At 34.2% G+C, this 138514-nt stretch overlaps 1 protein-coding gene, 1 non-coding gene and 2 pseudogenes across 5 annotated transcripts; 2 read left to right on the top strand and 2 right to left on the bottom strand.

Moving 5' to 3' along the window:
• Positions 1-30121: 30121 nt before the first annotated feature.
• ATG4C (autophagy related 4C cysteine peptidase) lies at positions 30122-97775 on the bottom strand. Of its 4 annotated transcripts, none has more exons than XM_039888140.1 (12): positions 97713-97775; positions 81978-82048; positions 78684-78827; positions 77625-77708; positions 64079-64312; positions 61675-62005; positions 59835-59905; positions 56807-56943; positions 53926-54004; positions 53196-53272; positions 47044-47163; positions 30122-31283 (listed from the first exon to the last, which is right to left on the bottom strand). In XM_039888140.1, the coding sequence occupies exons 3-12, from the start codon at positions 78757-78759 to the stop codon at positions 31116-31118; spliced, it is 1377 nt and encodes a 458-aa protein (XP_039744074.1). In that variant the 5' UTR covers positions 78760-78827; positions 81978-82048; positions 97713-97775; the 3' UTR covers positions 30122-31115. The 4 variants fall into 4 exon arrangements, with proteins under 4 accessions (XP_039744074.1, XP_039744065.1, XP_039744069.1 ...); XM_039888131.1 differs by lacking the exon at positions 97713-97775 and adding an exon at positions 97362-97497; XM_039888135.1 differs by lacking the exon at positions 97713-97775 and adding an exon at positions 97316-97454.
• On the bottom strand, positions 34056-34174 carry LOC120581280 (5S ribosomal RNA). The gene has a single exon (XR_005647232.1). It is a non-coding gene; the product is annotated as a 5S ribosomal RNA (ribosomal RNA).
• LOC120581081 (uncharacterized) lies at positions 38955-39073 on the top strand (annotated as a pseudogene).
• On the top strand, positions 91708-91826 carry LOC120623058 (uncharacterized; annotated as a pseudogene).
• Positions 97776-138514: the final 40739 nt, after the last annotated feature.

Raw genomic sequence — 138514 nt, 5'->3', positions numbered from 1 at the left:
TGAGAGAAAGAAAATGCACTTAAGTGACATTGTATAGATTGTCTTGAACAAACAGCTTCAAAATGTCATAAAGTTTATTGGATATAGAAAACATACAAGAAAATATGAGCTTAAAAATAGTTAGTTGAAGAGTCACTTCTTTTGGGTCATCTTCCCCAACTGCCACCAATGCCCTCCTCCCTATTCTGAGTTGGGTGCCCTTTCTCTGTGTTCTGATATTGCTCTGTCTGTCCCTACCTCTATCACATCCATTATCACACTGCATTTTAATTGTTGGTTTATGTACCTGTCATCTTCATAAGACTGTGCAATCCTTGAAGATAAATATATTTGGGGGGGTGTATCTTTACATTCCCAGTACCCCAAGAGGTCTTTAGGAGGGTCTTAAAAAATGTTTGATCACATTATCTCTAGTCATAACATTACAGAAAACATTTACCCTGGCTTTCTTTTAATAGTGACTTTGATCCAAAGTATATGAGCATCTGAAATAATAGGGGACCCACTAAAAGGCAAGGAAAAATGGAGAAGATAATACATATAGTGGGAGGAGAGGGAATAGTTAAGTGTCATTTAGTTCATCCCTCCCAGAATCCCTGGTTTGGGCAAACAGTGTACCATAGGAGTTCTGAGTCTAGGGTCCAGAACCAGAGGACCTGGATTAACTTCCAACCCTGCCATACTGTGTTACCTTGGACTAGTTACTGGACTTTCCTGACCTTCATTTCACCTGTGACTTCACTTATCACCTGCAAAATAGAGGAAATTAAAAATAAATAAATAAATAAAAATAAAAGTTATTTCTCCTTCATAAGGTTTCTGTGAAATTAAATGAGATGATGCATGTAAAGCACTCAGCACAGTGTCTGGCACACTGTGATCACTCACAAAATGTTAATTTTCTAGCATGTTTCAAGAGTGCAGACTCTAGAGTCAAACAGATTAGATCTGAATTTAGCTCATTCCAGTTCAGCCATCCATTGTCTGTGTGGATCTAGACAGATTACTTATAACCTCAGGTTCTCCACGTACATAATGAGGATAATAATAGTACCTTCTTCATAAGGTTATTTTGAGGATTAAATAAGATAAAGAGCTAGCATCATGACCGGCACATAGTTAGTGCTTAGTAAAGGTTAGCTATTATGCCAGCATGATAGGATCTGGTTCTACTGTCACCATTTAATCCTTGCTCTTCAGCAAGAAGCCTTCACTTCAATCAAGTAAATTCTCTCTCACATCTATGTGTGCCCTGCTCATTCCTTTGTCATTACTTCCTTTATGTTATAGCTACCGTAGGACAGTGGGGGAAAAGGAATAACGGTTTTAAGATCAAATGACCTAGCTTTTAAAATTTGGCTTTGCTACTCTCCTAAATGTATACAAGTCACCTTGCCTCCCTGAGTCTGTTTTCTCCTGTAGTTGGGGATGATAATCCTCAACTTCACTGGCTTGTTGTGAGGATTAGATTAGATCGTATGTGGTAAAGCGCCTAATGTATAATAGGTGTTCTGTTGAATAAATTTTAGTTTCCAGTCCACTGTATTCTCCCAGTCAGGCACAAGTGCCCTCTCCATTCTAACCATCCAAACATCTTCTACCTCCAAGACACACCTAAGTCTCACCTTGTTCTGGAAGCTGTCTCATGCTGACCCACCCTGATCTCACAGATGTGTTATACACTATTCTTACTTTGCTGATTCTGTAAATTAGTCTTGTCTCTCCAACTAGACCAATTAATCTTCACCTCTTATGAGTCATAGACCCCTGTGATAATCACATACATGAAAATTTACAAATCATTTCAAGATGCTGATATCCCCCGAAACCTCTGAAACCAATTATGATCTCCCTGCAGGCAGTGACTGTGTGATGCTCTTTGTACCTTCCAGGACTAAGGATGCTTAGGGTGTTAGTGACGACTATGTGGTAGATTGATTAACCTTCTGCCTCAAAGACAAGTGGAAGCAGCACCTGCACAGAAAGGGGTAGGATGCTGACCAGGGCAGAGGGTGAGAAACTCTTCAGCAGCATCTCAGTCTTTAATTTTTCCAAAGCAAAGCAACTTGCAGCTTCATTCTGATACCTAAGGATGGGACACAAATATCAGGGCAATAAATAGAAATATGGACAGGTAACCATGACAATACTCCATTCCTGCACCATAGACATGTCCAGTCAACAGAAGCCAAAGGCGCATCCCCTCTCTTCTCATCTTCAGACCCGGATCATAACTTTCGCCGCCTCTCATTCCATCCTTAAGGGCCAGTTGCTTGCTTTGACTGTTCATTCTTATTTAATGATCCTTGGGTTTGTGATAAACAGTTCACTTTTTTTTCCCCATTGTTCAAGAATTTTTACTGAAGTTTCATTGTGTAAACATGATCGATTAAATCTTTGGCCATTGGTGATTGAACTCAATCAACAGTCTCCAGTTTCTTAGCCAGATATTGAGGGGTGGGACCGATGTTCCAATCCTCTAATCATGTGCTTGGACTTTTTGGTGAACAACTGAAACAGTTCGCTTTTGTCTCTGTCCATACAAAATTCTTTGATTTTCATTTTCTTATCTGTCATAGCTCCGATCTAATAAGAGAAGTGCCCTATATAGGATGTAAGCAAAAGAGCCCAGACTTGAATTCTAGCCGTGGTTCTGAGTAACTGGCTGTGTGACCTTGGGTAGGTCACCTGTCTTTGTGGTCTCAGTTTCCTTCAGACAACTTGGTCATCTCTCCCATTCCTATTTCTTCATGATTCAGAGACAGTGCAGTGATTCATCATTGGAACTAAAGGATTTTCTAAAAGCTTCACTGTCATACATAGTAAATACATGGAGAATGCCTAGGAGGGATGGGTTTTAATGGTTCAATTACTAGTTAAATGAGAGTTGCCATATTTTTTTCTTTCTTCTTCATTTTTTTTTCCCTTAAAATAATGAATTACAGCCGAAAGGCAGTTTAAGGAGGACCTCAGCCTGGGGTCCACAGAGGAAAGTAGCCAGAGAAGTGAAATCAGAGAGGTGCAGAGACACAAAGCCACAGGAGTAGAATACCCAAGACGAAGAGGGAACGATCCCCCTAGAAAGGGGCTTACCTCCTGGCTGGTTCGCCACAGAAGATGTTACCGGACAGTGGGGGTCCTCTCCCAGTGCGTTGTCCAGGTTCTTGATGTCTCGAACAAAGAATTGAGCAAGACACAGAAATACAGTAGAGAAGAAAAGCTTTATTAGAAGGGAAAGTACACTTCCAGACGTGGAAGCGGGCCTGAGCAAGAGAAGCGTGGCTCAAAAGGCCAAGAGTTGCTATATTTAACGTACAAAGTTTTCTAAACCATCCTACGAAACATACTTAACACTAGACAATAATGAATATAAGCTGTAGTTCTTTGATGGTTTGAAAACCTTATGGATCTTGTATCCACCGTTCAAAGCTAAAAAAGAAAATGCAATTTTTCACGCTTTCAGGTTGTGGTGATCTGGAAAAATAGGAACAATAGGTCTAACCAAAGTGAAACATACATCTTTAGATCATCTATGGTACGTACCTCTTCCTAAAGCACCAGTATAACATTGCTGATAAGGTAAATGAAATAATAATGGTCTTCCTTGCTATGATGAGTGTTCTTTTGGCAGAAAATTACCATCCAAACATCTCAATGTTCTAATATTTTAGTAACAATATCAGCCCACAACAAAAAACTGGAAGCATATGAATCGCCAGTTTCTAATTTTATTCTGCCTGCTCAGACTATGTAAGAGGAAAAAAGATGATAAATAGCCAGAGAGATTTTCTTGACATCATGCTTAACTGAAATTTCAAAATAAATCAGTTGGGCTCATTTTTAAAGACCTACGACTAAATTATCATTGGGTCGTTTTGTTCTGTTCCCAACTGGGTTTCTGAGGGACTAATGGTGAGATACAATGAGATCTGAAAATGGGCCACAGTACGCAAACATTGCAGTTTGGTTTGATTTAGTCTAACTCTTGTGTAATAACTTTCTTCGAAGTGTGAGTTGAGGAGCAGGTTAGGAGCCCGAGGCCACAAGCTCATCTTGTGCTTGTTACAACTCGGATGCCCTGCAGTCCCTGCACTGTATATCAGAGGCTTGGCGCTGGAGTCACTGGCTGATGGAGAGTGGAGCCCTCACTCCCTGCACAGCAGAGCCACTGAGAGGCAAACAACGTGGTTGTGTTTGCTTGGGAAATCCATTTGATAAAAGGACACAGGTGGGTCTTTGAGGCGCCTGTGAGCCAAAGGAAGTCTGACATTGCTTTCAAGGTAAGAAAAGAGGTTAACAAATCATCCACCTGGTAGAAAGCTCAATAGTTTCCCTGACCGAGGGAGAGGCAGGACATGTTTTCAGATTGCTGGCGGGCCTCTCGCCCTCTCTAGCTTGGGAATTGCTACTTACTTCTCTGCAGATCCTCTGACCCAAGCAAATCTCAAGGCAAGTCCCCTGCTCCTCTCTGGTCTGATTTTTCATCGGCAAAATGAGGGGGTTGGACCAAGTGATCTCTTAGGCCCCATCGTACTCTAAAATTGGGTGATTCTGACCCTGTGACAGTCTTGTAGCCCCCAAGGGACTAACTTTCTTCCTTCCATTGGTCACGTCTTTTCCAGTTGCCTGAGTTAGACTCTTAGACCTGAATTGGACCATGGTCGATTCTAGTAAATAATAATACCTGCACAGTTTCTTAGAATGTGTAAAATGATTTTATATATATATTATTTCATTGGACCTTTGAAAAGAACTCTTTGAGGAAGGAAAGGGTATTATTCTTTTCATATTATAAAGGAGGTAACTATGCTAAGGGAGGTTAAGTCATAACTGCCAAGGTGAAAAGGGTTCTATAGACTGAAGCCAGATCTGAAAAGAAAAAGCTCCAAATGCAAGTTTCACACACTTTCTGGATGGATGAAGCCTGGATGAAGCATACACACTCAATAAAAGAGATGTGATGAGTATCATAGACAAAAGCAGTGGGAATTCTGGGAACCTGCCTCTGAATTCAGACATATTAGAGCCCCACTATAAACCCTGTTTGCGCGAAGAGGAAATACTCCAAAAAAAGAGAACATAAAGGTTGGGACTAATTTTTGCTTCCAGGACAAAGACTCTTGGCCTGACTCTAGAAGACAAGGGTTGTTCTCTAACATCTCACACAGTGCTCTGAAAGGAGAGAAGAGAGGAAGCGGTGGTGAGGCGGGGGGTGGGGGTTGGTTCATCTTAGGCAGCCAGTGGCAGGTCCTCAGTTCAAGCCAGGGATACTTAGTGGAGGGCTGGTGGGAGGTGATGATTTGGAGGTGATGATTTACTCTCTGGGCACTGAGTACCAACTATATGCCAAACCCTCAACAGAGCTTATAACTGTTGCTTACAACATCTATTGTCATTTTGTCCCAGCCTTGAAGAAATCCTGTGGAGAGTTAGAGAGCCTGTTAAAAACAAAAACTAAAGGTAAGGTGAAATAAATTGGGTCTGTAACACTGCGGGGGGGATTAAAACATGCATACGCACACACACGCACACGCACACACACACATACACCACACACCAAGGTCTTCCACTGTGGCACATAATTAAAGAACTTCTTGGGGATGGAGGGTTTCCCCATATGAGTACAGGGCCTGCTGAAGCAGACGAATGGATGAATGACGAGAATCAAAATGAATGATAACATCAGCAACAGTGTGGGAGTAAGCAGAAAGCAGGGGAGTGACAAACGCTAAAGATCTCTCTGAGTCAGCCCCTATCACCACGAGTGACAGCAGGGCAGTGGCAGCAACAACAGAGGGTAAGGGGCAAAGAAGGGCGGGGCCACATCAGCTGCTGCAGCAGAACAAACCGTGAATTAAAGTTCCTGAGCTGCTCTGGGATTAGAAAAAGATCGAGACGAAAAAGGAATAGAAACAGATGAAGGTGAAGAGGGGATGCGACTAGAGGTATATCTCAAAGAAAGCTTATTAAATTTTCAGATGACAAAAAACTAAAAGCATGGTCGATAGGGTCTTTCAGTCTTAGATCAGTAAACTTTCATCACAGACAAACTCTGGATCTACGAACCAAAGAAGGTGAAATTTTATAGGAACATATATAAAGTCCTACATATAGATCCTAAAAATCAGTTGAATTGGATGAGTTTGACAGAGTAAGAATAAGATATGACAAGATAAAAAAGACATATCTTGAGAGTTTTGGTTGACCGGAAACTCAGCAGGTACCAATGATTTGGCTGTTAAAACAAACAAACAAACAAACAAACAAATAAATAAGAACCTCAGAATACACTGATGAAAATACATGTCCAGACCATTGGACTTTTGTGGCCAGACCATGTGTGCAATATTATGATAGATTGTCAGGTTTGCATTTGTAGAGGAACATTGATCTTTCATGCTTGTCCACATGTGCATAACCAAGATAAGCATCCAGAACCAAGTCTCACAAGGCCAGCTGGTACTGAGGAAACTTAGGAGGGATCCAAAGGTATCATTAATTCTTGAATAAGACTTCTTGAAATAGAATCAAATTTGTGTAGCCTTAATAGGATACCACCAGAACCAAAGAATAGAAAGCCAATTTGGGCTCAGTGTAGAGTAGAAGTTTCTAAAAGAGCTGGTTAAAGGTAGAAGGCCTTTAACTGCCTTGAGGAACAACAAAATCCCCATCACTAGAAATGGATTTCAAGTTGAAGCCGATGATCTTCTGTCTGGGATACTGCAGAAATGGTTTCTACATAACTAAATGACTTCTGAAATTCACTCTTGCTCTTCTCTAAGAGGTTAGGGCTCTTTGCCTTGAAAACCAACCAAGGTGTAGTTTTGGAGTGTAGAGTCCTGCCATAGCTTCTGTTTTCAGAATGCCCTTTCTCAGCCAATGACGAGGCTTCACCTTATTCAGTATCTGAGAATAAGACATGTACTTTTATGAAGTAAGTAGGTGTTTGTCTTCCTCCCTAAATGCAATCAACCAAATTAGTTTTGCCTATGTCTTAAGAATGTCTCAAAAGCCCTTTCTTCTTCCCCATCTCCAGTAACCCTGCTTCGGTTCAGGCCGTCATCATCTTACCCTGAGACTTTTTCATTAGCTTCCTAACTAGACTCGTTACCTCTACTTTTATCTTCTTCAGTACACTCTCTTTAGAGCAGGCAGAGTCATTTTTAGAGCCACATAGGATAGTACCAGTTCTTAACGTTGCATGGGAAGCCCTGCCAGCCTCGTGTTTTGTGGCTTCTCACACATGCCACAATCCCCTACATACACACACACACACACACACACACACACTTTGTGCTTCAATAATACCAATCTATTTGTAATTGTCTGCACATACTATGCTGTCACACACCTTCGTGTCTTTGCATATGCCGTTCCCTCTATCTAAAATGCCTTCACCCTCTCCAGCCCCCACTTTACTTACCAGAATAACTCCTATTTATACTTTTTTATACATAGAAGATTGGCTCGGGCATAATCTTTCATGAAGCCTTCTTTTAACCTCCTCTGAGTGACATCATCTCCCAACTTCTACCTCTGTACCTTTGTACGTGGTTCTCTATTACAGCATTTATTACACTGTTATTACAATTGAAATGCAATCATTTACATGCCTGTTTTCTCTATTGTTCTTGGGCTCCTCAAAGGCAGGACCAAATAATATTCTTCTACAAATCTCTAGCACTTAGCACAATGCTTAGCACATAGTAGATCTCTGTATTTGTTGAACTGACCTGACAAAGGGATCTTCACGAACATGTCTACCATTTGCTATGATATTTAACTCTGTATTAGAGTACAAATGAACACCAAGTTCTACAATGGAAAACAAAAACAAACTTTTAAAGTTGCCCAATAATTTTAAGTTAAATAAATAGAACCCAGGGCTAAAAATGAACACCTAGAATAGATGAAGGGGAAGTTTTAACCTATAAATTTCTACCACCCTTATTTCTTCAGTCTTGAAAAGGTTTTAATTGGGGAGCTGGTCTGAAGAACATTGGACTTCTAGTCTTGGCATTCTGAAAGGGAGATTCCAAATTCAGAAACTGGTGCTGAGCACTGTGGTAATCCAAAAGGGATATTTTGAGGCTAAAGTGAAATAATAAAAGAGCTTTACTATATAAAGTTATAGGGTTATTAATACACATAAGGAGACTCTTTGCTTGGAGTTATACTATGCACAATGACAACTTTATAATTGGAATAAAATATAGTTTACATTTACTGAGTTCTCATTATGTACTAGGAACTACTCTAAGCACTTCATCCACTCATTCTACAAATATTTATTGTAGTCTAATATGTTATAGGTACTGATCTAGGTGCTAGAAATCCAACAGTGAACAAGACGCACAAAACCCCTGCTCTCTATGAGTTTACATTCTCTATGGGAAGATATCAACAAATGAACAAACAAAACATACAGAATACCAGATGGAAGAAATGTAAAATAAAAAATTAAAATAGGAAGAACTGGATGTGAGAGTTGAAGAGAAGACATCAATGAGAAGATGATGTGTAAGCAAGTACCTGAAAGACGCAAGGGAGCAAGCCATGAGAATATCTTGGGGAAGGGAGTCCCAGGGAGAGGACGAAGCAAGTATAGAGACCTAAAGCAGGAGCCTGCCTGGAATGTTTAACCAACAAGGAGGCCGGGATGCCTGAGGAAGACTGAGCAGTGGATGGAGTTGAAGATGAGGCCGGTGGGGTAACCAGGGACCAGAATATGAAGGGCCTTGTGAACCATTATGAAATCTTTGACTTCTGAACTGAGTGACATGAGACATCATTTGAGGGTTTTGACATGATTTTAAAAAGATCACTCTGCTTGCTATGTTGAGAATAGACTGTAGGAAGGCAAGGGCTGAAGTATGGCAGCTAATGTAACAGTTCAGGTGAGAAATGACAGAGGCTTAGAATAGGATGGTAGCAGTGGAGTGGTGAGGAGAGGTTGGTTTCTAGACACTACGTAGATAGCGATGGCAGGATTTGTTGATGGAATTGATACAAGGCATGAGAGAGGGAAGAGTCAAGGATGGCTTCAAGGTTTTTGGCCTGAGCAACTAAATAGATAGAACTGCCATTTATTGAGACAGAAGTCTGTGGAGGAGGCAACTCTTGCGGGTAAGTGTGGAAAGGAGAGATCAGGCGTTTAACTTTGACTGTGTTAAGTTTGAAATGCCTCCTAGAGAGCCAACTGGAGATGGAAAGCAGTTAGTTAAGGGGAGAATTCAAGCTGGAGTTATACATTTGCGAGTAGCCGCCATATGGATGCTATTGAAAGTCATAATCCTGGAGGAAATCTCAAAGGAGTATAAACGCAGAAGAGAAAAAGACTAAGAACTAGGCTTTAGTGCACCCCAACATTTACAGATTAGAGAGATGGGAAGAACTTTAGGAAGAGCGTGAAGGAGGAGAAAAACCAAGACAGTAAAGTAGTTCACGAAACAAGTGAAGAACGTTTCAAGGAAGAGAAAGTGATTAGCTGTATTGAATAGTGCTGATGGGTCAAATAAAGAGAAAACTAAGAATTGATCATTGCATTTAACAACATGGACACAAGAGAAGTAGGTGGACACCAATAGTATTGATTCATTTAAGACTCCCAACAACTGTATATGATAGGAAATTATTATTATTATTATTATTATTATTATTATTATTATTATTATAGGAATTATTATTATTCCTCAGAGATGGAAACTCAGATACAGGAAGATTAAATAACTTGTACAGGGTCACACGATAAGAGAATGGCAGGGTTGGTATCTGAACCCAGACAATGTAGTTCTGAATCACATCCTGGCTGAGGAAGTCAGAAAAACTGGAGAGAGACATTTTATAAGAAGTTGACTAAATGGTAAAGAAAAACCCCTAAAATGTTACTTTTAACCTATTATGCTGAAGCTCTACTTCTGCTCCTGCTCCTTGACTTAATTTGCTGTAGAGCTTTTTGTTCCAAGTCAGGAAAGAAAGGCATTGATTAATTTTTAAAATCCACCTTTATGAAGACTTTATAGATGCTTATTTAATAATCATGACTAGGTTGATTAGCTCAACTGGTTAGGTTACAATGATTGACATCGGGGGTGCATTCCTTGACATGAACCAGTCAGGTTTACCAGAACAACTATGTCTTAGTTTTTTTTTTCCTTTGCACAAATATCCTGTATGCAGGTTCGGTGTGGCAGTTCATCTCCTGGAAAAATAATTATAGTATATGTTCTATTGCCAAGTTTTAGTAGTACATCTTTCCTGTTCAAAGAACATGTTATCTTCTTTTTTAGAGCTTAGGAAATGGACAGTTCACTCTGCCCACATCTTCACAAAATAATAGCATCTTCAACAGTTCATATTTGTAAACTAATATGACTATATTTTGGAGAGCAAAGAGCTGCTCTTATAAAAATGACATACACTATATGCTGGAACTAATCAGATAGAGATCAAATCTGAATAAATCATTAGCAAGGATCAGCGATATCTTTGAATAAAGCTGGGGAAAGGAAATTTCAACCTAGTGTTTTATATAATTTTAGAAATCAACTCTACTTTTTGAGTGAGCATTACCTAATTAGTAACCTACAAGGTTCTGGGCATTTGATACTAGTTAATAAAAGCTTCCAGGTGTCAATCACTGTTTAAATGACCTCTAAGACCTCACCCAGTAAATTCATTCTTCAGGTAATTAGGTCCTGGCTTCTGCCCTGTTTATTAGATCTAGTAGACAAACTCGGTTCTGCCTACATGGATTTATTGTATAAACATTTTTTAAGATAATGAGAAATGTATAATAAACTTTATATTTTATATAATTATAATTGGTCACTTTTAATTTTCATGCTGTTTGTGGACTCACTAACTTGCATGCAGTGTTTTGACCACTAGGCAATCTTTGTCATGAGATTAGGCTGATCATTACTCTGAAATCTCCATGCAAATTTATAATTAGAAAGTATATGTAGCTCTTTTTTCATCTCCCTTTCATCTCAAATTTTCCACAATTCTCACAGTTAAATTAACTTTATTTTTGTTGTATTGGGAGTACAATAATTCTTCCAATTCATGGGCCACACCACTTGGGTACTAGTCAATTCTTCCTTCTTTCTAGGTCATATCCAAGGCTTGCCTCAGTGTTGCCATCTGTGATAAATGATGACTAGCAACAGATAGAAGTGTGAATCCAGGCCTTAGGGATGCTAGGTAGACACAGAAAAGAGAAGCTTTAGTGAAAGATTCTTTCAGGATCTGGATATCTTATACTGCCCTAGCCCAGTCAGGTTCAGTCAAGGTCACACCCACATTCTCCTCTTGCTCTACATAGATGCGCCATGGTGCCATTTTACCCGGCCAAAATAACTCTTCCTCGCTAATTCTCCTCACTCTCTCACCAAGCCAACCATTTGATTGTCAGGAATAAAAACAAATGTAAACCAACAAAAACTATTGTCATAAAATTTAGTTCTACTCAGTTTTTTCTTATTTCTTTTTAACCAGCAGGTATGGGGATAAGAGGAAACAAAAAACAAAAATATGGTCCTAATGATGTAGCAACAGCTTAATTTTTCCAAATGGATCCAAGGCTGATTCTTACAAATTGAAAGGACAAATGAGCCCAACAAAAGAAAGGTCCTAATCAGAATATTATGAACATAAGATTAAGTTTCCCCTGACTGAGCCCTTTTTTTTAGGTAGAAAAGCTTAGAATGGGTTATGGAGCATTTGAGAATGATATCCTGTAAGTATTTTGCCCCTTTTTAAATCATACATAGCCCTTGAATACAATGAGCAAACAGGCTGGGTGGTTTTCAGTCTGTCCACAGCTGGCAGGATAGATGATGCACTTAGCAATATCCATCCACCGCCACAAAAGTTGGCGTCCCCGCAAACCTCCCTATCGGTACATGGATGAAAATGTGGATTTTTTTTTTTTTTTTTTTTTTTGCAGCAGGGAAGCTTATACATAATCCTATTACCATCCTAGGCACCTATTAAATATGATTGAAACAACGCCCATTGGAAGTCTTAAAACCTTAACCACCAGTTTTACTTCTAAAATAAAGTAAACTGCCAAAAGTTCTGATAAAAGTGACAATTTATATTTTTAAGTAGTACAACTGGAATTTTCCTATAGCTGTAGACAAAGGAATTCTTACTCAGATAAGTAGAAGAGCACCAATAAATTTAAGGTAGCTTATGCAAGTTAGGCACTAATGAATGTCATCTTCTGTTTTGTCATGAAAAAAGATCTTTCTGCTGCTAAAGGAGACTGATTTAGATTATGAATAGCTGTAGTGATTTGCAAAAATGGCTCCAGAGAGATAGAATGAGACTCTATATACTTACGGCACTTGAGGTTTCTGCCCTTTTTGTTGAAAATTAATTTGTCCTGTGGGTTATTGGATTCTAGCTCAGCCAATGTATATTGCTCAGTCATCACAAATTTACTTAAAATTTAGTGTAGCTGAAGTTCATTCAACAAGACAAAAGTCTACAGTTGAAAGCTTCTAAAAATCTTTTTTAAAAACTGGCTAACAGTGTAATTGAAAGTGCTGGCGTTTAAGTAGATTCACGTAATGTTTTGCAGGTATCAATATGTACTCTATTACTATGTTAGAAATAAATTTTTCACTTGTTTCCCAAGAAAAAGCGGATAGGGAGGATTTATCATCCTTTGATAAGAAGACATTTAGGTCGAAGTTTCCATATTCCAAAAAAATATAAAGCCCTAAATTCAGATTAGATTCTGTAATACATACCATATATTTCATTCGCATACTTTATATAATTTCAAAACAAATATTTTAAAAGCAAATAGATTATACAACTCCTAAGGCTTCTAAATCCCAAATATATTACACTAGAAAGAAATTAAAAGTACACAAATTCTGTCTCCCTGTTTTAGTAACTCTTATGGCAGGCAACTCACTTGCTACTTAGGACGCTATAGCATGAAGGCTTATAGACTGGGAGGTTCAGGGTAAAGAAAATTATACTCCAGACAGAGCATCAGGATACAAATCACTTGCTTTTGACAAAAGGAACACTAGTTTAATGGCCATGCTCCTTTACCCAACAATAATGAGAAGAAAAGAAAAGAGAGTATTCTTCAAATGGGGCTATTGTGAGAAGAAACAAAGGAGACATAAAAAAAAAAAAAAAAAAAGAACAAAATTCATTTCCCACTAATTGTGGGAAACAGAGTAGTTTTTAATTAATCCTCCCCTTAAAGTGATTTTTCTTAACGTAGTCTATATTTTTCATTTTTATACATTTAAGTATGTATATTTAGTACTTAAGCACATCTAAATATGTGTGCTTGGTAGTCTTCTTTCCCTTTGAAAATCTAGGTAGTTCTGAAAACATATAATAGCTAAAATCACATCAGAGATCCTCATTTGTGATTAGGGCCATTGGGAAAGCTCCTAATTAAATTGATACACAGGAGGCAACAAACATTATTTATTCATTTCATTTAGAGTTGAAAGATTACTAGATGATAAGACTGCTTTCTACTGAAATATTATATTACAAAATTATATCTCGAAGTAATTTGAGATTAACTTAAATGGTAAAAACATTAAGATGTGTCATCCCATTAACAAAAGAAAGCAAATACCGTTTGGGGCGACCCAAACCGTAGTTTTGGACTTTTTTGATAGAGGCTTTTGTTTTATTCCTTGCACTTAGATTACAACAGAACTACATAACTGATAAAGTTCAAACTGAAGCGATCAGCTCTTTGCTTGAGGTACAATTGCACAAAATGAGATACAGAGTGCTAACCAAATCATGACACAATGGACTGGAAATTTTAGATTAATAAACCTCTTTCAGTGGAGAACTAAATAACTTTTACAGTTTTATCTATGGTTATTTGTTTCTCTGAAGATTTATGGTCCTAGCAACAGATATACATCTTATCTTTCACTTTCCAGATTAAAGAGAGATGATTTTAAACAGGCTTCTGACTGGCATAATCTGGAATTGCAGATGATCTCAATTTTTTAAAAAAAGGCTAAAAGTGAACTTGTAAGTCAAATGAAAATACTTTGCGCATGTCAGGTGCACAGGGGAAAATCTGCATACGGCTAAACACGGCTGATCTTCTGTTACTTATACTGATTGCCTAGCCCTGCCCCGAATCAGCCAGGCGCAATTTGTACGTGCTTAACCAGGAATTAAAAACTCCTCATGCTGCTGCTGCTTTAATTGATTGATGCTAAAAGTTTAGAAAATAAAACCTAACCAGCTATTACAAAGCGCCTTTAACCAAGCCTTCTCCTTTGAAAGCAGGATCCTCAATTGAAACTGGCAGACCACATTTTTAGATTTCAAGCAGCTCTGTCATTCTACCAGGAATGTGTCTGCCACTTCACACGATAGCTTGAGCTGAAAGACATGTACTTTGAATCAGAGAATCAATAGAACACTTAATGGACAATTAGGAGAACAGCTGTAGGACTGTCAGAGACCCATCTGTACACAGCTCAAACAGCAAGCCTGGACAGGGCCCGGAAAACAAAGTACACTGCTCCAGGGCACTCTGGCCCCAGTACAAAACCTCCCTTTCATTTCTCATTTAATGTTAATATAGTGTTCTTTTTCATTACAAATTTTAACACGTGTAGAAAATTATGGAAATTGCTTAAGCCATTTGTCAACTTATATCATGTGAATGGATCAATAAATTTCACTACTTTGTTGTTAATGTAGATAAATTTTGGCATTTAATTAAGCTCCAGTGAAAATGTGGCCACTTTTAATTTCAGCAGATGCTGTCATTTCATTTGTAATACATAACTACAGGGGTAAATACAACCCAATCATGAATTATCACTAAATATTTATAGACAACATAGCAATTCAGAAAACAGATACAAAAGATTTTTACAATGAAACAATTACTGTGTGCAAAATCTGAAATAGGTGACGATGAACAATAATAGGAACTGTGAACAGAATCTTAATATTGTAGCTCCACAGAAGAATTACATATGTATATTTTTCTTTCATGTTCCTGCCTCCATAGATTGCATCTCTAGTAGACAGAAATCATTTCAAATTCTTTTCACAGAATTGTTCCAAGTGTTCAAAGATAGTTTCCTAAGTTTGTGGAAGCAGAAGCATATTAAAATTTATAAATTGAAACTATCTGTTCTTTTATTTCTTTTTTACTAAATTGATTTGGATACAATTGGGAGGCTTCTTTTAATGGATGAGAGCAAAATCTTATGATGCTTATTTCACACACGGGTTGGGTTTGGTCTATAAGGTTGATCAAGAGGACCCTGGGATGGGGAAAGGAGACAGAATGCCAGACAATGGGAAAGGCAGAATGAACTTTTTAGGCGTCCTCCATGTGGCCTGAGGGGCCCCAAGATGAAATCCTGCTCCTGACAGCCAGAAGCCCCATAGCCTTAACCCTCCGTGGCACAGTCTGACATGATAAACTGCAGTATCTCATTTGAGAAGGAATAGGCTGCCTCTTGGTGATTCTGCTGGTACCTTCAGGGAAAAGGGATTTGAAATCACATTGCTGTCTTTACAGTGTAGCCCACTCCATAACGTCCATTCCCACCATTGTCTAAATGCTTCAGAAAGAGGGCCCTGCTGGCTGTGCAATCACTGCATTTTCAGCCGAAAAGCAGACCTGAGTGCTTGTGTGCAGTGCCTTTGTGAGCATTAAAAAAATAAAGTTTAGGGAAATCAAAGCTGATCCCTCATTCCTATTTTACAATGTCTTCATGTCAAATTGGCCATCACTGCCGAGGCAGTTTGGCACTTTCTGTTGGTCTGGCAGAAGGGTACGTGGTCAGAGAAGATGATTCTCTAAATTCAGACTCTATTAAGAGAAATTAGAATTAAGCAGCCAACGGGAAAATGGATTGGGTCTTCTTGCTGAACCATATTACACATCTAAATTCCCAGCCAAAATTCTCTCTGGCTCACTGTTAGATGTTCATATTTCTTTTTATTCCAAAATTTAAATTTCCTGGGACTTGAGGCCTTGCTTTTATATCCCTAAATAGTAGAAGGAGCTGGAAAATCCACCTCAACTCTAAAACAGGTAATTAGGGATTTTTATAATCTCTGAAATCTCAGATTTCAGTCATAATCCTAGTAATTTCCTGAGTCACGCATGTCTGTGAATTTGTCTTCGAGGAAAACCAAAAAAATATATAGGTTATTGCATCGGCTAAAGAAATATTGGCATTTGTTGAATATTTGATGTGAACATCGAAGTGATAAGATAGTCTTTGTTAAGAAACAAAAATTGAGATTCTAAAAATTTGAGACTGCATTAGATTAACGATGGCCACAACATTCTCTGCCATTTATCCCATCGGTAAATGGATCTATTTCCTTTACCCATGAATCTGGGCTGGCCTTGTAAGTTGTTTTTTTCAATAGCATTTTGTAGAAGTAACTGAGCAAGATCCCAGCTCCAGCCTTGAGAAGGCCTGGAAGCTACTACTTTTGTACTACTCTTAGGATTTGGCTGCTATGCTAGAAAAAAAGTTCAGTTTAGACTACCTAATGATGAGAGGTCACTTGGAGAGTGGTCCTGGAAGATAAGAGACCATCGTGGATGTTCCAGCCTCAGGCAAACTCCCAGCTGAAAGCAGCAGCATGAGTGACTACAGCTTCACCATGTGGAGCGGAAGAGCCTCACAGCTGAGCTCAATCAACCCACTGAATCATCAGAAATAACAAATCTTTATTAGGTTAAGCCATGAAGCTTTCAGATATGTTGCATGGCAATAGATAACTGAAACAGAGATTTTATCATAAAAATCTCTATTCTTTTTCTTCTCATACCCTACCCTCCTTTTGAAGTTATGCCAACTGGCAATCAACACCTGCTTTCCTATGCCTCTTGCAGAAGTAACCCAATAACAATAAAACAAAGAGCCAAGATATGAATTGGAGAGGGGAGCGGTAGAATTATTTTTGAAAGGGAGCTCAGACTGATTCCCTTTGCTGTTAGTTCTCTATTTCCTTTCTTTAGTGTCACCCAACATCCCAAATTTACATCAATGCCCAAACTGGACACCAAAGAAAAGACAGTTTCTGAAACAGGAACTCCATCCCTTTCCAGGACTCTAGTTTTAAAGTCAACTGTATGACTCAATTTACTTAAATATGAATAAACTTAAGACATCAGTAGATGTTCTGTTGTTTATATTAAAATTGCTCAACCTTACTCTTTAAAGTAACTTCCCTCTCAGCTAAAAGAATTGGATTCTAATCACCGTGTCATATGTAGCTGTGTAACTTGGGCAAGTAATTTTATCTTTTGGGGCCTTGGTCTCCTCATCTTTAAAAAGAAGAGAACGGGCTAGTTAATCTTTAACGTTTCATAAAACTTTGCCAACTTTCAAAGATACATGTCATTTTCCAAATGATGCCAGCTCATTCTTAATCCCTTATTGTGATCACCTGTCAACTAAGGTCTTTCTCTATTGCCAAAGGCAAGAATGAATATATCCTTAATCTAATATTCTACCCCTGAATAATTGAGGCGATTGTGTAATTAACTTTCTCTCAGAAAGCATAACCCTAATTTTTTTTACTCCATCATTTTATAAGGATAAAGAAGTATGACAATTTGCCTTTATCACGCAGGTCTCTAAATGGATACCCATTCTTCATAAAGTTCATAAGAAGTTAGTACATGTTTTCTTGTAGAAAAGATCTGAGAGGAACTGAGAGAGAGGATAACAGCTTTACGATGAAAGGCAATAGCTTCAAAACTCAACGATTCTTATGTTATGCCTGACAGTGAAAATGCTGCCCCTGAAAATTCTGTTGTATTTTAGGGGGTCTTTATGAAAACTTGCTAACTTCTGGGTTCAATAAGAAACAGGATATTAATGTGTCATGTAAGTCTAATTAAAAAGCAAACAAGGAAACATAAAAACTTAGAGCTCTCTACCTCATTGCATTATTACACTAAAATATGATAAATATTAGGTATGGTAAATATGGCAAAATTAGTTTCTACTCATAATCTCTAGGAAAGCAACAATATGGTTCACTAATTCCACAATTCCAAACCACTTAGTGGTTTCAACCTTTCATAGAATGAAATAGATCTGGGGTACAACACCAGCTGGGCAGACTTTGGCAATCTGATTATTCTCTCTGAGCTTTAAGTTTCTTCCCTAAAAAGCACAGGTTTCTGTTTATGGCATAAAAATGAGATAATGCATATAACACACCTAGAATAGTAAGCACTCAGTAAATAGAAACTACAATTAAATGAGAGTTCTGTGAGAACAGGAACCTTGCCTCTAGAGCATAGACAAGCTGTGGAAGTAAAAGATTATTGCTCTGGCCAACAGCTCCAACTTCTTTCCATGACCTTCTTTATTAGGTAGAAATTACTTGGTTTGAGTTTTATGGCCTTTCACCTGTGTTCATTACTAACAAAGAATGAACCATCTAAAAGACAAAAATCAGAAGGATAAACCCTAGATTACTCATCCCTGGTAAATTAAAAGTTACGAGCATGAACTAAAGACAACCATAGCTCACATGGAATAAGAGAATCTCTTATCACAAAATAGTTGGTACCCTTGGACATTGTGCTAACTTCCTTTACAAAGGCCACTACTTTGGTGAGCTTCTGCTCTGGTGAAAGTTTTCTCATAGACAAAGAAGTAAATTAGGTTAATAGGGGATCCCTGTGGAGTAGTTGTAATTCGGTCTGGTTGAGGAATAAAACAGAAAGAGGTTCTAAACAATTTGTCCCAGGTCCATCAGTGACCAAATCAAAATTAGAACTCACATCACTTAATTTCCGTAATCATTATTCAATTATTGACCATACTCCTTTGCCATCTCTATTGAGAGAGAATTTGATTAGTGGCATGAAGCAACAACAGAAAACAAGGTATATAATGTGTGTTCTCAATCTTCATTCAGAGAATCCAGGCTGAATTTGCAACACACCATAAGGACTCCTAAAAAGATCAATGATCAAAGCCTGCCTAGGGGTCCTGTTGCCCCGGATGGAGAATTAATTCTGGTTCACTTCCATATGAACATTGTTTTAGTGTGGCAAACATTGGTTGAAATTTTCCATCCCCAAATGGTACCAAATCTATGCCTAATCAGTCATCTCCCGTGAAATGAGCCGGTTCATTGGGTCTCTACATACGGCAAACACAAAACAATACAATAAGATTCACACTCCAAAGCTACTGCAGTCCAATCTTCTATAATTATGAAGTTAACATGATTATTGCTAAAGCTAAAGCCAATGAAGACACAAGTGTAAGACTTAGAAGCAGAAAAGAGAGTTAGGGAAATCTGCCAGAGATGGAGCCAGACCATAAATATGGAACCTATTATTAAATATGCTTGGTCCCTGATAAATCCTGGTACATGACATGAACCCTTAGCAAAATGCACGGATACTTCCATATTTGTCCACTCCCACTGCTGTGAGAAGGAAGATAGTGGGCAACAGGAAATGGGAGGAGAGAGTTTACAAGAAGCACTACCACAGACAGGACTCAGGCTGAAACTTGGGTGTCTTGTTCTTTATACCCAGTTATATAAAAGCTCTCAGACGGTTCTAAATCTTCACCACGTCAGCTTGCTTGGGCTTTTGATAAAATTTTAAAAATCTAAGAGCTAGTCTATCTAAATGTAAACAATGATGATAATTTTGATGTTTCTTTTCTTTACATGCTAATATTAAGAAAGCATCTTTCTTTATGCTGCGCAAGTCATGTAAACCATAGTCAAGCTCTGTCTGTGGCTTGAGGAGGGGCTGACTTGAATCAGAGACATGGGTTTGGTTCAATTTCCAGAGCATACCAAATAACTCTAATGGATCACAGTGAACTAATTCTAGTTCTTCTTGAGAAGTTGATGTGTACATGTGCATAAAATGTATATTAGAAGTATATTAATGCAATTCTATCTCAACGGATTTAATTCTTAAATGCTACATATACTTGTTTAATCTCCCATTTTAAAAGTAGAAAAGGTTGGATTATAACATCAGGTTAGCTCTCTTTGAAGCAGGTAATAATTAAGTTGATTCACTGTTGCAATTACTGTCAAATCCCCCTTAATTACCAGAGATTTTATAGCAGCTTCATTATATGTCTCCTGTAATGCATTGTGGCCCTAAGGAGAAGTGTTGCAGGAAATTCTGCATAGCATGGATAATTCTAACCTGCAGTTACAGCTTCCAGCAAAAGCTCCTGCACTAAATTTATCTTTTTTTTGACATTTCTCCCTGTTACTCAAGCAGTTAAATGAGGTAACATTACTAAAATACCTACCTAACTTTGAAAGTTAGAATTGATTTCTCCATAGATATTAAAAAACAAAACAAAACAAAACAAAAAGATGAAGAAAGGATAAATTAGCCTTCAATAATGAATTTAGATTATGGCATTCAAATAGATATGAGATCCATATCTAAATCACAAATATATCTCATATATCTACTTCTTGTGGATATTTCTTATATGATTTCTTATATTCCCTATCTGATAAGCAAGACAAAAATTATTACTGAATCCCTAACAGAAAATCTTAAAGAGGATAATCAACTGCTTTTCCTTTATCAATAATTTTTCAACTAATTTCTGGAGAAAGTAATCATTTTTAAAAGGTCATTTTTAAGTTTCTGTATCACTGCTTGTTTTCGCTGGAAAAATCTTGACAAATCAGAGCCTGTAAATTGAGTAAAGTTCAAAACAGATAACTGAATAATGTCTCTCATAGATCCCTTTTTGACCAAGGAATTTACTCCATAGAATATATTAGATTCAGAAAGGGCTGCAGTGTCAATGACACTATTGGCAGCTGTGTTAACAGTTAAGGGCCTGGCTTTGTACAGCAATACAGTTATTAAATTTCTCCAGAGACCATGACTCATTAATCAAATATTCATACATCTCTGTAAATACACACTGAACAGAGAATACCCTCAGAGCTGAGCATCCCAATACAAGTGCTCTTTCATGTAACACTGACAAAATCCCGAGAACATGCGGTCATGTTTTGCATTTCTAATGCACTATGTACTCTTTAATACTCCATTTCCTAAAAACAGAACACAAATGATCTTACTGATTGCAAGTGTTAGAGGGTTACAATTAAAATTATTCCACTATTGCTTCATACCATCTTTTTTTAAAACGAGGACAGTGAATCAATTCTTCTGTTCTTTGTTTACCATCAAACAAGTAATTTTTTCCCAGGCGGATGAAGAAAACCAGGGCCATGCTCCTATTAATACAAGAATTTGTATTAGCATGAAAACAACAAATCACTACTTAAACTATGGAGGCCAAATAACTTAACATATTAGCAGACATGAACTTGCTATATTTTGCAAAGTCCTCAGTCTGTTTTACAGCACTGGGAGTTTTTCCCCTATTGTACAGTAACAAAAGATCTTTGTCAATTGCGGTCTCTGGAAAATTGGGGTCTGAAGGCCAGGCAAAGAAGAGAAGGCTCAAAACGTCGCCTCATAAGGCTACTAAGATCAGACTCTTCACCTCAGGGTGGGCAGGATGTACTATGCAAAGGGAAGAGAGAAAAGGAGCATCTTACATAAACTTCCCATCTATCTAGCAGTTTCTAAACAATGAGAACCTGATGATCAACGCTGGTAATATATAAGTAAATCTGTCAAGTGCTATCTCTTCTACAACCTCTCCAGTCTGTGTCTTTAAGCCTTTTTTTTCCAAAACCCTGGCCACATTAGGGAGACTTCCCTTCCACACTCGCCCTGCCACACAGCTCAGCCCCCCTCCACTCTAGGTGCTATTTTCACTAGCACCTTTGGAAACTCTGACTCAATATGATGCAGGGAAAACTAGAACTGGCTTTGGGATGGGAAGCGGTTTAAATCCCAGATCTGCAAATTATCGACTGTGTTACTCTGCAAGCTACCATACTGTACCTGACCATGTTTTTTCATCTGTAAAATGAGGACAAAAATATGTATTTTCCCAGGATTTTTGTGAAGATTAAACTAAGTAATAAATAATTATTAAACATTTAGTAAGTGCCCAATAAATGGCAATTGTTGTCATCGGTATCATCATTGCACTCATTAATCGGGTATCACTTCACATTGACCCAAACTTTTATTTTTCCTGAAAATCCTAATTCCCCCCTAAACTCAACTGGCAAAGAGACTCTTCCTTCCATTTAAATCCCTCTTATTCAGAGGGGTAATTTTGCATTCCCACATCCAGGTGCTGAATCTTTCATTTCACACCCTCTCCTAATGATGTTCATACTACCTACCTCAAACACGCAACATACTCCAACTCTTGATTTCAGCCTGAAATTCTACCTTGCCTACCATTCTCACAACCTTCGATCATTCTATTTCTTCCACTTCTTCACTTTAAACCCTTTGCTAGTCTGATAAAGTCTATGGACCCAATCTCAAAATATTTTTAAATGTAAATGAAATACATATGGTTACAAAGGGAAGTTATTAAAATGTTTTAAATTTGTGATATGTAGTAATATATTTGCTTCCTTATAAACACATTAATAAGTCCTAAAATCAAGTCCTATCCATAATTTCAAAGCAGTGTAAATATTTCAAGATAACTGCATTAATTATGATATGAAGGTAATAAGATTTCTTTTTGTGACACAATCCTAGGCTCTGCTGATACTACTATCCTTCGTTGCCTACATTCTTAGTGGAAATAAATACTATGTTTCAGTTGGATGTTAGTGAAAAAAAGATGTGACTGTTTTCACATCTGAGTTTTACACCTGAGTTTTACACCTGGACCCTTGAATTCTCTTCATGGGTTCATCAGGTTAAAAAACTTCTACATTAAGTGGCCTACTGTTCCTCAGGCTCATCTAAGTTTACTAAGTTCATCCAGAGACCCTGTAGAATTATGTCTAAGTAAAACAGACTCAAAGGGCAGGGCTTGAGAAATCATCTTACAATTTTAAATCCTCATATTTTAAAATGTTAGAACAAAACCCCAATTCTACTTCTATACCCTTGTTTCTTCCTTCACAGCATCCTTCCTCCCATGCCTCTCCCCCAGGCACCTACCTACGTAAGCATAAATTTCAGCCTGACACTCAAGGCCCTCAGTAATAAATGACATATGTTTCATCCTTATCACTCATTCTTCTATCCATGTTATTGCAGGATGTTTATCATCATCCTCTTACTAAATGACAGCAGTAGAACAACCCACACCAGCCACATGCACTTCAAATGTACCCTGTGGGGATAGCCTCCACCCAGACCCCACTTTCATTCAGAAAACATATGCATGGACCCTGTCTCTAGGTCTTTGTACTGTTTACTTATTAGCCCAAATACTTACCTATTCCCTGCCTGTATATAAATCATACCAGACTTTTAGGATTCATCTCAAATGCCACTCCCTACATGAAGACTACCCTAATCCCCATAGAGATGGGTACTCTCTTTTGAAACTAAATATAATTTTATTTTGTAGAACTTCTAAGTTTTTTCTTCCCCTACCAAGGGTGACAGGTTTTTTTAAATATTTTCTCCACCGTTAGTTTTTTGTATTTTCTCCACCCTTAAGTAAATTTCTAAGTTCCCTGATAGAATAAGTGTCAGTTTTTACCTCAATGTATTCTACAGAGCCTTACATTCAATATTGGAATGGAATTAAGAGGTTTTAGGAGTTTTGGTATTTTTTCTTTTTCTAATTCTTGTTCTCCAGTGTCAGTTAAAAAAAAAAGACAGAAAGATAGATGAATAAAATCTTGACAACGGCTTTAAAGGCTAACGTTTATTGAGTACTCACCATGTGCCAGGCATTTTCCTAAGTGCTTTCGCATGTCCAATGTGATTCCTCACTGAATCTTCACAATAGTGCAACATGATTGTTACAATTATCCATATTTTACAGATAAGATTAAGTAACCTGTTCAAGGCCATGTAGCTAGTAACTGTTAAAGTCACTATTTGAGCAGAGCCAGTCTGACTCTACAGTTTAACCAGTTCATTAATGCCATCTCCACTGTGTAACATGGGAGCGTGACAGAGAAATATTTGTTTTTCCCTAAATATAAGGGATCATAACTTTTTCCAAATTAGTGGCATTAAGTGAATAATTAAAATCTTACTTTTGAAGCACTTATTCTGGCTGATGCTATAATCTACTATAATTTGATGTGTTCTTACAGAATATGACCATAGCTATAAGACCTATGTTTTGTATGTTTTATTCCTTTCCAAATATATACCTTTGGTGTTTAGGGCCAATTTTACACTATATAAAAATTCAATTACGCTTTATGTTTTGAAAATGAAGACAGAAAAAAATGAAAAAAATTTTTGCCAAAATTGACAAGCTGATCCTAAAATTCGTATGAAAATACAAGGGATTCAGAATTGCCAAAATTATCTTGAAAAAGAACAAAGTTGGATAACTCATACTCCCCAATTTCAAAATTCACTACAAAACTACAGTAATCAAGTTAGTGTGGTACTGGCATTAGACATATAGAAAAATGAAAATAAAGCCTTACATTTATGGTCAGTTGATTTTTGACAAGAATGTCATGTCAAGACCATTCAATGGGGAAAGAATAGTCTTTTCAACAAATAGTGCTGGGACAACTGGATATCCACATGCAAAAGAAGGAATTTGGATACCTATCTCACACCATATACAACAATCAAATCAAAGTGAATTAAAAACAACCTAAATGTAAGAACTAAAACTATAAAACTCTTACAAGAATAGGTATAAATCTTTGAGACCTTGGATTAAGCAATGGTTTCTTTAATATGACACCAAAAGCACAGCAACCAAAAAAAAAAAAAAAGAAAAAGAAAATAGATAAATTGAACTTTATCAAAATTAAAACCATTTGTGTTTCAAAAGATACAATCAAGAAAGTAAAAAGACAAACCACAGAATGGAGAAAATATTTGTAAATCATATACTGCTAAAGGACTTGTATCCTGCATATGCAAGGAACTCTTACGATTCACTAATACAAAGACAAATAACCCAATTTAAAGTGAGCAAAAATTTGAATACACATTTCTCCAGAGAAGATATACAAATGGCCAATAAGCACATGTAAGGATGCTCAACATCATTGATCAGTAGGAAAAGGTAAATCAAAGCCACAATAAGGTACCCCTTTACACACATGAGATGGCTAAAATAAAAAAGACATTAACAAAGGTTGGTGAGGAAGTAGAAAAACTGGAACCCTCATACATTGCTGGTAAGGTTGTAAAATGGTGTAGCCACTGTGGAAAGCAGTTCTGCATTTCCTTAAATAGCTAAACATAGAGCTACCGTATGACTAGCAGCAATTCCACTCCCAAGCATATACACAGGAGAAATGAAAACATGAACACAAAATCACGTACATAAATGTTCTTTACAGAATTACTCATAATAGCCAAAAAGCAGGAACAACCCAAATATCCATCAACTGATGAATAAACAAAATGTGGTCTATGCATCTAATGGAATATTATTCAGTCACAAAAAAAGAACAAAGTTCTGATACATGCTATAAATCCTAAAAACATTACGCTAAGTGAAAGGAATCAACAACAAAAGGCTATGCATTATATAATTCCATTTATAAGAAATATTTGGAATAGGCAAGTGCACGCAGAGAACGGATTAGTTAATAAGGACAGGGTTCTTTCGATTTTTGTTTTGGGTTTTTTTTTTTTTTTTTGAGTAAGGAAAATGTTCTGGAATTTGATAGCAGTGATCACTGCATAATTTTATGAATATATTAAAAACCACTGAATGGTACACTTTAAAAGGGTGAATTATAATACAAAAATAATGCGGTTACTTAAAAGAAATAACACAAGATACCACTTCACACCCACTAGGATAGATATAATCAAAAGACATTAGACTTTTCATATGTAATCTGATAGCCTTAAAATCACCTTAAACATTATAAAATTGGAACTTTTGAACATCAGCTGACATAGCAGCACTTTGAGCTCTGTCTGAGCTAATGCTGCCTGCCAGCCAGTATCACGCTCTTTGCATAACAGCTTATACTATATTGGATTTTATATTTCATTTCCCCATATTTTGTAAACATGACAATGTCTACAAAACATTGGAAAATGGAAAAATGAAAGTGCTAAAATGTGTGGTAAGAAATGTAGGTCTCATAAATTTAATATAAGTATAAACAATCATTAGCTTCAAAAAAATGCTCACTGGACTTTAAGTATGTTTGATTATAAAAGGACAAAAATAAAGACATCTATAAAATGCTGGAACTATATCATCTAAGATCATGTCAAGCCTATATGATTAAAAATAATTTTATAATGCTTTTAATATTTTTATAATGTTTTATACTCATTTTCAGAACCTTCCTTAAAACATCATTTGAAAACATCTATGGTTCATTTCTTTCACATTCAACTGTTTTAAGTGTTTACAGGAACGTATCATGTACAAAAATCTAAGTATCCCTCTCAGTGTAGACATGAGCTGGTAGCCGCAAAACTGGCCAAGCACAGTGGGTCAGGTTTAGGAACCAGTCACAAGACACAGGAAAGACATGAACACAAAATAGAAGGGAATACAAGTGAAAATAATCTGTTGAGGTGACAGAAATGTGGGGTGGATTCTTTTCTGTGGTCTACTTAAAATATTTTGGAAATAATTTAAATATGTATGTATGTGTCTTGCCATTAAAACTCTCTAATTACTATCTAGAGTCCTGACCACGAACTCTCTTGACTTGTTTCATTACGTGATCATCCAAATCCCAGGACTTATATTAAATGTCCCCTTAATCCCAGATCCAATTCTCCACCTTGGATTCATTAGCTATAATTTAACACAAGTGAATGGATCAGAATGGTGCTAGGTAAATAGCAAGTATGTAAATATTAGCTACAGGGATGCCACACTGCACAACTCCAGGGAGTGACATTCACACAACATACACTAAAAATACTGCCCCCTGGAGCTGTGCAATATGGCAGCCCCATATCCACTTTCTAATATCAGTATTTACTGTAAGGCCTACATCAAATTTTAAATCATCCTAGCCTGCAAGCCTTTTTAATTCATATATTTTTATCTCTGAGTGTTTACTGTGGTGTATTTATCTAGACACACTCGAAACTTGCTGTCAATAATTCTCTCATCTTTTTGTACACACTCCTATTGAATTTTTAACTTTCCTTTGTTTACCTTTCCTGCTTATAATTCTTTTGAAACCCATGAATTCCCAATTCTTATCAATTTATGTTACTTTAGTATGAAATATAAATATATTTATAATTATCAATTTAATTTTCAATAATTTAAATAAAAATTCTCTCTAGAGTTTTTTTGATTCACTCTTGGATGACATCCAGTATATCTAAACTGGTGATTTAAAATAGGGGAAGATTATGTTTCTAAATTTCTGAAGGAATTAATTAGAGGGTAGCACAGTAATTTTCTACCTAAAACAAATATGTATTCTCCACTTTAAACATTTTTCTTATTTTGAGAGAATAAGTGAAATTTTATAACTGTAGCTGTGAATGTCTTAGGTCATTGCTTGCCACCAATTGTCAAGCAGGACTTTGAGAGAAAAAAATGCTAATTCAAAAATGTATCTGCAATACTGACTCTAAATATAATATTTTGCAAAGTTTATAGGCAAGAAGAAAGTCTTTATATAACCATGAAAACTACACAAAAATGCTTAAGATTTCTAAAATGACTTAAGATTCAAACTACAAAATGACGTAAAATTTATATATTAGAAGCAATAGGATGTTTCCAATTTTTCCAGGTCTGATGTTTCACATTTTCAATTCAGTATTTCAAGATATTTGATCTAAAAGCTCAATTGAATAGTCTATTGAATTGTGGTTGATTGACAATACTGAGGTTATAACAAATATCATATGACACTCTTCTAAAATATTTTTAAAGACATTTGCTTTTCTTTTTACATAAAATAATAATCCCTTATACTTTCTAAGAAATTGCCTCTATCAAAATATTCTGGATATCCTGCTTCTATTTGACTATTATTTTAAATTCTCAGTTTCCTCCTTATGTCTGTTTCAATAGAAATCTATATTGTTATTTAATATTTTAAAGTGTTTTTTCATTATCTGTTCTTCCTCTTGTTCCCTATTTTTGGAAAATCTTTTATAATATTCTTATGGTTGTATGTGAATATACAGTCAAAATGACTTAGATATACAATGCAAGCTATGAAAGTGCTCTGTGATAAATCATAAAAATGAAACTTTTTCCTAGTAGCAAAGAAATTAGCATAAAGGGGGGGCTTAGTGGGGGGAAGCTAGATCATTATGATTTGACCAGAAATACAGTGCTTTCTGGCATGAATAGAAAGTAATCACAGATCTCTTAAAAAAAAAAAAAGATATTTCTGACCTAAAATTGGATAGACTATATAGGTAAGTCATTTTTTGCTCTTTTGTTCCTTTAATTCTTCTAAAAACAAGATAGGATTAACATATATACTTTTAGATATGTTTGCCCTTGGACAATGTTAAATCTTAAGGTTAACAGAATACAGAAGTGACCTAAAATTTTAATCTGCTAAAGTTGTCTTCTCAATAATACAGATTTAATGGGGTTAGTTTAATGTAAAAACAGAAAAATTGATACCTCAGGGAAATCCTTTTGGATATACTTATACTATAAAGGATCTTTTCATTCACTCATTCAGCAATGATGACTTTCAGGATTGTCTGCTGGTGGTTAATACATTGACAAAAAGGGATTCAGAGTGTCAAGTCTTATGAAAAAGAGAGAAAAGAAATCCTCCCATCAAAAGTCACATCAAAATTTTAAAAATTCACTTCTGAAATGTTAATGGCAAAATCTAGTATCTTAATATTGATGTCCAAATGGACGATCCTCCTAACATAATTCTAACAGAACACCCATCTTAGAATCTTGTCCTTTTTTTATTTTCCTTTATTCCAGGCTGAAAGAGATCATCCATAAGCTTTATTGACTGAGTTTACTGGCTGTCAGAACTTGAAATGAAATCTGTGTTCAAAACAAAGTCTGAAACCAGAATTTACAGGTACCTCTATTATAATTATAATGATGTAGTTTTGTTGCTGCCTTTCCAGTAAAAGATTATCACAACTTGTCTGGCCCTCAGCTGAAGCTGAATTAACAGGCAAAATAAATTTGTCATCCTCTCTCTCAATTTTCATGAAAGCATGCATTCAGTCATACATATTATTAAATACTTTTTATGTGCATATTTTGCTGATAATTTCTGATTCTAAACATTCTCGGTCATGAGGATGATTATATTGTCAGATTTATTTGTCTATATAATATTCTGAGTTTTTCAATACAATTCAGTGTGAAGGAAGTTTATGTCTCCTCTCACCTCAACTTTGTCCAGGTGTAATTTTGTCTCATTCCAATATCCTACTTAAAAATAATCCTAAATTTTGTTGTGAAGAGAACAGAAATATTATCCTATAACTCTAAACTTTTAGAGAGTGCTTATAAGAGAACACTTACAATTAGTTCTGATTCATTTGAAGGTATGGGTGCTCTCATTTGATGTGCTTGCTGCAAAATCCTGTGAATATGGAGGTGTGTGGGAACAACAAATTACAATAATTTAGACAAGAGGACTGCAGTGTATAAAACCAAGACATACTGCTGGCTTCCTGTTCCTGTACTGCTTTGACCATCTAAGAAAATTAGTACTAGGCTTAGTTTGTCCAGATCTTATCCAGAATACAGGAAAATTTTAAATTTCAGGCTATTTATTTCAATTTAATAATCTATCCTCACTGGGAAATGACAAACCTGATTTCTCTCATCAGGAATACGAAAGCAATCTGCCCACCCTCTGTTTCCATTTTGCATGCAACTCTAAACCTAATAGGCTTTCTGATTGAGAAAATCAATGACTTTAAATGATACACAATTTTATGTCTTTATAAGTCACCTTTCCACACTGAAACATGGAAGCTCCATAAAATAAGTTAATATTTTGCTTTCAGAATGGCAATATTATTTGCCTTCATTATAAACAGAATTCATTCGAGAGAATGATTTTTCAAATGAAAAGATTAAAATAATCCCATCAAAACCAAACAAAGGCGTTTTATGTTCTCACATCTTTATTATTTATTTTATAATTCTGGCTGGATAGTAACTCTTGTACTTTTATATTACAAATTTGCCTCTAAGTAATACATAATACACTTAAGGCAGATTTACCTTATGGAAGTGGCCTCAGCTTCTAAACATGACTACAGTGATTTACACAAATAACAAAAATCACATAAAGGAGTATCTACTGATATCTTTCTTGGTACTTATCTTTAGCTCTAAAACCTGCATAGTAAATAGAATTCCTATGAAATTTTATTTTTGAGATAGGAAACGAACACTATTCCTATCTTAAGATGGCCTTTATCTGATCTAACTGGATGTTATTATTAATAACATAACCTTTAAATTTGTGGGAAAAACCGATACTTTATACTCACTCCCCAGAGAAGGCTCAACAGCCAAAACAAACAAAATGAGCTGTTATAAAATCATATTGCTAGTATTACCTAAACTCACAATTCTGCTTATATAATTGTATGCATATGACAGCTAACAATTACTATCAATATATCAAGATACTCCAAAAGTATCCTTTGGTTGCACTGATTTATCAGGAAGCTAGGCAGCATGGAAGATTCATTCTCTGGTCTTCTGGTCATTAGTATAAACTGAAGCTTCTGCAACTATTTGGTGATCCCAGTTTTGGGGCATATAGCACAAAACCTTCAGGAGACTGGTGGCCTCAGTTGGAAGAAATTGAAGACTAGAAGGCTTGCAGTTAAGGTAGAGTTATCATTAGAAGATCTTAGCGAAATAGGAATGCAGCCAGAATTACTTGTTATTTATTAGCAATCAAGATTCATTAAATCATTTCTCTTTCAGAAAAATATCTTTAAGATTTATATATTTTCAACTGCTCTTTTTGAAAAGAACATATAAAATTAAGATATTTGTGAAAATAAACCAGTTTCAAGTATACTTGTTTCTTTTCATTTTTTCCCCTTCAAAGAGTTCTCTCACCAAGCACAGATGTGATATCTTTTAAAGCAAGACAAACTCTTCTGTGCTAAATCTTTTTAATCTTTTCTTTTCGTCCTCTGAGAAAAGGTCTTCTTCATTGGTTGTAGTAGATGTAAAATCATAGTCTCTGGAATGACCATTTACAAAAGTAAATAAGGGATATTTCTCTTTAGAAAAAACTTTCAGCATCTGTAATAGAAAGCACAGAAGAATCCCTTATTGAATGCAATAGTGCACAGTAGGAACACATGACAAAATCTAATGTTTTAGTCCTGACTTTCATTAGCTTTTCTCATTTACATTTATCCAGTGCTATTGCTTTCACTGTTCTGGCTAAAAAATAAAAGTTGATCAGAACTGTATAATTTATTTATAGCTAAATGCCCGCTTCCCGATTAGGACTACACCATCAAAAATTAAGTACCATTCTCTGTACCCCCAAAGTAAGTCTTCTGGTCACATTAGTTTGAAGGTTTATGAAAGAGTTAAAATTTATCTTCTGTTAGTAGTAGTAGACAATGAAACAAAATGGTATCATTGACCATAGTAAAATATTGCGAAAGATTGTTTGGTACCATAACACAGAAAAAGAAGCATTAAACTGAGTCAGAAGGTCCATTCTAATCTCAGTTCTACAACTTACCTTGATGTGGTCTTCAACAAATCACACTACCTGAGTATCATCTATAAAACGGAGCAACAGATATCCAATCTCCTTACCTCAGAGAATTGTTAGCAATAATAAAAATTATTTTAAAAATTGAGTTTGGTTTTTCTAAAGATCACTCATATTTGAAAAAATATTTCTGCAATTATCTAGTGAACATAAAGAATAGTGTTCTTATACATAGTAGTCATCCATGCTTTACATATTACCTTATAGAGTTACATTAGATAATTAAGAAGTGAAAAAAGCAATACTTAGAATTCTGTGGGATACCGACAATCATTATAACCTCTGTCAATCTGGTATTCATTGACAAGCCAACCACCCATTCTAAACTATTTCATATCTTTCTGTTAAACAAGTTCTATTAAAATTTAAACACTTTTCGTTAAATAAAAATTTTGAATGAAAGATGTTTTGATAGAAACCAACTTTTCTATAGGTAACCAGGACCTTTAAGAAGGATTCTGAAAAGTTTATGTGTTTCAGAGAATGCTGAAATAATATCGAGTACTTATACATCCTTAATCGTGATCAATTAAATATAATTTGTATTTAAAGGATAATTTCAGGGGTAAAAACCAAATTCTATCAAACATCAATATTCAATTGAAGGATCATCAAATTCTTATATATTACATTTACAGATTCTCTTGAAACATAGCTAAAATAAATATGTACCCCTAGCATACAGATACAAGGTTAAATTAAAAATATTTCACTGAGTTAATATGAACTATTTTTAATGAACTATTTAAAAACAACTGAGTACTTAAAAAACTAGAGTGATGGCAATCAGATACCATAATTCAAATTGTGCTCCTAATTTATACATTATTCAAATTTATTTTATTGACATTCTACCGAAAGAGAGAGAAGGGCAAATATACAGAAAATAAAAATAAGAGATTGAGGAGACTGGCGTCTGGTCAGTTTCACTTACAGCCAATGGCTGGAATATAGTCAAAAACTGTCATTTTATATTCATTTAATGTACTTGCAAAAGTCCAGTGTCTAATGGGCAGTTATCATCATAACATTTTCAAATCAACACAGCAAACATTATCAACACTTCATCTTTTCTTTTCAGATTATGAAAGATGTCATTTAGGTTTATTAGTTGCTCATCAACTAAGATTCAAATCTGTGCCACAGGACAAATGTCAGAAAGGAACTCTCTATTCTTTAATTACAAAATTCACTTACTTTTTGCAAACTCACTTGCGAGGCAAAAACCTTCTAATACATATGTTATTGATTTAGGCTTTATGAATTATCATTTTTCTGATTTTTCTAAGCTCAAAAAATTTCAAAGATTACCAAATGAAATATATATCAAAGGTTTACTAAAATGAGTTGAAAACTTATGTCCACACAAAAACTTGCACATAGATGTTTATAGTAGCTTCATAACTGCCAAAAATTGAAAGCAACAAAGATGTCCTTCAGTAGGTGAATGGATAGATCAACTATGGTACATCGGACAATGGATTATTATTTAGCACCAAAAAGGAATAAGCTATCAAGCCATAAAAAGACCTGGAGGAACTTTAAGTGCATATTATTAAGTGAAAGAAGCAAATCTGAAAAGGCTACATACTGTGTGATTCCAATGATATGACATTCTGGAGAAGGCAAAACTATGGAGACAGTAAAAAGATCAGTGGTTGCCAGGGATTTGTAGGGAGGGAGAGATCAATAGGTAGAGCACAGAGAATTTTTAGGGCTGGAGAACTACTCTGTATAATACTATAATGGTGGATACACGTCATACATTTGTCAAAATTCATGGAATGTACAATACCAAAAGTGAGCCCTAATGTAAGCTACAGACTTTGGGCGATGATGAAGTGTCAATGTAGGTTCACTGATTATAACAAATGTCCAGTGGGGATGTTGATAGTGGGAGAAGAGTATATGAAAACTTTCTGTTTTTTCCATTCAATTTTGCTATGAACCTAAAACTGCTCTAAAAATAAAGTGTATATATATATATATATGTAGAAGGACAACTGAGTTGAGTAATAAGGTAAATGATAACATATTAGCACATAAACATGAAATAGAAGGAGGAAATAATTTTAGGACAAATAAAAATGGAAATGACAAAGGAGACTTTAGAAATTATCTCACTCTCATTTTATAAATGAAAAAAATTGGGACTCAAAAGATTTAAATTACTTTTCCAAGATGACTTAAAACAGCAGCAGCAACAACCAAAAGAAGTAAATTGATAATGGAATATTAGACCTCAATGACTTACCAACATTTTTTTTTCTTTTTTTTATTTTTTACGCCTACAGCACCTGGTCTTCCTAGGTGGTCTCCTATCCAAGTACTAACCAGGCCTGACCCTGCTTAGCTTCCGAGATCAGACGGGATCGGGCGTGCTCAGGGTGGCATGACTATAGACCTCAACATGTCTTTCAAATGCTTTTCATAGCTATAAGCACTATATCAGAATGATTTTTTTCAGACTTTTCATAAAAAATAACCATTGATTTGAAAATTTGATTCTGAAAACTTTTATTGAAAATAAAAACTTTAGTTCTTTTTTTTAATATTACAAGAAAGGACATATTGTCAAAACCTTAAAGTCCCTCCATAATGGATAACATAAAATCTACATTAAAAAAATTCCAAATTAGGTTATCTACATGACATGGGGGTATTAGCAATCGAGATACCATACAAGAAAAGATAATAAAAGTTATTTAATAATTTGGGGAAACATTTATTATATAATGTTAAAAAAACAGGATATAAAGCTATATATAAAAATTAATCTCAATATGTTAAAGTAATTTAAATACATACTTTCAAAAGACTAGCAAGAAATACAATAAAATATTAAGTGATTCTGAATTAAAGAATTACTGGTGACTTTTTAATACTTCTATTTTCCAAACTTTCTAACATGTATTTCTTAGACAGTAAGAGAAAAGTCATTTTTTTAAAATTTAAAATAATTGAATTTATTATCTCATAGTTGCTTTTCAAAACAGGTTTCAGTGATTTGTTCAACAATAACTTTAGAATAGGCAAGTCCTCTGTTCTATTTTAATAAGACAGCCAAAGATACAGGAAATAGTTTTATTACCTAAAAGGCAAATCACAGATTTCTTTTCAGAAGGTCAAATATTTTATCGCATTTTTCCTATGTACTTAGTTGACAGGTTTCAGAATTTACAAAGGAAAAAGCTGGAGGACAGAAGTTAAGCAATTTCTTACATCGTAATGCTAGTAGTTGTAAGAAAGAACAGAAATAGACCAGGAGATGACCACTTCTCCCCAGGCCAAAACCTTTTCCACTAGCTTTGCCAGCACTCATGTAAAATTATACCCAGTACAGAGCAGTCTACACCTGTATGGTCTATAGTCACCACACAGAGGAGCTACATTTAATCAGGGGTTAGGTCCTAAAGTCAGCCTATAGTATGAAAATCAAATATAGTCAAAATCAATATAGTCAAAATGATCTTCAAAAAGCCTTCAAATTGTTGAAAGGGTGCTATGCATAATTTTGTGTATAAAATCCTGTTTGGTACCATGTGTAAATGTACAATACACTATAGAACATAGTAATGTACATCATATAATAAAGAGTGCACATGGAAAAATACACACCTGTTTCATTATGAGTTCATGTAACTGAGTTGAAATTGAATGCACATGTGATATTAACTCCACTCTCTCCTCACTACTTAATCTTAAACCTCTCTAACCCCATTTTTACCCCTCATTATAGTGGAAATACTCTCTTTTAGTCCTTAGATTTAAAAAAAGGCTTTTTATTAGTTCCTATTCTCTTGATATTTCTATAGCAATCAATACTTCTGAGCATTTCTTTCTTAAAATATATACTTCCCATGATTTCTATAATATTTTGGTTTCCTATTTCTCCTCCTATTTTCTAAACCGTTTCTCCTCTATCTCCTTCATCGACTCCACTTATTCCTGCATTCCAAAATGCAAATATTAATCAATTATTGATTCTTTATCTTCTCTATATATTCTATATTCTCTGTTAAAAATATTATCTACTCTCAGTTTCAACCATGAGCCCTTCTATGTTGAGCTTTATTATCAGTCATGTTTTACATGAGGAAACTGAAATATTGAGGCATTAAGTGACTTGTGTAAGTTCACACAGCTACTAACTGACAGAGGCAGGAATTAAGCTTAAGCAGTCTGGTTCTATTGTAACCACTATACTATACCGCCTCCTACAGTAAGTGGAGACATGTTGCAATATCAACTCAGATTGATCATACCAAAATAAAATGATCATTTCTACCTTTCGAAAATAGCCCCCTGCCAGTTTTCCCTATTTCCATCATTTGTAACATAATTTATATTAATTAGGAATAGTTTTTGTTGCCAAGTGATAAAAACAGAATAAAAAACAATTAATAATGGCTTTAAGTAACAGGAATTATTTTTTATCACATAACAAAAAGTCTGACATTGCTACTTTAGTTAATTAATGTCTAACAGTTTCTACAATTCTCTTGGTTTTTCCCTCATGATCACAAAGGACCGCTGAAACTCCAGGTTTTGAGTTTGCATCCAAGATGGCGGTGGGTGGACACAGAGGGAGTGACAGCTTTCCATCTATATCCACTATTTCATCAGAAGAGCAAAAGCTTCCAGCACACACCCACTTATATTTCAGTGGCCAAATTGTAAACACAAGGCAAACCAAGAAAAATGAGTATTTGGGTGGGCACACCATTATCCCAAATAAAATCAGGATTCTTGTAGCCAAAAAGAGAGGTGGCTATTGAACAGATAACTAATAGTGCTTCTGCATCATTCAGAGAGAATAATCACCACAAAAATAAAACAGGGTACTGCGGTAAGGAAGGACTGAAAGGTTTCTGTACGTTGTGTGATCAGAAAAGGCCAAGCTGAGACCTGAATGACAATAAGGTGTCAGACATAAAGGTTCTGCAAGAGCACTGCAAACCAAAAACAGCTACTACAAAAGCCTGGGATGCCGGCACAGTTAGCATGTTCAAAAAACAGAGAGGAGGCCAGTGTGGCTCAAGGGTAGAAGAAAAGAGAAAGAGAGGTACACAGGAGTCAGAGCACACAGGCCCTTGTTAGCCACATTAACACCTGACTTAAGTTTCACTGTTCCATAATCTTCTATCCTAAACATCCCATAACATTCTGTCTTAGTGTTTCTGCTCATGATGTTTTTATCATCCAGCTACCCTTCATACTTCCTTTCTGACTGTGCAAACTCTATTGGCCCTTAAAGTTGCAGCCCAAATTCAACTGTTAAGTATCTTGGTCCACAGTGATTCCTCCTTTCTCCAAAGTCCTAGAGATGGGTCTAGTATAGTGTAAGGAATACAAACATGGACTATGGAACTCAGTCTGTCAAAACCTGGCTGATACTTATAAACTGTGTGATCCTGGGTAAGTTACTTAACTAGACTCTCTCATTTTCCTTAGCCGTAAAATGTCAGTATTATAGTATCTATTTCAAGGAGTTGTGGTGAGAATTAAATCAGGTAATATATGTAAAGTAACTAGAAGATTGCCTTGGCATCTTACGTGTTGGCTATTGACATATTATTATTGACATTATTTCATAATATTAGTCTTCTGGCATTTATTAAATATGCTCTTATACAGTCATTATCCATTTCGTGTCTTCCCAGCTAAATAATAAGCCCCTGAAGATTTTAAAGGGAATCAGAGTTCCTATCATTAAATCCCAGAGGTAAAAAAGTTCTATGCAAGAAAAATATCTCTCAGATTTCATTTGGAGAATACAGAACTAAACAGAGGGGAAATGTAATCATGAACATAAACCTGAAACACTAAGGTGTTTTCAAAAAGACATTTTAGCAAAATAGCAATGGGTATGGGAAACTGTGTACCACTGAGGAAAATGGGACTGGAAGAGGAAGCAAACTTATTCTTTTACTCTATGAGACAAAGGAGTAAAAGTTACATGGAGACCGATTCTAACTCAATACAGGAAAACTTTTAACGGAAGGGTCTGTCTGAAAATGAAAGAGACTTCCAAGGAAAATAATTAGTTCACCATTACCTGAAATAAAGATTAGACAGTCAACTGTCTGGACTATGGCTTGATGTATAAACAGGTAACTGTACAGAACAATGCTTATGAGCACATATTCTTGAGTTAAATTGTCTTCGTTGCCCACCAGCCATCCCACACACAGGAAAAAACTCTTTGGAAAAAACAAATAAAGCTATCAACTCTAGTACACCAGGCACAGTGATGATTATGAAAGGTTAAGAATTTAGTCTAAAATATTAAACTGTCGGGCCGTTAGCATCCTTTACTTCTTACTCCTGGAGCAACCACCAGACAACATACATTCTACAGGCAGATGGCAGAACTTTTCTCTGAAAAAATAAAGCAACTCTAGGGAAAAGATCACAACTTACTAAGGTGAAATTGATGAAAAAGAATGCAAACCAAGACACATAATAGTTTCAGAATACCTGGTACAAATAATAATAGCTAACAATTTATTTAGTAACTACTATAAATCAGACATTCCCTTAATAAATCATGTAATCCTCACAATTTGGCCACAGAGAGAGGTAGCTATTATTATTTGCATTCCATGAAAAAAAACCTGATGCACAAAGAGGTTAAGCAATGTGGCCAAAGGTACACAGGAATGGGGATGTGGAGCTGGGATTCAAAGCCAAAAACCTTTAAAGAGAAAAAAAAAAAGTTTACATTTAGAGGAAAATAATTCAGAATGAAATCAAACTTCTCAGCAGCAACACTGGATGCTAGAAGGAAGCAGAGCTATGGCAATAATCCCAAGGAAGCTATGATGGTGGCCCAGGGTAATCATGGTAGTGCTGAGAAGTTATCAAATTCCTAATATATTTTGAAGGAGAGATGATAGGATTTGCTGATTGAATGGACATGGGGTGTGAGATAGAACAAAGTATCCAGGATGACTCCAAGTTTTTAGAATGAGTACACAGAAAAATGGAGTTGCATTTCATTTGGTTTACTTTATTTTACTTTTACAATTTAGTAACAACACTTCTTTGGATAGATATAAGTTAAACTGTAACCCTATGGTCCCTTTTATAAGTAGTACTCATGTAGTAAAATTCCAACAAAATAAAGAAAACTAATTTTTATGTTAAGATTTTAAAAAATGGGTTTTTAAAATTTTATAGTCGTCTACAGCCATGCCACCCTGAACAAACCCGATCCTGTTTGATCTCAGAAGCTAAGCGGAGTCTGGTCTGGTTAGTACTTGGATGGAAGACCACCTAGGAAGACCAGGTGCTGTAGGCGTAAAAAATAAAAAATAAGGGATTGTAAGCTGACAAGGTCCTTGCAATCTGTGAGGTCAACCAAGGGTTGCCTCGCCTAACAAAATTTAAAAACTAAAATAAAATAAAATTTTATAGTCACATTTTACAACCTTAAAAAAATAGCTAAAACAAGTATTTCATAAATATAATTATTTAAGAAGGCAGGATGAGATTAATCTTGCCAACAAAAACAATTTAAGAAACAAATAAAGTAGATAAGGCAAGCAAGTGCTATAAAACACCAGAAAGCAACCAAAACAGGCATATCTCAAGATGAGATCTTAGAGGGGGTACGAACATCAAGAAATAACAGAAGCCAGACAACAATGGAATATGTATCGTTAAGGTACTGAACGAAACTACTGCTAAGATAGAATTCTATCCAATGAAAATATCCTTCAACAATAAAGGCAAGCTCTTCCTCTTCCCTTCCCCCCGAAAGCCACTAAATAAGGATAAGCAAAATAGGCATTCATGGGGGCATGAAAGTCATTCTAGTCTAATGGGTGTGTTGGAGCCACACTGGAATCTGGCAGATACCACCCTAATCAAGTGATTGAAGTTAACATCACCAAGAAAGGGACAAACCACCATGTGCCAACCACCAGGATGCAGTGAGAAGAACAGAGTATCGATTCTGTGATATACTTGACAAAGATACAAAACCTGAAAAAATCATGAGGAATCATAAGACAAATCCAAAATGAGGGGACATACTATAAAGTTTTAAAAAGTATCTTGCAAAACAAAACAAAAAAACCCAAAGTGTCCTGTAATCTTTGAAAATATGAAGGTTATGTGAAAGTCAAGGAAAGATAAGGAACTGTTCTAAAATAAAAGAGGTTTGAGATATACAAATACAACACATTATTCTTAACTGGATCCTTTTGCTATACAGAGCATTAATAAGACAATTAGCAAAACTTGAATAGTGTCTGACGATTACATGGTGATGATATATAGTGCTATTTTCCTGATTTTGAAAGTTGGATTGTCGTTAGGTAGGAGAATGTCTTTGTAGGAATTTTATACTCAATAATTCAAGGATGACAGGCACTGGGTTAGCAATTTACTCCCAAAGGGCTCAGGGAAAAAAAATTATTTGCATTATACTTATAACTTTCCAGTAAGGTTGCAATTATTCCAATTTTTTAATGAAGGCAAAATAAAGATGTATTCAAATAAAAACTGAGAGAATTTATCACCAGCAAACAGCAATAAAAGAAATATAGTAAAGGAAATCTTCAGAGGGAATCAAAATGATCTCAGAAAGAAAAAGTGAAAGGCATCAGACAGGGTAATATTTACTGTTTAAAACATAACGCCTTGTGGAATTGAAAATATATGCAGGATTAAAATATATTACAACAAAGCACAAAAATGGACTTTAAAGAAATATTACTAGAGATAGAGCATTATATAAAAGAATCAGTTTTCAATAAGATCTAACAATCCTCTATTTGTATGTTAACCAATAACATAGCCTCAAAATATGTAAACCAAAAAATAAGAGAACTTAAAAGAGAAATGGACAAACCCACAATCACAATTGGAAACTTTTATCACATATATACATGCAGGAACCAAAAAAAGAACATAAAATATTTTAACAATATGATTTAACTACTCAGGAGACAAGAGGGAGGGAGAGAGGGAAAGAGAAAAGGAAGGAGAAAGGGAGGAGACTGTTAATAGAAAGATCAGAGACAGGATTAAATAGAACTATTCCATAGAGATGATGAAATCTAAAGAAGTGGCAGATGGAAGAATGGTTGTTTTAGACACAACCCCAGTAAACCTGACTTCATCATATTCACCTCTCAATTCTACCTATTTGCCTCCCTATCCACAGGAATTCCCTGATTGACCATTTCAATGAAATAAAAGATATTCCTAACTCCATCTGAAATTCTGCTATCCCTATTATGCCATTATTATGTCAAACTCTATTGTTCATTTTATCTACTCCCACCTCAAGAATTCTAAGCATTCTTAAAGTAAGTCATGAAATTGTGTTATTTAAGTCCATTATAATTTGGAGGGCTCTCACTATTCTCTTGCTGATTTCTTACTAATTGTGGAGTAGGTTTAAATGGACCAGCCAAGACTTTACCCAAACCTTAAGCAAAATGCAGTGAATATACCTTATAAAATGTTTTTGTACTCCCCAAATTAAATTATTTCTTTCCTATTTTTCGTTCTCATTTTTTTCTTCATGGAATTTTAGTTTTTGTTACGCATTTATATGTGTTTAAAATCCATCTTGTCCACTAGACTGTAAGTTCATGAAGCCAGGAGTCATAACTCTTGTTTGCCACTGCACACTCAGCTCCAGCCATTCAACAAATACACTGAATACTTACTTACCATGGGCCAGGCATTGTTCTAGATGCTTTGAGATACATCATTGACCCAAATGGGCAAAAACATTCCTGCCCCTGTGTAGTTTATGTTCCACTAGAGAAGATGGGTAATAATAAACATAATAGATAAAGAAATTGTGTAGTGTATTAGAAAGTAGTAAGTGCTAAGGAAAAGGTAAAAAGACAAAGTAAGAGGGAATGGTGAGGAAGACTGCATTTTTAAATAAAGTTTAAAAATTACACCTCATCGAGAGGGAGATATCTAAGCCAAGACTTGTAGGAAGTGAAGGCATCGGCCATGAAGATATCTGAGGGAAACGCATTCCAGTCTAGTGCAAAGGCTCTAAGACTGGAGTTTACCTATTAGGTTAGATGATCTGCAAGAGGCCAAAATGGCTACAGCACAATGAAAGGGAGGCAAAATAAGAGATGACAGGCTGAGGTAAGGGAGAAGGGCATGAAGACAGATTATCAAAGGCCTTAGAGAATATAGTTCAGAACTTTTTTACTTTTAAGTAAACTGGGATGTCAATGCAGGTTTTTAGGATAGGGGTGATATGATTTGACTTATGTTTTAAAAGAATTATCTGGGCTGCTAAATTGAGAATAGGGTGGAAACTAATTAGGAGGCCACTGCAGTAATGACTGATGGTGGCTCAGACCAGGATCGTAGCAGTGGAGGTGTGAAAAGTGGTCTGATTCTAGATAAACTTTGAACATATAAGTGGTTATGGGATAATAAGAAATAGAGAAGAAAGGATAATTCTAAGGCTTTTGACCTGAGCAGATAGGACAAATTTGCCATCAAATGAGATAAGGAAAACTATAAGTGGAACAAGCTTAAAAATAAAATCAGAAATTTATTCAGGATATGTGCATCGCACATACAAAAGATGTTGAACGGCAGCTAGACATATATAATCTATAATTTGGAAGAGAGGTTTGGGGTAACAATACAATCTTGGTTTTAGCTGACTTGTAATTGATATTTAAAGCTATATGACTGGATAAGCTCACCAAGATAAATATATGAAAACTAAAGACTAAGCACTGGGGCAGTCCAACATTAAAAGGTTGGAGGAAAAAAGCAGGCAAAGGAGACTTGAGAAAGAATGACTAGTAAGAATGGAAAAACCAAGAAAGTTTTGTTCCTGGAAGCCAAACGAAGAAGACGTATGAAAGGTGCAGTGGATGTTTGGCTAAGTGATTTGCTAATGATAGAATGAGTAAGATGAAGACTAAGAAATAACCAATGGATGTAGCAATGTGGGAGTCATCAATGGCCCTGAAAAAGAGTTTTGGTTGAGTGGTAGGGGTGAGATCAAACATCTGTTGACTAAATGAATGACCATATTAGTGAACTATTAATTTTTCTCCTAGACACCTAGATATAAAACAGACTTGTCTTTGAGCTCTCCCTTTTGCTTGCCCCAAGTCAGTGTCTGCTTGGTCTTACTAATTCTACTTTCACAAACTCTCTCAAAACAGTTTCCTCCTCTGCAATCCCACAGCTCTGTCCTCCCCTAGGTCAATGAAGAAAAGTTAGACCTTTTAAGAAATGATGCTGGAACAATGGATTATCCATGTTTTTGTTTGTTTGTTTGTTTGTTTTTTTAAAAAGGTACCTACCTTAAGATATATACAAGTTCTAAGTGTAAAACTTTTGGAAGAAATGTAGGAGAATGTAGGTCTTATGTTTATAACCTTTGGTTATTAAAGACTTCTTTGATACAAAATTTAAAACCCATAAATAGAAAGATTTACTAATTTGGCTAAATTAAAGATGCCATTAACAAGTGAAAATAATAGCCTAAGAGAATATATTTGCAAGATATAAAGCCAACAAGTGGTAGTATCCAGAATTATAAATTTTATTTGATTTTCTTTAAATAGACCTATAGAAAAAAAGGACATGAACAAGAAATTCACAAAAGAGGAATCAAAGGGGCCAATAAACCTTAATAAGATTTTCAGTCTCACTAGTAATCAAAGAAATACAAATTAAAGTTACAAAAAGATACTAATCTCATATCCATGAGATTGGTTAAAAATTTTAAGGTTTGACAATATCAGGTGTTAATAAGGATGTGAAGCATTGGAAATCCACATATACTGCTTGGTATGATCACTCTGGAGAGAATATGACAATATCTAGCAAACCTAAAATTATGTATACTCCACCACCTAGCAACTCCACTCTAACTTACTTAGTGTAACTAATATAATCCTAGTTAGAGTGTTGTAGATGCACAAAGAGATATGTATAAGAATATTCTTATACACATTATTCATAACTAGAAAATGAAATAAGTTAGATGACCACCACCAAAAGAAAGTTTAAATTAGTATACTGCAGAATGTACTACTTACGATTCAGCAGTTTAAATGAATAAGTTAGACCCACATGTACATATATATATAATCTCTCGGTCATTATTAAATGGAAATACAAGTTGCAGAAGGGTATAGACATTTTTACAAGTATATCATTAATAAAAAGTTTAATAACATGCAAAACAATATATATTGTTTATGTTTATAAAAGTATGGGTATTATATACTAATTCGGGATAGTTGTTACCACTGGGGAGGAAAGGAGGAAGGAAGGGAATAAGATTGAGAAAGGGTAGTATATTTCGATTACACAGATAATTTTTTTTCTTAAGCGTAATGGTAGCACATGGGTATTTATTATGTTATTCTCTGTATTTCTGCATGCTTGAAATTAATAAAAATCAGTATATTGCTAAAGTACAAATGTCTTCAGCCTGGCATTCAAGATTGTCAAATATTATTCCAACCTCTTTTTCTAGCCTCATCCTCCACTATTTCCTACAGCAGTGTTTCTCAAGCCTTGGGCATTATATATCTCCTTCAGTATTCTATGTATACCATCTCTATTATGATTAACGAATATTTTCTTTTATTTTTAACCTAATTAGCTTTGTACAGTCAATCATAAATAGGAGAGTCACATTTGACAGTCCACTTATATTTTTCAAATATGAACATAAATAAATATATAAGTAATAAAATATCTGTTCTAATGCCACCTAAAAACAATTTTTGGTTGTACTGTCTTACACGGTTCTCAGATTTGGTGAGCAAGACTACTTGGGAGGCTTGTTAGAAATGGAGACTCCCAGGTCACACCCCTAGAGATTCAGGCAGTCAAAAGACAGAGATCCTGCGCTATATGTATCCTCAGCACCTACCAAATTGGACTATTTGCCATTCTCTAGACAAACTCTACATTTCCCTTTTTCAATACCTTTCCTCTTATTCCCTCTGCTTGAAGTACCCTTCCTTCTCCTTAAGCCAATAGAAATTAAGCCTAAATGTTCAGGCCCAAATTAAAAATCTCGAGCACTTTGACTTAGGTGAGACAGCCCTCTCATTCCAACACCCTTCCTTCCCCTACCAATTTATTTCTGTTTCTGTATGGACGCTTATCATATTCAATGTAATATACATCTATTTGTCTTATTCCCCCTCCTGAACTATAAATGCTACTTAAAGTAGAAGCCTTATAACTTGCTCAGAAGTAGGGATTATGTCTTGGTAATTTTATGTTTTCAGTATGATAGTTACTCAAATACTTGCTGAACTGAGTTCTTCTAAAATTGAATTAATTTAACAATTTTTGTGAACATTTTAAAAATCAAGTAGTTAAAGCTTTAGAACATTCATATGGCATTACAATTTAAACACTAGAATTAGACTACCGAGCTTAATTTTCATAATGAGAAAATTCATAACACACCCTACCTAAAAATAAATAATTTTAAGTTGTTTTCATTTTTAAAGAGAAAAAAATAACTTTTGCTAAAAATGCCAAATTCAATTATTAGGAAGAAAAAGAAACTGCTTAACTTACAACCTTCCAAGAAAAAGTAAATGATCGAGTTACTAATTGACAAATGAGTTTTTTATACTGCTTCAAAAAGCTATTAGGAACAATATTTTTATTAAAGCAAAGTTAACCGATGCTGGCAAAATTCTCAATATTTCCAAATGATATTTCAATACGGTTTCTCTTTACCTTCATATTGCATATGACTCTAATGCATCGAGCAATGATTTCTTAAGTATTTTTTCCAATGTAAAAATCAGTGTAAAAATCACAAAAACTGTCTGTTTTTAACCAGAAAATATCAATATGCAACTCATTTGTTCATCTTGTTTTTTCAACTTGGTAATAATTTGGTTTGTTTCTATTTCAAGAGTAGACTGCTTTACCGTTCTAAACAGACTTATTTTAACCTGGATAGAAAATAAATTAATAGAAACAGAGAAATGGAACTTTTTTGTGGAAAATGTTCATCAATATCAATCTATATTACAATATCATCTGGATTTGTATATTTTAGTACACAGAATACTTCATAAAGACTGAGAACTGTAAAACTAAAATATATAAATATTTCTAATTTCAAAGAATAAAAAAGGGGGAAAAATGGAGAATACATATTTTGTTATGTTCACTTGGCCTTCCAGGTTGAAAAGAGAGAATGAAAAGATGACAACTGTGAGAAATGAAGAATAAGAAACGGTTCTCACATATCTCATTTTCACCTCTCCTCATTCATTTTTCTGTCATGGTTCTGTTAAATTTCCTCTTTTATATGGCAGGTCAAGTAAACTAAACCTAGCTTACATGAAACTTTTTATTTAACTTTTTCATTTTATTTTTTACAGTATAAAAATCAAATTTCAACCTACTATGTCCATTTTCCTGAAGAAAATTAACTGTAAGGAAAGCAGTAATAAGGTACAATTATATCTGAGCTCAAACTAAAATTCCCAAAAGTGATTCTATTACTGGTTTTAATTACCCATAAAATGGTAACCTATAGCTATTGATACTAATAAAGAGACCCATCCAGTTATGCTTACTTTCCAAATAAGTAATCTTTTTGACTTTCTAAAGTACTAAATATAGATAATCCTCGAGGCTATTCTATAAATGTTTTAGCAGTACTGTACTCAAGGACCAGAAAAATGCAGAAGTTTAAAGATAATGAGAAGGAGTTAAATAAACCTATTTCAAAGATCCTATAAGTAGAATAGATCAGATTAGACAAGCTTATTGGAAGGTTACAGCACAGCTCATTTGATAAAGCAGTTCTGAGATATCCAAAAATACCATTTCCCTTTAAAAAAAAAAAAATCAAAGAAGCAGTAGTAGATGGACTAACAAGAAATAATGCACAATTTGGCTTGATCAAATACTTCATTAATTTTTTTCTACCCCCTAAGGTATTGCCCTTTTAAAATCCTCTTCAAATAAAATATAACCTAATTGCTTGCACATATAACCTAATCCCTCTGCAAAGGCATTTTTATTTCAACAGTGCCACCTAGTGGAGCAAGGACTCTCAACTGGTCACTAGTTGGTTTCATCCATACCAAAGGCAAGGAATTTCCAAAGTTTTATTTTCTGTTCTCAATATTCCTAATAATATTAACCTTCAAAGGGAAATTTTAGAAAAGTATCAAAATTTACAGATTTTTGTATTTTTATAGGCTATCTCTAATAAAAACTGGTCATTTACAAATATTATTATAATATTTTAAATAAACGTACCTTAGTGATTTCTTCAGAAGCTCGTTTGAAGTCCTGAACATTTCGACAGTAAAATCCTATTGTACAGCTAGGATCCATTTTTCGAAAGGACATCTTTTTAGGAGAAGGGCAGTGGAATGTCTGTAATTTTCAAAGTTCTTTAGAATTAATTTACTTTTATTTGATAGACTTAAGTACATATAAGAATATTACTTAATTTAAAATTTGCCATCTAGCTTTTCTCAAAACTATAAACATGCTTTTCAAATGGTGTTTTAGTCTACCCAATGCAGATGGTCCTTCCTACTCTCCGACGCTGTAAAACATGACAGTCAACTCAGTATGCCAATTAACCAAATCTCTACCTTATGTGATATTAGTGCCATTCTGCAAAAGAAAGAGTGTCAAAGTGGTATGCACTTCTAACACTTGCAGAAGGCAAGGAAAATGTGCCAGTGGAAAAGACAAGAATAAGCTAATATAAGGTTGAGAATCAAGTTAGCCATTTCTTAAAAAGTGTAAATCTGTTCTGTTAGAATTTTTTTAATGTATATAAACCTTTTAATAAGGATATCAAGACTTTTTAGACAAATACACAGATTCATGTAACTGTTCCATAGTCATATGAAAAGAGGTCAACTTGAGAGTTTTAGCAATTGACACAATTAATATATAATTGCATATTCTTCTAACCTATTCTTTTACTGTGCTTTTAAGTTCATGTTTATTCCCATATAGGACAGAGGTGAAAACTGTTCTATTATGGTCCTTGCCCTTCTTAGCAGTCATCCTTTCCCTTTAGCTCACTCTCCTCAAGCGGTCACATTGCCATAGATACAAATGGGCTGAGGAGGCAGCTCTAGCATCTCTACCCTTGCTACTAGGATGTGGCTATTAGTAGAGTCTGCATCTTTAGAGAACACACAAATAGAAAAAGAACAGATATAAAGCTAATGATTCCAATTTTTTTCTTCACCACCACATTCTGGTACTTCGTTTTAAAGATTTTTTTTTTTTAATTGCTTGAATGCTTGAGTATCTTGTCCTTAAAAATTACTGGTGCTTTACTAAGTATATATATATATATATATTATATATATATGTATATATATATATATATATATATACATATATATATACATATATATATATACACACACACACACACACACACACACACACACACACACACATATACATACACACATATATACATAAAGATGTTAATGGATAAAAGGAGGGCCATAAAAATATATATTTGTTTATATTTGCATAAATACATTCTATAAGAATACACAAAAACTAACAAGCTTAAGGGAGAGGAAGAAAAGTAGGCAGATGGAAGACAGGTGTGGGAAACTCTTTGTGGTATATTTCATATTTTTGAATTAAAGAACAAGCTCAATTAAGAAACAATCTAGGCTGAATTTGAACTCATAAATTAAAATTTCCCTACATTTATAGCCTAAGACTTAAGGATTTTAACTTGAAACCATCTATCGAAATGTGGGAAAATATAGTCTTTCATATTTGCCATGTTCCTGGTGAATCAATCAAAATCACTCTTTTCTCTCCTCCTACAACCCAGTGATCCAATGAGTATCCCATATTATCACCAGAAGATATGCAAAATGCATACATTCAAGCTGCTTTTTTTCCCTATGGATAATTCAATCGTATACATAGAAGATTCAAATCTAACATCAGGGAAGTAAATATAGACCAAACAAATGTATTTTCAAACCTATGACTTCTACAAAATGCTTAGCTAACAATTATTTATATAATGAGATCCAACCTAGTTAAACTGAAACCAGAATACTACTCAACAAAAGTATTCTTAGTTGGACTTTTTCCAATATCGTTTCCTCTGTTTTATTTATAAGGAGATATTAAAAACAGATCTAGGAAGACATAGAAGTTTAAGTAAGCTCACCAGTTAACAATATACAGAAGTATACTAGTATATAAAGCACAAACAGTTCTAGGTCACATTTACAAAACATTATTCTACGTATATGGTATCTAAAAATAGTCATTTGCCTAACTCCTTCCAAAGTCAATAATAAGCAATATTTATTGAACTTTTACTACTTAGGGATAAAGAAGAGGGGCCAAAAGTTTGCACAAGGTCCAAAAAAATATTTTTTAACTCATGTACAAGGGTGTCCTACATTATACTAAAGCACTGATTCAAGTTCTATGTAAGACCCACTAAGACTAAGCCCAGAATCAGCTTAGTGCTGTTTCACAGTATTGCTTCAATCATCGTAGATAGTAATGCAAACACTAAATTGTTATTCGTGGTTGTTTTGATATCTACAAAAGACTTTTTAAATTATTCACGAAAACACAGATATAAATCTCTGATCACTGAAAACTAAAATTGCTATTGGGTGTTATTAATGAGTACTGGAACTTATATTACAGAGAGGCATTTTATATCATTTAAACTTAAAATTATATTCTTTTTTTCACCCAAGAAGATTCTGCAATCAAACCAACATTAATCTATAATGCAGAATCATTTCTGTTTACTGCAGAACAAGTTAGAACCTCAAATATTTTCTCAAGTGATAATTCTTTGAACTATGCACTTATGATTTCTTAATTTTTAAAAATCTGATAATTGGTAAGATTAGCAGTTTCTACTTCACACACACATTTTAGGAGTGTTCACTAGGTACAATTCTGTGACAGTGAAATATGTTTCTGAAAAAGCTGGCCAGGGTAAGTCAATTCCAGTTTATTTAATTTTTCAATACATTACTTATTCGTTGCCTCAAGAAATAGTTATTAGGCACCTAGTAAACAACAGGCACTGTTCTAGGCTTATTATTTGGAATAGTGGATTCTATTACCTAAACATACAAACAATAATGAAACAAATACTTTAAGGTGTAGCTACGCTATTTTGGTGATTTAGATAAAGCTTCCCTAGTTGATTAGAGAATACCTTTACGAAAAAGCACCTCTTACTAACTGCCGTTCGCATGTGTAATTCATAAAGGGTACATCTTTCACTGATAAATTCACTCATCCATCTATCTAATCACATCATATCATTCTAATAGCTTTAATGCCACTGTTCTCTGAATTTACTAGGATAGATTCAAATATTTACCACTGTATGAAACTTCTAAAATTTGAAATTTGAAATTGGAGGCCCAGGAATTAGAACAGACTAACATGTCTACTAATGTCTTTTCTTACCTTATTAATAGAATGTTAATATTAAGAATAGAATATTATCTAAATAACAGAATAGAGTTTGCAAGAGTTAAAACTGGTAATTCTGAAAGTGTAGCATAAATAACATGAAGGAATAGTCTCTGGTTTAACTTATTAAATACACGCACACACACACAAAATAAATATATATATCTTCTCTAGTCCTCTCATCCCAACAGCTGAAACTCTGCCCTGTCCTAACTATTGACATTGACAATGGGAATCCACAATGCAACATGCCCATAATGCTAAGGCCTATTAGAGTTCTTCTCATTCGCTTCTAATTTCAAGTTGTCTTTTCATGACTTTTCTTTTAAAGTTGTTTATGTTGCATCTCTTAACTATATTCTTTACATGAAAATTATGGACTATGAGTTTACACATTATAATAATATGACATTATATTTCTCAGTCTGGACTAGCAATGCCCTGGCATATTCCTACTACTAAACTCAAGATCTAACTATGACTACTTACAGTCACTTCACAATGTTAAAAACTAAGTGAAGATAGCTAAAGATGAGGAAGATTCCTTAAATGTTAGTATAGAAATCCAATAGCATATTCTAATATATTTTATAAGAAAATGTCACAAGAATTAAAAATTAATACAAATACACATAATCAAAGCATTTGGAACTTCAGGTTAAAAAAGGGGTTCAACAGAGGACTCTAAAGTGCTTAGAACAGTGTCTCTTACACATAGAAAGAGCTCAATAAATGATAGTTTAAAAAGAAAAAAAATAACTTGATCTGACTTGGTTTCAAAATTTGTTTAATAAGAAAAAAATAACTTGATCTGACTTGGTTTCAAAATTTTAAAAGTTCAACTCTACAAATATAGGAATGCCACACTATAAGAAAAACAAAATATATAATCTAATAAATCTCTTCTTCAATCTCAAATACTCTGAATATCATACTAATTTCTTAAGTTTTCATAATCCTATTGGATTCAGGGTACTCACTTAAAACTATTTATAGCAATTATTTACATAGAATTGAATAAAAGATCTAGGATTTTAATTTCTCTATCTATTGACCAAAAGAAGTATTGATCAAAGAAAGTTGTTTTCAAAAATAATTTTAATAATTTAGGTATAAGGGAAGGATATAGAATGTGCATATAACTTATTACAGCAATCAACTGCAAAATTTCAATAGCACATAAACACAGCCAATATAGCCAGGCAAGGATGTTTAGTAATATAGAATAGTTAAAATACCTCCTCATGGAGCATGTTAAGCTTAAAATATGATAGAAAGCAAAAAGAAAAATTATATTTCTATACAAAATAGACAACCTGCTATAATTTTTATATTATACTCTCATAGGAAAATAAATGATGCAATTCTATAAATAATCTAAGATAAATCCCTGAATTAAGAAAAATTAAAAATTGTCAAGAGGAATTACCTAGACAGGTTGATATTCTAGCAGCATTTCAAAAATATAGCATCTAAATCTACCTTCTTAGTGTCCCTGTGTATAAGAAATAAATTTCCTCTGTGCATTTAATTTAAGAAGTTACCTAATTTCACCAAAGTTTACTTTATAAAGTCTCTTAAAATCAATTCTCCTTTTCCATTCTCACTATCACCACCCCATATCAAGCTTTTATTGACTCCGTAGTGAAGTGTTGCAACAATCTTCTAAAAATGAACTTCAACCTTTCTAACACTGATTGTGTGGACATAACCAGGATATTCATTCACCTTGGCATCTTTGTAGAGTCTCTCAGATGGCCAAAATAATCAACACAAATAATCTTTTAATTTGCCTATTTTCGATAACAGTAGAACACTATGAAACAACTTTCTATCTGAATCTCAAGTATCTACTTTTTTAAGGAGTCAATCTGGCACATATACACTGGAAATGTAACTTAGACAAAGGAATCAGTGATATAAGACCACAACGCAGCAGAAAGAGAATGAGAATAGCACAAATCTCTTGTGCCTCCCCCAATATCAATTAGGCAACCAGAAATATTTATTGGAGGCAAATATTTAGAGGCAAGATACTATGAAGGAAGAAAGTAGAAAATAAAGCTGATCCTTGGCTTCAAGATGTTAGTACTTTAGTTGAGATAATAGTTTCTAAAAGATGCTATAATGTTTTATAATGTATCTTTCTCAACCATATTTTAATCTTGCAGTTGAACTGTTTTTCATAATCTACCCCTTAAATACGATTAGGTATTACGATTAACCAGCAAGCTATTATTAAAACAAAGTACTAAACCATATTTCCAATTTTTCTAGTCCTTGAGAATTAGTGATCCATGCCATTCAAGTGATTAAAATTATTTTAAAAGCATCAACTGAGAAAACAAGAAAAAAAATCAATCTAATAATTACATGTCTCACTTACGTACACTCAAATTTTCTGAATTAAAATACTGGATCACAAAATGACTGACATATAGGAAAGGAAGTTGTAAGAAATCAAAGCTAAAACAAATATTAGAAATCTAAATTCTTGAAAACTTCTTAACCATAGGCTAAGATTTAATTATAACAATCAAAGCAAAGTAATGTAGCAAATAGTCTCCTTAAGATACCTTGTCATTCTAACTCAACTCCATCATCTTTCTTTCTTTTTTTTACCCTTTCTTTTTTTAAACATGCCTAACATTTTTATTCTTTAGTACTCTTCCGTTGTATAGCTACAAAATTATTTAGAGGTTTGATCATTTATTCTGGTAGGGCTGGAGTATCTAACAAGCTAGAGACAAAGATAAATGGAGAAGAAAGTATATCATAAATTAAAATTCAGTTACAAATTATTTAACCTTTGACTATAGTGTGGGTTATAGTTTTATAAATCAGTAAAATATTATTAACCTGTAATTTTCATCCCATAAATGCACAGCTACCTAACACATCTCTAAATAGAGTTTGCTTCATATGGTAAGAAAACAGCTCTTAATCCATAGTACCTCAAGAGGGAAATCCTTTATGCTGACATCTACAAAAGACTGGCAGTAATGAGGATCCATGTAAATCAAACTGTCATCTACAAGGACAAAACAGAAGACAAGTAATTCAAAAAAACACCTTATTATTACACTGCTTACAATCCAATTTCTATGTAGAATAGCTGAAAAAAATCTGGGAGTCACAGCTTGCCAGACTGATAATCATTGACTGAAACATAGGTTTGCACAGGACAAATTAACTTTTGCATAACCAAATATGCTTGTATAAGCAGAATTTTTATAAAGTGATAAGATTGTCATTTAATTTTTGGTGATAAAATTACTTTCACAAACACACAATTATATTCCACAGTTTGCACATGAAAAATGTATTGCACTACTTTATCCTGACAGGAAGAACATATTGCTTGTCATTTTATCAACTAGCACCACTAAACCGGGTAAAAAGTAAATATGTAAATAGCAACTGCCAGAATGTGAAAGCGATGTCTTCTGAAGTTTAGTGAAACCAATAAATTATGCCTTGTTTATGCAATAACAGAAATTAAACATACATTTTACAGAATCCAATTATGTTGTGGACCAAATGACAAATGAGTGGCTATGGTAGGACTGATGAATTTATAAGGTACTCATTTTGCTCTGTTAATCATCCTGCTTCCAGATGATCCCATATTAACTTTCTGACTTTTAAAAGAAAACAATGAATATATTTTACTAAATCACTAACCTTGAAATCCAGCAAAGTAATATGACTGTTTTGGTTTGCCACCAATTATTCCCACACAATATTCAAGGCTTAAAATACCCTGCCAAAAGAAATTAATTCAGATTTAGAGTCAAGAGACAAATGGTAATTATTCAAAACAACCAAATTTGTATTACCAATATCAGTAATTCTCAAGTTTTTTACCACCAGTTTTATTTTTATTACTTTTACCCTCATGTTCTGAAATCCTTTTGTCTATCAAACTACTTTCCTTTTTCTTTAAGTCACTCAATATTAACATGGCTAAATCAAATATTCTGATCAGCATGTCACTCAACAACATTAAACAACTACAGTGTGCCAGATATAGAGATAGACAACATTACCACATAAAAGCGATAAAATTCCTGCCAAAGCCAAAACTTTTGGCCTTTCAGTTGCTGGAACAGCCTTATTGTGATCACTGTAGTACTTTCATCAGGCCTTTTTTTTTTTTAAATTTTTATTTATTTACTTATTTTTATTTTTATTTTTTTATGGTGATATTGGTTAACGAAATCAGGTTTCAGCTGTACATTTTAACAATAAGGCATATATATATTTACATTGAGTGTTCACCTCCCATAGTTAGGTTTCTTTCTGTCACCACATATTTGATCCCTTTTATCCCATCTACCTCCCCGCTCCTGCCTCCCCTATCCCCTCTGGTAACCACTAGTCTATAGTCCATATCCATGAGTCTCTTTGTCCTGTTCATTTGTTGCTTTTAGGATTATAGCCTACATTCATCTGACTTTTTGAAATGCTAGAAATAGTTCTTTGGCCTTTTTAATGTTTTCATTGAACCTTGAGTCTTAGAATCCCAAACTAAAAACCATTTTATAATCAATGGCATTTACTTGACAGCTTTTTTATGCTACTTAATTTAGAATAAATATAAAGACCAATGAAAACATTTTAATCCAAGGAAAATAACATTTACTATTGTATTTAATGCCAATTTATTTTACTTATCTTAAAGTGTCAGGGATATCACAATAAATAATTTAATATGCCCTTTACTATCTCTTCTAAGCAGAACGCTATTTAAGCTGGGCCAAATAACTCTATACCTTTAAAAAAAAAAAAAAAAAGGCATGTCCAGTGGAGTCAATTAAAAACATGTCCAGTGGAATCAATTAATGTCTTGTCAATAGTTCCTGCATTAATGTTGATATATATTATGTTAGAAAACACTAATAAAGTGTATGTTATAAAACCCCCAAAGTATTTAACAACAGTATTTAAACTTCCCTTCTTGTAAATGAGAGGATGTTTTGAAATCTAGAAGATATAAAAATAAAGATATATAAACAAATTTTTTTCCTTTAAAAATAATCAAACCATTGTGGGTTTTTTTTTTTAAGCTTAATTATTTGCTTACAAGTAATATGTGGTTGTTGTAATTAAAACACACAGCAAACAAGTAAATTTGTTGATCAACTCCTAGATGCTAGGTACTTAGGATCACTTTAACAGCTAACCATGGTTCATTTCACAAGTCACGCTCCACTCAAGAGCATTAGGCAGTCCTGCCTTCTGATAAATACTATCAATACCACCAAATAGGAAAGCCCTCAACTGATATAACATATCTCAAAGCCATCTGCAGCCCATTCCACCAGCAATGGGGTTTTGGCTAAAGGGGCCAGTTCCAAGATTGCCTGTTTCTAATCTTCTCATGGTAGTAGAAAAGGCAGAGGGAATCCAGTTCAGATTTGCTTAGAACCTACTGAGACATGACAACATGCCAGAAGCCTCAATGGATTCAATGGTTCATAACTTCTCACATTCCACCAATAACTCTACTAAAGAATTCACATGTTAGAAATCAAAACCCTAGGATATTCGGACATTATCAATATATTATAGTATTGGTATTATTAGTAACAAGTGTGCCTGCAAATTTTTGATAACTATCAGAAAATGCCAATATACCAGCTAGAAGATTTCCATATATCATGTATTTAAAACAACTGCTCTAGATTTTTAGAATCAGCATAGTTTATCTTGAGGAGATATTTTCCACCATATACATATACATATGGGATTAATGCTTCCAGTAGGGAACAAACTGTTACTGAATCATAAAAAACAAATCTAGACTTTATTTCAAGATTACTATATCCCATAACACCCTATTCAAAAAAGAATTCCATTTCTGGCCTTGAAAAAATGAGATATTTTATTTAAACTGTGAAAATAATATAAATACTATAATCTTAACCAGAAATTAAGTATTTCAAAAGTTAAAGTTTTGTGACAACTGAACTGAATGCCTTGGTGCCCAAAACAAGATAACATAATTAGACAGGTTCTTTTGGGGAAAAAAAATTGAGTGTCTGAAATAGAACATATTTTTAACTGGTTAAAATGAAAAAAAAAACAAAGTTGGAACCTTCTCCCACATTATCTTCATCGTTTCTCTTTATATAAATACTCATTCTAACTTATCGACCTTATGGTGGTACAGTAAATAAATTAAGAGATAACGTAGCAGTAACAGAAAAGTCTGTTTTAATAATTACTCAATATAGTTTAATGTGGATTTTATGAATAAACAAAGATACATAGTTTTAAAAATCACAAATAAGGATCATGGGAACTATAGACATATTACAGATAATGATTTCTGCTGCATCTGTGTTTTCTAGATTACCTACAAAGATTAAAAGGCTTTTCATTTTGTCATATAACACTGTACTCTTCAAATCACATCTGATCTGAAACTAAAAATCTCTAATGTTAAACTTTATAATCTACAACTATAAAGTCATCACTACTAATTTAACAGAATAAAATATCACAAATCTTTTGTATTTTACATATAAGCTAGCATTGTCTTAAAAAACTCATTTCCTACCTTTACGAACTCTAAGTAATCAGTGTTGGTTCTTTCTCCACCAAGTCTAACAGGAACTAGAATAATTACAGCTTTGTCATCTGAAATATCAGGAGCCATGGAAGCACATTGTTTATCAATTACATCAGAACTGTAAACTGAAAAAACATAATGAATATATATTAAATTTTACAGAAATGATTTTCAGAAAGATTTTTACCCTGATTTTCCCCACACTGGCCAGTCATCTGATCGCTGACATTAATTACTATCAAAGTCTCAACAAGTCAAAAATACCTACCTGATCTATGCAGTCAATAGATACCTATTGAGTAGCTACTATATAGCACGGGGCTTCAGCAGTAAACAAAATGGAGTAAAATCCTTGACCTCAGAGAACATACACTCTAATACAGAGAAACAGACAAGATGCATCAGATGGTGATAGGTGCCTCCAAGAAAAACAAAGGGAAAAAGATACATAGGAAACGCTGAGAGGAGGCTATTTAAAATAAGGTAGTAGGCAAGGTTTTATGAGAAACTAACATTTAAGTTAAGACTTAAAGAAAGTAAGAAACAAGTGATGCAGATACCTGGGAGAAGAGCATTTCAGAGCATTCCACCAAGTGCAAATGCCTTACGGCAGAAGCACAGTGAGCATATTCCAGGAACAAGAAGTTGGTGCCTCTGAATAGAAGTGAGCACGGAGTACAGTAGCAAAGAATGAGGTAAAAATGAGGAGATCGAGTTACATATTGGGGCAGAATGAAGACAGGTTATGTGAACTCTTAAAGGCCATTGTAAAGACTTCAGTTTTTACTTTAAGTGAGATGGGAAGCCATTGAAGACTTTTTTTTTTTTTTTAGAAAAGACAAGCCCTGATCTGACTTATACTTTACTAGTCTGGTTCTTATATTGATAATAGACTGTAGGGGCAAAGGCTGAAACACAGAGAAGAGCTAAAAAGCATTTCAGTTATCCAGCAAGAGATGATGGTGACTTGAACAAATACAGTAATTATGAAGACAGGGAATGGTCATAGGATGGGCATGTGAAGGCAGTGAAAAGTGATTAGTTTGAAGGAAAAAAAACTCCCTAATATAGTAAATGTAAGATGTGAGAGGGGGAAAATATCATTGGCAAACTGAAGGGTTTTGGTACTACAAGCAGAGTAAGAAAGTTGCCATTTACAAAGACATAAAAAGACTGTAAGAAGGAGGTTTGGGAATTTAATTTTAGACATGCTAAGTTTGAGATATCAATTAGGCATGCAGGCAGAGAGGATAAGTAGGCAGTTATGGACATAACAGAAGCCTGGATTTGGGGAGAGGTCCAGGATGGACCTATAAATTTGGGAGTTGACAGCATACAGATGGTACTGCAAAGCTCTGACACCGGGTGAAGTCAAATCCATGTACACAGAAGAGATGAAGTCTAATGGCTAAACATAAATACCAACAATTTTAAAGATCAAGATGAGGAAAAACCAGCAAAGGAGAATGTGAAGCGGTAAACAAGGAAAACTTGAAGAAGAGTGTCCTGGAAACTAAGTAAACAAAATGTTAAAAGGAAGAGGAAGTGGTCGACTATGTCAAATGCTATTAACAGACTGTGATGTGAGGACTGAGAGGTGACCACTGGATTTAGCAAGATGAAATTATTGTTAAGAGCAGTTTTGGTAGAATGATGGGTATTGGAGCCTAAGAGAAATAATTCAAGAGAAAACGGAAGGATTAGGTAGTAACAAATATGGACAAACCTTCTTTTTGTTTCCCTTCAGAGGGCTCTATTTCCTCCAGAAGCAAATACTGCCACAAGTAACACAAAATAATAATATTTCCATGGGCATATACGACAATTTGTCCCTTATGAAATGTTATCTTTGATCTTCATTCAATACACATTTGAGAACCTACTATTTGTTGACATGGGGTGTGGGGGAAGTACACAAAAGCAAATAATATCTTGATTCCAAATTGTTTGGCTGAATCATTTTGGTATTTTTCCTCCACTTCCAACATATGTAAGAGTTATAAAAAAGTTCAGTTCCATAAGAGAGGCTCACTATAGCTATGATTCCCAACCAAGGGATTCTGATACCTTTCCCTATCCTGCTACCTTAACAATCGTTGATCTTTTGGGGAGAAAGAAATCATCATAAGGTGATATTACAAGTGAATTTACAAGTGCAACATTTAATAGAGGTATTTCCAAAATGTTACAGAGCACAGAAAAATTAATTCTGCCTAATGGGAGTTGGGAAAGACTTTACCAAAGGTGTTAATTTTAAGGGTACTTGTAAAGAATGAGTTGACAGTTAACAAGAGGCATTTTAATAAGAAGGGGCATTCTAGGCAGAGGCGATAATAAGTGCACAGGAATAAAAAAAAAGATGATAACAGTTTGCCCAAGTAATGAGCTGAAGGTTGACAGCACTTTGGTGTATCAACATAGAAGGGAGAGTTGGGAGGTGGTGCTGAAAATATAGGTCAGGTCAAATTGTAAAGGGATTTATGGGTTTATATGCTAAAATAACTTGAGACTAGAAACAATGAAAAGTCATAGTTTTTAAATTAAGAAATGTAACCAGATTCCATTTGCCATTCATTTCCTCCTCTTCCTATTCTGTATTCTCTTCCTGTGTGATTGCATCTCTTCCCATGGTTTTACGTATTTAGGACTCTGCACTATACACTAGGACTTTTGAAACTGCATTTCCAGTGATGCTTGTGTTAATATGAGGTAACTTGTATTTTCTGCTGCCTAAGTATATACCTATGTTAAATTTTCCCATCTAACTTTCTTAAAGTAGTCATTTTAAATATTGGAATTTTCTTTAGAAACTTACTTCATTGCAACTAATAATTCATAGTATATCAAAGAATATTAATAAGTGCCTGCTACTTATAGGGTGCTATGTAAAAACAAAAATGTCTAAGATGTGGTCTCTACCTCCACAATCATTTAGAATATAATTGGGATAAGCCAAATATATATGTGAAGTCTGACCAAATAAACAGATAAAATTAAAATTATATACATTCCTTACCTGTACAATCTTGTGCAACATAAATAGTTATGCCTTGTAACTCAGGGTGTCTTGCTTCTTCAACTGCTTTTCTAAGAAATAACAAGCATGATCTTTTAAAATCCTAACTAATATTTCTAATTGGTAACTAAAAATTAATTTAAGAGGAAAGAAAGCCATCATTTTCCTGACATTCCTATTTAATCTATAGAGTCTGCTTTCAAAACTATCATTTGAATGGTGTCAGAAATTAGGTCAGTTTTTTCAAAATTGAAAAAATATATATTTTAAAACTTCTTGGGTATAAAACTACAAACCCTGGTCCTCCCAATCCAAATTTTCTCTCAACTACTCTCCTGGCTATATTAAACATTTTCTAACCAACGATATTACAATATGCTTCAAAGTTTGCTTCATATTAACTTACATTACTGACTAGTAGTTCATTATTGTTTGATTGTTCTGGTACAATCAAACTTATGAAAGTTTTTTTTCTTTTCCTTAAACAATAGCATGACTTTTCTTCCTTCATTGAAAAACCTTTGTGACCTGAACAAATGAATCTCCTAATTTTGAGTCTTAGAATTCTATAAGTAAAACTGCAAATTGAGATCTATTTCTAAGTGAGTATAATGTTCTCAACAGTGCACATGATATGAAAAAACATGCACACAATATCTGTAAAAGAAAATTATACAAACTGTGGAAATATAAGTATTTTTATTTAACTGGATCTTTATAATTTTTTAACTTAATAGGCTTTACTATGAATAGTTATATGTGTTAGTAGAGAAGAAGAATTGGCAAACTATGGCCCACAGGCCAAATACAACCTATAGCCTGCTTTTGGTACAGCCTGCAAGCTAAGAATGGTTTTTATAGTTTTAAAGGGTTGTTTAAAAAAAAAAAAAAAGAAAAGAAAAATGGGCAATAAAGCCCTTATAAGGCCTGTAAAGCCTAACTTACTTATTATCAGGCTCTTAACTGGAAAAGTTTTCTGATCTCTAGGGTACAGAACATAACATTTTTAAGAGTAGAACCTATGCTTTTATGATTATGCTTTTATAAATGTCATACCAAACTGGACTTGATATTATTAACAATCTGCTTAACAACATTATGCAAATACTTTTTCAATTGTAAGCATCTGGCCTATAAAATATAAAAGCAATTTAATAGAATATGCTAAAAAACTGTAATAATTTGAATTTACTACAATATACTATACTTGGATGACTCAGTTTATAATAATGGAACATACAACAAATAAGACAATTTAAAAAAAACTTACGTAGTGTCCAAATAAATGGCACATAAAAAGATGAGGTTTTCGACTTTTTTCTTACTACTCTGAATGTCACGGACTCTACTTTTACTATGATAAAATTATAATAGTAATAGTCTCATACATTTACAATTCACAAGAATCTGATGTGTGCAAAGAAATGCTGAAAACATCAATTTTAGATCTTGACATTTCATTATGCTATCAGTATATTACAGCCCCCAGGTTATACTATTTAAAAAAAAACTGTAATGTTTTGCATGTTCCAAGGTTGAAAGAGTTGTTAGTTTTTAGAACATTGCAATACGGTAGTCTAATGAAAACCCTGTTAGAAAAAGCCCTTGGATAGCTACACCTATGAGCAAAAGAAGAAAAATTTATCAGTAGCTAAATTAAATGTAACTAGAGTGGCAAATGTCTCGCTTTGTCCCTATTAGCACATAAAATCTCCTTTATGAATAGTCTCATACACTTAGACTTTAAAAGTTCCAATTACATGTAGGCACTACAAAAAAATCAGTATCTCTAAGCCTGAGGGCCTCTGTCGTAAAATGAAAGATTTTAAAACAATTTTACCTTAAAATGTGAGCAACCACAGCTGGTCCATACCAATCTCCAGCTTTTTTCCCAGACTTCTTTCCATATTTTATTAGTTGATGTAAGCCAAAGAGAGCCAAGGGGGAATCACCAAACCAAGAGATGATTTTCCTGTGATAAATTTCATTTTGCATTTCATGATCATCAGAATATCTCCCAATTGTTTCCTTCAGAGAAATTGTTGGGGTTTTGAGTTCTCTTTCCCCTGAAAGCGATGCTTCAAATGATGCAGTAAATTTTTTTACAGTGTGAGAAGTCCATGATTCAGAGTCTGAATTGTCAATGTTCAAAGCATCAGGCCAGGTCCAAGCTATAGTAGTTCCAAAGCAAGGTGTTCAGATCTTTTAAAGAGTTAGACTTTAACAATTCTACTAAAATAAATATGTAGCATTTAGACTCATATGGATTACTGAACTAAAATAGTAGACTCAGAAAGAGGCAAATTCATAGAGACAGAAAGCAGATTGACTCCATATGGAGCAGGGGAGTGTATTGGGAATAAATACTAATGCGTATGAGGTTTCTTTGGGGATGATAAAAATGTCCTAAAATTAGATTATGGTGATGGCTGCAGAACTCTGTAAAAATATTAAAAGCCAAAACATCATTCACTTTAAATGAATTAATTTATAATATATAGATTATATCTCAACAAAGCTCTTTAAAAAGCAAATAAAGGTATGAGCAGAGAAAATATGCCAATAGATCGATATTTACTTTTGAGTGGTAATATGATTCTGGACTCTTCTGTAGTTCTTAAAATTTCTAAAATGGGACTATATTACATATAAACAAAAAAAATTACCAAAGTGAAAGACAAAAAAAAAAAAAGAGAGAGAAAAATAGTAAACTCAGGTACACATGGGCAATTCTGGAATATGCTTTTCTTTTTTTTCTTTGACAGTGCTAAGACAGACTAAATATTTTTGTATTCCATTACCAATATTGCTTATCAGACATCTAGTCCGGACCACCCAAAAGGTATAATAAACATATGCACTAACATTCGGAGTATTCATGAGAGAATAACTTCTAAAAGTGGATTTTGTTGTTTATATGTTAAAATAAAAGCCTGATCATAGAAGTTTTAAATTTCTTTTCAAATAGTTTTTTCTCATATATCCTTTCAGGATAACGTAATCATTGTTTAAAGAAAAATGGCAATTCTCTAGTCAATGAAAAGTTAAAAAATGAAGTCATTAAAGACTAAAGATCTCAAAAAAGTCAACTACTTCCATGAGTTCACTGTTTTTAATAAAAAGACAGTCCCCAAACACACATGTAATTTTTTTTATCTTAAAAATTATTCTTTTATTAGAGAAGATGAAGATGAAGATAGTTCCCCAGGACAACTGCCCTGAGGCGACCGAGTTTATTCTGCTGGGACTGACCAGCCGATGAGAGCTGCAACCCATCCTTTCTGTGCTGTTTCTCCTGATTTACCTCATCACCTTGCTGAGAACTTCAGAGTGATTTTATTAATCAGATCCACTCCCTGGATGCAAACTCCCACGCATTTTTAATAAAATGAGTCAGATTCAGAGACCCAGTCAGAGCTATGAAAACTGTTTCAATTCTTTTTCTTTGCATTATCCACACTTATGAATAAACATACTCTCAAGATCTCATCAATAATCCCTATAAAAAGGTTACTAAATATTTGCCATGCATTCAGAGAAACACACAAAAATAGTAACATTTAATAAAAATGATATATAATAGCCTAAAATGGTAAAGTAAAATCTTTCCACAATGCACACATTATTAAAAAAATGGACTAATAAAAATGGTAAGAAAGGTTGCGCATTTGAAAAATAAACAGATACATGTAAGTTAGGCATCCATGACATTTTTGTGAGTCTAAAAGATTAAGTACAATGATCTTATAGAAAATATCCTTAATTAATTTAACTGATTATAATCATATTTATAAAGATAAAAATAATTTTAAAGTATATATAGAGAAAAAAATAAAGAAATCAGTGTAAAAATTCTTAAGATTTAAATAATGTAAAAATATTAACTATCTGCTCAAAGTCACCACATTGACCTGACTAGGATTTACTAAACTGGAGATAATCCAGAGAGTTGAATCAAAAAGAAACAAATAATAACAAAAAACTCTACTGAAAATTGAACTTACTTAAGTCACAGTAGTACCCAAGAATAATAGGTATGTTTAACCTGTATTTTGGAAAGGAAAATCACGAAAGTTTACATGTTAAGTCACACCTAGCCTAATTTAATAATGATGCAATATGTTAGTTTCAACTTTAGGAGACATTCAGGAGTCAAAAAATTAACCTCGGGGAATTTTATGCAGTTTGTAAGCTGAAGTTCAAATTAAAAAAACAAAACCCCAAAACACAGAGATTGGATTTACCTCTACCAAGAAAGTGTAGTATGAGTCCTTGAGCCAAAAGCATCTGGCCAGTTCTTAATGTACAGCCCCAACCGCAGTCTGTTGTCAAAGCTGAGCCTTCTATTGACGGAAATTCTTCCCTGTAGGTCAGCCATATTCTTGAAATGAAATCTTTACGAAATTCTTCTACATTTCCCGCAATTACATGGTCTTCTATTGTACATCCTGATCTTGCATGTAACAGTTTATTTTCATCTACAAAATAAAAATATAAACTAGTCTAAATAAATGCCAAGAAATGTAAATAATGGTATTATATTCCCATTACTGTCCATAAGATATAGAGTATATCACAATCTTTCTAATCCTTTTTTTTCTGTTTAAGTGACAGTAAATCTTATTCTGCCTCATTAGGCTGTTATGAAAATCAACTGAGAATGAATGCTGAAATGTTTTGTACACTCAAGCACTAATATAAGGTATTATCAGTAATACTGTTGTTAATAATAATATCCTATATTCCAAATATAATCAACTCTTTTATGAGAGGATAATGTAAAAATATCTTTTCTTTTTGCCTCATTTGGCTCAGGATATAGATATTAGCGCTCTCTAAAATGAGATTTGCAAATAAAATACTATGATTGTCAATATGTAAAAATGTGTATAAACTAGTTCTAAAAATCAAATAAAATGTGCACACTGTAATCGTCATGAATATTTATACTCAAATTATAAAATCAAAACTAACAAGCTAAAGAGTAAAAACATAAAATTCTTAAATATAGTTATCCTTTTATATGGGAATATAATTTTTAAAAACTTGTTGCCACCCACATATAGCACTTTTAAAGGCTTTCTAAACTGATTAACTCTTAATATAATTTCTATGTGAAAGCTATGGTCACTGTATGCCCAATAATTTATAAAACACTAGTGCTCAAAATGAACTAACATTCCTTGATTACTCCCAGAGAGAGGGTCTTAATAACCTTTACAATCTCAGCAGGTACACAGTGCCTAGCACAAGTAGATCCTAATAAATGTTGGTTAGTTTGGGTGGGTGGGTGGCGGACAGATAAATCTGCATACAACCCTCATTTCCATGGAGTTTAATTTCCAATACCCTTTAAGAGGATGTTCAAGCAGTTTTATCATGCTTTTATTCCTCATCCTTCCTGTATCTATCCTTCAAGCCCATTCTGAGAAAAATTACAATCATCCGAACTTCATATCTACTAAGTAAAGCTAAGTTGCGGCATATAGTTTCAGTGATAATAAAAATGCCATTCGCCCATTATCAATGAATTTTTCTCAGTCTTAGAGTTTGAAGTTAATTATAAATAAAAATGTCTGGAAATTGAACATGGCACTAAAAATATGCCCCAAATTTCCACTTTAGAGACATTTAAATTTGTTTAAAATTTGATACAACTGTGCATAACTCTAACACCTCATCCTGTGGTTTACCAAATATATAGTTCCTAATTTCTTACTTAGAAGAAATAATTAATTCCTTATCCTCTTAAGAGCTACTTTTCTTTTAATATTTACTCTAAGTATTATTGGAAAACTACTAGTATTAAAAGAACTTTGTTGTCCTGTTCATTTGCCATTATAATGCTAACCCTCCTATTCCACTATTTGACTGATTTTCTTTTTCACAATCTTTATAATATCTACAGTCATGTGTCGCCTAATAGGTATACATCTTTAGAAATGCATCATTAGGTGATTTCTTAGTTGTGGAAACATCACAGAGTACACTTACAAAAACCTAGATGATGTAGCTGACCACACACCTAGGCTAAATGATATAGCCTACTGCTCCTAGGCTACAAGCCTGGACAGTATGTCACTATACAAAACATGAGATTAAATCAAGCATACGAAAAAATGATGCAATCAAGAGACAAGCAAACACGAGATATATGAGGCTGCTGCCAATGTACCATGGCATACTGTTTTACAGCAAGCTCTTTTTTTTATAAGTAGAGTATACTCTAAAATAACAATAAAAAGTACAGTAAATATATAAGCGGGTTATATGGTCATTTATTATCATTATCAAGTATTTTGTACTGTATATATTATGTACTATACTTTTATACAACTGGCAGCATAGTAGGTTTGCTTACACCAGCATCACCACAAACAAGAGTAATGCACTGCATTATACCATTACAATGGCTACAGCATCACTACACAATAAGAATTTTTCAGTTCCGTTATAATCTTATGGGACCACTGTGTATATGTGGTCCGTTGTTGGCTGAAACATCGTTAGAGGGAGCATGACCATATAACGTTTTTGATCTACATCTCCCTCCCCTCCAGATTTCAAGTACAGTAAAGGAAAAGGACTATGTTTATTTTCTGCACCTCTGAACCTTCAGCACTGAGCACAGAGTTCAGTCCATGGCAGATGTGCAACAAACATTTGTTAAATGAATGTCAGATAAATGGAACCAAAAGAAAAGTGGGATTTTTTTTTAATTGTTTTGCTTTGCTTTTGTTTTTTATGACAGGAGAGACTTGAGAGCTTTATGAAGAATGGGACTGTCTGAAAGAACCACTACAAAGAATGAGAAAGAAAGCTGATAAAGGAAATAGAAGAGAATTGCTAGTAACACTAAGGGCTTAGTCAAGGCTGACTATCACAATCAGAAATCACAATTAAACAAGCTAATATGAAAAATAATCAGAAGTAAAACAAATTGCAAAACAAGGCCTCCAAGATTACAGCTATTGTAACTGTCAGATATGAGATAAAACAAGTATGTGTATGTTTAAAAAAAATTAGGACACTGAAAGGTGGACAAATTACAGAAAAGAGACTATTAAAATTAACCAGGCACATACGAAAGAAAACCAAATGGAACTACTAGAAATGAAAACTACAATAACTAAAAACAGGAACTTGGTATAAGATTAAACAGAAAATTACATGCAGCTCAGGAGATAATTAGAAACCAAAAGTAAGAACTAAAGAAATTACTTAGAACACAGCACAGAAAGACAAAATAGAAAATATGAAAAACCGAAGAATTTCAGAAACATGGAGAAAAATCTAACAGAAAGATTTATCAGAGATAGAGAATTTAATAGAGAGGGAATAAGAAGAATGAGAAACAACTGTAATTAAAAGTGGCTGGGAAATTTTCATATTAAGAAAGCTAAGAATTCCAAATAGAATGAAATCTACACCAAAGATAAGCAGCTGATCTTAAAAACAATCAAAGAGAAGAAAGAGAGAAATGACCAATTCAAAATACTAGAGAAAACATTTGCATGTCCTAAAGTAAGCAAAAATTTATTAAAAAGAACACAGAAGGCACTAACCATTTAAGGAGATTTAAAAAATCCATTAGACTATATTGCAATTAAGAATTCTGTTCTTCAAAAGATAACATTAAGGAAGTAAAAAAGTAAGAGAGTAGAAAAAGACATTTCCTAAAGATATAGCCAAAAAAAAAGGATTCCTATCCAGAATATATAAAGAAAACCTAGGTATCAGTGAAAAAAGACAAATAACTTAATAGGAGATATATCCAAATTGAAAAATATTTATAAAAATATGCTCAATTTCATTAATTATCAGAGAAATGCAAATTAAAATTAAAACATGGCTCTAATAAAAAGGGAAAAATACCAAATATTGGTGAGGTGAGAACAATTCATACACGTCTGGTAGGAATATAAATTGGCACAATTATTTTGTAAAACTATTTAGTAGTATATACTGAGGCTGAACATATGAATACCCTATGACCCAGCAATTACATTCCTAGATGTGTGTGTGTGTATGTATCTGTATAGATATATATATATATATACAGATATATATCTGTATCTGTATATATCTAGCTATATATACAGATACAGATATATATCTGTATATATATATACACTGCTGAGGAAAAGAATGAAAGACTGATGAACTTGAGGACATAGCAATAAGAACTGTCCAAATTAAAACAGAGAGGAAAAAGAATTAAAAGAAAATAAAAGAGCCTCAGGGAGCTGTGGCACAATTTCATCCATGTTAAAATATCTGTAATTGGAGACCCAGAAGGAGAAAAGAGAGAGGAAAACAGAAAAAAATATTTGAAGACAATATGGATGAAAAAAATTCAAATCTTGTGAAAACTATAAACCAACAGGTCCAAGAAGTTGAACAAAAGTCAAGCGCAAGAAACAAATAAAACTACACCAATGCACATAATAATCAAATTGTTCCAAACTAATGATTAAAAAAAAATAAAATCTCAAAAGTAGAAGGAAAATAAGACATTAAGTACAAAGAATGATACAGATGATATCCGATTTCTCTGGAAACAAGCAAGCAGATAGTGGGGTAATATTTTAAAAATCATCAACCTATATCTATACCTATACCTAGCAAAAATATCATACTAACAACTAAAATGTATGGCATCAAAAGCATAAAGACCAGAGGTGGGGAAGTGAAGTACACTACTGTAAGGTTCTTATACTATATGTGAATTGGCATAACATCACTTAAAGTAAACTGTGATAAGTTAAATATGTATACTAAAACCTTAAAGTAACCACTAAAATAGCACAATAAAAAGTTATAAGCTAAAAAGCCAACAGAGATAAAATGGAATCAAAAAATACTCAATCTGAAAGAAGGCAGAAAAAGAAGAAAAGGGAACAAAGAACAGAGTAACAAACAGAAAGCAAATATTGAGATGACAGACTTAAACTTAACCATATTAACAATCACATTAAATGTGTCTAGCCTAAACAACTTAAATCGAAAGGTGGAAAATAGACTAGATAAAAAAGTAAGACCTGAATATCTACTTCCCACAAGACACACACTTTAAATATAAAGACACAAATAGATTAAATGCGAAAAGAATGGAAAACATATACCATGTAACCCTAAGCAAAAGAAAGCATTAATATCATACGAAGCAGATTTTAGACCAAGGAATATCATAATCTTTTTTATAATTACAAAAGGATCTATTTGTTAATAGACCATGACAATTCTAAATTTTTATGTACCCAATAACAAGGCTTCAAAATCAATGAAACAAAAACAGATAGAATTGCCAGGAGAAAAAGACAAATTCAATTATAGTCAGAGATTTCAATATCCCTCTGAAAATAATTGATAGAAAAAGTAGGACAGAGCAAGGATAGAGAAGACTTGAACATAATATCACCAAACTCGACCTAATAGTCCTTATAGAACACTCAGCAATACATATTCTTTTTAAGCACACAAAGACATTTACCACACTATACCATATTTAGATGATAAAATAAGTCTCAAAATCTTCAAAGAGATTAAAGTCATAAAAGTAGTTTCTCTGACCACCATGGAATTAAATTAAAAATCAATAATAGAACAAGACCTGAAAAATGTCCAAATTTTGAAAATTAATACACCTCTAAATAACTCATTTCTTCCTGCATGCCATCTTTTAGTAAATGGCAAGTCATGTTTCAAAAAACTCCAAATTCTGGGATCGTATCTCCACAACATTTGGGCATAATCTTGTTAAGTTTTAGAATAACACAGATCCTAAAAACTGCAGAGATGGGGTATAGCACAAGGACCAAGAGCCCGGCTTCAAGTCAGAAAAAGCTTTTATTATTTTGTAGTGTCTGTGTACCCTCTATATGCCTTAAAAACTTTTCTTTTCCTTTTTCCATGTACTAGTTTTGTTCCTAGCTAGACTGATTATCTGCGGATGCTCTTCAACCCCAAAACTAGGAAAGAAAGCTTTATCTCTGTTAATTTACATTAAATCATTTTGGTCCCTAAAGAGAACTGGTATATTAAAGACAATCCCAAATTACAGTTTTTCCTTAATGGTCTCTGGGCCTGTCATGGACTGAATGATCTATAAGAAAATCTAGAAAACCCTGGCCAGATAGGGACATGGTATCTAAAGAAAAAATGAGGCTTACTTAAAATAAGATAAAATCCTTAATTGTTTCTCTCACAGATAGCTCACAGATATCCTGAAAACATTTTTTTTTTTAAATAATTTTGGTATTTGCTCAAGATAAAACTAACCAGGAGGACCATTTGGTTTATATACTATAAACTTTGACATAACAACATACATCATGATACCTTACATTTGGGAAGGAAAAAATGCATAATATAAGAAGAGTTTGTAGCTCAGGAAAGTTAGCAAGATAAATTTAAAAGCCTGAGCAATCAGGACAGGTTTAGCATAGTTAAGCTAATTTTTTGCAAATTTGTCTTAATATTACTAGAAATTAAATAATAGGAAACAGATGATCGAGTTTAAGGATCTTATATTTATTTATCACTATGAATTAGTTCATTGTAGATGACTCAGAGGCTGGTAAAATAAAATCATTGTGATTTAAAGCTACCACTTTCTACATACTTAGATCTGTAACGTATCAGAGTGCCACTGCCTTCAAAAACAAGGGAACTGAAACAACTGAACAAAACTATTCATCAGATAAATACCACACAGGATAAGAGATGAGTGACTCCAAAGTAATTTGACTAAAAACTTGAGCAGAAAAGAAACTACTGGCAAATTTCTATATAACAGAAAAAGAGATAAGTATTAAATAGAGAATTTATGTAGGAATATGATACAGTTAGAACTAGATTGAAAATACCAATATAAACTCACGCTTTTCTAAGAAAAGAAGTGAAAATATATTTACATATATTTATCTGTTATGGTTCTGTGCGCTGAAATGACCTAGGGGCAACATCCTTCCCACGATGTACCTTTGCACTCAGATTGTAGTTTCTAACACTGTTTTTTTGCTAAAAGAAACCAAAGTTCATTGGGAAATGGCTGATTTCAAATACAAGGCTGAAAAGTCCAAAGTTATGGAAGAAAGAAGTTTCCAAAAGTTAATTAGGTTCTGTTTAAAGATGTAGAAGCCAACCTTCAAGGGGGGGCTTCCACTGGCCAAGATGAGACAGTTTGGGTATCAAAAGGAGATTATTGGTGGAGATCGACCAACATACATATAATGAGTTCATAATGACACACAAAAAGAGAAAAAGTTAGCATTAAAATATCTTAAATGAGGTGATCAGAATATTATATTTCTGTCGAGGATACAAAGAAAGTCTTGACAAAACAGTAATAACCTTAGGACAAATATTATAAACTAGTAATTAACCAAAGTAACACCATAATTACAGGATTCATAAATCTTTATATATTATGGGTTTATATACTCACAGAAGAAGAAATAATGAAGGAAATTAGCTCTTCATAATCAATAAATATTTTTTGTCATGTACGCTAAAGTTTAAAAACTCCATTAACAAAATAATATCACTAATGTTACTCATTCTATGCCATATTCACCTTCATTCTTCTGAATAAATATTCAATTCCCTTTTACCTTACCTTGTTTACTGTGACTCTTCTTAGTCAAAATGTATATTTGAATCTCTTTTCAAATGCATATTTGATCTTATTTACTGTTCTTCCTGTTTTCAAAATTATAACTGACTCACTTAAATTTGTGTGTTTTTAAGTACAAAGGCTTCCCTTCCTGTGGATACCAAAACAATTTCTGGAAAAATGGAAGAGGATGGGGTTTGGAGTTATACTCATTAGAAAAGGGACTCCATAAAGTGGATGATATAAATAGATATGTGATATTTTTCTGGCTAATGGTCAATTTTCCTCATTCTGCATGCAGATATTTTTAGTGAACAGTAAATTTCTTATTTCAAAAAAATCTGAGAATAAAGTCTTATTTCCACAATAACAAAAGAACGTACTATATACACTGTTTATAATGGCAAAAAGCTAAAAGCAATCCAAATGTCTATCAATAGTAGAAAGAATAATTTGTGATAAATCATAGACTGGAATATTATGCAGCAATAAAAATAAACTAGAACTACACATAACATGGACAAATCTTAAAAACATAATTTTGCAAGTCATACCCAGGTCACAGAAGTAAAATATAGTTTGATTCCATTTTCAAAAAGGAAAATGGAATCAAAATATAGTTTGATTCCATTTTCAAAAATATAGTTTGATTCCATTTTCAAAAAACAGGAAATATTAAATCATCAGGGACACTTTTGGATAGTACAGTTTTTTTTGTGGGGCGGGGGGGCGGTGTGGTTGGCATGGGGAAGCCTACCATTGAATAGAAGCACACATATTAAAAATGACTCATAACTTACTTCTCTTGTTGAGTATAGTTTTCTTACTATTCCCGAAAGTGTACAGACAAGGTTTTTATCTTCTCTATATGTAAATAGTTCATAATTTGGAAACTTTAAAGGTTTAAAATAAAATCATTAAAATAAAAATTCAGTATTTATAATAAAGAAATAAAACAAAGAAAAAAAGTACTTCTTCCACTGAATTCTGTCGTATCTCCTATCTTGGTATTGAGAGAGATACTTCCTACTGTAAGGAGAGGTAGGTGAAGATAAAGCCAATATGCTAAGATTAGCAAAGTGGGAAGATGGATAGAAATGGGTCCTTGATGAAGTCACAGAGGCACTGAATAAACCAACCTAAGAGCCATCCCTACCTCTGGACTTCTGCTTGTATATAATACATCCCCTTATGGTTTAAGCTATTTTGAAATGGACTTTCTGCTTATTTGCATCCAATAGCATCCTTTCACATTTGGTCTCCTTCTAGAGTTTTATAACAGTCTATTCTTCTTTTTCATCAAAAAAATCATAATGGGATTAATTATTTTTGTAATTATTTAAGTCACTCATCTGCTGGACTATAAGCTCCTTGAGAATAAGCCTTATGTGTCATATTTTCAAGAGTAACCCCAATGCCTGGCACGTACTTGGCTCTCAATAAACATTTGTGGACTAAATGAGTAATCTTATTCATCAAATTGCCTACTAGCGAATAAGCTGTTTCCAATTTTTTCCAACAAGCTGTAATAAACTTCCTTGTATACATGTTCTCCACACATATAAAGAACTTCTCTAGGGTGAATACTGAAAGGTAGAGTGGCTGGGTCCTAAGTTGTGTACATTTTCAATTTATCTAAGTACTCTTCAATTTGTCACGAAGAGGTTGTACCGATTCACCCTCCTATCAGCAGTGTCTGAGATACTTTTTCTTCACATCCTTGGTAATATCTGATACTATGAAACCTTTAAATTTTTGCAAATCTGATGACTAAGAAATAGTGTCTCATTTTAATTCATACCTCCTTTATTACTAGGGTAAGCATTTTCTTACGTTTGACTGGCCATTCAAGCTTCTACTTAAAAAACAACTGTTCATTTTCTTGTCTCATTTTTTGTTGAGTTATTCCATGTTTTACATATTAATTTGTAATTCTTTATTACTTGAGACTAATCTTTTATCTAAGATATAGCTGGAGAGATGATAAATGGATAGATAAATACTCATGTTCACATACACATAGATCTATATACCTACAAAAAGAGAGAAAGACAGTGAGAGAGAGACAGACAGACAGACAGAGAGACAGAGAGAGAGAGAGAGAGAGAATGAGAGAGCGCATGTGCAAATATCTTCTCTCTCTGACTTGCTTTTATACTTTGTCATGGTATCTTTTGTCGTGTAGGTATTTTAAATCTTTATTTGGTCAAATTGGTCAGTATTTTCCTGTAAAGACTGTTTTTATGTTTTATATAAGAAGTTCTTCTCTATGCCAATATCATAACCACTAAGTGTTTAAAATAATAATTTAGCTTTGGCGCATAACACAGAGCCACATTCAATAAATGTGGGTTAGCTGCTGTTAATTTTACTTATTTATCCTTATCACTCTAGGGAAACTGCTCTCTCAAAAGCCATAAGCAACTTCTCAGTAACAAATCCTAGCCTCTACTCAGGGTATTTCCTGCTCAACCTTTTTTGAGGATTAGGCACCCTGTCCTCCTTCTTTTTGAAAATCTCTTTTGGTCTCTATGATAATATATTATTTTGAGGTCTGCCCTATATATTGCTTATTCCTTCTCAGTTTCATTCACTGATTCATCAGCATATCCATAAAGATGGACGTTCTCCACCAATACTTTCCATCAATGTGACCTTATCCATTGGCCTCAAATGTCACCTTTTTGAAAATAACTAACAAATCAATTTTAAACAGCCTACCTCATTCACACTGTTCATTTCTAAAAAGCCTACTTCAAACACTACGTGTTCTCCCAAAACCCATGCTTCCTCTAGTATACTACATTTGGTTATTATCATTACCTATCAGCTAAGATAGTAGTCTTTAAATCTTCTTTATCTCCTCTCTGCCTCTCATGACCCCAAATCCAATCATTTGCCAGATGCTGTTGCTACTTTAAAATTTCTTAAAGCCATCCTCCCCTTCCCAGTTGCACTGCCCTAGATCAGCATTAGCATATATCTCACCTGCTAATTGGCTTCCAATCATTCCTCTACATTGCTATTAGTTATTTTTCTAAGGCATATATTTAATTATGAATATCATGTGCTCCTCTGGGCAAGATCAACATAGCCATCATGCCTTAATACATGATCACTGAAAGTAAATGAAATTTGGCATTTTATTGCTCAATAATCTAGAATAATTATTATTATTATTATTATTGTAGTGAAGAAGCAAGCTGGGCACCCCACCAACATCTCTCTTAAAAACTTAGAAAACTTGCTTGAACCAAAAATTCTGTGACATTCAGAAATCCAAAAGTAGCCCCAAGATTTCTGCTAATTCTCCACAGCTTAAGCTTTCACTGTTCTCCCTGCTTCTACTTCCTGCAATGATATGAGCTGTCTTTTTCATTCCAGATGACAAATTCATCCCCTGTCCAAAAGAATTCCTCTTACAACAAGAATTTCATGAGTTTAACTAACTTTGTGGAAGATCAGGGGATGTCAACAAGGAAACATTTCAATGGACATGCAGCTTACCACCTTCTTTCTGGCTCTCTCTACTTTCTCCTTCCCGACCCTCACACCATTCTCCTTCCCTACATTCGTACTCCAAGTCCAAAACAAAAGAGTCTTCTATTTGTCTCTTTCATAACTCCTATATCATTTACTTTTCGTCCCCCGAGTTGAAAACTCCCAGTACTGACTACAAAGTTCAAAGTATTTCTTCCAAAAAAAAAATGATAATGTTATTCTTAAAAGGAATTCAAATAACTTTTTCTTAAATTCCTTATATCATAAATAATAATATAGGGGGAGAAGGGAGGTAGATGGAGTAAAAGGGGTCAAATATATGGTGACAGAAGAAATCTAATTATGGGTGGTGAACACACAATGCAATATATGTGCCTTACTGTTGAATTGTACACCTGAAACTTACTGGATTTCGTTAATCAATGTCACCATAATAAAAATTTAAATTAATTAATTAATTAATTAAAATTTAGAATGCTTACATATACCAGGCACAACACTAAACATCTATGAAATAGGTATCATCAACACGTAGGGAGATTAAATAACTCGTCTAAAGTAACAACTAATAAGCAAAAAGAACAAAAATTCAAACCCACATATATCTTACCCCAAAGTTCATACTCTCCTCTGCCTGTAAACAAATGGCATAATTCTTTAGCATAATATTCAAGATGCTCTTTTGATCCTTTTCAGAATTCTCTCCCACCAAAACTACACTGGACATCTCTCTGTTTCCTAAATATATCTCATTGCTATTGCTTTCGTCATGCCATTCTATTTATCTAAAATGCATCCCTTCTTTACCCATCAACTTCCTACTCATACTTCAAGAATTTCGATAGGACTCAATGAGTTAATATATGTAAATTACTTAAAATACCAACTGGCATATACTCAAAAAATGTTAGCTGTTATTACTAAAAGCCATTTATAAGACTATTGAAAATTATTGATAAATGACATACCAAAATAGGTCAACAAAAATGAATAAAATACACTCTCTCCGTCTTTCCCTCCTCTCATTCACTCACACACACACACACACACACACACACAACATAACACACACTCACACACACAACATCAAAGTTGTATAGTATAAAGAATGCCAGTATTAAAGTAATAGGTGAATGCATAAAGAAGATGTGGAAAAGATGTAGTGTGTATGTGTGCACATGTGTCTGTGTGTGTATATACAGTGGAATATTACTCAGGTATAAAAGAGAAAGAAATCTTGCCATTTGCAACAACATGGATGGACCCAGAGGGATTTATGCTAAGTGAAATACATCAAAGAAAGAAAAATACCATATGATTTCACTTATATGTGCAATCTAAAAAAAAAAAAAAAAAAAATGAACAAATAAAACAAAATAGAAACAGACTCATAGATACAGAGAACAAACTAATGGTTGCCAGAGGGGAGGTGGATGGGAGAATGGGTAAAAAGGGTGAAGGCAAATAAGAAATACAAACCTCCAGTTAGAAAAAAAGAAAGTCACAGGGATACAATACACAGCATAAGGAAAATCATCAATATTAGCAAAATAACTTTGTATAGTGACACATAGTTACCAGACTTATTGTGGTGATTACATCATGAGTATAAATGTCAAATCACAATGTTGTACACCTGAAACTAATATAATATTTTGTCAATTATATTTTAATTAAAAATGAATAAACAAATAAAATAAGGCATAGTCTTGGTTTAAATTTCAGCTCTGTCAAACACCTGTGTGACTAGGAACAAATTATTTAACATTTTTAAGCTCCTACTTTCACGCTCATAAAATAGGGATACCTGAATCTATCTTCTAGGCTTGTTGTGAGGATTAAAGACATTTCCCAAAGAGCTTATTAGCATGATGCCAACACATAGGAGGCACTCAATAAATGGCATAAATTATTACAAGAAATACATGATCATTATTGAAAGGATGAACATATGTGGACGTATGCTCATTTGACATTCAGAAACATCAAAGTCAATTATTTCAGAAACTGTAGCATCCTTAAGAATTGGAAAATTTATCATTTTTAGTTTAACGAAGATAATACTTTTAATTATTTATCATACACTTTAAGGTTATCAGCAGGGAACCTGATAAAGAATATGAAGCTATCAATTTAAATAATATTTTACTTAGCACTCACTTAGTCCAAAACTATGAGAGATATAACAAAAGATGGCACGACTCTATTCCCAATAAGTTCACAAGAAACCCAAAGCATATAAATGGCAGTATATTATGTTATATAAAATATAGGTTCTTAAAAGAAAGATGCCAAAATCTAGGCATAAAAAATAGAATGGTGGTTGTTAGGGGCTGAGGGGTAGGGAGGAATGGGAGTTATTGTTAATGGGAGGAATGGGGTGCAGAGTTTCAGTTTCACAAGATGAAGAATTATGGAGATGAATGGTAGTAATGGTAGCATTAATGGTACCATTAATTACTAATGGTAGTAATTAATACTACTGAATGTAAACTTAAAAATGATTAAGGTGGTAAATTTTATGTTTTGTGTATTTTACCACGATTTTTAAAAAATGAAAATAAAAAAACAAACAAAATGTGCCAAAAGTAGATTAATCTAGAAATCAAATAATGAAAAGTTATACAAATTTCTACAAAGATATTTAAATGCATTACAAATTCTGCACTTACCTTCACATTTAAAATGGTAACATTTTCCAAGCAATAATACAGGGGAATTTCTACTAAAATACGTCTTTGTTTTCAAAACCCAACCTAAACGAGAAAAGAGAAAAATTGTTTTGCAATAAAAGAAGTCAGACACAAAAGTCCACAAGTTGTATGATTCCACTAATACGAAATGCCCAGAACAGGAAAAGCCATAGAGACAGAAAGTAGACTGATGGTTGCCAGAGGCTAGAAGGAGGTGGGAAGGAATAGGGAGTGGCTGCTACTGGGTACGGGTTGCTTTTTGAGGTAACGAAAACGTTCCGGAATTAGATAGTGATGATGGTTGTACAACACTGTGAATATACTAAAAACCACTGATTGATACGCTTTAAAAGGGTGCATTTTATAATATGTAAATTATATCTCAATTTTTTTAAAAAAATTAATGTTCATAAATTTCAAAATGCAATGGCATGTTATTAACAAGTTGTAACTGTCTAAATAGCTGCCAGTACTTCCAATGAACAAGGTGTCAAATGTTAATTGTGTTTTACCTAAATTTGCAATATCAAGGAATTTTACTAAATTTGATCATTCCTATTTTATGGCTATGAACTTCTTCCTATTGAAACTGGTTCTGCTCAGTATTACTCCATTTCTGAAGGCTTCTTCATCCCCAATCAAATAAATGTCTGCAGGTACTTCTAGGAGAAAGTCGTAGGTATTGGTGTGTAAACTTTATACTGTCTGCTTTGTGTGTTCAATCTATTTTGCTTGCTTCTTGGTTCATACATAAGATTGCCTGAAATTGAGTCTAAAAATAGAGATATTGCCATCACCTGGATAAATCTATCTGCTTTGGAATTTTTTTTAAAGGACCAAATAGTTTGCTTGAGTTTCTAAGCAATGTTTATGATATTTGGGCCCTTTCTTCAGGAGATATCCTTATCTATATTCCTTACAGAAATATTTCATCCAATGAGGATCTCAAGCAGTTGTCAGTGACTTAACAAAAAGATGATACACATATTCAAATATTTCTTTGTATTTAAACAACTTTTAAATCATGATGATACTTACTATATTTCATGTTGTTCCAAGCAGATATAAACTTAGTTTTTAGCTTGTCAACTTCTTCTGTTCCTGTGGCTTCCATATTCAAATTCTAAATAAAAAGCCATCACTCAATTGCATTCTTCTAATGAGTTTAATCTTTTGTACTGACTAAAAAAAAAAAAATTAAAGAAAAATAACTAGTAAGTACATATTATATAGTACAATACTTGCTAGTTATTTAAGTGATTAAATAAAATTTGAACTGGAAATGAGCAAACCAATTTTTCATTTTATGGAGTAAAATATAATATATTCTATAAATATTTCAATTACAAAAACCATTTAATTCCAAATATACAATAAAAACTATTGCACAAAACCAAATAATCACCTCCCCCAGGTACTCATAATTAAAAACAATACAGCTTTGATGCATGTGAAACTATCCAAGATTTGTTTTATTTGTAATTAGAGAAGGTGACTTGAAATCTTATAAAAAATGACTATCTTCAGAATAGAGGCTTCCACTCATACTAGTTAAGACACTACTTTCATATAAGGCTGAATTGTACTGTTTTATTTTTTAAATTAAGGAGTTTCTTACATTTCCTTCCTATCTTAATACTGCAGTATTTTTTTAATAGAATGGCTTAAATTTACAACACAAAATTTCTTTAAAATAAGAACAAACATAGCTCATAAGTGTTTGTTTTATAAGTGACTTGAGGGAAAATTGAGAAGTGTAATATAATCTGAAAGAGGAACAAATTATAACTGAAAATGCTTGAGCTCATTTACAGTAATTCAGAGATTACTTTTCAAGAAAAGAAAGCTGCACAGAACAAACCCCTTTTAGGGTTATAAATATCTACTCAAAAGTAGTGATGCATTCATTTCTCTAACAATAGACGTTCCATTTTTCAATATGTATTAAAAGCTACTAATTATACATTACAACTGAGGCAGGAGAAAGCCTCAATTAGAGGCTTAGAAGAATTTAAAAAGCCAATGTGACCAGAGGACAGAAAGTCTAAAAAAGTGGCATAAGATGTAGCTAAAGGGCTAGATAGAGGCCAGAGCACGCAGGACCTTGAAGATCATACTAAGAACTTTCTTTATCCTAAGAGCAACTGGTTTCAAACAGAAATATCAGAATCAACTTCTGTGGGTTTGTTTGACTCCAACAGAAGCAAAGAGAACAGGCTAAAAAGGGACGAAGAGTAGATGGTAAGAGTTTACTACTATTGTATGAGACTAAGAGAAAAATGAAGTAGCTTAAACTGGAGCAGTGGAGATGGAAAAATAAAGACATATGAGGAAACGACATTTCAGTAAGTCCTGGTGATAAAATGGATGTGGAAGGTGAGAAACAGGGATATATCAAAGATACACCCAGGTTTCTGGCCTGTGAAACTAAATAGATTGGGCTAAACATTGAAACAGAGAACATTAGGAGAGGGGCAGGTTAGGAGATCATGAATTTGATTTATATGGAGTATGAGATGCCTCTGAGAGATATGGTAAAGAATCATTATTTATTTAATCATTTGATAAATTATTGCCATGCAGATAAAGCTCAAAACAAAGGCAGTGAAATACAGGCTTTATGAATTACAATTATCAAAATTTAGAAATTGATAGAGAAGAAAACAAATTTGATGATAAATCTATATATCAATAGTATTTTTCGCCATGTGCATCATGGTTTATAGGTACACCTTTATGGCATAGGGATATTGTTGAAATATAGCTTATAAGCATTGATAAATGCTTGTGTTTGGAGTTAGTTAACTCCAAAAACAGAAGCAACCTGGCTGTATCACTTAAAAACTAAGGCCTTGAATGTATTACTTAACCTCTTTTAGGGACTGGCTTTTTTGTTTTTGTTTTAATTTTTTAACCTTTTAATTTACAGTTTTTATTAATAGTCTTAATTTTTAAAGCTGTTTTAAGCTCACAGTAAAATTGATCAGGAAGTACAGAGTTCTCATACATCCCTTTCTCCACACACACTCATACAGCCTCAAAAAAAAAAAAAAAAGGGCACCTTGAATCTTCTAACTCCAAAATATTTAAAATAAGAGACTGTACATGTACATATTTTCTTCCTAAATCAGAAAAAAGGTGAACCACAAGGAAAACTTTGGTTCAAACAGTTCCCAACACCAGCTAACAAGTGTACTCTGGACAGTCTTTAGCAAAAGTGTGAAAGTCAAAATGCTTTAAAGTGAGTGGAGAAAAAAAACATGAAGACAAAGTGAGATACTTTGTACAGGGAAAGTCTGTATCTTAAATAATGACTCCTAAATAAATAAATAACCAAGGTAAGATGCTGTGACAGATATAGATATTAATGAGACAAATATTCATTAAGAATACTTCTATTGCCATTATTATATAGATGAGAACAACAAAATTATTATAAGGTCAAACTAGTTAAGCTGTTCCTAATTGAATAATTCAATATAGTTACTTTTTATATAATTAAAATTAAATTCCAATCTTTTATAGACATAAACCCACTTTATTTCTATAACAAAAATTTAAATAGCTCTAAAAATCCTAACTTTAGAGCAGAGAGGAATTTGAAAGGTGATCCCTTGAACCATGCTGGAAAGAATTATAAATTGAAACACTTTTAAAAAGAATGCCCAACAATTCCAAATGAGGAAAAGATTTGCCTTGCAGCATATTAAAAGACAATATAAAACTATTATTAGCAAATATTATTATTATTAGCAAAGGATGACAGTGAATAAAACATAATAGGGAATGTAGAAAAAAAATCCAAGTATATTTAAGAATTTAGTACTTGATATGAGGTATATTTCACATCAGTGAGAAAAGATGGCTAATGTAATAATGCTAGAATACTAAGCTAGCCAGTTAAAAAATAAAGCTATATCATACATTATAAATTGCAGATGGATCAAAGAGCTAAATGCAAATGCAAACACATGGCACATGTGCACATACTACAAGGAAGAATTGATTAAAATTTTTTTTAACAATATTGTAGAAAAGGCCTTTCTTAGCATGCATTGCAAAACTAGAAATTCAAAAGAAAAATGTGATTACATAATAATGAAATTTCTGTACAGGAGGAAGAGAAAGAAAAAATTGTATCTAACAAGGGTGAGATACAATTCATTAACTAGGAAAAAAATTCAATACCTATTATACAAACAAAGTGTTAATGTTCCTAATATACAAAGAGTTCTTATAAATCAATAAGAAAAAGAAAAATCCAAATGAAAAATAAGAGAGGCATTCTAAAAGAAAAGGCCTATAAACATATGAAAATATTTTTAACCTTACCAGATCGAAGTAATGCACATTAAAGGAACTTCATACTTTTTTCATTGCCACAAGAGATGAAATTGGTGAGCCTGAGGAAACAAGCATTTTACATAATTATTTCTCAAATAATAAACTCCTCGAGGTCAGAGTCTGTGTCTTGTTCACTACCATATCCTCATATCTAACACATCATGCTAATAGACAAAACCACCTGCTGATGTCTAAATTATGAGATATACATATTATGATGACATAAATCTATACTTATCACCATAAAAAGATATCCGGGGAAGATCAAAATATGTGAGGAGGAACTCATAAAACTGTACAAAGAAATACATGAATCCACTATGATAACAGGAGACTTTAATATCCCTCTATCAGAAACAGACAGATCCAGCAGGAAGAAAATCAGTAAAGAAAACTATGAATCAATATGAACACAGATGCATAAATCCTCAACAGAATATTAGCAATTGAATTCAACAATGTATAAAAAGAATATACAATACAAACAAGTGGGATTTATCCAAGGTATACAAGGCTGGTTCAACATTCAAAAATTAATTAATGTAATCCATCATATCAACAAACTAAAGAAGAAAAATTACAAGATAATATCAATAGATACAGAAAAGCATTTAACAAAATCCAACACTCTTTCATAACAAAAACTCTCAGCAAACTAGGAAGAGAAGGAAACTTTCTCAATTTGATAAAGAACATCTTTCAAAAAACCTACAGCTAACATCATACTTGATGTTGAGAAACTAGAAGCTTTCCAGCTAAGTTCAGGAACAAGGCAAGGATGTCTCCACTGTTTTTCAATATTGTACACAATGTCTTCATTAATACAGTAAGACAAAGAAAGAATAGAAAAGAAAAGGCGTATGGATCGGGAAGAAACAAAATTGTCTTTCTTCACAAATGACATGATTATCTATGAAGAAATTTTTTTAAAAAATTGACAAAAAAAAAGACTCCTGGAAACAATAAGTGATTGCTGCAAGGTTGTAGAATATAGAGTTAATGTATGAACTCAATCGCTTTCCTATATGCCAGCAATGATCAAGTGGAAATTGCAATTAAAAACACATTAGCATTCACATTAGCACCCATCAAAAATGAAATACTTAGGTATAAATCAAACATAATGTGCTAAGATCTATATGAGGAAAACTACAAAACTCTAATGAGAGATCTCAGTTAAGAACTAAAATGAAGAGATATTCCATGTTCACGGATAGGAAGACTCAATATTGTCAAGATGTCAGTTCCTCACAACTTAATCTAAAGATTCAATACAATCTCAATAAAATCCCGGCTAGTTATTTTGTGGATATTGGCAAACTGATTCTAAAGTTTATATGCTGAGGGAAAAGACCCAGAATAGCCAACACAATATTGAAGAAGAACAAAGTTGGAAGATTGACACAAGCCAACCTCAAAGCTTATTATAATGCTACAGTACCATGACAAAGAGATATTAGCAAAAGACTAGGCAAACTGATCAATGGAACAGAACAGAGAGCACAGATATAGACCAAAATAAATACAGTCAACTGATCTTTAGCAGAGGAGCAAAGGCAAAAATTAAAGCCAAGATAGTCTTTTCAACCAATGATGCTAGAAAAATAGGACATTCACATGCAAAAAAAAGAATCTAGACACAGACCATACATCCTTCACAAACTGTGGAAGAATTGCAGACCTAAATGTGAAACACAAAACAATAATAGTCCTAGAATACTTAAATGACCTTGAGTATGGCGATGAATTTTTAGGTACAACACCAAAGGCACTACCCCTGAAAGAAATAACTGGCAAGCTAAACCTCACTAAAATTAAAAACTTCTGCTCTGAGAAAGACAATGGCAAGAGAATAAAAAACTAGCCACGAACTGGGAGAAAATTTTTGCTAAAGATACATTTGATAAAGAATTGTTATCCAAAATATATTTTTCTAAAAAATTTTTTAAAACTCAAAAACAAGAAAATGAACAACCTGATTTAAAAATGAGTCAAAGACATTAACAGATACCTCACCAAAGAAGATGACAAGTAAGCATATGAATATATGCTCCACATCATACTTTATCAGGAAAACGGATGAAAATAACGTGATACCACTACATACTATTAGAATGGCCAAGTCCCTAACACTGAGAACACCAAATGCTGGCAGTGTTGTAGATCAATAGGTACTCTCATTCATTGCCAGTAGAAATTCAAAATTGTACATGTACTTTGGAAGACAGTTTGGCAGGTTCTTACAGAACTAAATATACTTTTACCATATGATCCAGCAACTGCACTCTTGTTATCAAGCCATGAAAAGATACCCCAAAGGAAACCAAATGTATACTACTAAGTGAAATAAGCCAATTTTTAAAATAATTCCAACTGTATGACATTCTGGAAAAGGCATAACTATGGAAACAGTAAAATGATCAGTGATTGCCAGGGGGAGAAAGGGAGAAGAGGATAAGTAGGTGGAACATGGAGGATTTTTAGAACAATGAAACTATTCTGTATGATACTATAATTATAGATACATGTCATTATACATTTATCCAAATCCATAGGATGCACATCACGGAAAGTGAACCCTAATGTAAACTCTCGACTTTGGGTGATAATGATGTATCAAAGTAGGTTCATTGATTTTAACGAATGAACCATTTGTTGACAATAATGTTGATAGTGGAGAAGGTTGTGTGTGTTGGGGGACAGAAGGTATATGGGAACTCTGCATATTCTCTCTGAATTTTGCTGTAAACCTAAAAGTACTCTAAAATACAAAGTTTGTTCATTATTTTAAAAATAGTAGAGCAATCCAAGGATTAGAGTGAAAAAAAAAAGAGCAGCATGAATATGATCTACGTATCTATATGCATATATATTTTGTATGTATATTCATATGCCCACCCCCCCACACACACACACGCATAAAACAATGTCTAGAAGTCCATAATGTTAAAAGTGGAATCTCTAAGAGATGAAATATCATTTTTACTTTCTTGTTTTGTACTTTATTATTTAAATTGTTTACATTGAGCCTCTTTTAAAATAATAAAATTATTCAAAAACAAATTGCTCAAATAAAAATTTAACATACAAAATTACAAATGTGCCCAGGTTATATTAAACTCTAACAAAACAACTGAAATTGCTCAACTAAGAAATGTGCAAAAAAGACATTCTATTACAAAACTGCTAAGCAGCCTAGCCTATAAGATAAAAATGCTGAGACAAAGTGCTTTTTCCTTTTTAAGATAAACAACTTTATTCTTGTGGTTCTTAAAGACATTGGATTCAGCTATTTAGTCATGTAGAAAACTTTAACTTCCTCAATGTAATTTCCCCAGAGCAGCTTTGGCTGAATAAAATAACTTAATTCATAACTTTTGTTTCCTCTCAAAATAAATGTGGTGAGATTTAGAAAGAAGAAAAATAAATTAATACTTGAATCCATTCAGTCCATTAAAATATTTTCTTTATGTTTATCTGAGATAAGCCAAAGGAATGCAAGATAAACAGTATGTTTAGTTTAACTACAAATGAACAAAAAACACAAATGAAAAAAAACCACAATGACAAGTCGTCTTAGTACAAAATGTTAAACTATCAACACCCACAAATTCTTTCCGAAAGCTCTTCTAATTAAAAAAAAAATTAAATTAAAAATTCATTGTCTATCCAAGTATAAAGTGAAGCGATACCCATTCATTATCCGGTATATTTCAATCTCATACAGTATCTAAAATACTTGGTTTGACTGTGCCAGTAATCACACTGATATGCCAAAATTCTTGTTAATTTTATGTAATGTTGGAAAACCATCAAAATAACACTCATCACAATTCCCACTTTTAGAAGAGACTTATGGTTTATTTCTTAAAATGTTAGAGAAATTAATAACTTTTTTCAAGTAACCTTTACTAATGCATACTACAGCAAATATTACCATCTACTTCATTTCTGCTATTTACATTGTGACAAATCCATTTTTAATTAACAGACGACAGCATTAAAGAGAAAACTTTATTTATCTCAATAAACATAGATAAAGCTACCAGATGAAGTTTATTACTAAACTTTATTGTTAATGATGTGAAAAGCAAAGTGAAGACTAAGCAGAGTCCTTTTGGAAGGCACAGCTACAACATCTGATATGAAAATCATCGACTGAGAACAGCTGTCAATTTTAGAGAGTCACTTTTCTAACCACAACCACACATTAAGACAGTTGATAAATCATAAACTGATAAATGTAAAAGGTACTCAAATCACTGTCCTTGAAGGGCGGAGGAAGGTAATCAGCCTCTCCCATATGGCAAGAGAGAGAATGTTTTATCCACGGCATATTTAAAACCAAGTAAAAGCTCCTGACAGAACTTTAGAGACTGATTCTACAAAATATATCTCAGTCACATAGCACAACCAGTAAATACACTGCAGACTTCCAGGCTATGTGTATGCTTGGGTATCTTCCCCAAATGGTATCCTGCAGCAAGAAATATACTGATTTACAATTTTTGATGTGCTTTTAGGTATACCATCAAATAAAATTAACTGTGAGGTCCTCTCTTAAGTTTTTTATCTACTGCAACCTTTTCTACCTGCTTGCATTTTTAGTAACAAATATCAATCCCTTGTCTGACCTTGAATGTCTCTCAATATGTTGGTCTGTCTTCTCTATTCTCTTATTTCATCTCCCCATTTCAGTTCCTTATTTACAGAAACATCAATTATTGTATCCATTTCTATTCCCTCCTTTTACCTATACTTGACAATCTTCTGTCTTCATGCAATGTACTTTGTGTTTGGTTTGTAAACCCAACAGGCTTATTTAAAAAAAAAAAAAAGTGGTAAATATGAAAAAGAGAGCACTGGTAAATTTATTTGGATTATCTCTTTCAGAGCTAAGGGTTAGACAATGTAGATGGCTGGCAATAAGAGACAAAGACAGAAAGATTAAGAAAAGGAATAGCAACATGATAAGGGCAGGACACACATGTTCAGAGCCTGGCTTTTAAGAAAAATAAAAAGCTGATAGCAAAAAGACTAAAAAGGTAATTTTGCCTCAAGGATACATCTTATAAACATTGTTAGGATTCCTCAGGATCACATCCTCTAGTTAAAAACACTAAATTAATGCATAGCTACTTTATAATGATGACATAAATAAAATGTACTTTTTATGTGTTCTTTTAAATCTAAAAAAGTAAAAACATCTATAGAAGAAACTAAGTACTGAGCAGACACTCACATATGACTTATATCAAGTTTCTACAGGCAAAAATCTCCACTGTGCAACACTATTACATGCTCACAGACTGTAAAGTTGTCTTCATGAACCAACCTAAATGGGATATAAAGAATTTAAATGACCTCAATCATTTACTTGAAGACTACAATAAGAATTATTAATGATATCTGGGATATTTTAAGCATTTCTCGATCTTACCTCTAAGAACATAATGTTTACTATAGTTTGATAAACACATTTTAATTATGTCAGGACCTTAGTAACCTCTGATGAGTCCAAGGTAACCGAATGTTTGCAGACTCTATATTTTATTTTTTAAATTAATTTTATTAAATTTATTGGGGTAACATTGGTTATTAAGATTATATAGGTTTCAAGTAAACAATTCTATAATACTTTATCTGTATATTGCATTGTGTGTTCACTACCCAAAGTCGGGTCTCCTTTCATCACCATATATTTGACCCCCTTTACTTATCCCCCGCACCCTACTTTCCCTCTGGTAATCACCATACTGCTGTCTGTGTCTATGAGTTTTTGTTTATCTTGTTTGTTCATTTTTTTGCTTTCTGTTTTATATCCCACATGAGTGAAATCATATGGTTCTTGACTTTTCCCGTCTGACTTAACAATTCCGTTTGCAATTGCAACAAAAAGATTAAAATACCTAGGAATAAACTTAATAAAGGATGTGAAGGACTTATATACTGAAAACTACATTACTACAAGAAATTGAAGAAGACATAAAGAGATAGAAAGGTATTCCATGTTCATAAACTGGAAGAATCTAAGAATTAAAATGGCCATGTTACCCAAAGTGATGTACAGATTTAATGCAATCACCATCAAAATCCCAATGGCATTTTTTAAAGAAACAGAACAAAAAAAATCATCAGATTTGTATGGAACCACAAAAGACCCAGAATAGCCAAAGCAATCCTGAGAAGAAAGAACAAAGCCAGAGGTAACACATTCCCTGGCTTCAAATTATACTACAAAGCAACAATAATTAAAATGGCATGGTATTGGCAGAAAAACAGACACACTGAACAATGGAACACAACTGAGAACCTAGAAATAAATATGGGCAAATAATTTTTGACAAAGAAGTCAAAAATATACAATGGAGAAGAGAAAGCCTCTTCAATAAATGGTGCTGGGAAAATTGGAAAGCCACATACAAGAGAATAAAACTAGACTGCTAATTGTCACCATACATAAAAGTTAATTCAAAATGGGTCAAAGACCTAAATTTAAGACCTGAAATAATAAAATATATAAAAGAAAACATAAGTACTAAATTTACAGACCTTAGTTTTAGGGAGGATTTTATGAATTTGACTCTGTACTTTAAAATGCAACTTTGAGAAGTGTTAAATATGCAGTCTACATACAAGAAGTAACATATTGGGTCGAATCATTTAATCAACAAACTTAAACTCTATAAGAATTGAAGGATGTCAGAATATCAGAATTGAAAGGGAACTTACAAAGCATCTGGTAACTTATAGTAAGCAGTAATATTAATAACAGTTTTTAACCATTTTTCCCACACAATACACTAATCTACTGGTAATTGCTCCTCACCTACAGTACTTGGGATGGGGAGGAGTAGTGAAAGAAAATGTGTAAATTTGAAAAACTGAAAAAAGTATCACTCTCATACCCAGGAATCTGATCTGCTCTCTGGTTCAGATACCATAATTACTGAGTTCAATCATCCATATAGTAGTGAGATCTTTATATACAACTTTGCATATTCACCTAGCCTCTGGGTGAACACTTCTAGAATAAGGAGCTAGATCAGTACTTAACAAGCTTTGTACTGAGCTGAAAATATAAGTTCAAAGCCTGATAGTGTTTTAAACTATTTTTTTTCTACCAATATAACTGTCCTAGAGCAGCGGTCTCCAACATTTTTGGCATCAGAATCTAATGCCTGATGATCTGAGCTGGTGATGCTAGTGCTGGGTAGCAGCTGCAAATACCAATGAAACTTCACTTGCTCATTGGCCGCTTATCTCCTGCTGTGCAGCCTGGCTGCTGACCAGCCACAGACCAGCACCAGTCTGTGGCGTAGGGGTTGGGGACTCCTGTTCTTGAGTATCCACATAACTGCATGATACTGGTCAATTTAAAACTACTACACTTGCTTGAAAGACATATGGAACCAAAAGTCTGTGTCCTTTAATTTCCATTAACTGGTCATGGCTGTGCCCTCTGAAACTAATCCCTCTTCCATCTGAAAACCCATCACATATTTAAAGACACACCTCCTATTCCTCTCCTCCATTATCTCTTTTCCACATTAAATATTCTCAATTCCTTCAATTAGTCACAAGACTGCTATATAGGAGTGGTAATAGCAGCCTCAATCGAGGTACCGGTAAGGGATAAGAAATAAGAAGACATAAGCAACAAGCAGAGATAGTAGAACTAGCAACATCAGATAAATATACGAAATGTTTATAACCTCACACACAAAGATTTCAGGTCTGATGGATAATGATGCCATTAACAGAAATAGGGAGCCCCAGAGGAGGCTAACAAGACGATGAGGAATTCAGTTTGAGACACCGATTTTGAGGTTTGTAACAAGTAAACATGGAAAAGCTTTTTTCCAAGTCCCAGTCCATTAATTTACTCTAGCCAAGAAAAAGGTATGTCCATATTATTGAGAATAGTAATTACATGTCATTTAAACATAAAATATCACACTTACTTATTCATTAAGTAGTGGTTACTTCTATAAGGTACTATGAGAGATACAATGAGCCATGAAACCAGTTCCTGTCCTCATTAACCTTATATTCTAATGAGCAAGATATTTATAGCTAATCAGAACTCAAGACCACATATGGTTGACTCACAATAGAAATGAAAAGCGTTATAATCAGTAAGAGAAAATATTTTCCACTTTCCAATGAGACTATTCACACATGAAAAATATCACAGGGTAACACAAAACAAAGTCACAACTGGCATTCTTCAAATACAAATATAAAAAGGACATACAAATAAAATAAATCTTTCTATTCTGGGTGTAAATACAGGAAAACACTAGCCATATTTCTAAGGAATGAGTTAAAGTACCCTAAACAATTATGTCTATTGTTAAAGATTAATGCTTGAATTGTATCATCAGTCAAAAGAGCATTGTTTAAAATGTACACAAACACAATTGTTTTGGGTTACAAGTGGCACTGTTTGATGTCATTTTTCTCAACATTTCTCATTTTAAATAGTATATCAATTTGAAAATAGAGCTACAAGTTTAAAACCTTACAAAGATAAAAACTGTATATTCTCTTTCTGATATAACTGTTCTTGAGTTTCCTATAACTATATATTATGATACAGTCAAATTATTATGTCTACTTTAGTAGTTTTACAGGTAACTGATTTTATAGAGAGTCTATTAAAAAAACAGTTTAGTAAGAACTTAACTATATTTTAAATTGATAACATAATCACAGAAAAAAATTCAAATAATTTTGAATACTTACTTTGACTACACATCTTTAATGGGATATATTCTAAGGACATAAAATGGCAAAAAAAAAAAAAATCTTCACTGGGGAAATCTGTTGTTACTATCAGTAAAGTAATTCCAAAACTATCTTATGTGTGTTGTTGGACAGATTAGATGAGTAAATATATTGATGTAGTGGAGAATCAAAATTCTCCGTATATGAAAGGGAAATACAAATTTGAACTGAGAGAGGGTAAAGAGGAATTCTGTGGTTTTGAATTTAAATTTAAGGTCACCTATAAACTCATGATTTCTTTAAAAAAACATGTGTGTGGGTGGGTGGGGGGGGGACCCTACTTACAGGGCCTATAAACAATGAGACTCCAGTAGCTACAAGAACAGTTGACCCTTAAACAATACGGGTATGAATTGCACAAGCTGGCCCACTTATATATGGATTTTTTCAATAATTATAAATGTATTTTCTCTTCCTTATAATTTTAATAAAATTATTTCTTCAGCTTATTTTATTTTAAGAGTACAGCATATAATACATATAACATACAAAATATGTGTTAATCAACTGTTTATGTTTTCAGTAAGGCTTCCAGTCAATAGTAGGCTACTGATTTAGGGGAGTCAAAAGTTATACATGCATTTTTGACTGCATGGGGGTGAGCACCCCTAACTCCTGCATTGCTCAAAGGTTAACTGTCTTGTCAATGCCCAAATCTTGGCTTCTAAGTACTATTTCCCACTAAAATGAACCAGTGCTCCAGGGTAAAATAGCTGATTCCAGGGCTTGAACAGGGAATATACAAAGTGAGGCTGGAATATCTCATTGTGCAAAAAGTTAAGAATGTGCCCAAACACCAATGTGGACATATGCAAAGGCCACAGGAACCAGTGTGAAAGGGCTAACAAAATTTGGGATAATTTAATCATCAATAATAATAGTAACAGGTTATAACACAGTGGATAGATATTTTTTAAAAAAAGAATCCATCTACAGCCATGCCACCCTGAACGTGCCCAATCTCGTCTGATCTCGGAAGCTAAGCAGGTGTGGGCCTGGTTAGTACTTGGATGGGAGACCACCTAGGAATACTAGTTGCTGTAGGTGTTAAAAATAAATAAATAAATAAAAATAAAAAATAAACAAATAAACAAATTAATTAATTAATTAAAGAATCCTTGGATATATCGTGATACTAAAATAAAGGAGAGAGGAGGAACAGCTTTTCTTTAAAGAAGAGGATAGCCAGCAAACATATGTACAAGGATTGAGAGAACTGGAAAACCACTATTTGGCAACCATCAATGCAATGATGATTCAGGCAAGGTTCTAAAAGCACTAACAGAAAAATAAATGGTTGGAAACCAAAATACCCAATGATCTCAAAGTATCATCCCCACAAATTAATTAAGCACAAAAGGAAAAAGATACTTTTAGAATATATAAATCTGGCTAACTCAAGTGATCGATTTTAACATTACCAATAATGGGACAAATGATCATTATATTACTCCTGATGTGATGAAATAGAAAGTTTACAATATCTCCTACGTAACAGTCTTGAAAAAAAATTATTTAACTGAAACTGTGAGGAAACAATCAGACAAATTTATTTTGTGAGCCATTTTACAATACAATTGGCCTGGACTCTTTAAAAATGGCTGTCTTGAAAGACCAAACAAAAGAAAGGAAGGAGAAGAAAAAAAAAGGTGGTGATTTTTCTAGAAAAAAGAAAACAGAGATATGATGACTAAATACAATTCATAATCTCTGCTTGGATTCAGTATTTTAAAAGAAAAAAAGCTATAAGGACATTACTGGAACATTTGAGGAAATTTGCATTTTTGAATATGGCCTATACATTAGATAATATTATCAAGTCTAAATTATTTGGGTATGCTAATGGCATTATAGTTACATAGGAGAATGTCCTAGTTCTTAGGAGATGCATGATGAAGTATTTAGGAGTGAAGTATCACTATTTCTCCACCTTATTTTCAAATGGTTGAGCAAGAAAAAAAAAGTGCATATGTGTATTTAGAGAAAGCAAATGAGGCATAATGTGAATTTAGGTGAGGCATATACAATATTGTACTACTCTTTCAACTTTTTATAGGTCTGAAACTTTCAAATGAAAAAAAGGTGGGAAAAAAGATAGTGTGGAAATTAACTTTAGAGCAGCTGATCAGACTTCGTAAAGTCTAACTACTTCTTCACCTTATCCATAAGAGCTAAAAGCAAGTACAAAGTTCAGAAAGGTTTGGCTAAAAATAAAAGTAATAATCTTAACAAATAATAAGTAATTAAAACCAATCTAACATTAATTTCCTATTATAGCAGCAGACTAAACATAATGTCTGATAAGAATCTGTGAAAGATGGTATGTGGTAACTTATGTAGTATGATTGCAAATAAACAAAGTCACCTTATATAATATTTTCTCCAAGTCCAAATATGACTACCAAACAAATATTTTCTCCAGTTGAGCTCTACTGGCTATAAGGAACTCTAAAGTTTAAATGTTGTCAAAAAAGTCCAGATGGTCTCAGACCCCATATCACTATAATAATACTAATACTAATACTAATAATAAACTCTATACCAAGAGTTTTGTTAAGTTATGTATATATCATCTCATTTAATTCTCACAACTCTATAAGACAGGTATTATTATTATCCTATTATAGATTTTTAAAAACAACAAAGGCTTAAAACAGCTTCTTCAAGGTCATACTGCTAGTAAATAGCAAAACACACCTTGAATCCAGGTAGTCTGACTCTAAAGTCCATGTTCTTTGCTCTACACATGCTACTGCTTCACTATGAAATGTAAAATTTAAATAATAAACTGATTGTTTGATTCAATATTGCCAAAATTACACAAAGGAAATATTTCAAAGAAAAATCAAAAACATATCCTTTTTTCTCTAATACACTTTTAATATATACATATATACCAACTGAATGAAGTAAAAATTTAACAGGATGCCCAATTTACTGCCAAATCCCAAGTGAAAATAAAGATGAAAATATAATTCTTACTGAGTTACCTATTCATATATATGGTTGAATGTTACCTATAAATTCAAAACAAATACCTACTCACTCAAGAAAAAAAATATTGTAAAAACTTGTTTCAGGTACACCATTCCTCAAATATACTTAATAAGTAAACAACGACATAAAAGAAAAAAAATGAATAATTAAGAAATTAACCCTGAACAGATGTCACAATAAAAAGTATATATTAACAAACAAAGCATGTCCCATCAAACCTGGTCATCTTACAATGTTCTCTATCTCAGTGAACTATACCACAGTACATCCAGTTACATAAGCCAAAAAGCTAGAGGTGGCAGATGGCACCTTCCTCTCCCTCATTCCTCATATCTAATCCATCATCCAGTGCCACCTCCTAAACACCTCTAAAATCCATTCACTTCTACCTATCCTCAAGACCACTTTGTCCAAGAAAATATCACCTCTCCATATCCACACTCTTATCCCCTCTGTAATTAGTTTTTCTTCCGTATTACACCAAGTACTTCTTCATAGCACTTACAACAGCTGCAACTTTAAATTTCTTTGATGGAAACTGTGTTTTGTGCCTGCCTCCCCTGTTATGCAATACGTTCTATGAAAGCAGAGACTGTATTTACTGACCACCATATGACTGTGGCCTAAAACAGTGACTAGTTAATAAATGCTAAATGACCGAATGTAGATCAAGGATTACAAATTTATAAACAGCCCGCCCCCCTCCAAAAAAAAAAAAGTGGTTATAAGGCTCACTAACCATCATAAGGAGTACCTTATTTCATCATTTCTAGATCACACATTTTTACATTTTAACTCTGAAACTGAATGCATCTTACAGTTGACAATCTTTAATTGGAATTTTTTTTTATAGCAGTTCATAAAATAATGACATCTTAGAATAAAAAAAAATCATGACTTGATAAAATAGGAAAATCTACAATACACCTGGTCCACTCAGTTCAAACATGGTAATCTAGCTTCTCTTCTTTGGACACCATCCTACTTCAAACATTCAATAATTAACAGAGCCTACTGGTTCTTTCACCAACAGCTATTAAATCCATTCCATTCTTCCATTCCCATTACAATAACACTAGATCATCTAATTCCTCATTGCCTCATAGCTGAGCTCTTGTTTCAAATTTAACCAACACTGCGCATGTACTACATTCAAGAAACTGAGCTACAAAGCAGTCCAGTTACCTGTCCTTCCTTCTAATCTCTCTCCCCTACAATCTAGAATTTTGTTCATTTTATGACTCAAACTGGAATTACTTTCTACCCAATTTCTACCTACTAAATCCCTACTTATACTTAAGTACTATGTCAAATCTCATCTTCATCAAATCTTCCTTAATCTCTTTTCAACTTTAACATTCCAAAACACATAAAATCTAATGCATATTGGCTATATTTTCTGCTTCTTGAAGGCAAACTTTATGTCTCATATATTCTGTTAGAACCGCAAGCTCCTTATGAGCAGGACTTTTGTCTGTTTTGTTCACTGTTGTATCCCCAGCACCTAGAATATCTGGTACATAACAGCTGCTCAGCAAGTATGTATTGAATTAATGCTCTTTGTAAATTCCTGGGTAGAGAACAAATCTTTGCAGCTATGTAAGCCAATCTTCACAGTGGGAAAAGTCAAAAAGAACTGGACTAAGTAACTTGAATTCTTTTAGCTTCAGTTTCCTCATCTGCTAAATGTAAATAATGTTCAATAGCTCACTGAGTTGTTATAAGCATTAAATTCAATAATGCTTTAATAGTACAGACCTGAGGGCAAGCAGATGCTCTCAATAAATGTTTTATTTTGTGTCTATAGTCAAATAGTAATAAGTATTTAATAAATGCCTACTTAACTGAATAAAATCTCAGGAAAAATGTAAAAAGTTTGAGTAACATCAAGCTTCATCAGTTATCTAATAAAGAATTCTTTGAGTGAATTAATTCTGAAATATTTACATTTAGCCCCAAATACTAAGCATGGCTGAAACCATTTCTGATTAAATAGGAATAATCCTAATTTGACAGGGTACAGGTATTAATATTTATATTTTAGTGACACACATAGATTATATTGGACTGCTTAAAGAAAAACAATGATTTTACTACTAGAATTTCTATAGTGCAATAATTAGAAGAAAAGCTGCAAACTTGAGTTATATGGTCTCCCAAAAGCCAGGAAGCACAAAAATTTCTGTCTACAAAACATCGGTTAATAGTATACAATGCTGTTTTATCAGATCAAAATATACAGAAATTCCTCATAAGCAATTATAACAAACAAATCTTTCGATATATTTGCATTCATTTTACAGAAAAAGAACATCAGGTAAATGGTTTTTAAACTTTTTAATAAACAATTCCAAAAACTGGCCACTTTTTAACTTTAAACAGTTTCCAAAATTTTACAGGGAATGAACTGATAATTAATTCAATACAGCATCAGATTATTGGACTAATTAGAAACTCTTCTTTTATTAGGGAAAAAGTTTTATTACTTTGTAAATTGAAACATACAGACTTTACCTTTCAAAGCTTTTCCAATCCCTCTAGGTACTTTCAATGACTAATAATCTAATTAAAAATTCCTAGCAACCAAGGAGGAAAGAGTATTTCCTTGTCTATCTGCTATTAATTGACAGAAAATCACTGCAAAATTCCACTGGCGACATAGGTTCCGAGTAGGAAGAGAGAAAAATAAACCTAAATAAGTAATCCAGATACAAAGAGATGTAGGATGAGGTATTCTCCTCTAACTATAGGTTAGCTGCGAACTCCCTGTGGGAAAATAATCGATATAAAATGAAAATGTAAGCCAAGGAAATCTCAAGAAACATAAACTCCATAAGCAGACATGCTAAGTTGACCACTGACGTCTTTCCTATTTACCAGTCATGATAAGAGTGTATTCGAGCCTCCAACCTAAAAAGCCCTTTGACGTGGATGGAGGTTGGCAGAGCTGAGAGTGAGCAAGAACGCAGTAAAGTGATTAAACGAAGTGATTAAACGAATGAGAAAGCCTTAAGATACTCAGGTGAGTGTGTTAAGGTATGAAGCAATAAAAAGGCCCAAATAGAGGGTAAGGAGATGGGAATGAGAATGCTGAGATCTCAGGAATCCGATTTTTTGGTTTGTTTGGGTTTTTTCCCTTCTTCTTTTCTTCAATGGGGAGAAATAGGACAGAAATAAATAGATGCGATAGCTTAGGGGACAAGAGGTCGCGCCTACAACATCTAAGAAAAGCCACAAGGAGAGGAAGAACAGAGGGGAAACAGTTGCCCACAGGAAGGATTATGGTTGCTTTGGAGCCCAGAAAGGGCAAGGAGTCCGAAGACAACACTAGAAAGGCGAGATGAGGGAGGAGCCAAAACTCTCATAGAGTCCAAACGGTTGGCCACAGGGTCTCCAATGATGGCAGCCTTCCCCCACCTTATACACACCGCCCCACCGCCACCGCGCGCGCCCACCACCAAGAAACCTGGTCATTCATGTACCAAGACACTAATTCCCAACCTTCCGCCGACTTCCCTAGCCTCAAGGCGACCCCTCACCGAAGCAGAACGGGAGAAGTGTAAAAAATGTGCACGAGCCACCAACCCGGGAAATGTTCCAGCTCTAGCGCACGCCGCCACAAAAACAGCCCGCACACACGCAGACACTCCGACCTCAGGGCCGCCGCCGCCACAGGCACCTCGAGCTCCGCGGCCACCGTAAGAAGAACGGCCTCCCCTTCAAACCCAATAGGTCAGCCGCTTCCGGGACACTAAATCCTTTGGATTGGCGGCAGCGGTAGCAGCTGCTTACGGGCCCATTGTACTCCACTGACTTCATCCATCCCTGTTTCCCCGGGTTCGCCACCCCCAGCCCCCTAAGTCATCAATACGGCAAACGCAGAGCCAAGGGAAAGTATCCATCTGTAAGCGATGTCTCTAATAAACCACATTATACCTGCCGGGAGTTCCTGTTGAACAATTGGACTTCCACTCCCAGCATGCCATGCAACACTACGACAAGTCTCTGTCGCAGAAACTACAAGATCCAGCCTGCAGTGCGACCCTCAGACTTCGCTCAGCCTCCGACGCCTGCAGACCCCAAAAGCGATTTCAGAGGACCCATTAAATCCATTATACTAATGTAGACCTTCTTACCAAGCTACTTTGGTAAAAATTGCAGTATTCCTTCCTATCCTGTTGTGAAGGTACTCTAAATCAAGAGGTAGTTGGGACTAAAGGTAAATACAGACAAAATATCAAGGAATGTGTGCGCTCATTTTCCACTTTGAAATTATTTTCAAGGATTGAAAAGACAGTCTGCCAACGCTTTTTATGAACTGGAAATTTTTATCCTCGCTCTAAGGGATGTTGAGAGAAATACTAAATTATTGCAAAGTGTAATCCTATGCCATTTTTCAGTACTGCAAGATTGTATTGAAACGACTACCAGATACGCTCCTGAATTTAACAGGAAATTGTAGTGAGAGCTGGAAGTAAAAATTAGCAGTCTGTATTACCTGACTATGAAACCATATGAGAAAGAAGATCTTTCAGAATGCAGAATTAAAAAGTTCAAAATTAAACTTGAAAATATTTTTAAGTTTCTTAATGTATTTAATGGTTTGAATTTTTTTTTTTTTTGGTATTGTTCTCACAAAAACAGGTAACTGGGAAATATATTTTCTATTATATGTTAGGGTAACCAAGTAACTAAGCATAAAGGATGTAGCAAGATCACGTAGGTAACATTTATTAGACTGAGCAAATGAAAAAACTGTTTTCTTGCCTGATTAGATAGCCTGTGGTTACATATTTTAAAACACAGAACTCTGTTTTGATTTCTTAGGACAAATAGCATGCATCTAAGAAGCTATCTGGGTCCCTTTTTATTATTTTCATTAAACTTGGATTACAAGAATGAATATATTTTATTTTCGATATTGTGCACTAACAGGCCATGAGAAAAAATGCTTGGATTCTCCAAATAAATTACATGGTACTTACACAAAATAAAATTGTATGTATACCACAAATATTGGTTTTCTATGGATTTACAGCAAAACAAATTTTAATTGGTTATAAAAACGAATTAGAATAGTTTCCATTTTTACAACCTCACACAGAAGTCACAGAGGGGAAATTATATTCTGTAACACTGACATGGCATCAGCTACCATACAAACTGGTTTCCAACTCCAGTGTGCTAAATTATGCAACACTAGCAAGTAAATATTTAAAATCTATGATCTTGGAAAACAATCTGCTGCTTTCCATACTCATGCACCAAAACAATATGAACACAGTGAGAGAAAACATTTCCTTTGGAATGATTCAGAGGTAATGATAAACTATAATTAGGTTATCTGCTATTCATAGGTATGTGTAGTAAATAAATACATAATTGCATCCTCTTATTAGGGATGTTATTAAGGAAGCCTTAAAATATGCTAAATATTTGATACACATATTTCTAAAGCAATTTCAGTGATCAATTGGGTAAATGAATGTGAAAAAGAGTTTAAAGAATACATAATTTATGTAACAATTTAGATTTTTTAGAGTCTTGCAGCTGCAGTGCTTAGCGACATTCTCTTTAAATGTGTCTTTGACTTTCCAACTCAGTCAATAGCTAACCACAGAAGAGTTAAAATTGGACAAGATGTTCATTTCAATTCAACAAATGTATCATGAATGCAGCTAGGGGCTAAGGCACTACAGTCTGTTTCTGAAGCACAGATAATTTTGATAAGAAAGATTTAACGAGAAATGAAAAGATAAGAAACTTTATTGGAATGGAAAATAGAAAGTAAAATATGTGTAACATCAACTTTAATAATCACTTATGCATTTGGTTCATTGGAACTCTATCATAGCTCATATACCTTCTAAAAGTTAGGAGCAGAATCTTAAACATGTGTCTCTCTTAGCTCTAAGCACAGTATTTTGTACAGAGTGACTGCCTCTCCATAATTATATGTGGGAGTTCACAGTGATGACTGAGTCCCTGAAACTCCCTTCTAATTCATACTATACAGTTTTAGTATGTTATTATTTTTAAATTAATAATTTGAATTATATAATAAAGTAGCTATTAAAACCAGAATATTTGATTAATCAGAACACTACACTCAAAAATTATGGACAGCAATTTACTGCTATGTGTGTGTGTGTGTGTATGTATATATCTCTAAAAACATTTATCTTAAGTGTCAGCCCATTCTAAAATATCATCATATCCCAGGCCTACACTTTGAAAACATACCCGCCATTCTAATAGCAGTGATTGTAATAGAGCTCCAGATTTTTGTTAGTAAACTTTTAATGCTTGACTTCTACCAAGTATATCTTATCTATCTCCCTCCCAGATCCACTGAAAGATGAAGCTTCTGTTTAATAGATAAATATGTTCCATGAATGCCTGACCAAGGATATTATTCTGAGATAAATTGAATTCAGCCTTGATAAAGTGAATACCTTGTAGACTTCTAAAAGCTAAAAAATTATTTTAGGAAAAAATTGGTGAAAACGTGCCTCACTTCCAAGTGACATTGTTACTATCACCTCTCCTATACCTTCAACCTCTCTCTACTTCCCCCTTAACCTCAGCCTACAAACATTCACAGAATCTCCATCATTTTGAAAGCAACTCCATTGGACTCAGTTTCGCTCCTAAATGTAATGTTATTCCATCTTCTTTTTCCTTTCATAGCCACATTTCAGCAAGTGCTACAAAGTAAACATTAGCCTTGAAATGCAACACAGGATCTATTCACAGCTAATATTTATTAAACACCCATCACTGTGCTGAATCCTGGAAATGTAAAGAGAATTCAGATAAGAAACTTATGGTCCCACAATACAGTGTGGTAGAACAGAGATATGGACAAGATGTTAAGAGAACAGGGAGTGTCCGTTACTCTCAAATTTAGGGATCCTAAAGGAGGAAGTTCTGAGATAATTTAAATGACAAAAATAATTATTAAGTAACTTCAGAAAAGGGAGATTCAACCAGTATAGGATAACCCATAAATTCATTACAGCTGGAACATGACAGTGGGAAAGCAGTACAATAATAAGGTTGGAAAGTCAGACTGAAGCTATTTCGTAAAGAGGTGTTATATGCTATAATAAAAATCTGGGACTTTAACCTGGTTATAAAAGAAACCATTTAGGGAATGACATAATTGGATTGCATTTGAGGCTGCTGGTGAGTATCGTAAGCAAGTCAGTTATACTCTTACTGCCAAGATTAGAGAAAACTATACATACAGGTTAGGGTGAACTGCAGATTCATATAGGATTTCTGTTTTAAAACCTTGAGTATTATGGAGAAATGGAAAGACCAGTTGGGAGATTGTCTTCATAATTCAAGTTTTAAAAAATGTGATATCTGAAATAAATAGCGATAAGGAAAAAGCAAAAAATAGGTCACAGATATTAGGATAATAGAATCAAGAGGAGGCATGAGAAAGAGAAGGAATCAAGGGAGACTCTCAGGTTTCTGTCTTTCATCTTTCCACGTGTTGAGTTAGAAATGTTTCAGAGTTGTCAGATGGCTATGTCCAGCAGTTACATTTGGAGCTTAAGAGGCAGATTTGAGCTGAGATACAGCTTTGAGAGTAATCAGCTTTAGATGACAGTTGAAACCATGGGCATGGATAAGATTGTGAACCAGGTGGATGGCAATCTGAACTAGTAACCAGTAAGCCAAAATATGACAGAGATGAGATAGGGTGAAGAATGACATATATGAATATCATGAAATTCTTTAAGGAACAGGATTTTTACGTAAAAACAAAGGACTACTGATTTAGATGTAGAAGAAAAGAGAGCTGAATTTATCTCTGGATGCAGTGTTCATGAATAAATGAGACCAAGCATAAATTCAAGAAAGTTTCACGGGGACAGAATCTTCAGGGAAAAGTCAGTTTTTATTAAGACCAAGAAGTGAACCAAGAATTGTGAAGTGAATCAGGATGCAGTATATTAGAATATCAGAGAATGAATGGAAATATTTTTAAGGGAGAAAAATAGTGTGATATTAGGTCATGGGAAGGGAAGCACAGGTGAGAACGCAGAAAGAAAGATGATGACAAAGGATGACAGGAATATGAGATAGTATTCACCAGCCTCAAGGTTTTAAAACAGAAATCCTATATGAATCTGCAGTTCACCCTAACCTGTATGTATAGTTTTCTCTAATCTTGGCAGTAAGAGTATAACTGACTTGCTTACGATACTCACAACCTTCTCTTATAATGGAACCTACTCTCCTCTTGAAAGCAAAGAGTTTTAGGGAAGGAACACTCACCCAAGCCCTACAGGGCATAAATTATGATTTGCCTAATATTTATACTCTAAATCAAACATTGTGGCCCAGTCTCTTGGTTTAGCCATGATATGTGACATACATAATTCCAGACAATGAGAAATGTGCTAGGGAGCTTCTAGAAAAGCTTTTCTCCCTAACACAAAGCAGTGCATGGTGTATTACCTATGTTCACAGCAGCACAATTACAATAGCTAAAAGATGGAAGCACCCCAAGTGTTCATCCACAGATGAATGGATAAAGCAAAACATGGTATATAGACATAACAAAATATTACTCAGCCTTTAAAAAGTAAGAAATTATCACACAGGCAACAGCATGAATGAATTTTGAGGACATTATACCAGGTGAAATAAGCCAATCAGAAAAATACAGACACTGTGTGATTCTACTTACATGAGGATCCAAAGCAGTCACATTCATAGAGACAGAAAATAGGATAGTAGTTGCCAGGGCCTAGGAGAGGGAGAATGAGGAGTTATTATTTAATGGGTACAGAGTTTCAGTTTTAGGTAAAATGAGTTCTGGGGATAGATGGTGGTAATTGTTGCACAACAGTAGGAATGTACTTAATGCTACTAACTGTACACCTAAAATGATTAAAACAGTAACTTTTACGTTATGTGTATTTTACTACAATAAAAGAATGGAGGATAAAGCAGTGCATGCCAAGACCATTCAATGGCAAAAGAGTAGTCTCTTCAATAAATAGTGGGACAACTGCACCTTATATGCTAAAGAATAAAATTGGATTCCTATCTCATATCATATTAAAAAATTAACCCAAAATGGATCAAAGACAAAGTATAAAAGTTAAAATGATAAAAAAAAAAAACTCTTTGAAGAAACCATACAAGGAAATCTTCATGACCTGGACTTGGCAATGGCTTCTCAGATATGACACCAAAGCATAAACAACAAAGAAAAAATAGATAAATTGGACTTCATCAAAATTTAAAACTTTCATGCATCAAAGGACACTGTAAAGAAAACGAAAAGACAATCCACAGACTGGGAAAAATGTTTGCAAATCATATATCTGATAAGGATCTATTATCCAGAATATATAAAGAACTTACAGATCGACAACAAAAAGGCAAGAACCCAAGTAAAAGATGAGCAAAGGACTTGAATAGATACTTTTCCAGAAGATATATATACAGATGGCCAGATGGCTAACAAGCACACGAAAAGATATTTAACATCACTAATTATATTTTTGTCATAAATAAAATATATTTTTTATGTTTAGACCTAGATATTTATACATTTAAGAGTAATATATAATGCTTAAAACTGCAAAATGTCTCTTAGATATTGTTAACTATGTATTTTGTATAACAAACTACCCACCTCTTAGTTGTATTAAAAAAACAACATTTATTATCTTAGACTATTTATAGGTTAAGAATCCAGGCATGACTTAGCTGGATCCTCTGCTTCCTGGTCTCTGACAAGGCTGCAACCAAGGTGTTGGCCATGCCATCTGAAGGTACAACTGGAGAAGAATGTGCTTTCAAGTTCATTCAGTGGTATTGATAAGATTCAGTCTTTCTAGGTTGGAATGAAAGCCTTAGTTCCCTGCCAACTATTGGCCATAACCACTCTCATTTCTTTGCCACATGGGCCTCTCCGGCAATAGCAGCTTGTTTCATCAAAGCAAGTGAGCCAAGAAAGCAATATAGAGAGTCTGCTAGCAAGAAAGAAGTTATAGTCTTAAAATCTAATCATGAAAGTGACATCTCATTACTTTTGCTGTATTATACTTATTAGAAGCAATCCACCAGGTCTAGCCCACACTCAAGGGGGTACATAGAAGGAGGTGAAAATCATTGAGGGCCATTTTATAAGTACCTACCACAGTCACCACATACAATTGTTGCAAATATGAATTCATAAGTATTTTGGAACCACAAATTGGAATAGGAACAGAAGCAAGAAAGTGAATGCCTAGCTCTATTGTGAAATGATTCTTTGCTTTGCAAGAATCTATTCCACCCATGATTTCTGAGAAAAAAAGATTTGACGAAAAGTCTTTTTTAGCCAAACATTTTGCCACTCAAATCTCTTCCATACTCTGAAGCAGTGTTTATCTTTGATGTTGCTACCAGCAAAACTCAAACCATTACAGCATTTGAATATAGTTGCCTATTGTGGAGCAAGAGATGGGGAGAAGCATTTCCCTGGGGCCTGAAAAATGTTAGTCATGAGAACGGATATTTAGGGTGAGGGTTTGCAATGGGTTAATGCTGAGAGCCAGGCAGAGAATGAAAAAGATGGTCTTGTGTTTTTAGTATGGTTTTTGTGGCTGTATTATATGTCGGGGCCTCTAAGGCGTGGGGACAGAATAACTGGCTCCTCTTGCTTGGGGCTAGTGGCAGAACTAATGTGTTTAAGGCAGAAAGCAGTAAGAAAAAAAGTCATTCAAATGTCATCATCTAAAGGCAACACTTTGACCTTCATTTTTTGACATCTTTTGTATTGTTTCATTTGTTTGACAGTGTTGTGATTATTTTACAAGCATAATTTTTTATCCAGCTCTTTTGACTTACCACTAAAACATAAAGCACATTTTTGCATTATTATTTATATCACAAACATTATTATTTAAAAACCTATACTCTTTGTCCTATCTTACATTTCTTTCCAGAGAAAGACAGTGAGTTAAATACTGCTCAAAAACATTACCTCTGTTAATCTAAATATCAGCCTGGTCCAATTTCAGATTCTTCTAACTTCTAAATCTAAAAATAGCAAATAGCCTCACCTCCTCCAGCCTCCCCCGCATCCACACGCAGGCACGCAAGAAAGCAATAGAAAATTAACTATTTGGGGTGTTTGGAGACTAGGAGTTCAGTGACCTTGGAGGAAGAGGAAAGAGTTTTTGATACTGGCAGTTTGTCACTTGAACCAAAAACAAGGTCTCAAACTTTGAATTGAAGGGAGGTTCCAAAAAGGACTACTCACTTAATATTAAGTTGATATTAATATTAAATCTTAATATCACAAAAACTGTAGTTTTTAAAAATTTTTATAAAAATCTTAGGTTTATATATTTTAAAGTAAAAAGGCATCCAGAAGAGAACTTCTCTTGATGTTTATTCTTTTTGACTTCTCTACAGAAACACAAAAGCTTGGAAGGATTGTGTTTGTTAAGTCCCAATAATTCAGTGCAAATGTCAGCATAGTAAAAAAGATAGATAGTGTCTTAGAGAAACTATAAAAACGGTTTTGACTGCAGACTTCTTGAAAGGGTCTTGGAAATCCCAGACGTCTGCAGACCATGCTTTGAGAGCTACTGCTTTACACTCTTAGTCACTTACATCTGAGTAAATATCTGATATATTCTAGTTTCAGCTCTCCATGTCCTTATTTTACAAGCTGAGAGAAGTTCACTGATTTGCTTAGGATCCCATAGGTCTAAGGGAGAGAAGTAGAATTTGCATCTAAAATTGTCTAAGTCCAAATCCCAGGCTCTCCTGCTTTATATTCCTTGGACAATAATGCTTAAATGCCTAAGCTCTTATTTTCTGATCTGCAAAATATAGTGCTTGAAGTATTTGCTGTACATCTTTCCTCAACTAGATGGTCAACGGTACATATGGACTCTTGATAATCTGTTTTCCTAGTTATAAAAGTAACAGAGGTAATCTTTTGAACAAGAAAACCCCAGATTCTCTCACTACAAAGTGTATAGAAATGCTGAATGAAAAGTAGACGAGAGAGAGAGAGAGAGAGGAAGGGAGGCAGGATGGAAGGAAGGAAGGAAGGAAGGAAGGAAGGAAGGAAGGAAGGAAGGAAGGAAGGAAGGAAGGAAGGAAGGAAGGAAGGAAGGGAAGGAAGGAAGGAAGGAAGCCAACCAAAGGTAAATGTATCTATCTTATTCTGGAATGTGGGTAGAAAAAAAAGAAGGGGGATGTATTTAACAAATTTCCAGAATTTGAAATTTGGGCCTGCCCTCACTCAAGTCTGGAGTTATACTCCATGCATGCAGAGATTCTCTAGTTGAGAAATTGATGTAAAATAGATCTAAGAACTCAAATTTCTTCCTGCCCCCTACTCTCCACAGCTTAGATAGTAACACCGAAACTATCTAACCCATCCCTCCCCATACACATACCACTTACTCTGCATTAACATGACTTTACTATTTCATTGTCTACATAACCTTGTTTTATGTGTATTTCTGTTTCAAGACACCTTATATATGTATTATTGATTTATTAACGTTGAACTCACGGTCAACAGCACAATAAGTCATGCCTTGAATGAAGCTTTTCTAACACAGGTATTTTCTCTGTAAGGTATATCACAGCCTCTTGCACTTAGGAACACCAGATACAGCAATTTAAAACTAACTAGGGGCCATTTCAAACAACAAAATTGCTAACAAAAAGTCCAAGAATGTGAAAACTGAAAAACATAACAATAAATAGACTGTGAAAGGGTCGCATGTTTACCACATGAGAGCTGAAACAAGAAGGCAGAGCACGACCTTGTTTGAACTCAGCTTGGAACATGCGCAGGGACTTACATTTTTCACAGCTCTGTGCATAAGTATGTCCACCAATGACAGAGAAAGGGTCATGAGTATTGATTTTAGAATCACAAACAAATTTTAGCAAGTAGATGAATTTGAAAGGATGGAATTCACAAATAATGAGAATTGACTGCAATTGTAAAATTTTCCTGAAGAAACGCATCTGAAAGTAAGGCCATCACAAGATTCTTATTCTGTTTAATACGCGGTCACAATCCAGTTACAAACACAGGAGGAAACGATTTATCATGAGTGAGACAGCAAATACAAGTACTTAGAAACCCAAGACTATCTGGAAATGTAATTATTTGATAGGGACTAAGAAATAAGAATGTTAAAGTAATGTTAAAATAAAAGAAAGGGAAAAAAATCATGATATTATTTTAAAAGACCAGATAGATTTGAAGAAGACCCGACAAAATTTCTAGAAATAAAAAATGCAGTAAATTAAATAAAAACTCAATGGAAAAGTTAAACAATGGACTAGACACTTGAAAAAAATTAGCTCACTTGAAAATAGATCAGAAAAAATACCTTTCGAATCAGTGCAGAAATCAAAAATAGAAAATCACAAAGAAAGTGTAAACTAAGAATCATAATTTAGTAACTGGTATCCTTTTGGTAATATTTTTGTATATATCCTTCCATATATACTTCCATTTATGCATATGTTTTTATTTATAATATATTTTGTAACAAACAATAAAATATTATAGCTTAATTGTTTTGATTTGGTAATTTGTTTTGGACATTTTCCAGTTAACAACTATGCTACTACATTGTGACTTTGATGGCATTATATTCTATTGAAATGTTATAATTTACTTAGATATTCCCTTATATAAACTAAGTTGTTTCTGAATTTTTATTTAATAGATATTGCTGTACTGCATATTTTTGTACATGTATTTTTTATATAAATTTATTTATTTAAATTAATTTCAAGTATACAGTACATTGGTTAGACATCTATAATGTTCATAAAATGATCCCCCCAATTACTCTCTCCCTCCCCTGGCCCTCCACTTAACCATCATATTAATGCTAACTGTCATTCCCTCTGTCATGCTCCCCATACCCAACTATCAACTACTAATTTGTACTTCTTTAACCCTTCATCCCATTCTCCCCGCCTCCCAACCCACCTCCCCTCTGTCCATCACCAAATTGTCCACTATATTTGTGAATCCATTTTTGATTAGTTTGTTCTCTTTGTTCTTTAGATTCTGCATATAAGTGAAATCATATGATATTTATCTTTCTCTGTCTGACTTATTTCACTTAGCATAATAACCTCTAGGTCCATCCATGTTGTTGCAAGAGGTAGGATTTCATTTTTTTTAATGACTGAGTAATATTCCATTGTATATATGAACCATAATTTCTTTATCCAATCATCTGTTGATGGGCATTTAGGTTGCTTCCATATCTTGGCTATTATAAATTGTGCTGCCGTGAATATTGGAGTGCATAGATCTTCACGAATTATTGTTTTGGTTTTCTTTAGATAAATACCCAGAAGTGCAATTGCTGGGTCAAAAGGTATATCCATTTTTAATTTTTTGAGGAACCTCCATATTGTTTTCCATAATGGCTGCACCAATTTGCAATCCCACCAACAATGTATGAGGATTCCCTTTTCCCCGCTTCCTCGACAACACATGCTGTTTTTGATTTATTGATGATAGCCATTCTGACAGGCGTGAGGTGATATCTCATTGTGGTTTTAATTTGTATTTCTCTGATGATTAGTGACCGTGAGCATCTTTTCATGTCTGTTAGCCATCTGTATTTCCTCTTTGGAGAAGTATCTGTTCAGGTCTTCTGCCTATTTTTTAATTGGATTGTTGGGTTTTTTGTTGTTGAGTTGTATGTGCATGAATTTTTTTAACCATAATTGTTTATTTTTCTAGAATAATTTCTTATAAGTGTTGTGCTTAAGGCATGCCTTCCATTTTTTTAGATGCTTCATACATATTGCCATCTGACTCTTAGGAAAGCTTTACCCATTTACATTATCCAATGCTGTATTAGAATATCCATTCCCTCATACCTTCTCAAATACTAGAGTATTTTTAGCAACAGTCTTCATGGGTATAAAATATATCTCCTTATTTTAATTATCATCTACTTAAGTACATTAGTCCTTCCTTATGCAGTGTGGATGTTCCAAGACCCCCAGTGGATACTTGAAACCCTGGATAGTACTGAACCCCACATATGCTATGTTTTTTCCTATACATACATACCTATGATAAAGTTTAACTTATAAATTAGGTACAATAAGAGATTAACAACAGTGACTAATAATAAATAGAACAGTTATAACAATATACTCCATTAAAAGTTATGTGAATGTGGTCTTTCTCAAAATATCCTTTTGTACTCTACTAGTCATTCTTATGATGATGTAAGATGATATAATGCCTATATGATGAGATGAAGTGAGGTGAATAACATATATATTGTGATGTAGTTTAGGCTATTATAAAGATTACTTGAACACAAGTACTGAGATACTGGGACAGTTGATCTGATAACTGAGATGGCTACTGAGTGATTGGTGGGCAGGTAGCACAAACACTGTACAAAGGAAAAATTCACATCTCAGGCAGGATAGAGCAGGAAGTCAAGTGATTTCATCACACTGCTCAGAATGGCGGGCAGTTTCAAACTTATAAATTGTTTATTCTAGAACTTTCCATTTAATATTTTCAGACCACAGTTGACCTGGGGTAACTGAAACAGTGGAAAGTGAAACCTCAGAGATCTTAGCATCTCTTTATCCTCTAGAGTTGTAAAAAGGGCTGGCTGATTCTAAAAGCACTCATAAGGTGGCAACTTCAGTAAATTTACCAGGCTCAAGGCCTGACCTTCATTCAATCTTGTAAATTTGGAAATATAAATATCTATTCTAATGATGATTAATTAATTTTAATGCGAAATTAAATTGTGAAGAAATACATATGTTGAGCAAAGGAAGACAACTCTTTCATAATGTTTAAATAAGATGGGAAGGAAAAAACCAGGGTGGCGGCCAAAAGCAAATGGACGGTCGAGGGCTTTTTCTGAAAGCATTCATTGATTAAATCAATACATACATGCCCAACATCAATTATCAGTATACTACTATAAATTCCTATCACAAAGATCAGAAAGTTATGTTTATAAATTTAGCATGGAGATAGACATTTAATTTCAATTATACTGTTTTTTAGAGAAAGATTAGTGTTAGTATTATTCAACAACCAATCTTTATGCTTTGCAAAAGGATTAAAACTTTACTTAGCTATGATAATCTTAACTTCATAAGGAATGTCATCATAGTCTTTGTAGACTTATACGGATGTTCTTGTAGCATTAGCTATCTCATTTTAAATAAAATCGTCTGAAAAAAATGCCAACATTGTTTTAGACCCACTGTTTTAAAACAGAGAATCATTGCAATAAAAAGCTTTAATTAAAAGATTATAGAAAAAAAGATTATGGATATGCTAATGAAATGCTAATTTCTATCAAATTCTTCACCATTATATGGATAGTATTGAATATCTCTTTTCCTGGTATTGAAAATGATAGACTGACTAGATCATCATCTATTTTTCTTACAGTTATTCTATTGTATTGTGAAACCAAATACCTACAGATTAGTATTCATTTATTTCAGAATAATAGTAGTTACGATTTATTGGATACCTGTTGTGTGTCTAGAGTTTTTACATATATTATCTCATTTTATCCTTTTAGTAACTCTTCAAAGTTCTAGCTATCACGTTCAGGTCTGAAGTGTCTAGCAGAAAGTAGGCTTTTTTTTTTTTTTTGGCACAGCTTTTTTATTGTGGCAAAATACATATAACATGAAATTCACCATTTTAACCATTTCAAAATGTATAGCTCAGTGGCATTTAGTAAACACACAATGTTGTGCAACCATTGCCACTATTTAGTTTCAGAATGTCTTCATCATCCCCAAAAGAAACTTCATACCCTTAAGCAGTCATTCTCGTTTCACTCTTCCCCTGGCCCCTGGAAGCCATTAATCTGCTTTCCGTCTCTATGGATTTGCCTATTTTGGATATTTTATAGAAATGGACTCAAACAATATGTGGTCTTCTGTGTCTGGCTTCTTTCACGTAGCGTAATGTTTTAAAGGTTTGTCCATGTTGTAGTGTATATCAGTACTTCTTTTTCAAGGCTGAATAACATTCTATTGTATAGATAGATATATTACATTTTGTTTATCCACTTATTTGTTGATGAACATTTTGATTATTTCTACTTTTTGGATATGTGAATAATGCTGCAATGAATATTGGCATACAAATATCTGTTTGCATCCCTGTTTTCAATTATTTTTGGAAGTAGATTTGTTAGATCATATCTATGTTAAAGTTTTTCCAAAACTTTATTCACAGCAACTGCACCATTTTACTTTATCAACAACAATGTATAAAGGTTCCAATTTCTTCGCATCCTATCCAATGCTGTTATTTTTCACTTTTGATCATAGCATCCTAGTGGGGGGGGGAGGGGAGGGCAAGATGTTCTAACTGTATTTTCTTAGATTCTGTGTTTGTCTATTTGGCATCCATTCATCACAGGGCAAATATTATATTAACTATATTTTCCTATTTTCTGTATTCTTGGGGCCTTACAGACTACCTTTCCAAGGGATAGCTAATTCCTAAAGATAATAACAATTTGCCTACAGAGCATGCCTTTGATATGCAAACCAGACAATCCTGAGTCTGTATCCTCAACCACCTCCTTTTCTAATTCTCACACACTGAACTAGTATTTCCCCTATTCCAATGCACCCCAAGGCCAGATATATAGTAACTAGAGACCATCCCTATAGCCTGAAACTCACCAGAATTATTCAAATTAGTTGATCCTAAACTATTTACCTACTCTGCCTTGCTTTTTTTTTTTTTTTATAATTAGTGATGTTGAACATCACTATTTTCCTGAAATGAAGGCAAGAAAATTAATTTTATGGAATAACCATGTGTTATTGGTTGAATTGTGCTTTTCTCCTAAATCAGATATTGAAGTCCTAATCCCCATTATCTCATTATGTAAACTTATTTGAAAATAGAGAGTTATTGCAGATATTATTATTTAAGATGAAGTCATATAGGAGTAAGGTTGGCTATTAATCCAACATGACTGATATCCTTATTAAAAGGAAAAATTTGTACACAGAGACATGCACTCAGGGAGAATACCATGTGAAGATTGGAATGATGCTGTCACAGCCAAGGAACTACCAGGAAGTAGGAGAGAGGCCTGTAACAGGTCCCTTCCTAGTGCCTTCAGAAAAAGCGTAGCCTTGGCAACACCTTGATCGTGAAATTCTTGGCTTCAGAACTGTGAGACAATAAAACTTCTGTTGTTTAAACCACTCATTTTGTGGTACTTTGTTATGGCAACCCTAGCAAGCTAATACAGTATGCAGTAATTTATAAATTATGTATATCTTCCTTTTATTAATAATCCAAAATAGTGCTAGGCCATCGACAAGATACACGAACATTTACAGTACTAATTAAACTTAATCATCTTTGACTTTTTGATGACATTCAGTCATATAAAATTGTAAATTTAAATAAATTTCTCAATTCGTTGTGATAGGAGTATTTTTTGACAAGATAAAAAGATAGAACATTTTAGTTTTAGCTCTTACATTTAGATCTTTGACCCATTTTGAGTTCCTTTAGGTATATAATCTAAGACTTCATTCTTTTACATGTGGATTTCCAGTTGTCCTAGCACCGTTTGTTGAAAAGACTATTCTATCTCCACTAAATTGTGTTGGCATTCTTGTTGAGAATCAATTGCCCATAATATACGGGTGTATTTCTGGACTCTCAATTCTATTCTTTTGATATATATGTCTATACTTATGCCAAAATCATATTGTCTTTGATTGCTACCATATATTTGCTGTAAGTTTTGAAATTGGGAAATATGAGTCCTCTAACTTTGTTCTCCTTTCTCAAGATTGTTTTAGTTATTCTGGGTCACTTGAATTTCCATAAGAATTTTAGGATTATCTTGTCAATTTCTACAAAAAGTCAGCTACAATTTTATAAGAATTGCATTGCCCAGTAGTATCTCTATATCGGGAGTAGTGTCCTCTTAACAATATTTATCCCAACCCATGAACGCAGATGTCTTCCTATTTATTTAAGACTTCTTTAATTCTTTCAATGAAGTTTTATAGTTTTGGGTGTATAAATCTTGCACTTTTTTTGTTAAAATTATTCTTAAATATTTTAAAATTTTTTGATGTTATTGTAAATGAAACTGCTTTCTTAATTTCAGTTTTGGATTATTAATTGCTAGTGCATAGAAATGTGATTAATTACTATATGTCAAGTTTATATTCTACCACCTTGAGTACATCTGTTTATTAGTTTTAATAGTTTTTGTGGATTCTCTTGGATTAGGGCATCTGCAAATAGAGATAGTTTTACTTTTTTCCATTCCAATTTGGATGCCTTTCATTTCTATATTGCCTAATTGCTCTGTACGATGTTTAATACAGTGGCAAGAGTGGTATCCATATCTTGTTCCTGATTTTAAGGAGAAAACTTGCAGTTTTTCACCATTGAGCATGATGTTGGCTGTGAGTTTTTCATAGATGTCTGTTATTTTCACAAATTTTTTTCTATTCCTAGTTTGTTAAGTGTTTTTATTCTGAAAGGGAATTAAAATTTTTACAAATGCATGCTTAATGATCATGTTGTTTTTGTCCTTTATTTTATTAATATGAAATACATACTGATTGAGTTTACCTATATTACCGACCTTATATTATTGAATAAACAAGAATACTTGAAGAAATCTTCTACTTCTGTCTCTCCCATGCCTCCAACATTCATTCAGTCTCCAGACTCCTCTGGTTCTACCTCAGAAAAATCCTTAACCAAGCATTTCCTACCCATACCTATTGATCTCTAGCAAGGAAGTTCAAATTTCCTCTTTACCAACCCCCTCACTCCCACAACCTTTTATTCTCCATATGAATAAAGATTAAAGACAAAACACAACTTCACTCTAGTCTTAGTTTTTCTCAAAGGCACACCTTCTCTTCTTCCTCAGGCTCCACCCGCCATGGCCTTAGATCTAGGCTGGCCCATGGTAATCCTTCATCCCCCAGGCCACGGCGATTGATTCAGGCATGAGAATGTGAAAAATTGTTCCTAATTTATATGGAAATGCAGAGAACCAAAAATAGCCAAAAATCTTGAAAAAGAACAAAATTAGAGGATTTATCCTTCCCAATTTCAAAATTTACTACAAATCCACATTAACCAAGATTACACGTTATTGGCATAAAGTTAAACATATAGATCAACAGAACAGAATTGAAAATCCAGAAAAAGTGCTTACATTTATGATCCATTGATTTTTCAACAAAGGTACTAAGACAATTCAATAGAGAAAGGACAGTCTTTTCAACAAGTGGTACTGGAACAATTGGAATACTAAATGCAAAGTAATAAATGTAGACGTAAACCCATACCCCATCCATACAGAAATACCAACCCAAAATAGATCATAGGCCTAAATGTACAAACTTAAACAATGAATTTGTTGGAAGAAAACAAAAGTAAATATTTGTGACTGTAAGTTAGGCAAAAATTTCTTAGATATAACACCGACAGTCTAAGTGACTTTTAAAAATTGCAACATTTAATTTTATCAGAATTTAAAGTATTGTGCTTCAAAATGTTTCCATTTTTGTTAAGTGGAAAAACAAGCATATCGTATGGCTGATAAAGGACTTTTCTCCAGAATATAAAAAAAAAAACACAACTCAACAATTAAAAGACAAGCCAATTTTAAAATGAGAAAGGGATTTGAACAGAAATTTTTCCAAAGGAGAAAGATGTTTAACATCATTAGCCTCAGGGAAATGAAAATCAAAACCACAAAGATGCCATTTCTCACCCACCAATATGGTTATAATCTAAAAGACAGGCAATCACAAATGTTGATAAGCATGTGGAAAAGCAGAACTGTTATGTATTCCTGCTGGAGATATAAAATGATGCTTTGGAAAACAATCAGTTTCTCTAAAAATTGAATGTAGAGTTATCATATAACCCACAATGCCACTTCTAGGTGCACATCCAAGATAATGAGAATATATACCTACATGAAAAACTTGCATGCATACTAGCATTATTCATACTAGCCAAAGAGTGGAAACAGTTCAAATGTCCATCAAATTAGAAAAAATATAAAGAAATTTCATTAAAACGTCATGAAAAAGAATGAAGTACTGATACATGCTACAACATGGATGAATCTTGAAAACATTATGCTGAAAACGATAAACATTTTATGAAAGAAGCCAGACACAAAAGGCTACATATTGTATGGTTTCATTTCTAAGAAATGTCCAGAACAGGCAAACTATAGAGACAGAAACTGAATTAGTGGTTGCTAGTTTCTGGAGGGATACGAGAATGACAAATGACTACTAATGGATATGGAATTTCTTTCTGGACTGGTAAAATATATTCTGGAATTAGATAGTGGCGATGATTGTGACTGTACTAAAAAATACTGAATTGTACACTTCAAAAGAGTGAATTTAATAATATGTGAATTACATCTCAATTTAAAAAAATGAATACAAGTAAAGGAACAGATTTGGTGATAGAAGAGAAAATGTGTTCTCTTTGAATATGTTAACATCTTAATATATTCCTCCAGGATATCCCAGTAGATACTCCAAGCAGGCATTGGAATTATTTCATTACAGTTCTGGAGAAAGACCAAACGTCACATGAGTTTTAAAACCATGGAAAATGTGAGACCATGTAGGAACAGTGGAGCAGTTTAGCAAAACAGCTTCTAAGTATAGTATATCATGTCCTCTAGATATCCTTCCAGCCTGATCCCTCATCACTCTGTCTCAATATTTTTTTTCTTAGCAATACTGAATTACATTAATTCATTAAACAAAGATGTATTTGGTGTCCAATATGAGGAATAAAAGAGTGAACAAAGCAGACACAGCCCCTGACTTCAGGGAGCTTGCAATCTAAAAAGTAAACAATTAATTATATTTTAGTGTGTTTGGTGCTGTGACTAGGAGAACAAGCTAACATATTATCCCCTTCTTCCTTCATCGGCCTGAGGTAAGTGCCTCTCTATTGTGGTCTCAGAGCATCCTTTATATATGTTAGTTATCTCACCACATCATTTATACTCAAATTGATCTATAGTTGCATTTTTATATTAACTAACTGTAACTTTCTAAAATTTGCCCTAAAATCTCTATAAACTACAGCAGTGTTGATAATATAATATGAACTCCATAGATTTTTGTATCTGGTTATAGTCAAGAGTATAGACTCTGTAACCAAATTACTTGAGTCTGAATCCAAGCTCTGATACTTATTAGCTGCTTGACTTTGAGGCAAGGTATCTAATTTCTCTGTGCTCAGTTTCCTCATCTGTAAAATATGAATAACAATAGCACCAACCTTACAAAATTGTTTTGACAATTATAAAAATTAATATAAGTAAAGTCCATGGACCAATGCTGGACATAAATTGTCTGCTTTTATTATGTTTACTTTACTAAACATCATAAACCCTGTCATCAGCCTTCTTAGTATAATAACAAAATTGGCTAAATTTCAAAGAATAACTCAAACATGGGGATCTGTGTTTCAAGTTACAACTTGTGTTAAAGAATCCTCCTTTATACAAAGTATAGCATGAAGATTGGTCAAATTAAATTTATCCAGAAAGTTGATCACAGTATTATATACGGAAGGAAGTGTATTTGGCTTCTAGAGAAACCTAATGAATTAAACAGATTTCAATGAACTACCAGTAGATGGCTCTCTTAATTTGCTATTTTATTTTCAGTTTAGAATTGTGCATTTATGAGTCAGGTCACACCATTTAAAAACCCTGGTAATGGTAAAAATGGCTCTCCAGGAATTACCTAATTCATTTGTCTACCTTCTGGTAGGATTTACAATACACAGTGGTAAATTCATTTTCAGAGGTTAGTGGAGAGTTGTGGGGGATGGGGGGCAGGGGGAGTGTTAGTTTTTGTTTATTTGTTTTTTAACTAATAAAATATAAAGGAATACTTTTGGAAATGTTTTAGTTGGAGCTTAGAATTTTGATTATTTTTATCTGTCATGATAGATAGATGAACGTAATTTATTTCTTAAAATTTCCTTGGAAAGTCAACTTCCAATTTTTCTTGCTATCTCGTTTCTTCATTATAACTTCAGACTTGGCTAATTCTCCCCCTCCGCTCTTCTCTGCATTACAAAACTAGAGTAATGACTTATAAAAATCTGTCTTTTCTTTAATATATCAACTAGTTGTTCAGAATCTTTATATCACCACAGCATTTTACCTTTATTTTATTATGCTGTGATTTTTTGGCATTTGTTAGTTTTACTATTAGTTCCTCAAATGTTTGGAGACTTATTCTACTCTTTATTCTCCAAGATATTTGTTGTAGACAGATATGTCCAGACATGCAACAGTTAAACATAACTTATACCACTGTTTCTGCAAAGTTGTCAAATTTATTTCCTCAGATCATGTTTCTAAACTCCTAAATATACCTGCACGCTACAGTTCCATTCTACCCTAGGCCGGTCCAGAGAGGAAGCCCAGTCTCTTCACTGCTTTCACACACACCCACACACACACACACACACACACACACACACATCCCACTTGTACTCAAGCACTTGATGAAGATCTGCAGAATCCTGAGAGAGCAAGGCACTTGGTCTTTCCTTAGTTGAAACAGTCTTATAATTTCACTTCATATTTCTTCCTCTTTACTTCTCTCAATCTCTTTCCTATATATCCAGAATTAAAAAATTAGCTCAACCCTCTTCTTCACAGAACAGATATGACAAAGTCCTTTTTTTAAGTTCCTCAGACTCCTTAGCTGATCCCATGGGTAGCTCTAAAGTTGAAATGGCCCTTCAGATGTGTCTTGAATCAAAACAAGAGGCTAGGCCTTGGTATCCCTCATTGATCAGTCTTTGGATGCAAGCTGCTTCCAGGGAGGAGGCAAAGACTTTGTCTAAGGGCAATTCACAGAGAGAGACTCAGCTTTGAGCCATCAGTGGTTAACACTGATGAGGGGGTGGAGGAGAGTGGGGAAACTGGTGCTTCCATCCTAAAGGTGGCTTCTAGATGATGATCCACAGAATCAACCTCAGAGTCTATCTTCAGAAGATGAAGATGAGGCCAGAACAACAAGAAATAAATCTAGAAAGAAATAAAGAGATCTAACATTATTATTTGAGTCCCTCAGCTCAGCTCTCTCTCTGGAATTTCTGATTACTTGAGCCATAGATTCTACTTTCTGCTTAGGCTATTTGAAATTGGGTTTCTGTCACTTATAACTGAAGACCCTGATTAATAACATCTCATGTTTGGAGAAAGCAATAATCACTATTTTCTTCTTTTAGCACTTATCTGAATGTTATATCATAATTTATTTACACATCTATCTTTCTAATTAGACTATAAATTCCTTATAGAATATTTTATTCATCCTATCTCTGGCATCTATAGAAATGCATAAATTAAAGAGATAGTGAATAAATAATTGTTGAATTAATGAATAACAGAATAGCAAAAAGAGTCAAGAAAGAAAGAAAATACCAAAACAATAGACAATGTGAAGGTATAGTTGTAGATGGGCTCATAGAGCACAGTAAGTAAGAAAAGTATAGTAAAATATTGACTTGAAAAACACAATATTTAGCCTTTCAGACTTCACATTTCCTCTCAGTCCAATCTAAATTGGAATTTAACCCAAGACACTCAGATTCTTCAACATCAGGTAGCTTTAGGTTGACATTTAAAGTATTGATTTGGCGGAATGCTCCTTCTTTCTTAAAATACACTTTTTGCCTTCTCTATGATTCTGAGCTCTACATTTATTCTTGGTTTATAGATTTGTTCACTGCATATTTGGTCCCAGGCTCTGTGCTGGACTCTGGGAATACAGCAATGTGAATAATAGAAAGGCCTATACCAAGGGAGTGTATATTCTTAAAAAGGAAGACAGACAAACACAATGTGTATTACAAAAGGTAAATATGGGAGTGTATAGTAGAGAAGGATAACTTAAATTGTGAGATTAGGAAAATTGTCCCTGAGAAAGTGACATTTCTACAGTGAACTGAAGAAAGAAGTTAGCTCCCAGAAGCCCACAGTAAACATTATATTGTGTTTCATTGGCCTAACATAATTGGTCTGGTCAGAGGAGTAGGTGAATTCACTATTAAATAGGAATTCACTAAGTAGCTAAGCTAACCAGAACCCACTTCTGGAACTGAAGTTGGGGTTAATCCCACTCAAATTACATGGTTAAGGATGAGAGAGAAGTTTTCTCAAAAAGGAGATTTTTTAGTACAGCTACCAGGAATAAGCAGAAATGGATGCTGGGCAGCAAGCACCAGCACCTCATTATAGGGAGCAAGACTTGGTTCAGGAAACTAGCTAGAAAACCCTTGCAGTAAGTAATTCAAGTGAGAGATGAGAATAACTTGGTTAAGGAGAGGTCAGAGAAGGCTGACAAAATGGACAGGACTCGATCATTAACTGGCTAAGAAGGTAAAAAGCAGGGAAACTAGTCAAAGATGACTCCAAGTTTAAAGTTTTTTCTTGCCCAGTTTTTTCTTAACCTAGATGTCTAAAGAATGTACTGGCAGTAGGTCTATGAATAAGAAAAGATTTCCTTCGCTTACCTTAGGGTTCCTTTTTCGTGTTTTCTAAACTAACCTTGTAAATGTCTCCTTTATCCTTTAGAGGTCTCTCTTGTTCCTCTGGACTCCCATATGCTTCTTTCTATAATGTATTGCTTTTCTGAATCATATTCACTAATCGAATGTTAAGGCTACTTCTCCCCTAGCTTCTTTATACACTATATTAGGCAAGCATCCGACTCTTAATACAAATCACCGGTGAATGTGTTAAAGTTTGAAATGATTTCAAAATAGTTTATTTAAGTATCAACAAAAAAAAAAATAGTATACCCAGAATTGTAGACACAAATTGGGCTGGCTGCTTAGCTGATGATTCTCCCTTGACTGATAAGAGATTCCGGATTCTTGGTCATAAAGGTAGGCGCACAAATCCAGACAAAGTCGTTATAAGTTCCTCACTCTCCTAGTGACAGTGATTCATCTAAGGGATGGGCTCATCATACATCATCCACACAAGATATGGAAAGAGACAGAAACAAGATACACAGAGATCTTGAAATCTGGTAGCATTTATACCCCTGGATCCTGCTGTCCCTTGAACCAGATAAACTTCTAATCTTCCTGTAATTTGGTCATGTGCTCTACGAAAGCAGGGATCCCAAGTGCCTGGCACATCATAGGTGCTCCAGAAATAATTCTTGTGATAGAGACTTCACTTTGGACCAAGATGGGGTGGCAGGGATCACATTTACCCTCCCTTCTGAAACAATTAAATAAGCAGACAAATTATATTTAAAAATGGTTTTTAGACATTGGACATCAGACAGTACAGAACAGTATGATTCCTGAGAGAGAAAACAAAGTAAATCCTATTACTATCCCCATTATACTCTCCAGAGAGACTTTCCATATTGTGTTGCAAAGAGGGGAACCTAGGAAGAGCCTCATTATTCTTTCTGAGTTGAGAAGATGGAGCTGGGATTATGAGAGGACAAGGCAGCTAGAGTTTGCTGGGCAGCATACCAGATTGCTGCACAGAGAGAATGCTCCAAAGATCTGCAGAGGGTTCCCTTTTATTGTTTAACTGAGTATTGATCAGGGTACGTAAAACAGGAACTATCTGAGGTAGGAATTGTAAAAATCAAGTATATCTTTGAGCATATCTGTGTTCCAGCTTGGGCAATAAATACATCTTTACAATTTACAATGAACAAAAGCTCTAATAGTTAAAAAAAAATTCTTAAACAAATGTGAATAAATAAATTTTTTTTTAAAAGCTAGTTGCAGTTGGATTTCTGTTGCTTGCAACCAAGAATCTTAAGCGACACACCTTACAATTTCACTTCCCAGAATTTATCTTCAGGGATAACAAAGGAGTACAAAGATTTTGGTTATAATAAGGTCTATCATTTTAATGTTTATAAATGTCAAAAATCAGAAACAAATCAAAAAAAGATTTTCTATGTAAATTTTGGTAAATTCATCTAATAAAATACTATGTAGTAACTAACATGACATCTTAGTTTCTTAACATAGAAATGTTTATGATATATTGATGAATTTGAAAAGCAGGTTATAAAACAGAATATATAACTTTTTATTATACATATGTATACATGTATATACAATGTGAGAGGATACAGCTTAAAATTTTAATAGTTCTTATCTCTGATTGGTGGAGTTTCAGGTAGTTTTGATTCTTTGGGGGTTTTTTTTTTTTTTGGTCTGTATTTTCTGATTATTCTACAACAAATTTGCTTCAATTCTTTTTTTTTTGTGCCTGTCTCCTTAGTTGATCTCTGAGTTTCTGCTTTTGATCTAAAGTTCACCCCTGATTTCCAGTTTATTTACAAAGCAGAAGAGATTGACACACTTTTAGTCAGTTGAATAATTAAAGCCTTTTCTATTCAGATTACAGATTCCTCCTCTTTCCCCAAATCATCTTCCAGAGCTCTAATCATTGTGGTTTTATAACATAACAACTGTATTCACTGTACACATAGTACAGGCATTATAATAATCATTAAGTAGATGGTTATTCTCTCACTAATACCCTCGGGGAGAGATGTATAGTCAAAGGTATATATTCAATAAAATGGAGCCACAGAGGTTTTAAACGTTTACCAAAACCCACTGAAGCAGCTCAGTTATTAAAGCTTAGAACTGTTTGCCAGTACCTGGATGATCTAATGCTTCTGTAAATATTGAAAAGTGACCTGTGGTCCTAAGGGGAAGCGCATTAGACCTAACAATTCGACCTCCCAGATTTTCCAGAAAAGACCTAATTTCTTTCTTTTGTTTTTCCATAACAAAGGCCATTCTTTTATTGGATTTTAACTTTTATGTCTCTAGATTTTCCCTGAAATTAATTCATGCATTTGAATAAAAGATCTTTTGCTACATTACAAATCTCAATTTTTAATTTAGAAAAATGATTATTCTACAACAAAAGCGTCAGGGTTAGAATAATTAATCCTCAGGTAATGTAATGTGTCATTGGTGACCCAAACAGGATCAGGGAGAGATATGAATGTTGTGAATATTAAAAATCTAATTTGAGGCTCACACTTTAGTAACCACAAGAAACTACCTCTTTGAATTCCTAGACAATTTGTACCATAATTAATTCTGACTTTGTATGTTAGTTCTAGAAATAAAGATAACTAGTAATATAAAAGCTCAGTCAATATTTCGTTGCTTTCCACATTCTTATCTCTCAAATAGAATTTTAAAAAAATTATCAGCATTGCTAGGTTGTTTCGAGAATTAAATGAAATATTTGATATAAAAGTGATTTAAAAAAGCCTTTCTTGTTTGTTTTTGATAAGGGGTCCTTTGTTAACATCTTACTATGAAAGTTAAAAAATAAAACAGAAAAGTTGAGCTGCTCTGATTAAAGAGGATCTAAAGAACAGAAGCCCTTCATACAGACTTGGTCTGTTACTCTTGCTTCTTTCCATGTTTATTAGAGAAAAATTAGAATACAAAAAAGAAAAAATAAAAATTAGTAACGATTTTATCACATAGAGAACTGTTCATGGACTGCATTTTCCAGACTCTAAGGAATATTTTTAAACAAACTGGACCAGGTGACTGGTTGAGCAGAATGAAATCTCTTCCCATCGTTCCCCGGGGGCTGGAATAAGAGGGATTCTGGGCCAAGGATCAAAGTGAGGAAGGCAGATTTCTTCCTCAAATCCAGGAGGCAATGAAATACATGGCCAGAAAGATGTGACAAAGGCAAGTAGCTGCTGGCTAATGAATCTGATTGAGAAGCCAAACTGAAATAAACCTAGAGATCTCTGGCTCATAGCTAGAAACAGGGCTAGAGTTCCCTTATCTTGTTTTTATTGTCCAGCTTCTATAAATTTTTGGTTCAATCAGACTCATATAGAGTCAGGGTTAGCAACATAATTAAACTTAGAATGCATTTTAAATTTTTGATTAAAGGTTTTAACTGCTGTAAAAAGGTTATTGTGAATATACTTTGAATTATAAGAGTAAAAGAAAGATGACTTTTTGTACATTTGTTTCACTTAGTGGAATGATTTTTAAGTTTCTGCAAATATGGTAATTATAAATTATGTATAATTACTGTATATATTTTATTCTAAGGAATATGATAAGTGACTAAAGTTGAAATAAATGCTTTAAAGTTAAAAAAAAAGAGTAAGAATTAGAGTGCGTATTTTCCAATACCCCCGCCCCTCCTACTTTCTTAAAGCTCCAGGGCAAGACAAGGAATTTAACTTGAAAGAAATATTCTGAGGCCTAAATAAATAAAGATCTTCCATACCAGTTGTTTAATAACATTACCATTATTTGGTTGATTTTTCCCTCTCTTTACCAAATCTATAAAGAGATATTAAAATATTAAAACCAGATATGATTCTGATTGTTAGGTCAAAACATTTGTTTAGAAACTTTCAACCTACGCATACAAAGTTCAAAATCTTTCGGAAACATTTGATCACTATTCCATATCCTTCATTATCTTCCTGCATATCTTTAGCCATTCTTTACTCCAGACTGAGCCAAATGCCCTTATATGTGCTCTAAGCCCCTCTATGTATACTTTTATCATTCCTACTTACTACCTTGTATTGACATTATCTGCTTATAATCTATTTTTTAGGCTGACCCGTAAGCTTCTGAATAGAAACCCTTCATAAATCCCAGATGAGATTGAGTTCCTTTATTATAAGCAACCATAATTTCCTATGGTTTTCCTTTATTACACTCTTGTGTATGATTATTTTTGTAACTGGGATAGTAATTAGCACTCTCTAGTACTACATAACAAATACGGCTGAAGCTTTCCCTTATACACTGCTATCACTTTCCTCACTGCGTTTCCTTTATTTTCAAAAGATTATTTGAAAAAAATAAGCATGTCGTGTTTCTTGCTCTTTTATTGAAACAGTATCTTTGTGCAGAGATTTAAAAGTCAAATAATATTTTGTAGTAAAAAAAATACTTATAATAAAAAAAAGCAGTACACTTCTTCTCGACCCCCAATTCCTGCTTTTTGAAGAGAAACATTTTTTTCCCCCATTATATTAGCTGAATATTCCTCTGGTACTTGCCTCAATTTCCCCAAATGACATCCTTGTATTGCTGCTATTTCAAGATTGCTCAGTTTCATATCTTTTGGCTTCCTATTAATGTGCAATGAAGATTAAGTTCTTTTACACCACTGCCCACCCCATACCCCATCACAGACACATTCATATACATTCTTTTCCTCCTCCATTTCTCCCTCTATGATTACATTATTAATAACTTTTGGTTAACTCAGCATGATCATGCAATATACTATGATTACACTTCCTTCGTTGTACAATGTTTGTTTTTTTCTGGAATTAATAATTTTCTTTACTGTTTACTTAGTTTTCTATATAACTAATTCATTCCCAAACATTCTTCCAGGATTATAAATTTCTTCTCATAATATTCAAATATATCTGGTTGTTTTTTATTTTGATGATCATTCCTTGGGGAAGCCCTCTTCTCCCCTGCCCCAACACGAACACGTTGTTCTCTAGAAATGTGCAGGTATCGCTCTGGGATTGCCATGATGCTCACCCTGGAGATTCCTTTCTCTTCCCTGTGCTGGATCCCCTATTTTCTGGATTCTATATCTTTCTTCTTATTTTGCTTTTTTGCTTTGTGGAGCACAAACTCCAGTAATTTCTGAGAAAAGGTAAATGTTAAGTACAATCTTTAAGAACATGAACATCTGAAAATGTCTTTATTTTATCCTCACCCTTGAATGAAAGTTTGGCTGAATGTAGATTTCTAGGTTGAAGCCATTTTCCTTGAATTTCTGAAGACATGACTCCATCATTTTCTTGCAGGGAGCATTCCTGGCAGAGTCAGTTTCTTCCTAATTCCAGCTCTTTGCTTGTGGACTCTTTTTTTCTCTCTGGAAATGTTTAGGAACTTCTTTTTGTCCTAGTAAATAAAACTTCCCATGTGGTACCTTGGGTGGGTCTTTCTAAATCTATTGTGCTAGCATTTAATGGGCTCTCATACTCTGGAAAGTCATTAGAAAATGTTCTTGAATTACTAGTTTGATAATCTCCCTCTCTGTTTTCTCTATTTCTAAAATTTTATTATTTAGATGCTGAACTGCCTTTAATTTTCTTATGTTTTCTATTTTCTATCTCCTTTACATTTTCATTTTTATTTATTTTTTGTTCTACTTTCTCAGAGACTTCCTCCAATTTTATCTTCTACCTCCTGAGCTTTTAGGAATTTCACAGCATGAATCAGCTTGTTATTATAGACAGTCCCTAACTATGATGGTCTGACTTATGATTTTTTTGACTTTACAATGATGTGAAAGCGATACACATTTAGCAGAAATCATACTTTGAATTTTGAATTTCTGTCTTCTCCTGGGCTAGCAATATGTGGTATGATCCTCCCTCTTGTGATGCTGGGCAGCAGCAGCAGCAAGACAATTTTGCCCAACTGTAGGCTAACATAGGTGTTCTGAGCACATTTAAAGTAGGCTAGGCTAAGCTATGATGTTCAGTAGGTTAGTTGTATTCCACACATTTTCAACTTACAATGGGTTTATTAGGATGTAACCCCATTGTAGGTTGAGAAGCATCTTCATTTTTCCCTCTGCAACTTTAGATTTGAGCTTTCTCTACACTACCATATTAGATCTCATTTACTCATCTGCTTCCATGCTTCAAATTTTCTTATGTTGCTTTTTCTCCCATTCTCTTGGTCCTTCTTGGTTTATGCCTTTTTTTGAGTCACTTTAGTGGGATTTCAAGAGGAACCTCTGGTGAATGCTTGTGTTCCATTCATCACATATAATCAGGACTTTTGATTATTTCCTGCTATAAGAGCCATATTTCTCAAGGCAACATGAATACCTCTGAGTTACAGGGAAAAGATCAAGTACAAGAGATTAGAGAAAAGAAGAAATGCAAATATTAATATATCAAGATAACATTTCCAACAGTGCTGAAGCCAGCTCTTACTGGCTCACAAAAATAAGGTTTTACTTTCAGGAATTTTGTGAACCAGTCATTAAATAATCATTATGTAAAGTTAACTAAATTTACAATGTTTAATATAACTTACAACTTACAATGAAATAAATTATGTTAAAAACAAAAATAATAAATACTCAAACTCATCACTTTCTCATTATTTTATTGAAATATAACAATGTGCAATATATCTCTTTTCAATTCTATTTTCAGTGAAATCATATTAGTAGTTTAAAAGTGATCATAGTGCAAGTATTTATACCACAGAAATAAAAAAAGCTACAAATAACAGATTGATATTATTCTTTTCATTGTCTAGACTTAAGAAAGTGATGGAGAAAAATGCTAATAATGCATATTAAACTTAAAGTATGTTGTGTGTGTAGCAGTTACAGTGTGACTAGTACAAACAATTGAGGATGTATTCTTAAAACATTTGAAAACTATTATCTCAGTCAGTCAAGAAATCACTCAGTCCCTGACAAAAAAGTGAAGTTATGACTTTCTTCTTTTTTGTTTCACTTTCATCTTACTCTTTAACTTAAATGAAAATATCAACCAACATTCACATTGGAACCACACACATTTGTCAATTATAACCATAGATTGGCCACAGATACAAGAATTCTACAAAAATCAACATCATTCTGTGAGAATCAATTGGTTATAATGATTTTACAATAAAGTGTATGTTACTATTTATTAATTGTGTGCTACACATTCTTTATATCAGTAAATTTAATGCACACACATACTTTTTTGACTTATTTTTTGGAGAGCTAGTTCTTAAACATTTATCACTGTCTATAACTTTTCCTATGATATAAATTCCATGAGGGCAGTAACTGGTTTTGTTTGATTCCTCAGGCCTCACACAGTTTCTATTACCTAATACGTACTCCATAAACACTTACTGAATGAGTGAGTGAAAGCACAGGGACCTTGCCTTATTCATTTTTATATCCGAGAACTAACACAGTGCCTGACACAAATTGTCTTGAAAAAAAATGTTTGCCGACCTGAGTTGAACTTGAGTCAAAATCTCCTAATTCTGAAAACTATCTCATGATAAGCAAACACAAGAAAAAAAATGGACTATTTTTTCAGGCACAAGGCTTGTTTTTCTGGTTGCTTTGTAAGTTAAGTCACTTGCTGCAGAAAGTCCAGGGCGAAAGCCAGATCTCCTGATTCCTAAAACAGTGCCCTATTCATTAGATTCCCTATTTCTCAGGGATGCCAGTATTTTCTGACATTAATTTTGAATAGAAGAGCTGGTTTCTTGCTTTGTGGCTATAAGATTTTTACTTAAGATAAGTGACAATAAACAGGAAGCATCACGTAATATCTATCATTTAATGAGCCCACACAATGTTCATCATAAAACCATGCTTTCAATTCAGTAGCTTGGCTCTTTCAACAATGTTACAAAATAGGAACTAACCTTATATTACAAATGAAGGCACTGAGATTAAGAGAGGTTTATGAACTTGTCTAAAGCTCACAGCTGCTAGGTAGCAATACTAAAATTCCAAATAGTTCTTACTTAAGACAAATCCTTATGTATTTTAATTGGACAATGTTTCTTAAACATCAGCTGTTCATACACCATTGATCATGTACTACTTTCAGGATCTGGCTGTATCTGCAAGTTATATTATCATTTACTTCATATTTGTCTTGGATTTTTTTTTTAATTATTATTTAGCCTGATCTGAAACAATAATATCCATGAAATGTTAGGTTGGTATGTTATCTTCTTCTAATACATATTAAAATGAATACAAAACTATTAAAATAAAAAAATTGCCTGCTTACCAACTAAAATAACTTTAGGTACTCTCAGAGATACACATACTTTCCAAGGTAAACACTACTTGCAATGATGTAGATTTAACTTTTACAGGGGGTAGCAGCAAGAGTGATGGTCGTATTTTTTTATTTGCATTCCATCTCCACCCTGAAATAAAAGGAAATAAGTCAATCTGCTTTACTGGGAGGGAGGCTGACTAATACTTCCTGAGCAAATTCCAACTGCATAAAACAAGGTTTACAAAACCTTCTTACAGGGTTACTGAAGCCTTCCAAGCAATGAATTGGAATTAAGCTTGGCGAAGATTACTAAATGTCACCGGTGTTAGACAATTGAAAGTTTTTGCAGCAAGAACAGAATTCAAGAAAAATAAAATCAAATTGTTGGAAAGCACCTACAGTGAGAGTCACGCAAGATTCAAAAATCTAAGAAAAGCTTCCTGGCATTTGTGCTGCCCCAGCTGGAGTTGATAGAATTGTTTCTATTCTTTCCTGTAAGTATGTTGGAGGAGGAAGTAGTTGGATTGTCTTTCTTGGCTTTTGAGTGGGAGGTATAATACAGCATTGTCAGATATAATGGCAAAAGAAAAAAAGGGGAAAATTTTTTTATGAACTGCTGAAAAACTAAATTCATATCTCTGTGGCAGAACATACATTTGGTGAAGGAAATAATTTGGAATGCTATCCAATGCATTTTAAAGGAAAAATAAATAAATAAAACATCAGAAATCATAACAGCCAAGACCACAGTGGTAAATAGTATAGAGTTTTTTTTTAGAGCTTGTGAAATATAAATGTTTACATTTGGTTCAGTTTTAATAAATCTTCTTTATGATGCCTATAAGCTCCTCCACAGTATGGTTTCTATCACTTATTCAGTCCTCTTTTTACCTCAAACATATTTGGGTCTTATACCCTGTACCAAACTAAGCCCAGGCCCAAGGTCGTTGGTATGAGGATTTCACTTAATCTAAACTTTAAGTAAACCAGAACTTACAAATCTTAGTACTACTGACCTTTTATTTCTTAAAAAGAAAAATCCCCTGTAGAATTTAGAGCTAGGAAGAGCACTGTTTTTCTTAAGGAAACAGAACATTTCACAATAATAAGACTTTCGTGGTTGAGTGTGTGTTTTCATTTTGCCCTGACTGACTGTGTGCCTAGCAACCTAAATGACAAATTAAATGACTTCACTTCCAGTTGCTGTAGAATCATAACAAAAGAATGAGATATCATTTTTCCTCCCTTTCTGAAGGAGTGTGGGCCTGGGAGAGGGGATGGAGCCAGGACTACTTGTGTTCTGCTTGCTAAGGTTTAGGCTTCTTTCACTTAGTCAAGAGAATGTTGTCTTTGAAATCTAGGTTCCTGGAGACTTGTTGTTAGATTGGCCTAAAAGGAGACAGCTTCCAGTTTTAAGAGAAGGGCTGGAGCAGAGATGGATTATCCAGAGTAGGCGGAGGGACAGTGCTAAGGTCCTCTAGCTGTGGGGCTCTGCTTCCTCACAATGGCCTGGAAGTCATAGAAATTTTCATAGGCAGTGGCTTTGTGTGATCTGAGGACTGAGCAGCAAACCGTAACGTTTCTTCTGTAGTAAAGGTCCCAGATGCCAAATCTGGCACAAAGGTATTAGATACTATCTTCAACGCAGGAAGCCGCCTTTGAGTAAACTATATCGATTTGGACACTGTGGTTTCAGCAGCAAGTCAATGGATTGAGGACTCTCTACACACCTCTTCCTACATCAATTTGCCTGAATTATGTAAACCTTAAAGGTTTTTATGAAGAATGAGATAGGGCCCTATTAAAATAACTATGATCGAATTACCAATCCTGATAGGCGAGAGACCAAAGGATTTCATTTAATCAAGAAAAATAATGAAATATGATATTTCCTACACGTTAAATTTTATTAGTTATCTATTGCTGTGTTACAATATTACCACAAACTGAGTAGACTTAAAACATCACTCATTTCTTAAAAGCTTAAAACATTACTCATTTATTATATCATAGTTTCTTGGAGGTCATGAATCTGGACATGGCTTAGCCTAGTCCTCTGCTTCGGGCCTCACAAGGCTGCAATCAGGTGTCAGTCAGGGCTGGGCTCTCATTTAAGGTTCAACTGGAGAAGCATCTTCTTCCAAGTTCACATCATTGTTGGCAGCTTTTAGTTCTTTGCAGGCTATTGGACTGAGGGCTTCAGCACTTCCCACTGTTGAGTGGAGGGGATCCTCGTTTCCTTGCCACATGGACTTTTCTTTGTTGTGACTTTCTTCATCAAAGCCATCAAGTGAGAGACTCTGCAAGATCAAAGTTACAACCTTATGTAATGCATAGGAGCTGATACAAGAAAAGCTCTCTGCCCTCCACCAATTTGCCTAGCAAGTCATAAATTTGTAAAGGTATTTCCCCTCCCCTTTCTACCAAGAAGGACAAAAGTTAATTACTAGAGACAACTCTAGACTCTTATTAGCCCATAGAGGCACCAGAGGAATCTACATAAAGAACTTTACTACCTCGTACTTCCATTAGTTCCCCCATATGTTTGCCTTCCTTCAATTTGCCACCCTTGAAATTCGAAGCCTTTTGTCTTGTCACTTATCTAAAAATGTATTGTTCTCTTTTTCAGATGCTATATAAGCCCAAGTTCTAATCACCCCTTTGAGTTAATTGTCTCTGAGTGCTCCCATGTATATGCATGATGCACATGTTAATAAATTTCTGCTTGTTTGTCTCTCATTAATCTGTCTTTTGTCAGACTAATTGATAGAGTCTCAGCCAATGAACTGAAGATGGATAGAGTGGGAAAAGAATTTCTTTCCTCTCCTACATTGCTCAGCAAAGACTTTGGAATGGATGAGTCATTATTCCCATTTTTCAAATGAGGAAAGTGGCACAGGAGAAGTAACTTATCAAAAGTAACACAGTTAGTATGTAGTAGAGCCGGGATTTGTAAACGGGTCTGTGTAATCTTAAACCTGTGCCCTTAGCTCCTATATTACTTTACTTTCCTCATTTAAAGAAATAATCATAATAACAATCGATTGCCACCTTCTTAATAGATAGTATTTTCCCAGAGTATGATTATGGTTTTCCTCAGCCAGTTAGCAAAATAATGCATTCAAAATGGTTTCTTGGAAAATATTATGACATTGTGGAGGCTCATCCTTGCTGTCATCTCACTTCATTTTATGCTTCTGTTTTTTCTCTGGGGACTGTCTCTGGCACTTCTTTCTGAAGCATATTCTGGGTCAAGGAAGTTTTTCTAGTGCCCCTCAACTGCCTCTGCCTACCCACAAAGCTGGCCTTGTGTCCAATACACATCAACTTCTCTGCCTCCAAGGGGTTAGTCTTCCCTGGCCACAAAATGTAATAACTATTTTCCTTTCCCTTTCTTCCCACACTAGTTTCTCTTTAGTCTACATAAGTGACCCTTCCCACCCTGAATATTCAAATTACAATGTATTTTAGAGAAAACCCTCTACCCCTCTGAAAATTTTCTTTCCTTGTGGCAGACCTCTGACTGTTATATTCACATTTTACTATAGATAGTTATCACAGTTTGAGGTCTCACAGCTGACTCCATTGACTCAAAACAACACATTAAAGCCAAGATCTGGCCTACAAAACATTTCCTCAGTGTGAAACAAAGACAATCACACTGAGGCCTTTGACCCAGGCTGCACGAGCCCATGGAAATTAATTGTTTGGTGATTTCCTATATTTGAGGAACAAACGCTTCCTTTTCCAACAATAGACTCACTAAAGCTAAAGCTTCAGTCAATGCAATGAAATTAGGGACTTGAAGGGCATCCCGTATTCAGATAACACTGAGTAGTAATTTAGGCTATGAGGTTTGCAGGATCACAAAGGGAACTACAGGCCCTCCCAGTGTGAGGATTCTTGATTATAGTTCTGAATATTTTTGGAGGGGCTGTGGCCCTCCTATCAATGACGCCTTGATTTTATTGCACCCTATGGAGTTCAGAGCCTTTTTTCTTACAAAGGAGAAAAAAAATGAGTGTGGATAGTATGCAAGCATAAGCTACCAAGGAAATCAAACTCTTAAGCATAGAATAAAAGTGCCTTCATGAATTGAATTTTGACTAACCAGTTTTTCTTCTGTCTTTTCCGGACAAAGATGCTCTCCTTGAACAAACTTCAGTCAGGCTCCTATGAGCCTTCTTTTCAAATAGGCCTTGACCTTGGGCTTCAGTATCTGTCTTTGTCGGCCCATATTGCCCAGTTTTAGCAAGAATCCTGCTAAGTTAGTATAGAGAGAATCCCCCACCCTTGATATCTGGTCAAATTCCTTACCTGCCACCATCTCCCAGGCGATACCTGATCATCCTGGCCTACATTCAACAAGAATCTTATTAGCTCAGTTTAGCAAGAATTATCCTACTTCCTTAGTAATTTTCCATTCACCTTCTGACAATACCGCTCACCTCAAGCCCCCAACCCCATCCCATCTTGCTCCTTGCTTATAAATCCCCACTTTTCCTTGTAGTCCAAATTGAGCCCAGTTCTATACAGAGGTCACTTTCCCCCTATTGCAATAGTTCCTAAATAAAATCTGTTTTTACCACTTTACTGTCCAGCTCTGTTTTTTCTTTGACACTCCCTTGTAGTAATTCTATGTTGTAGTCAAACTTAATTATTCTCTACTTCTCAGAACATTGCTTGCTTTTCACAGCTTCCTGCTTCTACATCTGCCTAGGAATGTTCTTCGTTGATGTAAGAAATGTCCAAACCTGTAGAGAATTTTTATGATTTTATTTGAGCCAAATCGACAATTTCCAGGAAGCAAAATCTGTATGGATTAAGAAAAAGCTCCAGAGAATGGTAGCTTTACAGCTTATTTTATGCATTAGAATCAAAGGAGGAGCTGTAGGGAGGGGTGCATGAGAGCCATTGGTGGTAGATGAAGGGGTGGGAGAAAGCAGAGCAGGGAAATCTCTGGGATTGGATAAAAATTAAAATGGAGAGCATACTTTTTTTTTTACACTGGTGGGTACAGATTTCTAATTAACATTTATAGTACATACTGATGGTGTTTGGAGAACAAGATAACAATGAGGGGTTCTGTGGTATGTCCTAAGGGATCTGGAAAAGGAGATCACTCAGACATTTTGAAGGTATGTTATTCCAAAAGACAATAGACAGGATCACTTACGGTAAAGATTGATCTTTGTCAAGGAAGCTATAAGCCGAGGATGTGACTACACTCCATGACCTGCTTTTAGTTTGGAATGTTTATGTTCAGACCATCCTATGTGATTACTTTCGGTTCCTGAGTTTGTAAGGCCCACCGTGCAGGCCTCCCCTGAGCTTGTCAGGTTTAGTGTGTGATTCTTTTTTTGTTCACACCTGGTTGAATATTAGTCATTCTTTAAGATCAAGCTTACGTCATTTACTAGCCAAGTCCTCTCCTCTCCATTCCTAAAAGCACTCTGACAATTTGGACACTCAAAATTTCTTGGCTGAATGGCTGCCAACAACCTACATTCTCCAGGTCTCTAGTGTTAAACCACTTAAAATCCATCTTCCACCCACCAGCCAGAGCAACTTATTTAAAACACAAATTTGATCATCTTATTCCTTATGAATTTTAAAAATCTTTCCATCAACTAACTACAAGGTAGCTCACTAACATGGAATACAAAGGTTATTATTGAGCTTCTTCCTGCCGATCTCTCTGCCATTTCATCGTTTACAACTTCTTTCCTGCCAGTTATCCTTCTAGCATGAGGACCCATCTAATACACATTCTCAGCCCTTCTTCACTACCAAATAATTACATTTTTTTCCTTGTTTTTCTTTTTCTCTTTTTAAAATTTATTTATTTTAATTAGTTTCAAGTATACAGTACCTTGGTTAGACAACTATATAGTTTGTAAAATGATTCCCCAGTTGCTCCATCCCTCCCCTGACCCTCCACCTAGCCAACGTATTCACTCTAATTGCATTCCCTATGCCGTGCTCCCCATCCCCGTGTCCATCCATCAGCTACTAATTTGTACTTCTTTAACCCTTCACCCCATTCTCCCAGCTCCCTAAATGCCCCTCCCCTCTGTCCATCACAAAATTGTCCATTATATTTGTGAGTCTGTTTTTGATTAGTTTGTTCTTTTTATTCCTTAGATTCTGCATATAAGTGAAATCATATAGTGTTTATCTTTTTCAGTCTGACTTAAATACCTTCTAGGTCTATCAGCAAAATGTTTTTCCATCCCTTTCCTTTTGGTCTGTGTGTGTGTCTTTTAATCTTAAGTGAGTCTCTTATAGGCAACATGTAGGGATCTTGTTTTCCTTTCCATTCATCCATTCTTTTAGTTGGAGCACTTAATTCTTTTCCATTTGAGGTACTTATTGATAGGAATGTAGTTGTTACCATTCTTTATTCCTGTTTTCGATACATGTTTTTTTCTTTTTAAAGAAACTTCTCTAACATTTCCTGTAATATTAGCTTGGTGGTGATATAAATTCCTTTAGCTTATTTTTGTCTGGAAAGTTCTTTATCTGTTCTTCAACTCTAAATGATAGCTTTGCTGGATAAACTATTCTTGGTTGTAGATCCTGGGTCTTCATCTTGTTGAATACTTTTGCCAGGACCTTCTGTTCTGCATAGTTTCTTTTGAGAAATCAGCTGCCAGTCTTAAGGGTTTTCCCTTTTAAGTAACTGTCTGTTTTTCTCTTGTTGCTTTTAATATTCTTTCTTTGTATTGAATCTTTGGCATTTTAATTATGACGTGTCTTGCTATGGGCCTCTTTGGATCCCTGATTTTTGGAATTCTCTGAGTTTCTTGGGGTTTTATATCCATTTCCTTCACCAAATTAAGGAAGATTTCCATCGTTTTTTCTTCAAAAAGCTGTTCGACATCTTGATTTTCTTCAGTTACGGCAATCAGATGGATATTTGGATCCTTAGTAGTGTCCCATATGCTCCTTAAATTATTTTGGTAGTCTTGGCATCTTATCTCTTGCCATTCTGATTGAGTGTCCTTGGCTTTCCCGTCCTCTAGATTGGGCATTTGATTGGTTTTCTTTATTCATTCTGTTTATTCCTTTGTTTATTCCATTTAATGTACTTCTCATCTCAGATAATGTGTTCTTCATTTCAGATTGGTTCTCTTTCATAATTTCCATTTCCATTTTTATGTTTTTTTTTTCTCTTTGTTGATGTCCTCACTGAATGAGCATCTTTATAACCAGTGTTTTGAACTCTGCATCTGTTAGATTACTTGACTCCATCATATCTGGATCTCTGTTCTCTTCTCTCATATGGTTTCTGCTTCTTTGTCTTCCCATTTTGGCTGCCTTTCCATTTCTGTTTCTATATACTAAGCAAAGTTCTTAAGTCTCCCGGTCTTATTAGTGTGGATTTGTGAAGTAGGTGTCCAGTGGCACAGTCCTGAGAGGGGTTCAGCTGCAGGCCAAATTTAGCCCAAGCCTCTGCCCCTCCAGGGCCACCTGTTAAGATTCAGCAAGCAATCCACAAATGCTGTGCTTATAGTTGCCTCAAAAGGCCACACCAGAAACTGAGGCCAGCTGCCTCCAGTGTGAGTCTAGGTACTGCTCAGCAAGGAGCACCTGCCTCGCTAAGGACACACCTGAATGTGGCTTGGGTGAGGCCCTGAGTTGGAGGAGGCAGGATTTCAGGGAATCCTCTGGGCGGAATGACCTCTGTTATCCAGTTTGATGATGTCACAGCTATAGCAGAGCTGTATCCGAGCTCTGGGAGCAGGGAGAGCTCAACAGGGAACAATGGTACCGTAGGCACTTCTGTACCGAGCAAGTCTCACCTTGGCCCTCACTCGGACAATGTCTCCCTTGTGCACAGCCAAATTGGCACTGGTGCTCAGAGAGAGCAGATCCGTCACCTAGAAAATTCGCTCGTGGACGTGGCCGCTGTCTCAGCCTCCGTCTCACTCAGCCGCTGGGGACTGGGCAGCCCCGTGTCCTCGCCCCGTCCTACCTTTTCCCGTTGCACAGTGCTTTCTTGGATTTCTCCCTAGTTGTATGGTTTGTTCATCAAGATCCCAGGTGATTTTTCCTTGCTGCTGCTCCTTGTTTCCGTCGCAAGTTTGATTTGGTCAGCAGAGGGATGAATAGAGCCTCTATCATCTACGCCATTTGGGTTGCCCCCCACTACTGAATAATTATTTTTTTATATCTTTGCTAGCTGACCTCTAAAAAATTTTTTCTAACTGCATCTCCTCAAATATATAGGAATATTATATATAATATAGACATTTAGGATGTATTAATGTCTATATATTATATTTTTTATATATTTTTAAACGTATATACTATAAGAATGCTCTCTATATACATATGTACTTACTACCCTATACATACATAACCACTTCTGCATTTACTATGTTGTTTTACATTAACTTTTCTCTGTCTCCAATGAGATGATAACATTCAAAAGTCTCCTCAGTATCTAACCTACTATATAGCACACTGTAATCTTAATAAATGTATATTAAATGAAGAAATAAAAAGAATACTAGAAGTTCCCTTATTTATTTTTTGAAAAAACCCTCGAGATTTTACTGTCTTCATAAAAAAAGAAACCACACACACACACACACACACACAGAGACACGCACACAATAAAGCTTAGAGCTGGCCCTTTCTCTTTTTATTTCTCCCCAGTTCAAAATGTTTGTATCTCTTAATAGCCAGCATTCTCTTAGATCTGCAGTTGGGCTCAATGCATTCAAGCCTCAGCACAATCTTTGTAGTTTTAGCTTTTTTGCAGAAAATTAACTTAGTCTGCCCACCTTAGCCACTCCTTGCAATAGCACTGCTTTCTCTGCATACACAGAGAATCCTTGCCCTTCACTTTGTCACTTTGTATCACCATGTGGGGTTGGTGCCTGCCACACTTCTTACACTTCTAGCTAGTTTAAACAAAAAAGGAATTTATTAGAAGACATTAAATGCACAGATTCTCCTGGAAGATGAGAGAACCAGGCTTGGAGGACCAAACCCCCCAAGTCCTGGTGGATTTTAGGAACTTCACCATGTTTGCAAGAGGGCTATCGGCATGGAAAGAAAGAGCTAGAAATTCCCTTATTTTAAAAGTATTTTTCTTCACATAAGTATTTCAATAGCTGGGTGTTTATTTGGGTCTTTAAGCTCCTCTTGTTAACTGCTAACTCTCAAAGAGAGAAGCCATCAGTTGTGTGCACTTCGGTGTGAATTACTTCAAGCTGCTGAATACCTAGCTCAGATCTGTAGAAGTTAAGAGGTTAACTGGAGTAGAGTAGTACACTTTTGTTGATCTTATTGGCTGCCCAAGACTTTTGAATACTCTTCTTATATTTGGTGATTTCTCTACCTTGTTAAGTAGAAGCCTAATTTCACTTTCTCAACCTCTCTTGCAGTTAGGCTCCTCCAATCAGATGCATTTGCACTAGACTTTGAAATGGAGACTAGAGAGGCAAAGAAGCAGGCAAGACCCAGTTTAGCAAGAGTGAAGCAGGTACATTTGGACTTCCAGAGGACAGTAGCAGAGGTTCTATTGGGAAGGTCCATGCCTCACATTAGAATCATTGGTAGAGGCTGTGATGTTTCTCTGGTGGAGTTCTGCCATGTCATTTGGGCATTGACCCTCCAAGCCTGGCTTTCTCACCTTCCAGGAGAATCTGTGTACTTAATGTCCTTTAATAAATTCCTTTTCTGCTTAAACTAGCTAGAATATGTTCCTACATGCCCTACCAAATACTTTTGACTAATAGAAATAAGGAGGAAGAAGGGAATACCTATCTCACGCTTTGGGGAAGACAAACCAGAATAAAGGTAGGGGACTTTGGACAGAGGAATAGCAATATAAAGACTGAATCCTTGGAGTAGCTGGGGTGAAGAAGCAGATGTAAAGGTAAATAAGAATCACTAAACTGTGCCTACTTGATTAATTTTGCATATGATCCTGGTAGGAGCCATTATGCATCTAAACATAATTTCTTATTTATCTTCAGTGAGCGAGGTGTATGCTGAGAAATACTGACATCACAATTGGTTTAAAAAGCTGCAGACTTTAATCTTCTCCAATCTGCTCAAGTTTCCTGGTCCAGAGAACCCTTGACTCTTCTAATGCAGATCTGTCTCTCTAAATTGGTATGGCTCTTTCCTATGTAACTCCTGTCCCTCTTTCCATGAGGAAAAAGAGGAAGAGAGGGATAGGAGGGAAGAGAAAGAACAGCAGAAGCCAAGTACAGAGAAAGGAAAGAAAAAAGAGGGGAAAACAGTGTGTGGAGAAGAGAAAATATTGGGGAGAGAAGATGTGCAAATGTTCATTTGGAAAAGAAGCTTCATACGTTTTCTCTTAACTGCTTCTTTCCTTCTTGGCTTTCTTCTCTTTCTAAGATATTCATTCAGTAATAAGGATTTTTCACATTTGAAAAGTCTTCCAGACCATATTTCTTTGCAAATATTAAGGCTCTTCTATAAATGCTAACTTAGATATAGACCATCCAAATACATGTGGGATTTTTTTGAAAGCATATTTATTTATCTAACAAATATTTATTGAGACCCTTTATGTGCCAGGCACTAAGCTCAGAAGCAGTGCTGAATAAGATAGATAAAGGCCTTTGGGAACTTTCATTAGCATTGAGCTCATCTATACCCTCATGTTTCATAATCTATTAAAATAAATGTCCTCTCTTGAAATCAAAGCAGTGGTAAAATGGCAGATTAAAGTGTCTATCCCAAGGTTACATACAGGTAGGTGCTTAGTATAATTGCTTTGTAATGATAAAGTGAAGATACTATTAAAACTCTGAGTATAGAACAGGGTAATTTCTTAAACTTTATAAGGCAATGGA

The sequence above is a fragment of the Pteropus medius genome, unplaced genomic scaffold (assembly GCF_902729225.1).
Source record: "Pteropus medius unplaced genomic scaffold, Ma_sr-lr_union100, whole genome shotgun sequence".
In the NCBI taxonomy this organism is placed as follows: domain Eukaryota; kingdom Metazoa; phylum Chordata; class Mammalia; order Chiroptera; family Pteropodidae; genus Pteropus; species Pteropus medius.
The sequence above is the reverse complement of the archived record's forward strand: the minus strand, read 5'-3'. Positions and strand labels throughout refer to the sequence as shown.

Excerpts from the sequence above, each read along its gene's own strand:
- ATG4C (XM_039888140.1), bottom strand. The coding sequence starts at position 78,759 with ATGGAAGCCACAGGAACAGAAGAAGTTGACAAGCTAAAAACTAAGTTT. Across the intron at positions 62,006-64,078 it reads ACTACACTTTCTTGGTAGAG|CTTGGACCTGGCCTGATGCT; the intron begins GTAAATCCAATC and ends GAACTACTATAG. Across the intron at positions 56,944-59,834 it reads TGTTGCACAAGATTGTACAG|TTTACAGTTCTGATGTAATT; the intron begins GTAAGGAATGTA and ends ATGTTTTTTCAG.